Below are 131,079 nucleotides of genomic sequence, written 5' to 3'. Positions count from 1 at the left end.
AAACCATCCCTACAAAGGTGTTAATCAGAGACTTGGCTTTGTGGACACTTTTCAGAGAGCAAATTTGTTAGCATAAACATAAAATCAGAAAATGAAGAGCTGTTTCGTCACTAAATTGGACTTTTCTGCCAGCATAATTTTTTTTCTCTGCAACCCACTGCTAAATTGTGCTTCCTAGCTGTTTTTTTATAAAATCACTTAATCAAATCTAACTCTGATTACATCAGAGAAGGCCAGGTACCCTACACCATAAGAGGGGGTTTGAAATTTTGACTTGTCTATTTAAAGATCACCAAAATCTGATTACAAGGTCAATTACATACCTGGGTGGGATTGAACCACCAACCTTTTGGTTAATAGCCAAACATGCTAACCGATTGCGCCACATAGACACCTTGCAAAAGTAGATACTGACAAAGGCTAATAAGCATTTATCTAGAACGTTTCCTAGAAAAACTTTAAAAAGTCAATAATCTGGAGAATTTTTGTAAGAAACACATTGGTACTTTCCCATGATGAGTGAGTGCTTCAGGATCTCTTTCACTTACATGGGCTATTAACCAAAAGGTTGGTGGTTCAATCCCACCCAGGGATGTAATTGACCTTGTGATCGGATTTTGGTGATCTTTAAGTAGACAAGTCAAAATTTCAAACCCCCTCTTATGGTGTAGGGTACCTGGCCTTCTCTGACGTAATCAGAGTTAGATTTAATTAAGTGATTTTATAAAAAACAGCTAGGAAGCACAATTTAGCAGTGGGTTGCAGAGAAAAAAATAACATTTTAAACCTACCGGTAAATTTTTTTTCTCGTAGTCCGTAGAGGATGATGGGGACTCCGTAAGGACCATGGGGGATAGACGGGCTCCGCAGCAGACATGGGCACTTTAAGAAAGACTTTAGATCTGGGTGTGCACTGGCTCCTCCCTCTATGCCCCTCCTCCATACCTCAGTTAGAGAAACTGTGCCCAGAGGAGACGGACAGTACGAGGAAAGGATTTTTGTTAATCCAAGGTCAAGATTCATACCAGCCACACCAATCACACCGTATAACTTGTGATATACTACCCAGTTAACAGTATGAAAACAACATAGCATCAGTCCAAGACCGATGAAAACTAACATATAACCCTTATGTAAGCAATAACTATATACAAGTCTTGCAGAAGTAGTCCGCACTTGGGACGGGCACCCAGCATCCTCTACGGACTACGAGAAAAAGATTTACCGGTAGGTTTAAAATCTTATTTTCTCTTACGTCCTAAAAGATGCTGGGGACTCCGTAAGGACCATGGGGATTATACCAAAGCTCCCAAACGGGCTCCTGCGGATAACTCTGCAGCACCGATTGAGCAAACAGGAGGTCCTCCTCAGCCAGGGTATCAAACTTATAGAACTTTGCAAAGGTGTTTGAACCCGACCAAGTAGCAGCTCGGCACAGCTGTAGTGCCGAGACCCCTCGGGCAGCTGCCCAAGAAGAGCCCACCTTCCTAGTGGAATGGGCCTTGACTGAATTAGGCAATGGCAATCCCGCCATAGAATGCGCCTGCTGAATCGTGTTACAGATCCAGAGAGCAATAGTCTGATTTGAAGCAGGGGTGCCAATCTTGTTGGCTGCATACAGGACAAACAGTGCTTCTGTTTTTCTGACTCTAGCCGTTCTGGCCACGTAAATTTTCAAAGCCCTGACCACATCAAGGGACTCGGAATCCTCCAAGTCACGCGTAGCCACAGGCACCACAATAGGTTGGTTCATATGAAAGAATGAGTCCACTTTTAGCAGGAATTGAGGACGGGTCTGCAATTCCGCTCTATCCATATGGAAAACCAGATAGGGGATTTTATGTGATAAAGCTGCTAATTCCGACACTCGCCTAGCGGAAGCCAAGGCTAATAACATGACCACCTTCCAAGTGAGATATTTAAACTCCACCATTTTAAGTGGTTCAAACCATAACCTTAACACCACGTTAAGGTCCCAAGGGACCACCGGAGGTACAAAAGGAGGCTGAATATGCAGTACTCCCTTCACAAAAGTTTGTACTTACTTCAGGAAGAGAGGCCAATTCCTTTTGAAAGAAAATGGATAAGGCCAAAATCTGAACCTTAATAGAGCCTAATTTTAGGCCCAAATTCACTCCAGTTTGTAGGAAGTGAAGGAAGTGGCCCAGGTGGAATTCTTACGTATGAGCATTCCTGGCCTCACACAAAGAAACATATTTTCGCCATATACAGTGATAATGTTTAGATGTCACGTCCTTCCTAGCCTTTATTAGCGTAGGAATGACCTCATCTGGAATACCCTTTTCCGCTAGGATCCGGCGTTCAACCGCCATGCCGTCAAACGCAGCCGCGGTAAGTCTTGGAACAGACAGGGCCCCTGTTGCAACAGGTCCTGTCTTAGAGGAAGTGGCCACGGATCTTCTGTGAGCATTTCCTGCAGATCTGGATACCAGGTCCTTCGCGGCCAATCTGGAACAATGAGAATTGTTCTTACTCCTCTTTTTCTTACTATTATCAACACCTTGGGTATGAGAGGTAGAGGAGGAAATACATAGACCGACCGGAACACCCACGGTGTCACTAGGGCGTCTACAGCTACTGCCCGAGGGTCTCTTGACCTGGTGCAATACCTCTGTAGCTTTTTGTTGAGGCGGGACGCCATCATGTCTATCTGGAACAGTCCCCACCGACTTGCAATCTGTGCGAAGACTTCCTGATGGAGTCCCCACTCTCCTGGATGTAGGTCGTGTCTGCTGAGGAAGTCTGCATCCCAGTTGTCCACTCCCGGAATGAACACTGCTGACAGTGCGCTTTGATAAAGCTAAATATTTATCTTATTTAAAACCCTTTGTGAGGTCTAAGAACACTGTACGCTATTTGCGTATGGAGTACCGTAAGGGTACGCTCGTTGCGTAACAATCGCTTAGCCGTGGTCGAGACGCTCAAGCGTCACGTTCGCTCACGGCCAAGAGATCACAGGCAGGCACGCTATTGGCTGCTGACTAACGTAATGGTTCGCTATAGCGTAACGGACGCTGTATCGGGAGCGGGCTGCTCGAGCGATACAGACGCTCACGAGAATACGCTGTTGGTATCGGGCACACTTATAGGTGAGCGACTACCGTAATGCTAAGCTATCAGCGTAGCAGACGCTCGAGACCACGAGGAGATCACGAGCGGCGCCGACGCTCACAATGTTAAACCTTTATGTCTAAACCACAAACAATGTAATTTGCTGTAAAACCTTAGTGTAGAGATAGGGTGTAAATGCAACACTGTATAACCTTATTAACTCAAAAGCTGTTCGAGCGTCACCGACGCTCTGAGAATACTTAACACTATAAGAAATACACAAATACCGTGCTTAGGGTCCAACGCCTAATATATATATTATGAATGTTATACTTGCAAAAGAATTAATACAATACAAGTCATACACTACAATATAACATAGACTAACTAACCAGGTAACTACACAGTAAATACAATACAAGTACGTTTAAGAGAAAATGAGAGAAAGAGAAGAGAGAGAGAGAAAGATATGGCCCATAATAACAAGAAAAGACAATATGATTACGGAGAAAACTTACGCACAAAGGAAACGATCGCATGCGCCTCTGGACATCCAGCTCCCGATTTTCAGCAATGATAACCGATGAAGAGTGAGTGCTGGATGTGATCGGCCTGTCTATTTATGCCCCACACACAATACAATTCAATGGTCCCTACAATCTCATTGTTCATTGGACACAGGAATTCGTCTTCGCATTATAACAAAAGGTCATAGGTTGATTCATACAGGTGGGCTGTGACTATTTCCAACAGCTCAGGTGGGAGGGAAACTGGGTTTCCCGCCGCATGGATAAGTAAGTGCAAATACAGTAAATGTTCATAAACTTCTTATGTCCATAACTATTCGCACGAGCGATTGATCCGCTTCAAACCAACACCGGAATATTGCTAATTAAATACTCTTCCGATGGATACTAAACACCACTGTATTACTCCTGTCTGACCCTTCGTATCAAACAATGAGGGATCTCTCTGTCCAGGAACATACTACATTAACTAAACTTTCAGAATCTATCAAAGGGACCATAATCTACAAAATGCATTATATGGTGAAAATATGTAACGAAAGAGTCGCCCGCTAGACGCACACAATCTCTACCGTAAATGTGCATACCGTGCGCCTGCGGGTGCCCGCAACAGCGAGTATGCGCACGCACGGGAGAGCGCACGCATGCGCAGCAGGGACACATATGAGGTGCAAATATGGCAGTGTGCATCGTGATATTTTTCTGACTTTGACAGTCCACCCTTTGGCAGTCAACAATAACTGCCACTTCCTAAAACATTTCAAAAAGAGAAAAATATATGTCAGGGGTTAATACATTTACATGGTTGGGTAGGGGAGGAGAGGAGAAGGTAGGAAAAGGGTATGACCTAGTGAGATAGCAGAAGCATGTGTGTATGAATCCATGTTTGGGGGGTCATGTATCATCGTGCCGTACGTGTTTTAAATCAAGCTTCGAGGTATTGCGAAGTATACATTTGAATTCCTTCTTATCCCGTGGTACGGGTCTGTGGATGGGCTGTCAAACTTTACCGAGCTTTTTTCGGATTTTGGTTGTAACAAAAATGGGGAGCACATTTTAGTTGATGATACATGAATGGGGGAATATGTGATTGCTGATATCTGTGCCTGTATTCCCTATACTATGTGTGTAATTACCTGAAGGTTGTAGAGATGAAGAAAATACATAATTACGGTAAATGCAGTGGTATTCTATGTCAGGTTAATGAACATTCGTCGATTGAGGTCTTGTTTGGTGTCTGTTGAATGCAGTCTTCTTTGTGCTTTTGCCCATAAGGTGCGAGCAAAAAGCTTTGTCAATGTCCATAGATTTACAAAAGTGTTGGGCTAGCGTAATTTTAAAATTTCTAGGGAAACTGGGGATCTATGGCATAGTTCATCAAAAATCTGTGTATAAGGTTGTCAAAACTTCTTCTTTAATCCATCTGTTGTCTGTATATCGGCTCATCAAATTCCTCGTCCAAGTGGGTCTTTTTACCTCAGAGGAAAACGGAAAAACAGATGAAAGAAACGGACCGTAGAAATCGCATTACAATTTCCTCACTCCTTAAACTCATCACCCTGGTACTTCGTTTGCACTTCGTTAAAGCCTGACCGCATCTAAATATCAAGCCAATCGTTATGATAACACCTAAGATACATAGGAGAAACTTCCCTACATCCATTATAACTCCTTGAGCCCATTCTCCTAAACCGGAGAACCAATTTCGCGGGTTCAACCATGACACCCAACTAGTCAGCTCATTACTCACAGCAGCAAGGGTGAGATTGTGTCTCCTGCGAAATTCCCACTTCAATTGGAGAATATCGTCCATCTTTTGGTCTATGACCTCGACCGGGTCCTCGGTACTATTCGTTATATATGTGCAGCATTTCACGCCGTACTGTGTTGCCAGTGTGACACAATATCCACCTGTTACTGCTGTGAGATAATTGAGAATCATTCTATGCTGAACTAGTTCTGTTTTATAAGCTTGAAGTTCTCTTCCAGTATACCTAAATGTGTCATCATACATTTCTGTGATATTGTCTAACAAATTTGCGAGCGCAGATATGTATTTATAATTCAACACTCCTCTGGCGGTGCGAGTGAGGTCTAACGCAAGTAGAAACTGAATCCCGGTTGATTCATGGATCATGTCAGAGGCCGGGTGCTCTGTTCTTTCTATCAGGTGCCGTTTAACTACGTGCTCGTAATGGGTGTGAGTATAAGGAGTTTGGGCAACACGGTGTATGTCTTTCATTTTGGCATGTGATACAGTCATTACCTCAAGCAATACTTTTCCAATATAACACAATCCTTCAGAGTTTGGGGCAAGCCACTTATACGCCTTCCTCCCGCATATGAAATATGCATCATCGGGGAGAACATATGGGACGGAGTAGGACATAACCATATTACACATTTTCCATGTGAAATCTCCTAACCCTAATTCTCCCATCTGTCTAGTACACGTATCAGCTTGTACGATATGTGCACAGTATCCTGGTGATACCTCTCCAACTCTCGTAATCCTACTTCCTAGGGTATACCTATACCGGAAAGATTTTCCTCTACTGGCTATGTGGCGTATAAGCTCTGTATCTGTCGGCATTCTATCTGCTCTATATGAAAAGGTCATGGTTTGGTTACTCCATGACACTTCCCAATTTCCCGGCTTTCGGGGATTGGAAATGTTAAAACATATGAGGGATCTATCCACATGATATTGGTGGAGCTTCAAACTAGGAGGACTGGAGATATTAAACCTCCTGTCCACCGGTCTCCCACCACTTAGCTCAAGTACCTCCCCTATCGTTAAAGGAAATGGTACTAGTCCTGATTTGCTATGACCTTGAGGTACTTGAGAGCATACCCAACAATCTGTTTGATTTAACACGCTACCCACTAAGGAGTGATAGTCACTCAAGGGATGCCGGTCCATGTGGATATTAAAACTGGATTGGCATTTCTTAATGCACCCATCCTCGACTACGTTGTCACAGAGCCTACAGATACAGTTTTCTTCAGCTAACAATCCTTCACAATTCCTTCTATTGTCAATGCTATCGGATCGTTTTCTGATACTCGCCTTTGCTTGTTGATTATGTTGTTCTCGGAAAACTACGCCTCCATCTCTGTCATCAGAACCCATTCCAGAATCTCTCTCGACCTCCATGGTACTCTCGCCGGAACAGACTGCTCTGGTCAACATCATGGTCAACAGGAAAATCCGGATCACAGTCTCTTGGGGCAAGTCCATCTTATAGGAGGAAACGAAGAAGAATGAGAAGGGGGGGAAAATAATTTGAGGGAGAGGGGATGGGAAGTTGGAGAAAAACAATAAAAGGGAACAGGGAATCGACAACTGCTTTTGATCTTGTGATTTTCAATGCTCAGGTGCCGCCTCAGTCCTCCTGGAACAGACACTCCAGTGATACAACGTCCTCTACCGTCTGTTCCTTATCACGGGACCTCTCTGGATCAGCAACCTTCTTACAATGGGACGAATGAACCCAAGTCTCTCTCTCGGCAACTTTCAATGCTGTAGTGCTAGTCAATAAGACTTGGTATGGTCCTTCCCATCTGTCAATAAGGCAACCTGAGCGTAGAAAATTTCGTATCATTACATACTCCCCAGGTTCAATGTCATGACAATTACTATCTGGTAAATCAGGAATCACCAACTTCAAATTATTATTTTGATTCCTTAGCTGTTTACTCATATTAACCAGGTACTTTACAGTCACTTCATTGTTACACTTCAAATCATCCTGAGGGTTAATCATAACATGCGGTTGTCGACCAAACAAGATTTCAAAAGGGGACAGATTAAGAGGGGACCTGGGAGTGGTTCTGATGCTGTACAGTACAATGGGTAAAGCTTCTGGCCATGTCAATCCTGTTTCTGCCATAACTTTGCTCAAATTATTTTTAATAGTGCTATTCACTCTTTCCACCTTCGCACTCGCCTGTGGACGGTATGGAGTGTGCAGCTTGCTATCAATTCCCATCAACTTACACATTCCTTGAAAGACATCACCTGTAAAATGGGTACCCCTATCACTTTCGATAATTCTAGGGATACCATATCTACATACAAATTCCTGCACAATTTTCTTAGCAGTAAACATAGCGGTATTTGTGGCCGCCGGGAATGCTTCAACCCAATTTGAGAACACATCTATACAAACAAGTACATATTTCAAATTTCGACAAGGGGGTAATTGAATGAAGTCAATCTGTATTGCCTGGAAAGGACCGCCTGCAGGTGGGATATGAGATGGTTCTGTTGGTATTGCCTTTCCGATATTCTTTCTCAAACAGGTAAGGCATGACATTGCTCTCTTACTTGCATGAGATGAAAATCCTGGGGCGCACCAATATGCTCTTACCAACTTGCACTTTCCTTCCTTGCCCAGATGAGTCAGCCCGTGAGCTGCCTCAGCTAAACATGGAAGATATGCTCTGGCGGCCACCGGTTTACCTTGTCCATCCGTCCAGAGTCCTGAGGACTCCTGGCCATATCCCTTCGCCTTCCAGACTGCCTTTTCCTGTGTGGAACACAAATTTTGCATTTCACACAACTTCTGTGTGTTGATGGTATTAAATACCATCAGTTGTGTGGTGTCTGTCTGTCTGGGGGTACCAGCTGCTAACTTAGCTGCTTCGTCTGCTCGGCTGTTACCAAGTGATACTGGGTCCTGGCTATATGTGTGTGCTTTACACTTGATAACAGCCACTCTGTCGGGTTCCTGTATCGCTGTTAGAAGCCTTTTGATGTGAGCTGCATGCGCTACCGGTGTACCAGCTGCCGTCATGAAATTTCTGAGGCGCCATAGGGCTCCGAAATCATGGACTACCCCGAATGCGTATCTAGAGTCGGTGTAGATATTGGCTGATTTGCCCTTAGCCAATTCACATGCTCTGGTTAGGGCGACCAGTTCAGCAACCTGGGCTGAGTGAGGTGGGCCTAGCGGTTCCGCTTCTATGGTGCCTTGGTCATCTACGACTGCGTATCCAGTACACAAGTCTCCCGAGTCTGACTGTCTGTGACAACTACCGTCCGTGTAGAAAGTTAGATCTACATTTTCCAGCGGGTTGTCACTGATGTCAGGCCTTGCGGTAAAATTTTGGGTCAAATATTCCATACAATCATGTGTGTCCTTCTGTGTGTTAAATTCTCCTTCCCCACCACTCTCATCCTCCACCCTTTGTGCCTGTCCAGGCACACCTGGGAGATATGTTGCAGGATTTAATGCACTGCATCTCCTTATGGTGATGTTTACGGGGGCCATTAGTGCCAATTCCCATCTTGTAAACCGCGCTGATGAGACGTGCCTGGTTTGGGCAGAATTTAGCAAGGCTGACACTGCATGTGGTGTATGAATTGTGAGGTTGTGACCTAGCACTACATCTTCGCTTTTCGTTACTAGCAATGCTATCGCAGCGACGCTTCGCAAGCATGTGGGGAGGGATCGCGCTACCGTGTCTAGCTGAGCGCTGTAGTATGCTACTGGCCTGCTGGCATCACCGTGCTTTTGGGTTAAGACGCCTGCCGCGCAACCAGCACTCTCTGTTCCGTACAGCTCAAAGGGTTTCCCATAGTCTGGCATACCTAATGCTGGTGCCTGCGTTAGGCACTGTTTAAGTCTCTCAAATGCCATCTCGGACTCGTCTGTATGCGAAATCCGATCAGGTTTGTTTGAGGAGACCATCTCCTGCAGAGGTAACGCTAGAATGGAAAACCCTGGGATCCAGTTACGGCAATACCCACACATTCCTAAAAATGTTCTGATCTGTTGCTGGGTTTTTGGCAGAGTCATGTCTCTAATTGCTGGAATTCTATCAGTGGTCAGGTGTCTCAGTCCTTGTGTTAGACAGTGTCCCAAATATTTTACCTTAGTTTGGCATAATTGCAACTTGTCTTTGGAAACCTTGTGTCCTGTGTCTGAAAGATGAAACAGGAGCTGTTTCGTATCCTTCAGGGATGCTTCCAATGAATCAGAACACAGTAGTAGATCATCCACGTACTGTATTAATACTGATCCACTCTCTGGTTGGAAAGACTGTAAACAATCATGCAAAGCCTGGGAAAATATACTTGGACTGTCTATGAAACCTTGTGGTAATCGAGTCCATGTGTATTGGACTCCTCTGTATGTGAATGCAAACAAATATTGGCTGTCAGGGTGCAGAGGTACCGAAAAGAAAGCGGAGCAGAGGTCAATAACAGTGAAAAATTTTGCAGTGGGAGGGATTTGCATAAGGATGACAGCTGGATTTGGCACTACGGGGAACTGACTCTCAACTATTTTGTTGATCCCCCTTAGATCCTGCACTAGCCGGTAACCCCTCCCCCCACTCTTTTTCACAGGGAAGATGGGACTATTGGCAGTGCTGGACGTTCTTACCAGAATACCCTGTTGTAGCAAGCGCTCTATTACGGGATACACTCCTAACTCCACCTCTGGCTTCAGAGGGTACTGTGGGATTTTTGGAGCTATCCTACCATCTTTTACTTGTACAACTACTGGAGCTACGTTTGCCATTAATCCAGTGTCCTGTCCATCTTTAGTCCAAAGTGACTCTGGTATCTGGGATGTCATTTCTTCTACTTGGGATGGAGTCCTATTTGTCATAATGGTATGTGACATTAATTTTGATGGGGAGTCTAACATGTCTCGCACTTCCTGAGCGTGATTCTCAGGTATGTCCAAGAATACACCTTCAGGAGTACAATAAATGACGCACCCCATTTTACACAATAAGTCTCTTCCCAGGAGATTAGTCGGTGCCGATGCAGCCAGCAAAAAGGAATGCTTGGTATGTAAAGGCCCTACTGTAATCTCGGCTGGTTTGCTAACAGGGTAGTGCTGGACTACTCCCGTTACCCCTATGGCTGGAATTGTCTTACCAGTGGTTCTCATGCCCACTGTCGAATTTATCACTGATTTGGCCGCCCCTGTGTCTACAAGAAAGTTTAATGATTTACCAGCTACATTGATTGCAATTTCAGGTTCACTCCCAAGGCTTGCAATCAATTTTACTGGCTGCAGATTACAGGTATGGCCACACCCCTATTGGGTATGGTGACCTCCCTGAATCCCGCTGGCAGCAACTACTTGTGAAGGGGTTAAATGGGAACTGCCAGGAGTTTGCCAGTCTCTGTTCGGGGGGTATCTTTTTGTTTCTCCTGCATGTGGCTCATAACTCCGTCTCTGCGGACCTTGCTCCCAATGTCGTGTGTCGTGTCGTTGTCTAGGGGGTTGGTAAGATCTTTGCGAATTTTTCGCTCTACAGTCTCGTGCTATGTGTCCCTGTTTATGACAAAAATAACATGTTACCACATTTGACTTACCCACAGGGTTTGGTGATATAAACACAGGCTGTTTTGTGGTCAGGGCCTGTATACTTACTGACATTAACTTATCACCTTGCGACTCCCTGTGTCTGGTGATATTCCAGTCGTGATCAATAGCAGCCTCTCTCAAAGTAGCCACTGACAGACCTCGCCAACATGGTTGCGTGGTCTGTACCCTTGTCTTTAATGCTTCTTTTAAACCATCCATTAGCACAGATACTGCTACTTCTTGATGGTTTGCATTGGTCCTAATGTCCTCTATGCCAGTGTACTTTGCCATTTCTAATAATGCCCGGTGAAAATAATCAGCAGCTGTTTCTGTCTCTTTTTGTTTAATGGAAAAAATTCTATTCCATTTGGCTACAGCTGGGAAATACTCCTTTAACTGTAAATTTATTCTTTTTACGTTATCTTTGTTGTACACATCTGTAAGAGGTACATCCAGATCCAATCCACAGTCAGCTAAAAATTGAGCTGAGTCGACATTGGAGGGTAAACATGCCCTCAGCAATATCTGCCAGTCTTTGTTATTGGGCTCTAAAGTGTTTCCTAGGTCTCTGATGTATTTTTGGCTAGCAACTAAGTCTTTTCTGGGGTCAGGGAATTCAGACACTATGGTCCTTAATTCCATTCTGGAAAATGGGCTATACATGGCAATGTTCCTGATAGGAGTGACTCCTGATGTGTCAGTTTTCCCATTTGGAACAGCTATTACCCTAACAGGATTAAGTCTACTAACATCATTCTGTGTAGATTCTACAGCCTGTGGTGAAATGGTTTCAGCATAGTGTAAGGTGCCGTACTTACCCGTTGATACGACCTCACCTGTCCCTCCGCTAGGGGGCTTTGTTACTAATCTTATGGGTTGGGCCGTGCCTACTGTCGTTTCTGATATAGTGGCTGCTAGAGAGAGCGCCGATATTGTTGCCGATTCGTCCTCTTGATCACACTCCTGGAGAAAGTTCAAAACAGGGTACAACTTGCACGGGTTAATACTTGCATTGGTTAACTTATTAACATTATCCTTAACATTTATACAGTTGCTAAGTGCCTGTTTGTTACCCCCTGATGCGTCATTCTCCGCAACCAATTTCTCTCCTGATATGTATGGTGGCGGCGGGGCCGTGGCTATCAGTTTCCTGATAGGGCCAGATCCCGCCGCCAGAGCCAATCCTCTCTGTATTTCACCCTCCTGTTGCCATAGCTGCAAATAATCATAATGTTGGATTCGTCTCTTTGTTGATTTAATGAGACATATCCTCCTCCTTAAATTCATTAACACTTCTAGGCTGAAGCTACCTACTCTTGGGAATTTCTCCCCGTCATGTACTGTCATTCTCTCCCATTCATCACATAAAATTTCTGTATGTAAACCATATTTTTCACACATTACATACCTTGCCGACCCGACTGGTCGGTTTACTGAATCAACCCGAACCGAGGTTGATCGCCCCCTTCCTGAACAACTGGCCCCCATAATTTGCAGGTGTTGCTTGCTCTACCTCTGACCTTTATCTCAGGGTCTTCAGCGAACCCTTACAAAAAACCAAAATATTAAAAGATAGGTTGACGGTGAAGTTTACCGAGCACCTCACTCACTCGCCCACGCCGACCAATACGCCCACACACTGATATAGCGCTGGCGTACTCGACCCAGGGCCCCTATGAACCTCTATTTACTGGAACATGCGAGAGATATCCGAAGAACACTTACTCTTTCCAGTAACTATTGGTTGTTGGACAATTCCTGAGTGACCAGCGAACTTCCCTTCAGAAAATAAAAAATTACACAAATCACGTCAGAATGTACAAATAGTTTTATGACCGGGTTTGTACACAAATGGTACTGGTCAGACTAACTTAATGCACACAATTACGTGCGGTACAATCGTTCAGCACATAAGCAACTAATCTTATGTACGGAGCGACAAGTGGAATCGACATTCAGCAGCTGCGAATTCCTTCAGCCTGAGCTTTTTATGGCCTATATGGGTGTCGCACCAACCCTTCTTGGTGTTGTGCCTTGTCTCTATAGCGGACTTCCTTGTCTGCTGTACTTGGACCTCCTGGTCTGTTATGCGACCTCCTGGTCTGTTACAGTATGACCTCCTGGTCTGCTACACTCTAATGCTCAAATTTTATGTTTAACCAGAGATGCCTCCCTAGCCACCACGTATGTCACTTACACGTATGTACTTCACGAGAACTCGATGATTTCTGTGGTTCAATCCCCAAAATTGTAAAAACAAACACTCACTCACCACATACACACTTTTGTTTCTATTTCTATTTCTGCGCAGAAATTTTTCTTTAGACCAGATGTGTTGTAAATTTGGAGAAGGATCTGTTAATTTAAATTTCGGATTTAAAATAGATTTGCGCTATTTATCGCCTGTTGCGCTATTTATCGCTTGTTGCGCTATTTATCGCCTGTTGCGCTATTTATCGCTTATTGCGCTATTTATCGCTTATTGTGCTATTTAAAAATCAACACTATCGTGTGATTTGAGTTACGTGGGCGTACCCAGACGCTCCGTTGCGTAATTTACGCTACGTGCGTCGGCCTTTGCGTACGCGAGTCTCAGCCTTTTGTTAGAGACACGTGTATACAAAACCAATGTCCACCGTAACACAACTAACACGTTTTATCAATGTAGATGATCCTCGATCGTCTACCGTGCAACACACCAATCTCTCCTTTTACCTTTAGGTAGAGCTGCGTGTGTGCTTTACACTTTATCCCTTAACGCATTACTTTTACACTTTAACTATGAAATAGCGACAAATCTCTCTTAGCACGTTTTATCAATTATAAAATGGCAAACAGGAGAGTGATATATGAAAATACACGAATGAAAAAGAAATGCAGATATGCGTGTGTGCGTACGCAAGATAGAAATAAACAGTTTTAAAAGACACTAGTGTGTTGTTCTTACCTCCGGTTCCCGGATTCCTTCAGCACCCTTTACTAAGCGAAACAGACGCTTAACCCGTCAGCACTGCGAAGAATATGATCTCCCACCCTTTGCTGATGGATAATGTCTGCTGAAATTACCTAGCAGAGATATGTGAAGGACAGGACGAGCCGCCAATTGATAAAGCTAAATATTTATCTTATTTAAAACCCTTTGTGAGGTCTAAGAACACTGTACGCTATTTGCGTATGGAGTACCGTAAGGGTACGCTCGTTGCGTAACAATCGCTTAGCCGTGGTCGAGACGCTCAAGCGTCACGTTCGCTCACGGCCAAGAGATCACAGGCAGGCACGCTATTGGCTGCTGACTAACGTAATGGTTCGCTATAGCGTAACGGACGCTGTATCGGGAGCGGGCTGCTCGAGCGATACAGACGCTCACGAGAATACGCTGTTGGTATCGGGCACACTTATAGGTGAGCGACTACCGTAATGCTACGCTATCAGCGTAGCGGATGCTCGAGACCACGAGGAGATCACGAGCGGCGCCGACGCTCACAATGTTAAACCTTTATGTCTAAACCACAAACAATGTAATTTGCTGTAAAACCTTAGTGTAGAGATAGGGTGTAAATGCAACACTGTATAACCTTATTAACTCAAAAGCTGTTCGAGCGTCACCGACGCTCTGAGAATACTTAACACTATAAGAAATACACAAATACCGTGCTTAGGGTCCAACGCCTAATATATATATTATGAATGTTATACTTGCAAAAGAATTAACACAATACAAGTCATACACTACAATATAACATAGACTAACTAACCAGGTAACTACACAGTAAATACAATACAAGTACGTTTAAGAGAAAATGAGAGAAAGAGAAGAGCGAGAGAGAAAGATATGGCCCATAATAACAAGAAAAGACAATATGATTACGGAGAAAACTTACGCACAAAGGAAACGATCGCATGCGCCTCTGGACATCCAGCTCCCGATTTTCAGCAATGATAACCGATGAAGAGTGAGTGCTGGATGTGATCGGCCTGTCTATTTATGCCCCACACACAATACAATTCAATGGTCCCTACAATCTCATTGTTCATTGGACACAGGAATTCGTCTTTGCATTATAACAAAAGGTCATAGGTTGATTCATACAGGTGGGCTGTGACTATTTCCAACAGCTCAGGTGGGAGGGAAACTGGGTTTCCCGCCGCATGGATAAGTAAGTGCAAATACAGTAAATGTTCATAAACTTCTTATGTCCATAACTATTCGCACGAGCGATTGATCCGCTTCAAACCAACACCGGAATATTGCTAATTAAATACTCTTCCGATGGATACTAAACACCACTGTATTACTCCTGTCTGACCCTTCGTATCAAACAATGAGGGATCTCTCTGTCCAGGAACATACTACATTAACTAAACTTTCAGAATCTATCAAAGGGACCATAATCTACAAAATGCATTATATGGTGAAAATATGTAACGAAAGAGTTGCCCGCTAGACGCACACAATCTCTACCGTAAATGCGCATACCGTGCGCCTGCGGGTGCCCGCAACAGCGAGTATGCGCACGCACGGGAGAGCGCACGCATGCGCAGCAGGGACACATATGAGGTGCAAATATGGCAGTGTGCATCGTGATATTTTTCTGACTTTGACAGCTTACATGATTCTCCGCCCAGCGAAGAATTCTGGTGGCTTCCGCCATCGCCACTCTGCTCCTTGTGCCGCCTTGGCGGTTTACATGAACTACTGCGGTGACGTTGTCTGACTGGATCAGAACTGGTTGGTCGCGAAGTAAGGTCTCCGCTTGACATAGGGCGTTGTATATGGCCCTTAGCTCCAGGATGTTGATGTGAAGACAAGTCTCCTGACTTGACCAAAGACCTTGGAAATTTCTTCCCTGTGTGGCTGCTCCCCAACCTCGGAGGCTCGCGTTCGTGGTCACCAGGATCCAGTCCTGAATGCCGAACCTGCGGCCCTCTAGAAGGTGAGCACTCTGCAGCCACCACAGGAGAGATACCCTGGCCCTGGGGGACAGGGTGATCAACTGATGAATCTGTAGATGTGACCCGGACCACTTGTCCAGTAGGTCCCATTGCAAGATCCTCGCATGGAACCTGCCAAAGGGAATGGCCTCGTATGATGCCACCATCATTCCCAGGACTCGAGTGCAGTGATGCACTGACACCTGTTTTGGTTTCAATAGGTTCCTGACCAGAGTCATGAGTTCCTGGGCCTTTTCTATCGGAAGATAACCCCTTTTCTGGTCCGTATCCAGAATAATGCCCAAGCAAAGTCAGACGAGTCGTAGGAACCAACTGCGACTTCGGGATATTGAGAATCCAGCCGTGTTGCTGTAACACCTTCAGTGAAAGTTATACGCTGTTCAGCAACTGCTCTCTTGATCTCGCTTTTATGAGGAGATCGTTCAAGTACGGGATAATTGTGACACCTTGCTTTCGCAGGAGCACCATAATTTCCGTCATTACCTTGGTGAAAATTCTCGGAGAAAATTCTGGAGAGACCAAACGGCAACGTCTGAAATTGGTAATGACAATACTGTACCGCAAATCTTAGGTACGCCTGATGAGGTGGATAAATGAGTACATGAAGGTCCAGAGATATCATAAAATCCCCCCCTTCTAGGCTGGCGATGACCGCTCTTAGCGATTCCATCTTGAACTTGAACCTTTTCAAGTATAGGTTCAGGGATTTTAAATTTAATATGGGTCTGACCAAACCGTCCGGTTTTGGGACTACAAACAGGGTCGAATAATTTCCCTTTCCTTGTTGAAGCAGGGGAACCTTGACCACCACCTGTTGAAGATACAATTTGTGAATTGCATTTAACACTATCTCCCTTTCCTGGGGAGAAGATGGTAGGGCCGATTTGAAAAACCGGCGAGGAGGCACCTCTTCGAATTTCAGCTTGTAACCCTGAGAAACAATTTCTATTGCCTAGGGATCCACCTGCGAATGAACCCAGATGTGGCTGAAAACTCGAAGACGTGCCCCCAACTGGGCGGACTCCTTTAGCGGAGCCCCAGCGTCATGCGGTGGATTTTGTAGAGGCCGGGGAGGACTTCTGTTCCTGGGAACTAGCTGTGTTGTGCAGCTTCTTCCCTCTGCCCTTACCTCTGGCAAGAAAGGACGCACCTCGTACTTTCTTGTTTCTCTGTGATCGAAAGGACTGCATTTGATAATGTGGTGCTTTCTTAGGCTGTGAGGGAATATAAGGCAAAAAATTTGATTTACCAGCTGTAGCTGTGAAGACTAGGTCCGAGAGACCTTCCCCAAACAATTCCTCACCCCTGTAAGGTAAAACCTCCATATGCCTTTTTGAGTCGGCATCACCTGTCCATTGCCGGGTCCATAGGACTCGTCTAGCAGAAATCGACATAGCGTTTATTCTAGAACCCAGTAGACTAATGTCACTTTGAGCATCTCTCATATATAGGACAGCATCTTTTATATGCCCTATGGTCAATAACATAGCATCCTTATCTAGGGTCTCAATCTCTGCTGATAAGGTATCTGTCCATGCTGCCACCGCGCTACAACCCCGGCCGACGCAATTGCCGGTCTGAGTAAGGTACCAGAATGTGTGTAAATGGACTTTAGGGTAACCTCCTGCTTGCGGTCAGCATGGTCCCTGATGGTAGCCGTATCCTGGGATGGCAGCGCTACCTTTTTGGATAAGCGTGTCAATGCTTTATCCACCCTAGGGGAGGATTCCCACCGTATCCTGTCCATTGGCGGGAAAGGATACGCCATAAGAATCCTTTTGGGAATCTGCAGCTTTTTGTCTGGAGATTCCCAAGCTTTTTCACATAATTCGTTCAACTCATGTGAGGGGGGAAAGGTTATCTCAGGTTTCTTTCCCTTATACATGTGTACCCTCGTGTCAGGGACAGGGGACTCTGTGATGTGCAAAACATCTTTTATTGCAATAATCATATATCGAATACATTTAGCCAATTTTGGCTGTAACTTTGCATCATCGTAGTCGACACTGGAGTCAGAATCCGTGTCGGTATCTGTGTCAACTATTTGGGATAGTGGGCGCTTTTGAGACCCCGAAGGTCCCTGCGACATAGGGACAGGCATGGGTTGACTCCCTGACTGTTCCCTAGCTTCAGCTTTGTCTAATCTCTTGTGTAATAAGTTTACATTAGCACATAAAACATTTCACATATCCATTCAGTCAGGTGTCGGCGTTGTCGATGGAGACACCACATTAATTTGCTCCTGCTCCTCTCTAGGAGAGCCTTCTACCTCAGACATGTCGACACACGTGTACCGACACACCATACACTCAGGGAATCCTCTTATCTGAGGACAGTTCCCCAACAAGGCCCTTTGGAGAGACAGAGAGAGAGAGTATGCCAGCACACACCCCAGCGCTATATGACCCAGGAAAAAAACACAATAATTTTATGTTTACCCAGTAGCGCTGTATTTCCATATATATATGCGCCTAATTATGTGCCCCCCTCTTCTTTAAGACCCTCTTTCTACCGTGGTATAAGCAGGGGAGAGTCCGTGGAGCTTCCCCTCAGCGGTGCTGTGGAGAAAATGGTGCTGGTGAGTGCTGAGGGAGAAGCCCCACCCCTTCAGCGACGGGCTTCTGTCCCGCTCAAATATAGTAAAAAAATGGCGGGGGCTCTTATATATATATATATACAGTGCCTAGCTGCATATATATTTATTTTGCCAAAGAGAGGTCTATATTGCTGCCCAGGGCGTCTCCCCTGAGCCCTTCACCCTTACACTGACTGCCGTGTGTGAGGTGTATGGGAGCAATGGAGCACAGCTTTACTGCTGTGCGTTACCTCAGTGAAGATCATGAAGTCTTCCGCCGGCTCTGAAGTCTTCTTTTCTTCTCATACTCACCCGGCTTCTATCTTCCGGTTCTGCGAGGGGGACGGCGGCGCGGCTCTGGGACGGACGGCGAGGGTGAGACCTGCGTACCGATCCCTCTGGAGCTAATGCTGTACAGTAGCCTAAGAAGCAGAGCCTATCAACTCACAGAAGTAGGTGTGCATCTCTCCCCTCCGCCCCTCGATGCAGGGAGTCTGTTGCCAGCAGGCTCCCTGAAAATAAAAAAATCTAACAAATATACTTTCTGTCAGGAAACTCAGGAGAGCTCCCTGAAAAGCACCCAGTCTCCTCTGGGCACAGTAGTAAACTGAGGTCTGGAGGAGGGGCATAGAGGGAGGAGCCAGTGCACACCCAGATCTAAAGTCTTTCTTTAAGTGCCCATGTCTCCTGCGGAGCCCGTCTATCCCCCATGGTCCTTACGGAGTCCCCAGCATCCTCTAGGACGTAAGAGAAAAATTATGCTGGCAGAAAAATCCAATTGAGTGATTAAACAGCTCCAGAGCTGCTCTGTAAGGCAAGTAAAAGGGTGTGGGCCCTGCAGCACTACCTGTAGTTTGCATTGTGCATTGGAAGCCTAGTTTGCTGTCTGTTTCCACTTCTTTTTTCTTGAGCCCCTCCCGTCTATACCCTTGTGCACTATCCTGACTTCTCCTCCCGTCTGCTTACTTTGTGCCTTCCAATGCACAATGCAAACTACAGGTAGTGCTGCAGGGCCCACACCCTTTTACTTGCCTTATAGAGCAGCTCTTGAGCTGTTACAGTGCCCAGCTGCTGCAAGAAATCAGCGTGAATGCTTCAGGGGCTGGGGCATGGCCAACATGAGCCCCACACCGAAGGAGGGTGGAGGTGTTTAATGCGAACTAGGGGTCTCGCACAATGCGAACTACAGGTAGTGCTGCAGGGCCCACACCCTTTTACTTGCCTTACAGAGCAGCTCTGGAGCTGTTACAGTGCCCAGCTGCTGCAAGAAATCAGCTTGAATGCTTCAGGGGCTGGGGCATATCCAACATGAGCCCCACACCGACGGAGGGTGGAGGTGTTTAATGCGAACTAGGGGTCATCCAAGTGCCGCAAAAGGCCGCCATGCCCTGCACGCCCCTTTTCTCTTTTCATATGCAGACGAGGGTTGAAGCCAACTTTGACCCACTGCTTGGATGACATCGCCATATGCAAATCCATCTGCTGCAGGCCTTCCCCCAGGAATGCTTGCACTAGTTGTTGCATTTGGTTTGTTGTTTGGGGGTGCTTCAGTATTAGGCAGCCTTCTGCCCTCCCATGTTCATCTGAAAATATGTGTTCTCTCTGCAGTTGTTGTCCCCAGATGAGAGTTCCCTTGTGCTGCCTCAGTTGAATCTCCTTTACTTGACAGAGATGTGCCTGAGCAGCGGCCCTCCCCAGCCCTATCCCAAATCATACTTATTTTGCATAGGAGATACCATGGTCATGAAGACTGTTCTCCCAGGGTGCGGTTCATTCATTGCATTCTGGGTATGCTGACCCCTGTGATTTCCCCAAATGTGGGAAACTCGACTGCATTATTTAATGCGAACTAGGGGTCATCCAAGCACCGCAAAAGGCCGCCATGCCCTGCATACCCCTTTTCTCTTTTCATAAGCAGACGAGGTTTGAAGCCAACTTTGACCCACTGCTTGGATGACATCACTTGCTGCCTTTCCAATGAAGCAAGTTTAATTTAATAATAGGTGAAAAACCATCCCTACAAAGGTGTTAATCAGATACTTGGCTTTGTGGACACTTTTCAGAGCACAAATTTGTTAGCATAAAAATAAAGCCAGAAAATGAAGAGCTGTTTAATCACTCAATTGGATTTTTCTGCCAGCATATTTCTTTTTCTCTGCAACCCACTGCTAAATTGTGCTTCGTGGCTGTTTTTTTTATAAAATCACTTAATCAAATCTAACTCTGATTACATCAGAGAAGGCCAGGTACCCTACACCATAAGAGGTGGTTTGAAATTTTTACTTGTCTACTTAAAGATCACCAAAATCTGATAACGAGGTCAATTACGTCCCTAGGTGGGATTGAACCACCAACCTTTTGGTTAACAACTGAACACGCTAACTGTTTGCGCCTCAGAGACACTTTGCGAAAGTACATACTGACAAAGGTTAATAAGCATTCATCTAGAACGTTTCCTAGAAAAACTTTAAAAAGTCAATAATCTGGAGAGTTTTTGTAAGATGTTCCTTCCATCAACCAATGAAGAAACACATTGGTACTTTCCCATGATGAGTGAGTGCTTCAGGATCTCTTGCACTTACATGTGCAGCAAAGGACTACAATGGAAGCATGCTGGGCCTATAACCCAGAGGTAGGCAGATTGTAACTGTCCTCTGCTATATGCATTTTTTTTGTTAATTAAAGTAATCCAAAACTGGGATTGATATTTTGGCTCTTTTATTTTTACTTAAAGTACAATAACTTTTACCGTTTTAATTTGTTTTAATAGTATATTGACAGTATTGTTTTCTTTCAAAAATCCACTTAATTTTCTTTACCCTATTATTAAAATGGTAATTGACAAAAACAAACTACATTGTCACCAGAAGAGCAATACAAAATGTACAAGTGATATATTAAAATCATCTTTTCAGCTTGAATTTCAATGATGCATTGAGGTAACGATTTTGTGAGAAACATCTTCACCCTTAAATAAAGATTTTCTTAATTCCCTACCTGTGTGCTAATTAGATATCACCTTGTTTTCACATTAAACAGACTTCCACATGAGAAAGCAGCAAGGATGCAGTGGCTTTAATGTTTCCTGGTGTCAACCTGTATTATTTCAGTAGACATTGAAATGAGGATGCATCTTGCTGCCTTTCCAATGAAGCAAGTTTAATTTAGTAATAGGTTAAAAACCATCCCTACAAAGGTGTTAATCAGAGACTTGGCTTTGTGGACACTTTTCAGAGAACAAATTTGTTAGCATAAAAATAAAGCCAGAAAATGAAGAGCTGTTTAATCACTCAATTGGATTTTTCTGCCAGCATTTTTCTTTTTCTCTGCAACCCACTGCTAAATTGTGCTTCCTAGCTGTTTTTTTTATAAAATCACTTAATCAAATCTAACTCTGATTACATCAGAGAAGGCCAGGTACCCTACACCATAAGAGGGGGTTTGAAATTTTGACTTGTCTACTTAAAGATCACCAAAATCTGATAACAAGGTCAATTTTGTCCCTGGGTGGGATTGAACCACCAACCTTTTGGTTAATAGCCTTATACACTAACTGATTGCGCCACAGCGACACTTTTCAAAAGTACATACTGACAAAGGCTAATAAGCATTCATCTAGAACGTTTCCTAGAAACATTTTAAAAAGTCAATAATGTGGAGAGTTTTTGTAAGATGTTTCTTCCATCAACCAATGAAGAAACACATTGGTACTTTCCTATGATGAGTGAGTGCTTCAGGATCTCTTGCACTTACATGTGCAGCAGAGTACTGTAATGGAAGCATGCTGGGTCCATAACCCAGAGGTAGGCAGATTGAAACTATCCTCTGCTATATGCATTGTTTTTATTAATTAAAGTAATCCAAAACTGGGATTGATATTTTTGCTCTTTTATTTTTACTTAAAGTACAATAACTTTTACCATTTTAATTTGTTTTAATAGTATATTGACAGTATTGTTTTCTTTCAAAAATCCAATTAATTTTCTTTACCCGATTATTAAAATGGTAATTGACAAAAACAAACTACATTGTCACCAGAAGAGCAATACAAAATGTACAAGTGATATATTAAAATCATCTTTCCAGCTTGAATTTCAATGATGCCTTGGTGCAACAATTTTGTGAGAAACATCTTCACCCATAAAGAAAGATTTTCTTAATTCCTTACCTGTGTGCTGATTAGATATCACCTTGTTTTCACATTAAACAGACTTCCCCATGAGGAAGCAGCAAGGATGCAGTGACGTTTATGTTTCCTGGTGTCAACCTGTATTATTTCAGTAGACATTGAAATGAGGATGCATCTTGCTGCCTTTCCAATGAAGCAAGTTTAATTCAGTAATAGGTGAAAAACCATTCCTACAAAGGTGTTAATCAGAGACTTGGCTTTGTGGACACTTTTCAGAGAGCAAATTTGTTAGAATAAACATAAAATCAGAAAATGAAGAGCTGTTTAATCACTCAATTGGACTTTTCTGCCAGCATAATTTTTTTTCTCTGCAACCCACTGCTAAATTGTGCTTCCTAGCTGTTTTTTATAAAATCACTTAATCAAATCTAATTCTGATTACATCAGAGAAGGCCGGGTACCCTACACCTTAAGAGGGGGTTTGAAATTTTGACTTGTCTACTTAAAGATCACCAAAATCTGATAACAAGGTCTATTACGTCCCTCTGTGGGATTGAATCACCAACCTTTAGGTTAATAGCCATACACACTAACTGATTGCGCCACAGCGACACTTTGCAAAAGTACATACTGACAAAGGCTAATAAGCATTCATCTAGAACGTTTCCTAGAAAAACTTTAAAAAGTCAATAATCTGGAGAATTTTTGTAAGAAACACATTGGTACATTCCCATGATGAGTGAGTGCTTCAGGATCTCTTGCACTTACATGGGCTATTAACCAAAAGGTTCCCACCCAGTGATGTAATTGACCTTGTGATCAGATTTTGGTGATCTTTAAGTAGACAAGTCAAAATTTCAAACCCCCTCTTATGGTGTAGGGTACCTGGCCTTCTCTGACGTAATCAGAGTTAGATTTAATTAAGGTGCGCAAGGGCATAGAAGGGAGCGGTTTAAGAAAAGAGAAGTGGAAACAGACAGCAAACTAGGCTGGAGAGAGACCTGAGACAAAGAGATCTGAATTATACTAGAGCCGACCAGGGGAAACACAAATTATGCAGTCAAGTTTCCCACATTTGGGGAAATCGCAGGAGCAGCACACCCAGAGTGCAATGGGTGAGCCTTTCCCTGGGAGAAGCACCTTCATGATCATAGTATCTCACCTGGCAGGTAAGTAGGAGTTGGGCTAGAGCTGGGGAAGGTCGCTGCTCGGGTACCCCCCTGTCAAGTGAAGGAAATCCAACTGAGGCAGCACAAGGGAACTCTCGAAAGAAGAACAAGGCTAGAGGAAGATCTGAGTCAAAGAAATCTGACTTTTACCAGAGCTGACCAGAGGAAAGCACAAACACAGTCCCCCACTACCACCAGGAAACATTAACGCCACTGCATCCTTGCTGCTTTCTCATGTGGAAGTCTATTTAATGTGAAAACAAGGTGATATCTAATTAGCACACAGAAAAGAAAATTAAGTGAATTTTTGAAAGAAAACAATACTGTCAATATACTATTAAAACAAATTAAAATGGTAAAAGTTATTGTACTTTAAGTAAAAATAAAAGAGCAAAAATATCAATCCCAGTTTTGGATTACTTTAATTAACAAAAAAAATGCATATAGCAGAGGATAGTTTCAATCTTTCTACCTCTGGGTTATGGGCCCAGCATGCTTCCATTGCAGTACTCTGCTGCACATGTAAGTGCAAGAGATCCTGAAGCACTCACTCATCATCGGAAAGTACCAATGTGTTTCTTCATTGGTTGATGGCAGAAACATCTTACAAAAACACTCCAGATTATTGACTTTTTAAAGTTTTTCTAGGAAACGTTCTAGATGATTGTTTATTAGCCTTTGTCAGTATGTAATTTTGCAAAGTGTCGCTGTGGCGCAATCAGTTAGTGTGTATGGCTATTAACCAAAAGGTTGGTGGTTCAATCCCACCTAGGGATGTAATTGACTTTGTTATCAGATTTTGGTGATCTTTAAGTAGACAAGTCAAAATTTCAAACCCCCTGTTATGGTGTTAGGTATTTAGACTTCTCTGATGTAATCAGAGTTAGATTTGATTCAGTGATTTTATAAAAACAGCTAGGAAGCACAATTTAGCAGTGGGTTGCAGAGAAAAAGAAATATGCTGGCAAAAAAATCCAATTGAGTGATTAAACAGCTCTTGGATGGTTTTTCACCTATTACTAAATTAAACTTGCTTCATTGGAAAGGCAGCAAGATGCATCCTCATTTCAATATCTACTGAAATAATACAGGTTGACACCAGGAAACATTAACGCCACTGCATCCTTGCTGCTTTCTCATGTGGAAGTCTGTTTAATGTGAAAACAAGGTGATATCTAATTAGCACACAGGTAAGGAATTAAGAAAATCTTTATTAAAGGGTGAAGATGTTTCTCACAAAATCGTTGCCCCAATGCATCATTGAAATTCAAGCTGGAAAGATGATTTTAATATATCACTTGTACATTTTGTATTGCTCTTCTGGTGACAATGTAGTTTGTTTTTGTTAATTACCATTTTAATAATCGGGTAAAGAAAATTAATTGGATTTTTGAAAGAAAACAATACTGTCAATATACTATTAAAACAAATTAAAATGGTAAAAGTTATTGTACTTTAAGTAAAAATAAAAGAGCAAAAATATCAATCCCAGTTTTGGATTACTTTAATTAACAAAAAAAAATGCATATAGCAGAGGATAGTTTCAATCTGCCTACCTCTGGGTTATGGGCCCAGCATGTTTCCAATGCAGTACTCTGCTGCACATGTAAGTGCAAGAGATCCTGAAGCACTCACTCATCATGGGAAAGTACCAATGTGTTTCTTCGTTGGTTGATGGAAGAAACATCTTACAAAAACTCTCCAGATTATTGACTTTTTAAAGTTTTTCTAGGAAACGTTCTAGATGAATGCTTATTAGCCTTTGTCAGTATGGAAGTTTGCAAAGTGTCTCTGTGGCGCAATCGGTTAGTGTGTTTGGTTGTTAATCAAAGGGTTGGTGGTTCAATCCCACCCAGGGATGTAATTGACCTTGTTATCAGATTTTGGTGATCTTTAAGTAGACTAGTCAAAATTTCAAACCCCCTCTTATGGTGTAGGGTACCTGGCCTTCTCTGATGTAATCAGAGTTAGATTTGATTAAGTGATTTTATAAAAAAACAGCTAGGAAGCACAATTTAGCAGTGGGTTGCAGAGAAAAAGAAAAATGCTGGCAGAAAAATCCAATTGAGTGATTAAACAGCTCTTCATTTTCTGGCTTTATTTTTATGATAACAAATTTGTTCTCTGAAAAGTGTCCACAAAGCCAAGTATCTGATTAACATCTTTGTAGGGATGGTTTTTCACCTATTACTAAATTAAACTTGCTTCATTGGAAAGGCAGCAAGATGCATCCTCATTTCAATATCTACGGAAATAATACAGGTTGACACCAGGAAACATTAACGCCACTGCATCTTTGCTGTTTTCTCATGTGAAAGTCTGTTTAATATGAAAACAAGGTGATATCTAATTAGCACACAGGTAAGGAATTAAGAAAATATTTATTTAAGGGTGAAGATGTTTCTCACAAAATCGTTGCCCCAATGCATCATTGAAATTCAAGCTGGAAAGATGATTTTAATATATCACTTGTACATTTTGTATTGCTCTTCTGGTGACAATGTAGTTTGTTTTTGTCAATTACCATTTTAATAATCGGGTAAAGAAAATTAAGTGGATTTTTGAAAGAAAACAATACTGTCAATATACTATTAAAACAAATTAAAATGGTAAAAGTTATTGTACTTTAAGTAAAAATAAAAGAGCAAAAATATCAATCCCAGTTTTGGATTACTTTAATTAACAAAAAAAAAATGCATATAGCAGAGGATAGTTTCAATCTGCCTACCTCTGGGTTATGGACCCAGCATGCTTCCATTACAGTACTCTGCTGCACATGTAAGTGCAAAAGATCCTGAAGCACTCACTCATCATGGGAAAGTACCAATGTGTTTCTTCATTGGTTGATGGAAGAAACATCTTACAAAAACTCTCCACATTATTGACTTTTTAAAATGTTTCTAGGAATCGTTCTAGATGAATGCTTATTAGCCTTTGTCAGTATGTACTTTTGCAAAGTGTTGCTGTGGCGCAATCAGTTAGTGTGTAAGGCTATTAACCAAAAGGTTGGTGGTTCAATCCCACCCAGGGACTTAATTGACCTTGTTATCAGATTTTGGTGATCTTTAAGTAGACAAGTCAAAATTTCAAACCCCCTGTTATGGTGTAGGGTACCTGGCCTTCTCTGATGTAGTTAGATTTGATTCAGTGATTTTATAAAAACAGCTAGGAAGCACAATTTAGCAGTGGGTTGCAGAGAAAAATAAAAATGCTGGCAGAAAAATCCAATTGAGTGATTAAACAGCTCTTCATTTTCTGGCTTTATTTTTATGCTAACTAATTTGTTCTCTGAAAAGTGTCCACAAAGCCAAGTATCTGATTAACATATTTGTAGGGATGGTTTTTCATCTATTACTAAATTAAACTTGCTTCATTGGAAAGGCAGCAAGATGCATCCTCATTTCAATATCTACTGAAATAATACAGGTTGACACCAGGAAACATTAACGCCACTGCATCCTTGCTGCTTTCTCATGTGGAAGTCTGTTTAATGTGAAAACAAGGTGATATCTAATTAGCACACAGGTAAGGAATTAAGAAAATCTTTATTTAAGGGTGAAGATGTTTCTCACAAAATCGTTGCCCCAATGCATCATTGAAATTCAAGCTGGAAAGATGATTTTAATGTATCACTTGTACATTTTGTATTGCTCTTCTGGTGACAATGTAGTTTGTTTTTGTCAATTACCATTTTATTAATAGGGTAAAGAAAATTAAGTGGATTTTTGAAAGAAAACAATACTGTCAATATACTATTAAAACAAATTAAAATGGTAAAAGTTATTGTACTTTAAGTAAAAATAAAAGCTAAAATATCAATCCCAGTTTTGGATTACTTTAATGAACAAAAAAAAAATGCATATAGCAAAGGATAGTTTCAATCTGCCTACCTCTGGGTTATGGGCCCAGCATGCTTCCATTGCAATACTCTGCTGCACATTTAAGTGCAAGAGATCCTGAAGCACTCACTCATCATGCGAAAGTACCAATGTGTTTCTTCATTGGTTGCTGGAAGAAACATCTTACAAAAACTCTCCAGATTATTGACTTTTTAAAGTTTTTCTAGGAAACGTTCTAGATGAATGCTTATTAGTCTTTGTCAGTATGGACTTTTTGCAAAGTGTCTCTGTGGCGCAATCTGTTAGTGTGTTCAGCTATTAATCAAAAGGTTGGTGGTTCAATCCCACCCAGGGACGTAATTGACCTTGTGATCAGATTTTGGTGATATTTAAGTAGACAAGTCAAAATTGCAAACCCTCTCTTATGGTGTAGGGTACCTGGCCTTCTCTGATGTAATCAGAGTTAGATTTGATTAAGTGATTTTATAAAAAAACAGCTAGGAAGCACAATTTAGCAGTGGGTTGCAGAGAAAAAGAAAAATGCTGGCAGAAAAATCCAATTGAGTGATTAAACAGCTCTTCATTTTCTGGCTTTATTTTTATGATAACAAATTTGTTCTCTGAAAAGTGTCCACAAAGCCAAGTATCTGATTAACATTTTTGTAGGGATGGTTTTTCACCTATTACTAAATTAAACTTGCTTCATTGGAAAGGCAGCAAGATGCATCCTCATTTCAATATCTACGGAAATAATACAGGTTGACACCAGGAAACATTAACGCCACTGCATCTTTGCTGTTTTCTCATGTGGAAGTCTGTTTAATGTGAAAACAAGGTGATATCTAATTAGCACACAGGTATGGAATTAAGAAAATCTTTATTTAAGGGTGAAGATGTTTCTCACAAAATCGTTGCCCCAATGCATCATTGAAATTCAAGCTGGAAAGATGATTTTAATGTATCACTTGTACATTTTGTATTGCTCTTCTGGTGACAATGTAGTTTGTTTTTGTCAATTACCATTTTAATAATAGGGTAAAGAAAATTAAGTGGATTTTTGAAAGAAAACAATACTGTCAATATACTATTAAAACAAATTAAAATGGTAAAAGTTATTGTACTTTAAGTAAAAATAAAAGCTAAAATATCAATCCCAGTTTTGGATTACTTTAATGAACAAAAAAAAAATGCATATAGCAAAGGTTAGTTTCAATCTGCCTACCTCTGGGTTATGGGCCCAGCATGCTTCCATTGCAGTACTCTGCTGCACATTTAAGTGCAAGAGATCCTGAAGCACTCACTCATCATGCGAAAGTACCAATGTGTTTCTTCATTGGTTGCTGGAAGAAACATCTTACAAAAACTCTCCAGATTATTGACTTTTTAAAGTTTTTCTAGGAAACGTTCTAGATGAATGCTTATTAGTCTTTGTCAGTATGGACTTTTTGCAAAGTGTCTCTGTGGCGCAATCTGTTAGTGTGTTCAGCTATTAATCAAAAGGTTGGTGGTTCAATCCCACCCAGGGACGTAATTGACCTTGTGATCAGATTTTGGTGATATATACAAGTAGACAAGTCAAAATTGCAAACCCTCTCTTATGGTGTAGGGTACCTGGCCTTCTCTGATGTAATCAGAGTTAGATTTGATTAAGTGATTTTATAAAAAAACAGCTAGGAAGCACAATTTAGCAGTGGGTTGCAGAGAAAAAGAAAAATGCTGGCAGAAAAATCCAATTGAGTGATTAAACAGCTCTTCATTTTCTGGCTTTATTTTTATGATAACAAATTTGTTCTCTGAAAAGTGTCCACAAAGCCAAGTATCTGATTAACATTTTTGTAGGGATGGTTTTTCACCTATTACTAAATTAAACTTGCTTCATTGGAAAGGCAGCAAGATGCATCCTCATTTCAATATCTACGGAAATAATACAGGTTGACACCAGGAAACATTAACGCCACTGCATCTTTGCTGTTTTCTCATGTGGAAGTCTGTTTAATGTGAAAACAAGGTGATATCTAATTAGCACACAGGTAAGGAATTAAGAAAATCTTTATTTAAGGGTGAAGATGTTTCTCACAAAATCGTTGCCCCAATGCATCATTGAAATTCAAGCTGGAAAGATGATTTTAATATATCACTTGTACATTTTGTATTGCTCTTCTGGTGACAATGTAGTTTGTTTTTGTCAATTACCATTTTAATAATCGGGTAAAGAAAATTAATTGGATTTTTGAAAGAAAACAATACTGTCAATATACTATTAAAACAAATTAAAATGGTAAAAGTTATTGTACTTTAAGTAAAAATAAAAGCTAAAATATCAATCCCAGTTTTGGATTACTTTAATGAACAAAAAAAAAATGCATATAGCAAAGGATAGTTTCAATCTGCCTACCTCTGGGTTATGGGCCCAGCATGCTTCCAGTGCAGTACTCTGCTGCACATGTAAGTGCAAGAGATCCTGAAGCACTCACTCATCATGCGAAAGTACCAATGTGTTTCTTCATTGGTTGCTGGAAGAAACATCTTACAAAAACTCTCCAGATTATTGACTTTTTAAAGTTTTTCTAGGAAACGTTCTAGATGAATGCTTATTAGTCTTTGTCAGTATGTACTTTTTGCAAAGTGTCTCTGTGGCGCAATCGGTTAGTGTGTTCAGCTATTAATCAAAAGGTTGGTGGTTCAATCCCACCCAGGGACGTAATTGACCTTGTGATCAGATTTTGGTAATATTTAAGTAGACAAGTCAAAATTGCAAAACCCCTCTTATGGTGTAGGGTACCTGGCCTTCTCTGATGTAATCAGAGTTAGATTTGATTAAGTGATTTTATAAAAAAAAACAGCTAGGAAGCACAATTTAGCAGTGGGTTGCAGAGAAAAAGAAAAATGCTGGCAGAAAAATCCAATTGAGTGATTAAACAGCTCTTCATTTTCTGGCTTTATTTTTATGATAACAAATTTGTTCTCTGAAAAGTGTCCACAAAGCCAAGTATCTGAATAACATCTTTGTAGGGATGGTTTTTCACCTATTACTAAATTAAACTTGCTTCATTGGAAAGGCAGCAAGATGCATCCTCATTTCAATATCTACGGAAATAATACAGGTTGACACCAGGAAACATTAACGCCACTGCATCTTTGCTGTTTTCTCATGTGGAAGTCTGTTTAATGTGAAAACAAAGTGATATCTAATTAGCACACAGGTAAGGAATTAAGAAAATCTTTATTTAAGGGTAAGGATGTTTCTCACAAAATCGTTGCCCCAATGCATCATTGAAATTCAAGCTGGAAAGATGATTTTAATATATCACTTGTACATTTTGTATTGCTCTTCTGGTGACAATGTAGTTTGTTTTTGTCAATTACCATTTTAATAATCGGGTAAAGAAAATTAATTGGATTTTTGAAAGAAAACAATACTGTCAATATACTATTAAAACAAATTAAAATGGTAAAAGTTATTGTACTTTAAGTAAAAATAAAAGAGCAAAAATATCAATCCCAGTTTTGGATTACTTTAATTAACAAAAAAAAAATGCATATAGCAGAGGATAGTTTCAATCTGCCTACCTCTGGGTTGTGGACCCAGCATGCTTTCATAACAGTACTCTGCTGCACATGTAAGTGCAAGAGATCCTGAAGCACTCACTCATCATGGGAAAGTACCAATGTGTTTCTTCATTGGTTGATGGAAGAAACATCTTACAAAAACTCTCCAGATTATTGACTATTTAAAGTTTTTATAGGAAACGTTCTAGATGAATGCTTATTAGCCTTTGTCAGTATGTACTTTTGCAAAGTGTCGCTGTGGCGCAATCAGTTAGTGTGTACAGCTATTAACCAAAAGGTTGGTGATTCAATCCCACCCAGGGACATAATTGACCTTGTTATCAGATTTTGTTGATCTTTAAGTAGACAAGTCAAAATTTCGAAAACCCCTGTTATGGTGTAGGGTACCTGGCCTTCTCTGATGTAATCAGAGTTAGATTTGATTCAGTGATTTTATAAAAACAGCTAGGAAGCACAATTTAGCAGTGGGTTGCAGAGAAAAAGAAATATGCTGGCAAAAAAATCCAATTGAGTGATTAAACAGCTCTTCATTTTCTGGCTTTATTTTTATGCTAACAAATTTGTTCTCTGAAAAGTGTCCACAAAGCCAAGTCTCTGATTAACACCTTTGTAGGGATGGTTTTTCACCTATTACTAAATTAAACTTGCTTCATTGGAAAGGCAGCAAGATGCATCCTCATTTCAATATCTACTGAAATAATACCGGTTGACACCAGGAAACATTAACGCCACTGCATCCTTGCTGCTTTCTCATGTGGAAGTATGTTTAATGTGAAAACAAGGTGATATCTAATTAGCACACAGGTAAGGAATTAAGAAAATATTTATTTAAGGGTGAAGATGTTTCTCACAAAATCGTTGCCCCAATGCATCATTGAAATTCAAGCTGGAAAGATGATTTTAATATATCACTTGTACATTTTGTATTGCTCTTCTGGTGACAATGTAGTTTGTTTTTGTCAATTACCATTTTAATAATCGGGTAAAGAAAATTAATTGGATTTTTGAAAGAAAACAATACTGTCAATATACTATTAAAACAAATTAAAATGGTAAAAGTTATTGTACTTTAAGTAAAAATAAAAGAGCAAAAATATCAATCCCAGTTTTGGATTACTTTAATTAACAAAAAAAAATGCATATAGCAGAGGATAGTTTCAATCTGCCTACCTCTGGGTTATGGACACAGCATGCTTCCATTAGAGTACTCTGCTGCACATGTAAGTGCAAGAGATACTGAAGCACTCACTCATCATGGGAAAGTACCAATGTGTTTCTTCATTGGTTGATGGAAGAAACATCTTACAAAAACTCTCCACATTATTGACTTTTTAAAATGTTTTTAGGAATCGTTCTAGATGAATGCTTATTAGCCTTTGTCAGTATGTACTTTCACAAAGTGTCGCTGTGGCGCAATCAGTTAGTGTGTAAGGCTATTAACCAAAAGGTTGGTGGTTCAATCCCACCCAGGGACTTAATTGACCTTGTTATCAGATTTTGGTGATCTTTAAGTAGACAAGTCAAAATTTCAAACCCCCTGTTATGGTGTAGGGTACCTGGCCTTCTCTGATGTAATCAGAGTTAGATTTGATTAAGTGATTTTATAAAAAAACAGCTAGGAAGCACAATTTAGCAGTGGGTTGCAGAGAAAAAGAAAAATGCTGGCAGAAAAATCCAATTGAGTGATTAAACAGCTCTTCATTTTCTGGCTTTATTTTTATGATAACAAATTTGTTCTCTGAAAAGTGTCCACAAAGCCAAGTATCTGATTAACATCTTTGTAGGGATGGTTTTTCACCTATTACTAAATTAAACTTGCTTCATTGGAAAGGCAGCAAGATGCATCCTCATTTCAATATCTACGGAAATAATACAGGTTGACACCAGGAAACATTAACGCCACTGCATCTTTGCTGTTTTCTCATGTGAAAGTCTGTTTAATGTGAAAACAAGGTGATATCTAATTAGCACACAGGTAAGGAATTAAGAAAATATTTATTTAAGGGTGAAGATGTTTCTCACAAAATCGTTGCCCCAATGCATCATTGAAATTCAAGCTGGAAAGATGATTTTAATATATCACTTGTACATTTTGTATTGCTCTTCTGGTGACAATGTAGTTTGTTTTTGTCAATTACCATTTTAATAATCGGGTAAAGAAAATTAAGTGGATTTTTGAAAGAAAACAATACTGTCAATATACTATTAAAACAAATTAAAATGGTAAAAGTTATTGTACTTTAAGTAAAAATAAAAGAGCAAAAATATCAATCCCAGTTTTGGATTACTTTAATTAACAAAAAAAAAATGCATATAGCAGAGGATAGTTTCAATCTGCCTACCTCTGGGTTATGGACCCAGCATGCTTCCATTACAGTACTCTGCTGCACATGTAAGTGCAAAAGATCCTGAAGCACTCACTCATCATGGGAAAGTACCAATGTGTTTCTTCATTGGTTGATGGAAGAAACATCTTACAAAAACTCTCCACATTATTGACTTTTTAAAATGTTTCTTGGAATCATTCTAGATGAATGCTTATTAGCCTTTGTCAGTATGTACTTTTGCAAAGTGTCTCTGTGGCGCAATCAGTTAGTGTGTAAGGCTATTAACCAAAAGGTTGGTGGTTCAATCCCACCCAGGGACTTAATTGACCTTGTTATCAGATTTTGGTGATCTTTAAGTAGACAAGTCAAAATTTCAAACCCCCTGTTATGGTGTAGGGTACCTGGCCTTCTCTGATGTAGTTAGATTTGATTCAGTGATTTTATAAAAACAGCTAGGAAGCACAATTTAGCAGTGGGTTGCAGAGAAAAAGAAATATGCTGGCAGAAAAATCCAATTGAGTGATTAAACAGCTCTTCATTTTCTGGCTTTATTTTTATGCTAACTAATTTGTTCTCTGAAAAGTGTCCACAAAGCCAAGTATCTGATTAACATATTTGTAGGGATGGTTTTTCATCTATTACTAAATTAAACTTGCTTCATTGGAAAGGCAGCAAGATGCATCCTCATTTCAATATCTACTGAAATAATACCGGTTGACACCAGGAAACATTAACGCCACTGCATCCTTGCTGCTTTCTCATGTGGAAGTCTGTTTAATGTGAAAACAAGGTGATATCTAATTAGCACACAGGTAAGGAATTAAGAAAATCTTTATTTAAGGGTGAAGATGTTTCTCACAAAATCGTTGCCCCAATGCATCATTGAAATTCAAGCTGGAAAGATGATTTTAATGTATCACTTGTACATTTTGTATTGCTCTTCTGGTGACAATGTAGTTTGTTTTTGTCAATTACCATTTTAATAATAGGGTAAAGAAAATTAAGTGGATTTTTGAAAGAAAACAATGCTGTCAATATACTATTAAAACAAATTAAAATGGTAAAAGTTATTGTACTTTAAGTAAAAATAAAAGCTAAAATATCAATCCCAGTTTTGGATTACTTTAATGAACAAAAAAAAATGCATATAGCAAAGGATAGTTTCAATCTGCCTACCTCTGGGTTATGGGCCCAGCATGCTTCCATTGCAGTACTCTGCTGCACATTTAAGTGCAAGAGATCCTGAAGCACTCACTCATCATGCGAAAGTACCAATGTGTTTCTTCATTGGTTGCTGGAAGAAACATCTTACAAAAACTCTCCAGATTATTGACTTTTTAAAGTTTTTCTAGGAAACGTTCTAGATGAATGCTTATTAGTCTTTGTCAGTATGGACTTTTTGCAAAGTGTCTCTGTGGCGCAATCTGTTAGTGTGTTCAGCTATTAATCAAAAGGTTGGTGGTTCAATCCCACCCAGGGACGTAATTGACCTTGTGATCAGATTTTGGTGATATTTAAGTAGACAAGTCAAAATTGCAAACCCTCTCTTATGGTGTAGGGTACCTGGCTTTCTCTGATGTAATCAGAGTTAGATTTGATTAAGTGATTTTATAAAAAAACAGCTAGGAAGCACAATTTAGCAGTGGGTTGCAGAGAAAAAGAAAAATGCTGGCAGAAAAATCCAATTGAGTGATTAAACAGCTCTTCATTTTCTGGCTTTATTTTTATGATAACAAATTTGTTCTCTGAAAAGTGTCCACAAAGCCAAGTATCTGATTAACATTTTTGTAGGGATGGTTTTTCACCTATTACTAAATTAAACTTGCTTCATTGGAAAGGCAGCAAGATGCATCCTCATTTCAATATCTACGGAAATAATACAGGTTGACACCAGGAAACATTAACGCCACTGCATCTTTGCTGTTTTCTCATGTGGAAGTCTGTTTAATGTGAAAACAAGGTGATATCTAATTAGCACACAGGTAAGGAATTAAGAAAATCTTTATTTAAGGGTGAAGATGTTTCTCACAAAATCGTTGCCCCAATGCATCATTGAAATTCAAGCTGGAAAGATGATTTTAATATATCACTTGTACATTTTGTATTGCTCTTCTGGTGACAATGTAGTTTGTTTTTGTCAATTACCATTTTAATAATCGGGTAAAGAAAATTAATTGGATTTTTGAAAGAAAACAATACTGTCAATATACTATTAAAACAAATTAAAATGGTAAAAGTTATTGTACTTTAAGTAAAAATAAAAGCTAAAATATCAATCCCAGTTTTGGATTACTTTAATGAACAAAAAAAAAATGCATATAGCAAAGGATAGTTTCAATCTGCCTACCTCTGGGTTATGGGCCCAGCATGCTTCCAGTGCAGTACTCTGCTGCACATGTAAGTGCAAGAGATCCTGAAGCACTCACTCATCATGCGAAAGTACCAATGTGTTTCTTCATTGGTTGCTGGAAGAAACATCTTACAAAAACTCTCCAGATTATTGACTTTTTAAAGTTTTTCTAGGAAACGTTCTAGATGAATGCTTATTAGTCTTTGTCAGTATGTAATTTTTGTAAAGTGTCTCTGTGGTGCAATCGGTTAGTGTGTTCAGCTATTAATCAAAAGGTTGGTGGTTCAATCCCACCCAGGGACATAATTGACCTTGTGATCAGATTTTGGTAATATTTAAGTAGACAAGTCAAAATTGCAAAACCCCTCTTATGGTGTAGGGTACCTGGCCTTCTCTGATGTAATCAGAGTTAGATTTGATTAAGTGATTTTATAAAAAAAAAACAGCTAGGAAGCACAATTTAGCAGTGGGTTGCAGAGAAAAAGAAAAATGCTGGCAGAAAAATCCAATTGAGTGATTAAACAGCTCTTCATTTTCTGGCTTTATTTTTATGATAACAAATTTGTTCTCTGAAAAGTGTCCACAAAGCCAAGTATCTGATTAACATCTTTGTAGGGATGGTTTTTCACCTATTACTAAATTAAACTTGCTTCATTGGAAAGGCAGCAAGATGCATCCTCATTTCAATATCTACGGAAATAATACAGGTTGACACCAGGAAACATTAACGCCACTGCATCTTTGCTGTTTTCTCATGTGGAAGTCTGTTTAATGTGAAAACAAAGTGATATCTAATTAGCACACAGGTAAGGAATTAAGAAAATCTTTATTTAAGGGTAAGGATGTTTCTCACAAAATCGTTGCCCCAATGCATCATTGAAATTCAAGCTGGAAAGATGATTTTAATATATCACTTGTACATTTTGTATTGCTCTTCTGGTGACAATGTAGTTTGTTTTTGTCAATTACCATTTTAATAATCGGGTAAAGAAAATTAATTGGATTTTTGAAAGAAAACAATACTGTCAATATACTATTAAAACAAATTAAAATGGTAAAAGTTATTGTACTTTAAGTAAAAATAAAAGAGCAAAAATATCAATCCCAGTTTTGGATTACTTTAATTAACAAAAAAAAATGCATATAGCAGAGGATAGTTTCAATCTGCCTACCTCTGGGTTATGGACCCAGCATGCTTTCATAACAGTACTCTGCTGCACATGTAAGTGCAAGAGATCCTGAAGCACTCACTCATCATGGGAAAGTACCAATGTGTTTCTTCATTGGTTGATGGAAGAAACATCTTACAAAAACTCTCCAGATTATTGACTATTTAAAGTTTTTATAGGAAACGTTCTAGATGAATGCTTATTAGCCTCTGTCAGTATGTACTTCTGCAAAGTGTCGCTGTGGCGCAATCAGTTAGTGTGTACAGCTATTAACCAAAAGGTTGGTGGTTCAATCCCACCCAGGGACATAATTGACCTTGTTATCAGATTTTGTTGATCTTTAAGTAGACAAGTCAAAATTTCGAAAACCCCTGTTATGGTGTAGGGTACCTGGCCTTCTCTGATGTAATCAGAGTTAGATTTGATTCAGTGATTTTATAAAAACAGCTAGGAAGCACAATTTAGCAGCGGGTTGCAGAGAAAAAGAAATATGCTGGCAAAAAAATCCAATTGAGTGATTAAACAGCTCTTCATTTTCTGGCTTTATTTTTATGCTAACAAATTTGTTCTCTGAAAAGTGTCCACAAAGCCAAGTCTCTGATTAACACCTTTGTAGGGATGGTTTTTCACCTATTACTACATTAAACTTGCTTCATTGGAAAGGCAGCAAGATGCATCCTCATTTCAATATCTACTGAAATAATACAGGTTTACACCAGGAAACATTAATGCCACTGCATCCTTGCTGCTTTCTCATGTGGAAGTCTGTTTAATGTGAAAACAAGGTGATATCTAATTAGCACACAGGTAAGGAATTAAGAAAATCTTTATTTAAGGGTGAAGATGTTTCTCACAAAATCGTTGCCCCAATGCATCATTGAAATTCAAGCTGGAAAGATGATTTTAATATATCACTTGTACATTTTGTATTGCTCTTCTGGTGACAATGTAGTTTGTTTTTGTCAATTACCATTTTAATAATAGGGTAAAGAAAATTAAGTGGATTTTTGAAAGAAAACAATACTGTCAATATACTATTAAAACAAATTAAAATGGTAAAAGTTATTGTACTTTAAGTAAAAATAAAAGCTAAAATATCAATCCCAGTTTTGGATTACTTTAATGAACAAAAAAAAAATGCATATAGCAATGGATAGTTTCAATCTGCCTACCTCTGGGTTATGGGCCCAGCATGCTTCCATTGCAGTACTCTGCTGCACATGTAAGTGCAAGAGATCCTGAAGCACTCACTCATCATGTGAAAGTACCAATGTGTTTCTTCATTGGTTGCTGGAAGAAACATCTTACAAAAACTCTCCAGATTATTGACTTTTTAAAGTTTTTCTAGGAAACGTTCTAGATGAATGCTTATTAGTCTTTGTCAGTATATACTTTTTGCAAAGTGTCTCTGTGGCGCAATCGGTTAGTGTGTTCAGCTATTAATCAAAAGGTTGGTGGTTCAATCCCACCCAGGGACGTAATTGACCTTGTGGTCAGATTTTGGTGATATTTAAGTAGACAAGTCAAAATTGCAAACCCCCTCTTATGGTGTAGGGTACCTGGCCTTCTCTGATGTAATCAGAGTTAGATTTGATTAAGTGATTTTATAAAAAAACAGCTAGGAAGCACAATTTAGCAGTGGGTTGCAGAGAAAAAGAAAAATGCTGGCAGAAAAATCCAATTGAGTGATTAAACAGCTCTTAATTTTCTGGCTTTATTTTTATGATAACAAATTTGTTCTCTGAAAAGTGTCCACAAAACCAAGTATCTGATTAACATCTTTGTAGGGATGGTTTTTCACCTATTACTAAATTAAACTTACTTCATTGGAAAGGCAGCAAGATGCATCCTCATTTCAATATCTACGGAAATAATACAGGTTGACACCATGAAACATTAACGCCACTGCATCTTTGCTGTTTTCTCATGTGGAAGTCTATTTAATGTGAAAACAAGGTGATATCTAATTAGCACACAGGTAAGGAATTAAGAAAATCTTTATTTAAGGGTGAAGATGTTTCTCACAAAATCGTTGCCCCAATGCATCATTGAAATCCAAGCTGGAAAGATGATTTTAATATATCACTTGTACATTTTGTATTGCTCTTCTGGTGACAATGTAGTTTGTTTTTGTCAATTACCATTTTAATAATCGGGTAAAGAAAATTAATTGGATTTTTGAAAGAAAACAATACTGTCAATATACTATTAAAACAAATTAAAATGGTAAAAGTTATTGTACTTTAAGTAAAAATAAAAGAGCAAAAATATCAATCCCAGTTTTGGATTACTTTAATTAACAAAAAAAAATGCATATAGCAGAGGATAGTTTCAATCTGCCTACCTCTGGGTTATGGACCCAGCATGCTTTCATAACAGTACTCTGCTGCACATGTAAGTGCAAGAGATCCTGAAGCACTCACTCATCATGGGAAAGTACCAATGTGTTTCTTCATTGGTTGATGGAAGAAACATCTTACAAAAACTCTCCAGATTATTGACTATTTAAAGTTTTTATAGGAAACGTTCTAGATGAATGCTTATTAGCCTCTGTCAGTATGTACTTCTGCAAAGTGTCGCTGTGGCGCAATCAGTTAGTGTGTACAGCTATTAACCAAAAGGTTGGTGGTTCAATCCCACCCAGGGACATAATTGACCTTGTTATCAGATTTTGTTGATCTTTAAGTAGACAAGTCAAAATTTCGAAAACCCCTGTTATGGTGTAGGGTACCTGGCCTTCTCTGATGTAATCAGAGTTAGATTTGATTCAGTGATTTTATAAAAACAGCTAGGAAGCACAATTTAGCAGCGGGTTGCAGAGAAAAAGAAATATGCTGGCAAAAAAATCCAATTGAGTGATTAAACAGCTCTTCATTTTCTGGCTTTATTTTTATGCTAACAAATTTGTTCTCTGAAAAGTGTCCACAAAGCCAAGTCTCTGATTAACACCTTTGTAGGGATGGTTTTTCACCTATTACTAAATTAAACTTGCTTCATTGGAAAGGCAGCAAGATGCATCCTCATTTCAATATCTACTGAAATAATACAGGTTTACACCAGGAAACATTAATGCCACTGCATCCTTGCTGCTTTCTCATGTGGAAGTCTGTTTAATGTGAAAACAAGGTGATATCTAATTAGCACACAGGTAAGGAATTAAGAAAATCTTTATTTAAGGGTGAAGATGTTTCTCACAAAATCGTTGCCCCAATGCATCATTGAAATTCAAGCTGGAAAGATGATTTTAATATATCACTTGTACATTTTGTATTGCTCTTCTGGTGACAATGTAGTTTGTTTTTGTCAATTACCATTTTAATAATAGGGTAAAGAAAATTAAGTGGATTTTTGAAAGAAAACAATACTGTCAATATACTATTAAAACAAATTAAAATGGTAAAAGTTATTGTACTTTAAGTAAAAATAAAAGCTAAAATATCAATCCCAGTTTTGGATTACTTTAATGAACAAAAAAAAAATGCATATAGCAATGGATAGTTTCAATCTGCCTACCTCTGGGTTATGGGCCCAGCATGCTTCCATTGCAGTACTCTGCTGCACATGTAAGTGCAAGAGATCCTGAAGCACTCACTCATCATGTGAAAGTACCAATGTGTTTCTTCATTGGTTGCTGGAAGAAACATCTTACAAAAACTCTCCAGATTATTGACTTTTTAAAGTTTTTCTAGGAAACGTTCTAGATGAATGCTTATTAGTCTTTGTCAGTATATACTTTTTGCAAAGTGTCTCTGTGGCGCAATCGGTTAGTGTGTTCAGCTATTAATCAAAAGTTGGTGGTTCAATCCCACCCAGGGACGTAATTGACCTTGTGGTCAGATTTTGGAGATCTTTAAGTAGACAAGTCAAAATTGCAAACCCCCTCTTATGGTGTAGGGTACCTGGCCTTCTCTGATGTAATCAGAGTTAGATTTGATTAAGTGATTTTATAAAAAAACAGCTAGGAAGCACAATTTAGCAGTGGGTTGCAGAGAAAAAGAAAAATGCTGGCAGAAAAATCCAATTGAGTGATTAAACAGCTCTTAATTTTCTGGCTTTATTTTTATGATAACAAATTTGTTCTCTGAAAAGTGTCCACAAAACCAAGTATCTGATTAACATCTTTGTAGGGATGGTTTTTCACCTATTACTAAATTAAACTTGCTTCATTGGAAAGGCAGCAAGATGCATCCTCATTTCAATATCTACGGAAATAATACAGGTTGACACCATGAAAAATTAACGCCACTGCATCTTTGCTGTTTTCTCATGTGGAAGTCTGTTTAATGTGAAAACAAGGTGATATCTAATTAGCACACAGGTAAGGAATTAAGAAAATCTTTATTTAAGGGTGAAGATGTTTCTCACAAAATCGTTGCCCCAATGCATCATTGAAATCCAAGCTGGAAAGATGATTTTAATATATCACTTGTACATTTTGTATTGCTCTTCTGGTGACAATGTAGTTTGTTTTTGTCAATTACCATTTTAATAATCGGGTAAAGAAAATTAAGTGGATTTTTGAAAGAAAACAATACTGTCAATATACTATTAAAACAAATTAAAATGGTAAAAGTTATTGTACTTTAAGTAAAAATAAAAGAGCAAAAATATCAATCCCAGTTTTGGTTTACTTTAATTAACAAAAAAAAATGCATATAGCAGAGGATAGTTTCAATCTGCCTACCTCTGGGTTATGGACCCAGCATGCTTCCATTACAGTACTCTGCTGCACATGTAATTGCAAGAGATCCTGAAGCACTCACTCATCATGGGAAAGTACCAATGTGTTTCTTCATTGGTTGATGGAAGAAACATCTTACAAAAACTCTCCAGATTATTGACTATTTAAAGTTTTTCTAGGAAACATTCTAGATGAATGCTTATTAGCCTTTGTCAGTATGTACTTTTGCAAAGTGTCGCTGTGGCGCAATCAGTTAGTGTGTACGGCTATTAACCAAAAGGTTGGTGGTTCAATCCCACCCAGGGACGTAATTGACCTTGTTATCAGATTTTGGTGATCTTTAAGTAGACAAGTCAAAATTTCAAAAACCCCTGTTATGGTGTAGGGTACCTGGCCTTCTCTGATGTAATCAGAGTTAGATTTGATTCAGTGATTTTATAAAAACAGCTAGGAAGCACAATTTAGCAGTGGTTTGCAGAGAAAAAGAAATATGCTGGCAAAAAAATCCAATTGAGTGATTAAACAGCTCTTCATTTTCTGGCTTTATTTTTATGATAACAAATTTGTTCTCTGAAAAGTGTCCACAAAGCCAAGTATCTGATTAACATCTTTGTAGGGATGGTTTTTCACCTATTACTAAATTAAACTTGCTTCATTGGAAAGGCAGCAAGATGCATCCTCATTTCAATATCTACTGAAATAATACAGGTTGACACCAGGAAACATTAACGCCACTGCATCCTTGCTGCTTTCTCATGTGGAAGTCTGTTTAATGTGAAAACAAGGTGATATCTAATTAGCACACAGGTAAGGAATTAAGAAAATCTTTATTTAAGGGTGAAGATGTTTCTCACAAAATCGTTGCCCCCAATGCATCATTGAAATTCAAGCTGGAAAGATGATTTTAATATATCACTTGTACATTTTGTATTGCTCTTCTGGTGACAATGTAGTTTGTTTTTGTCAATTACCATTTTAATAATAGGGTAAAGAAAATTAAGTGGATTTTTGAAAGAAAACAATACTGTCAATATACTATTAAAACAAATTAAAATGGTAAAAGTTATTGTACTTTAAGTAAAAATAAAAGAGCAAAAATATCAATCCCAGTTTTGGATTACTTTAATTAACAAAAAAAAATGCATATAGCAGAGGATAGTTTCAATCTGCCTACCTCTGGGTTATGGGCCCAGCATGCTTCCATTGCAGTACTCTGCTGCACATGTAAGTGCAAGAGATCCTGAAGCACTCACTCATCATGGGAAAGTACCAATGCGTTTCTTCATTGGTTGATGGAAGAAACATCTTACAAAAACTCTCCAGATTATTGACTTTTTAAAGTTTTCTAGGAAACGTTCTAGATGAATGCTTATTAGCCTTTGTCAGTATGTACTTTTGCAAAGTGTCGCTGTGGCGCAATCAGTTAGTGTGTACGGCTATTAACCAAAAGGTTGGTGGTTCAATCCCACCCAGGGACGTAATTGACCTTGTTATCAGATTTTGGTGATCTTTAAGTAGACAAGTCAAAATTTCAAAAACCCCTGTTATGGTGTAGGGTACCTGGCCTTCTCTGATGTAATCAGAGTTAGATTTGATTCAGTGATTTTATAAAAACAGCTAGGAAGCACAATTTAGCAGTGGTTTGCAGAGAAAAAGAAATATGCTGGCAAAAAAATCCAATTGAGTGATTAAACAGCTCTTCATTTTCTGGCTTTATTTTTATGATAACAAATTTGTTCTCTGAAAAGTGTCCACAAAGCCAAGTATCTGATTAACATCTTTGTAGGGATGGTTTTTCACCTATTACTAAATTAAACTTGCTTCATTGGAAAGGCAGCAAGATGCATCCTCATTTCAATATCTACTGAAATAATACAGGTTGACACCAGGAAACATTAATGCCACTGCATCCTTGCTGCTTTCTCATGTGGAAGTCTGTTTAATGTGAAAACATGGTGATATCTAATTAGCACACAGGTAAGGAATTAAGAAAATCTTTATTTAAGGGTGAAGATGTTTCTCACAAAATCGTTGCCCCAATGCATCATTGAAATTCAAGCTGGAAAGATGATTTTAATATATCACTTGTACATTTTGTATTGCTCTTCTGGTGACAATGTAGTTTGTTTTTGTCAATTACCATTTTAATAATAGGGTAAAGAAAATTAAGTGGATTTTTGAAAGAAAACAATACTGTCAATATACTATTAAAACAAATTAAAATGGTAAAAGTTATTGTACTTTAAGTAAAAATAAAAGAGCAAAAATATCAATCCCAGTTTTGGATTACTTTAATTAACAAAAAAAAATGCATATAGCAGAGGATAGTTTCAATCTGCCTACCTCTGGGTTATGGGCCCAGCATGCTTCCATTGCAGTACTCTGCTGCACATGTAAGTGCAAGAGATCCTGAAGCACTCACTCATCATGGGAAAGTACCAATGCGTTTCTTCATTGGTTGATGGAAGAAACATCTTACAAAAACTCTCCAGATTATTGACTTTTTAAAGTTTTCTAGGAAACGTTCTAGATGAATGCTTATTAGCCTTTGTCAGTATGTACTTTTGGAAAGTGTCGCTGTGGCGCAATCAGTTAGTGTGTACGGCTATTAACCAAAAGGTTGGTGGTTCAATCCCACCCAGGGACGTAATTGACCTTGTTATCAGATTTTGGTGATCTTTAAGTAGACAAGTCAAAATTTCAAAAACCCCTGTTATGGTGTAGGGTACCTGGCCTTCTCTGATGTAATCAGAGTTAGATTTGATTCAGTGATTTTATAAAAACAGCTAGGAAGCACAATTTAGCAGTGGTTTGCAGAGAAAAAGAAATATGCTGGCAAAAAAATCCAATTGAGTGATTAAACAGCTCTTCATTTTCTGGCTTTATTTTTATGATAACAAATTTGTTCTCTGAAAAGTGTCCACAAAGCCAAGTATCTGATTAACATCTTTGTAGGGATGGTTTTTCACCTATTACTAAATTAAACTTGCTTCATTGGAAAGGCAGCAAGATGCATCCTCATTTCAATATCTACTGAAATAATACAGGTTGACACCAGGAAACATTAACGCCACTGCATCCTTGCTGCTTTCTCATGTGGAAGTCTGTTTAATGTGAAAACAAGGTGATATCTAATTAGCACACAGGTAAGGAATTAAGAAAATCTTTATTTAAGGGTGAAGATGTTTCTCACAAAATCGTTGCCCCAATGCATCATTGAAATTCAAGCTGGAAAGATGATTTTAATATATCACTTGTACATTTTGTATTGCTCTTCTGGTGACAATGTAGTTTGTTTTTGTCAATTACCATTTTAATAATAGGGTAAAGAAAATTAAGTGGATTTTTGAAAGAAAACAATACTGTCAATATACTATTAAAACATATTAAAATGGTAAAAGTTATTGTACTTTAAGTAAAAATAAAAGAGAAAAAATATCAATCCCAGTTTTGGATTACTTTAATTAACAAAAAAAAAATGCATATAGCAGAGGATAGTTTCAATCTGCCTACCTCTGGGTTATGAACCCAGCATGCTTTCATTACAGTACTCTGCTGCACATTTAAGTGCAAGAGATCCTGAAGCACTCACTCATCATGGGAAAGTACCAATGTGTTTCTTCGTTGGTTGATGGAAGAAACATCTTACAAAAACTCTCCAGATTATTGACTTTTTAAAGTTTTTCTAGGAAACGTTCTAGATGAATGCTTATTAGCCTTTGTCAGTATGGACTTTTGCAAAGTGTCTCTGTGGTGCAATCGGTTAGTGTGATTGGTTATTAACCAAAGTGTTGGTGGTTCAATCCCACCCAGGGATGTGATTGACCTTGTTATCAGATTTTGGTGATCTTTAAGTAGACAAGTCAAAATTTCAAAAACCCCTGTTATGGTGTAGGGTACCTGGCCTTCTCTGATGTAATCAGAGTTAGATTTGATTCAGTGATTTTATAAAAACAGCTAGGAAGCACAATTTAGCAGTGGTTTGCAGAGAAAAAGAAATATGCTGGCAAAAAAATCCAATTGAGTGATTAAACAGCTCTTCATTTTCTGGCTTTATTTTTATGCTAACAAATTTGTTCTCTGAAAAGTATCCACAAAGCCAAGTATCTGATTAACATCTTTGTAGGGATGGTTTTTCACCTATTACTAAATTAAACTTGCTTCATTGGAAAGGCAGCAAGATGCATCCTCATTTCAATATCTACTGAAATAATACAGGTTGACACCAGGAAACATTAACGCCACTGCATCCCTGCCGATGATAACCTCAAGTTGGGTCATTCGGTGCTGCAGAGTCGTACGCACTCTTCCACCCGTTCAAGAGCTTTGGTATAACCCCATGGTTCTTAATGTGACCCCAGCATCCTCTAGGTCGTATGAGAAAATAGGATTTTAATACCTACCGGTAAATCCTTTTCTCTTAGTCTGTAGAGGATGCTGGGCACCCGTCCCAGTCCATACTGTGTCTGCAGTTATTACTTGTGGTTATACACATGTTGTGTTATGGTTCTGGTCAGCTTTTTGCTGCAATTGTTCATGCCGTTGGCTTGTGTTCTGTTGAATGCCACGTTCTGCGGCATGCTTAAGGTGTGAGCTGGTAAGATGCTCACCTTAGTTTAACAATAAATCCTTTCCTCGAAATGTCCGTCTCCCTGGGCACAGTTCCTATAACTGGAGTCTGGAGGAGGGGCATAGAGGGAGGAGCCAGTTCACACCCTTTGATAGTCTTAAAGTGCCCATGTCTCTTGCGGATCCCGTCTATACCCCATGGTTCTTAATGTGACCCCAGCATCCTCTACGGACTAAGAGAAAAGGATGCCCTTGCGCACTATCCTGACTTCTCCTCCCGTCTGCTTACTTTGTGCCTTCCAACACACAATGCGAACTACAGGTGGTGCTGCAGGGCCCACACCCTTTTACTTGCCTTACAGAACAGCTCTGGAGCTGTTACAGTGCCCAGCTGCTGCAAGAAATCAGCTTGAATGCTTCAGGGGATGGGGCATGGCCAACATGAGCCCCACACCAAAGGAGGGTGGGGGTGTTTAATGAGAACTAGGGGTCATCCAAGCACCGCAAAAGGCCGCCATGCCCTGCACGCCCCTTTTCTCTTTTCATATGCAGATGAGGGTTCCAGCCAACTTTGGCCCACTGCTTGGATAACATCACTGTATGCAAATCCGTCTGCTGCAGACCTTCCCCCAGGAATGCTTGTACTAGATGTTGCATATGGTTTGATATTTGATGGTGCTTCAGTATTAGGCAGCCTTCCGCCCTCCCATGTTCATCTGACAAGATGTGGTCTCCCTGCAGTTGTTGTCCCCAGACGAGAGTTCCCTTGTGCTTCCTCAGTTGAATCTCCTTAACTTGACGGGGGAAGGGCTGCCAGAGCAGACACCCTCCCCAGCCCTATCCCAACTCATACTTATTTTGCATATGAGATTTCTTGATCATGAAGATTGTTCTCACAGGGTGAGGTTCATCCATTATATTTTAAAATAGGAAGGTACAAATTACATATTTGAATTGCATTTATGTGCTGGATTCAAATGTCCCCCCCCCCCCTTCCATTCTCAATTGTGCCCGTCAGCAGCTATTCTAAGGTTGCTGCCAATGGGTGTGACACATTAATTTCTTCTGTGGGGTACACTGGACTCCACAAGGATTCACATTGGGGTGTAGAGTAGGATCTTGATCTGAGGCACCAACCGGCTCAAAGCTTTTGACTGTTCCCAAGATGCTCAGTGCATTCTCCTCTATAACCCCGCTTCCATGAACAGGGAGCTCAGTGTGTAGTTGGTGCCTTCAGTAGCAGGCCACTTAACAGGGGCCTGCCTCAGGCAGCCTATTCTTAGCTATAAATTTTGACAAGAAAAGAAGAACTTGTTTTATGAGAATCTACAAGGGCTGCAGCAGGCTAGGTCTAATAGACATCTTTACTGCAGCTTCATCACTCCCAGCGGCGCTGTATACTCCCGTGCCCTGGTTGCTGGGTCACTGCAGCGGAGGCTCCGGTTTCATCCTAAGGTCAGTCACACACACACCACCCTTCCGGATCACGAGGCCGCTGTTGAAGGGGAGCGTGGCCGTAGGGGGTGGACCGTGTGCGCACTGGCGTGGACACTGATTACTGGGCAGCCGCTCCACTAGTCACCAGGTACAGTTAAGGAGCACAGGTCTGGGGGTTTTTCTCCTATATTAACCCAATTTTGTACTGCCCGCAGCGCATTGTGATAGGTAATAGGGCCTGATTCAGGTTGGATTGCAATCACAATAAGCGATCCAACTGCAAAAATTGCTAAGAGCATACGCATGTGCCTGCATTTTCTGCGGCACCCTGCAGAGAATGCGATCGCCTCTGCCTGTCAATCGGGGCGGGGGGGGGGGATAGGTGGGTCAGCAACACTCCATTTCCAAGTCAGGGATGGAGCGGTGCGGGGGCAATGCTTCAAAATGGGGTCTGCAACGGAGGAGACACAGGGGGCGTGGTCACAGCGGCTGTATGACATCACATTCAGCCGCTGTGATCACAAAAATGGTGGCGGCTTCCTGCGCGCACATACAGTCTGCACCAGCAGGAGGCTACACCATTTTTTATGATCACGCTGAACTGCAGTGCGACTGCAATTACAGCATGGTCAAGAAGGGAGGCGTCATGCTGGGTGGCCATGCTTTTTCACTGTGCAGGAGCCAGCACCGCTCACACACTAGTCCCCGGGTGCAGCCCCCAACCCCCGGGACACCCGGAGCAACAAAATGTAGATTCAGGCCACCAGGCCACGTCCCTACCTATGAAACCATGCCTCCTTTTTACCATTGCGCTGCTTATCTGCGCGTACTGCATTACAATCTCCCTCGACACCTCTCTGGGTGTCACCAGTAATAGTGACACCTCTGCCATGCTTGTAGCAGCTGGTCCTAAGATCTACGCCTCAAGCCCTGAGTGTTTGCCCTTGTGACTTGTTGATCATCATAGCGAAGCAGATGCTTACAGAAAACTGCAGGGGCTTAGATTGAAAATAAAAAAATTGATGGGTATAAGGTAGAGAGGAGCGGGTTCGGTTCTCCGAGAACCGAATTCCCCACGAACTCCACGTGGTTTACACTGGTCCGAGGCAGGCTCGGTTGTTCCCGCCTGACTCGGAAAACCTGAACAAGGGAAAATGTCATCATCCCGCTGTCGGATTCTCGCGAGATTCGGATTCCATATAAAGAGCTGCGCGTTGCCGCCATTTTTACTCGTGCATTGAAGAGAGAGCGGAATGGACGTGGCTATGTTCTCTCAGTGGAAATCTCAATAGCAGTGCTCAGTATCAGTGGTTACTTATTGCTGCTCAGTAATACTAGTAGTGTGTCTCTCCTGCTCAGTGTCAGTTCTCAGTAGTATCCTCATCAGTGCTCAGTATCACTGCTCATTGTCTTGTGCTGCATTGTGGTGCTCAGCATACTACAGTACATTACTAATAGTCCAGTGCTGCATCTTGCTGCTCAGTGTCAGTTCTAGTATCCTCATCAGTGCTCACAATCACTGTTCATTGCATTTTGGTTTTCTGTATACTACAGTAACATAGTAATATAGTAACATATAGTAACATAGTTTTTGAGGTTGAATAGAGGCAAATTGCCCATCGTGTTCAACCTGTTTTAAGTTGTGATGATTCTACATACTTGCTGAATAATGTTTTATGACTAGTTAGCTACTATAACTCATGTTACCCCCGGATTAACCATGTTGATATTTTAAGTATTATAACCTTGGATAGCTTTTTCATTCAGAAATGTATCCATTCCTTTTTTAAATCCAATTACAGAGTCCGCCATTACCACCTTCCCTGGCAGGGAATTCCACATCCTGATTGCCCTAACAGTGAAGATCATAGTATCTCACCTGGCAGGTAAGTAGGAGTTGGGCTAGAGCTGTGGAGGATTGCTGCTCGGGCACCCCCTCTCAAGTGAAGGAGATCCAACTGAGGCAGCACAAGGGAACTCTCGAAAGAAGAACAAGGCTAGAGGAAGATCTGAGACAAAGAAATCTGACTTTTACCAGAGCTGACCAGAGGAAAGCACAAACACAGTCCCCCACTCAGTGGCGTAACTACTGCCCCCGCAGTCCTCGCGGTGGCTTGGGGGCGAGGGGCTGCGGGGGCGCCACTGATTACAGCAGACTGACATGCGGACGAACGTCCGCATGTCAGTCTGCTTTATTGGAGGGACACGGCGGGCGCAGCGTGTGCCTATCCTGTGTCCCTCCTGAGCCCTGCATCATCTCCGGCGGCCCGCGGGTCTAATAGGGGGAAGTGCCGTCCGTGAGCCAATTAGAGCTCACGGACGGCACTTCCCCCTATCAGACCCGCGGCCGCCGGAGATGATGCAGGACTCAGGAGGGACACAGGAGAGGCACACGCTGCGCCCGCCGTGTCCCTCCAAGTTCTCCAACAAGCGGCGGCTGCACTGCGGCATATCTGTCACGGGGGGGGAGAGAGGAGAGGGTGTCTGGCACCGGGGAATATATGGCCATTGGGGGGGGGATGTCAGGCACTAGGGGGGATATCCGGCACTGGGGCATATATGACACTGTGGGGGGGGGCGGGGGATATCTGGCACTAGGGCATATCTGGCACTGGGGAAGGGGGGGGGGGGGATATCTGGCACTGGGGCATATATGGCACTGGGGGGGGGGGGATATCTGGCACTAGGGCATATCGCACTGGGGGGGGGGGATGTCTGGCACTGGGGGGGATATCTGGCACTGGGGCATATATGGCACTGGGGGGGATATCTGGCACTGGGGCATATATGGCACTGGGGGGGGGATATCTGGCACGGGGTGGATATGTGGCACTGGGGGGGGGGGGATATCTGGCACTGGGAGGGAATATCTGGCCCTGGGGCTTATATGGCACTGGGGGAGAATATCTGGCACTGGGGGGGAATATCTGTCACTGGGGATATATGGCACTCGGGGGGAATATATGGCACTGGCGGCATATCTGGCACTGGGGGAATATCTGGCACTGGGGGCATATGTGGCACTGGGGGGGAATATATGGCACTGGCGGCATATCTGGCATGGGGGGAATATCTGGCACTGGGGGCATATGTGGCACTGGGGGGGAATATCTGGCACTGGGGGCATATCTGGCACTGGGGGGGTATATGTGTACCTGGCACATGGGGGGGGGGCTATATTTGGCACCGGGGGCATGTGAGTACCTGGCACCGTGGGGAAATATCTGGCACTGGGGACATATGTGGCACTGGGAGCACAGCCCTAGCAACAAGGACTACCTCCTAGCAACGAGCATGACACCCAGTGCATGAAACACCTGACAACGAGCATGACACCCAGTGCATGAAACACCTGGCAACGAGCATGACACCCAGTGCATGAAACCCCTGACAACGAGAAGGTAATTGAAAAGTAATTAGAAGCCTTACTGTAGGACTTAATGTGTAATGGGCATTACGGTGTGTGGCATAATGTATCACGGACATTGTGGTGTGTGTCATAATGTGTCACAGGCATTACGGTGTATGGTATACTATATCGCGGGCATTGTGATATGTGGTATAATGTCTCAGGGTCATTGCAGTGTGTGGCATAATGTATCACGGACATTGCGGTGTGTGTCATAATGTGTCAGGCATTACGGTGTGTGGTATACTATATCACGGGCATTGTGGTATGTGGTATAATGTCTCAGGGTCATTGCAGTGTGGCATAATACATAACGGGCATTGCGGTGTGTGGCATAGGGTATAACGGGCAGGGCATTGCGGTATGTGTCACAGGCATTACGGTGTATGGTATACTATATCACGGGCATTGTGGTATAATGTCTCAAGGTCATTGCGGTGTGTGTCATAATGTGTCACAGGCATTGTATGTGCTATAATGTATCAGGGGCATTGCAGTGTGTAGCATAATGTATAACGGGCATTGCGATTCCTGTCATAATGTGTCGGGGGCATTACGGTGTGTGGCATAATGTGTCGGGGGCATTACAGTGTGTGCATATTGTGTCATGTGCATTGTTGTGTGCGGCATAATGTCTAAGGGCCATTGCAGTATGTGGCATAATGTATACTGGGCATTACTATAAGGAGGAAAAATGACAAATAATGTAAGGGGCATGAATCAGGATTATTTTTCTTTCCTGTGGTGGCTAACGTCTGGGCGTGCAGGTTGCAAAACTGGGGTATAAGGTAGTCTTTTCCTGCAATACCACGCCCCTTTACGAGAAACCACGCCCATTCCAACAAAACCACACCCCTTTTTTTGCAGCGCGCGCCTTCGGCGCGCGCATATTTATCCCTTTCTTGCTCCCAGTTATGCAGCGGGGGGGGGGGGGGGGGGGGGGGCGCCAAAAATTTTTTGGCTTGGGGGAGAAAAATTTCTAGTTACGCCACTGCCCCCACTACCACAAATAATGCAGTCGAGTTTCCCACATTTGGGGAAATCACAGGGGTCAGCATACCCAGAATGCAATGAATGAACCTCACCCTGGGAGAACAATCTTCATGACCATGGTATCTCCTATGCAAAATAAGTATGATTTGGGATAGGGCTGGGGAGGGCCGCTGCTCAGGCACATCTCTGTCAAGTAAAGGAGATTCAACTGAGGCAGCACAAGGGAACTCTCATCTGGGGACAACAACTGCAGGGAGAACACATATTTTCAGATGAAAATCTTGGTCATGCTCTGGTTTCTCTTCAGAACGAACAAATCTTTCGCCTTTTACTAAAGATTTCCGTGGAGAGGAGCAAAACTGAGTTTTACCTCAATTTTTGCATGCCCCATCTTTTTGGGGTTTCTTTTATCGGTTTAAAGATAGAATGAGTGTGCTTTAATGAAAGCTCATTTGCATAGAAATTACAGTAAATGTTTGTTTCTTTTCAAACAGAACTTTCTTGACCATGCTACTTGCTTGAAAGATCTGGGAGCACATGGAATACAGTACAAACCATGCTTATAGCAAGGAGAAGCCAGGTGAGAAATCTGCTTTCTTTCAAATTGGGCGCTCACTTTGATCTGAATGAGGACTGCTGGCATGGCACTCAGGCGACAGGTGGAATCTTGGTCATGCTCTGGTTTCTCTTCAGAATGAACAAATCTTTCGCCTTTTATTAAAGATTATCCGTGGAGAGGAGCAAAACTGAGTTTTATCTCAATTTTTGCATGCCCCATATTATTGGGGTTTCTTTTATCAGTTTAAAGACAGAACGAGTGAGCTTTCTTGTTGGCTTTAATGTAAGTTTATTTGTATAACAATGACAGTAAATGTCTGTTTCTTTTCAAGCAGAACTTTCTTGACCATACTAATTGCTTGAAAGATCTGGGAGCACATGGAAAAGAGTACAAACCATGCTTATAGCAAGGGGAAGCCTGGTGAGAAATCTGCTTTCTTTCTTTCATATTGGGTGCTCACTTTGAGCTGAATGAGGACTGCTGGCATGGCACTCAGGCGACAGGTGGAATCTTGGTCATGCTCTGGTTTCTCGTCAGAACGAACAAATCTTTCGCCTTTTACTAAAGATTTCCGTGGAGAGGAGCAAAACTGAGTTTTATCTAAATTTTTGCATGCCCCATATTATTGGGGTTTCTTTTATCAGTTTAAAGACAGAACGAGTGTGCTTTCTTGTTAGCTTTAATGTAAGTTGCCATAGATGCAGTGAAACACGCGTGTAGGGCACGGCGTGTCCGCGTGTATTTGACTCATGTGAAATGTTATAAAACAAAAATATATGATTATGATGTTAGCTGTTAGTCTCCACTAATAGGGAATAGAAGCTGAGCTATAAGAAAGGAATACACTAGATATGATGTCACTTAGCAATTACAATGTCTAAAGTGCATACAGATAGCTACTAATAACTCTTGATAAGAATGTATATCAGTGTGGGTATATTTATATGATGGGATATTGGGACTAGTGAATATATATCACTCCTGCTGTCCAGATTGGCAATAACCAGACAATTATGATAAGAGTAGAGATGTCACATGGGCTGCTATAGATATTAATTTAATGCTGTATGTGTCATTTGTTACAAATGGATACATTTTCTATGAGTCAGCCTAGCAGCTGCATGTTCTAACAGAACACTATCCTCACACAGAATCTGCTAACCTTGAGATAACTAAATGACAGTGTGTAACAGTCTCTTTACTATAAGACTGTTACAAAGTAATACAGAATCTGCTAACCTTGAGATAACTAAATGACAGTGTGTAACAGTCTCTTTACTATAAGACTGTTACAAAGTAATACCGGTATATATATTTGAAGTCAGTCTAGCAGCTGTGTGTTCCAGCAGTTTATAAGACAAAGAAAATCTCCTATTGTGGAATCTAGACACATGGGACTGCTGGCCTGTGTCATACTATTTATATGTAATACCAGTAACATGTATATAACTGTTACATAATTGTTACAAATGGATAAATCTTTGAGTCAGCCTAGCAGCTGCATGTCCTAACAGGACACCATAAATCCTTTACAGTGTAACAAATTGATTGGTAACACTTAAAGGCTGGAGAGCAGTTATATGCCTTACTAGCATACTCAATATACCACATTATTACACCAGTTACCACGATTATTGACAGCGCATTTGATATATTATATTACCCTCACACTGAGTCTGTTTACCTTTAGATAACTAAGTGACCGAATATGTAACGGTTTCTCTATCATAAGACTGTTACAAAGTGAGATAGATATATTTGGAAGTCAGTCAAACAGCTGTGTGTTTCAGCGGTTTATAAGAAAATTCCTCATTGTGGAATCTGGACCACTAAGGGTTATTATATATATAGCACATGGAATTGCCACATCTCCCTATATGATAATTTCATTACACTGTAACATAATAAGAATTAACTCTTTAACAGTGTAAATAGAGAGTAATGAATCTCTGACACATGGAATATATTATTTCTTAGATGAATTGGATAAACCATTATGACAGACACTTTGCTTCCTAATAAGAATTGAGGTGACTATACCTCTAAGGAAAGCATTATTGCCTACGCCTAGATCAGATTAAATAAGATCTGGCTGAATATATGAAGGAAGGTTGCTATTTATATGAGAATTGGAATTGCTATATTCCTTAAGGCAACCCCACCGATTGATATATGTTGTCAATTAAGTATATCTGAACGGCTATATCTGGACCAGATTTAATAAGATCTGGCTGATTATATGAAGGAGGGCTGCTATTTATATTAGAATTGCCATATTCCTTAAGGCAACCGCACCTGTTGGTATATCTCGCCAATTAACTATATCTAAACAGCTAAATTAAAGCTATTCATCATTTTTTTAGTTTGGATATTAATAAATATGATCTTTCCATGATGCATAGAGATTTCCCTATCAAGTGATTCCTTATCCGATATAGAAAGCTATGGTATTGAATTTAGGAATATAGTCTTAGGGGACACAGAGAAATAAGTGATCCCCATCTACCTAAGCACCCCACAAATTGGAGGTTAGCTTACCGGTTATACTCAATCACCCCCACAAATTCGCCAATGGGGATGGCTTCCCGGGAGGTAACCCCTATTGAGTGAAGGGAGTATATAGGATACGACCCAGTGGTACCTGACGACATAGATACTAACAGCTATTTAATAACATTACGCTAGAAAGTGATTATTAGCAACATATATATCTATATAAACAACCCCGCCAGGGTTGTGCCTTCAAAAATAATCACACACGGACACGCTTTTTAAACCTTTTTTTCACATCTCTTTATTCTTCTTATGCACATGTATGTTAGTTCTGTGATTTTAACCTTTATGTTTCACTGCAGTTTGGGATAATAATATTAATATTTATCCAATTTTAATACATACTTAATAAAGGTTATATTTTATGATTCATTCATTCTGTCCAGTGCGTCAACAGTGCAGATTTCTTCTTGTTTTTTCTCCCAAATTCTATAACAATGACAGTAAATGTTGTTACTTTTCAAACAGAACTTTCTTGACCATGCTACTTGCTTGAAAGATCTGGGAGCACATGGAAAACAGTACAAACCATGCAGTATCACAAGAGCCTTTATTTGATCTTTCATGAAGATAGAGCAGAATTGAGGACACGTCAACAATTTCTGCCGAAGGTGGTTCATCTTTCCACATGGTGCCTTTGGCCACTGACACCTTCGTTGAGTCAAAGTCTCTGGCTGTGGTCAGAACTTTGAAAATTTATGTCACCAGAACGGTTCAGATTAGGAAAACAGAGGCTCTGTTTGTCCTGTATGCTCCCAACAGGATTGGGTGTCCTGCTTCCATGTAGACCATTATGCGCTGGATCTGTGGTAAGATTCAGCATGCTCATTCCACGGCAGGATTGCCGTTACTGAATTAGGTGAAGACCCATTCTACTAGAAAGGTGGGTTCATCCTGGGCAGCTGGTCGGGGAGTCTCGGCATTGCAACTTTGCCGAGCAGCTATTTAGTAAACACTTTTGCTAAGTTTTACAAGTTTGATACCTTGGCTGATGATAACCTCAAGTTGGGTCATTCGGTGCTGCAGAGTCGTACGCACTCTCCCACCCGTTCAAGAGCTTTGGTATAACCCCATGGTTCTTAATGTGACCCCAGCATCCTCTAGGTCGTATGAGAAAATAGGATTTTAATACCTACCGGTAAATCCTTTTCTCTTAGTCCGTAGAGGATGCTGGGCACCCGTCCCAGTCCATACTGTGTCTGCAGTTATTACTTGTGGTTATACACATGTTGTGTTATGGTTCTGGTCAGCTTTTTGCTGCAATTGTTCATGCCGTTGGCTTGTGTTCTGTTGAATGCCACGTTCTGCGGCATGCTTAAGGTGTGAGCTGGTAAGATGCTCACCTTAGTTTAACAATAAATCCTTTCCTCGAAATGTCCGTCTCCCTGGGCACAGTTCCTATAACTGGAGTCTGGAGGAGGGGCATAGAGGGAGGAGCCAGTTCACACCCTTTGAAAGTCTTAAAGTGCCCATGTCTCTTGCGGATCCCGTCTATACCCCATGGTTCTTAATGTGACCCCAGCATCCTCTACGGACTAAGAGAAAAGGATGCCCTTGCGCACTATCCTGACTTCTCCTCCCGTCTGCTTACTTTGTGCCTTCCAACGCACAATGCGAACTACAGGTGGTGCTGCAGGGCCCACACCCTTTTACTTGCCTTACAGAACAGCTCTGGAGCTGTTACAGTGCCCAGCTGCTGCAAGAAATCAGCTTGAATGCTTCAGGGGATGGGGCATGGCCAACATGAGCCCCACACCAAAGGAGGGTGGGGGTGTTTAATGCGAACTAGGGGTCATCCAAGCACCGCAAAAGGCCGCCATGCCCTGCATGCCCCTTTTCTCTTTTCATATGCAGATGAGAGTTCCAGTCAACTTTGGTCCACTGCTTGGATGACATCACCGTATGCAAATCCGTCTTCTGCAGACCTTCCCCCTGGAATGCTTGTACTAGTTGTTGCATATGGTTTGATATTTGATGGTGCTTCAATATTAGGCAGCCTTCCACCCTCCCATGTTCATCTGAACAGATGTGGTCTCCCTGCAGTTGTTGTCCCCAGACGAGAGTTCCCTTGTGCGTCCTCAGTTGAATCTCCTTAACTTGACGGGGGAGGGGCTGCCCGAGCAGCCACCCTCCCCAGCCCTATCCCAACTCATACTTATTTTGCATATGAGATCTCTTGATCATGAAGATTGTTCTCACAGGGTGAGGTTCATCCATTATATTTTAAAATAGGAAGGTACAAATTACATATTTGAATTGCATCTATGTGCTGGATTCAAATGTCCCCCCCCCCTTCCTTTCTCAATTGTGCCCGTCAGCAGCTATTCTAAGGTTGCTGCCAATGGGTGTGACACATTAATTTCTTCTGTGGGGTACACTGGACTCCACAAGGATTCACATTGGGGTGTAGAGTAGGATCTTGATCTGAGGCACCAACCGGCTCAAAGCTTTTGACTGTTCCCAAGATGCTCAGTGCATTCTCCTCTATAACCCCGCTTCCATGAACAGGGAGCTCAGTTTGTAGTTGGTGCCTTCAGTAGCAGGCCTCTTAACAGGGGCCTGCCTCAGGCAGCCTATTCTTAGCTATTAATTTTGACAAGAAAAGAAGAACTTGTTTTATGAGAATCTACAAGGGCTGCAGCAGGCTAGGTCTAATAGACATCTTTACTGCAGCTTCATCACTCCCAGCGGCGCTGTATACTCCCGTGCCCTGGTTGCTGGGTCACTGCAGCGGAGGCTCCAGTTTCTTCCTAAGGTCAGTCACACACACACCGCCCTTCCGGATCACGAGGCCGCTGATGAAGGGGAGCGTGGCCGTAGGGGGTGGACCGTGTGCGCACTGGCGTGGACACTGATTACTGGGCAGCCGCTCCACTAGCCACCAGGTACAGTTAAGGAGCACAGGTCTGGGAGTTTTACTCCTATATTAACCCAATTTTGTACTGCCCGCAGCGCATTGTGATAGGTAATAGGGCCTGATTCAGGTTGGATTGCAATCACAATAAGCGATCCAACTGCAAAAATTGCTAAGAGCATACGCATGTGCCTGCATTTTCTGCGGCACCCCGCAGAGAATGCGATCGCCTCTGCCTGTCAATCGGGGCGGGGGGGGGGGGAGAGGGGGGTCAGCAACACTCCATTTCCAAGTCAGGGATGGAGCGGTGCGGGGGCAAGGCTTCAAAATGGGGTCTGCAACGGAGGAGACACAGGGGGCGTGATCACAGCGGCTGTATGACATCACATTCAGCCGCTGTGATCACAAAAGTGGTGGCGGCTTCCTGCGCGCACATACAGTCTGCACCAGCAGGAGGCTACACCAATTTATATGATCACGCTGAACTGCAGTGCGACTGCAATTACAGCATGGTCAAGAATGGAGGCGTCATGCTCGGTGGCCATGCCCTGTCACTGTGCAGGAGCCAGCACCGCACACACACTAGTCCCCGGGTGCAGCCCCCAACCCCCGGGACACCCGGAGCAACAAAATGTAGATTCAGGCCACCAGGCCACGCCCCTACCTATGAAACCATGCCTCCTTTTTACCATTGCACTGCTTATCTGCGCGCACTGCATTACAATCTCCCTCGCCACCTCTCTGGGTGTCACCAGTGATAGTGACACCTCTGCCATGCTTGTAGCAGCTGGTCCTAAGATCTACGCCTCAAGCCCTGAGTGTTTGCCCTTGTGACTTGTTGATCATCATAGCGAAGCAGATGCTTACAGAAAACTGCAGGGGCTTAGATTGAAAATAAAAAAATTGATGGGTATAAGGTAGAGAGGAGCGGGTTCGGTTCTCCGAGAACCGAATTCCCGACGAACTCCACGTGGTTTACACTGGTCCGAGGCAGGCTCGGTTGTTCCCGCCTGACTCGGAAAACCTGAACAAGGGAAAATGTCATCATCCCGCTGTCGGATTCTCGCGAGATTCGGATTCCATATAAAGAGCTGCGCGTTGCCGCCATTTTTACTCGTGCATTGAAGAGAGAGCGGAGAGGACGTGGCTATGTTCTCTCAGTGGAAATCTCAATATCAGTGCTCAGTATCAGTGGTTACTTATTGCTGCTCTGTAATACTAGTAGTGTGTCTCTCCTGCTCAGTGTCAGTTCTCAGTAGTATCCTCATCAGTGCTCAGTATCACTGCTCATTGTCTTGTGCTGCATTGTGGTGCTCAGCATACTACAGTACATTACTAATAGTCCAGTGCTGCATCTTGCTGCTCAGTGTCAGTTCTAGTATCCTCATCAGTGCTCACTATCACTGCTCATTACATTGTGGTGTTCTGTATACTACAGTAACATAGTAATATAGTAACATATAGTAACATAGTTTTTGAGGTTGAATAGAGGCAAATTGCCCATCGTGTTCAACCTGTTTTAAGTTGTGATGATTCTACATACTTGCTGAATAATGTTTTATGACTAGTTAGCTACTATAACTCATGTTACCCCCGGATTAACCATGTTGATATTTTAAGTATTATAACCTTGGATAGCTTTTTCATTCAGAAATGTATCCATTCCTTTTTTAAATCCAATTACAGAGTCCGCCATTACCACCTTCCCTGGCAGGGAATTCCACATCCTGATTGCCCTAACAGTGAAGATCATAGTTCACCTGGCAGGTAAGTAGGAGTTGGGCTAGAGCTGTGGAGGATTGCTGCTCGGGCACCCCCTGTCAAGTGAAGGAGATCCAACTGAGGCAGCACAAGGGAACTCTCGAAAGAAGAACAAGGCTAGAGGAAGATCTGAGACAAAGAAATCTGACTTTTACCAGAGCTGACCAGAGGAAAGCACAAACACAGTCCCCCACTACCACAAATAATGCAGTCGAGTTTCCCACATTTGGGGAAATCACAGGGGTCAGCATACCCAGAGTGCAATGAATGAACCTCACCCTGGGAGAACAATCTTCATGACCATGGTATCTCCTATGCAAAATAAGTATGATTTGGGATAGGGCTGGGGAGGGCCGCTGCTCAGGCACATCTCTGTCAAGTAAAGGAGATTCAACTGAGGCAACACAAGGGAACTCTCATCTGGGGACAACAACTGCAGGGAGAACACATATTTTCAGATGAACATGGGAGGGCAGAAGGCTGCCTAATACTGAAGCACCCCCAAACAACAAACCAAATGCAACTACTAGTGCAAACATTCCTGGGGGTAGGCCTGCAGCAGATGGATTTGCATATGGTGATGTCATCCAAGCAGTGGGTCAAAGTTGGCTTCAACCCTCGTCTGCATATGAAAATAAAAATGGGGTGTGCAGGGCATGGCGGCCTTTTGCGGCGCTTGGATGACCCCTAGTTCGCATTAAACACCTCCACCTTCCTTCGGTGTGGGGCTCATGTTGGCTATGCCCCAGCCCCTGAAGCATTCAAGCTGATTTCTTGCAGCAGCTGGGCACTGTAACAGCTCCAGAGCTGCTCTGTAAAGCAAGTAAAAGGGTGTGGGCCCTGCAGCACTACCTGTAGTTTGCATTGTGTGTTGGAAGGCACAAAGTAAGCAGACGGGAGAAGTCAGGATAGTGCACAAGGGCATAGAAGGGAGCGGCTCAAGAAAAGAGAAGTGGAAACAGACAGCAAACTAGGCTGGAGAGAGACCTGAGACAAAGAGATCTGAATTATACGAGAGCCGACCAGAGGAAACACAAATTATGTAATCAAGTGTCCCACATTTGGGGAAATCGTAGGAGCAGCACACCCAGAGTGCATTGGGTGAGCCTTGCCCTGGGAGAAGCACCTTCCTGATCATAGTATCTCACCTGGCAGGTAAGTAGGAGTTGGGCTAGAGCTGGGGAGGGTCGCTGTTCGGGCACCCCCCTGTCAAGTGAAGGAGATCCAACTGAGGCAGCACAAGGAAACTCTCGAAAAAAGAACAAGGCTAGAGGAAGATCTGAGACAAAGAAATCTGACTTTTACCAGAGCTGACCAGAGGAAAGCACAAACACAGTCCCCCACTACCACAAATAATGCAGTCGAGTTTCCCACATTTGGGGAAATCACAGGGGTCAGCATACCCAGAATGCAATGAATGAACCTCACCCTGGGAGAACAATCTTCATGACAATGGTATCTCCTATGCAAAATAAGTATGATTTGGGATAGGGCTGGGGAGGGCCGCTGCTCAGGCACATCTCTGTCAAGTAAAGGAGATTCAACTGAGGCAGCACAAGGGAACTCTCATCTGGGGACAACAACTGCAGGGAGAACAGATATTTTCAGATGAACATGGGAGAGCAGAAGGCTGCCTAATACTGAAGCACCCCCAAACAACAAACCAAATGCAACAACTAGTACAAGCATTCCTGGGAAAAGGTCTGCAGAAGACGGATTTGCATACGGTGATGTCATCCAAGCAGTGGGCCAAAGTTGGCTGGAACCCTCATCTGCATATGAAAAGAGAAAAGGGGTATGCAGGGCATGGCGGCCTTTTGCGGCGCTTGGATGACCCTTAGTTCGCATTAAACACCTCCACCCTCTGGAGGTGTTTAATGCGGTGTGGGGCTCATGTTGGCTATGCCCCAGCCCCTGAAGCATTCAAGCTGATTTCTTGCAGCAGCTGGGCACTGTAACAGCTCCAGAGCTGCTCTGAAAGGCAAGTAAAAGGGTGTGGGCCCTGCAGCACTACCTGTAGTTTGCATTGTGCGTTGGAAGGCACAAAGTAAGCAGACAGGAGAAGTCAGGAGAGTGCACAAGGGCATAGAAGGCAGCGGCTCAAGAAAAGAGAAGTGGAAACAGACAGCAAACTAGGCTGGAGAGAGACCTGAGACAAAGAGATCTGAATTATACGAGAGCCGACCAGGGGAAACACAAATTATGCAGTCAAGTTTCCCACATTTGGGGAAATCGCAGGAGCAGCACACCCAGAGTGCAATGGGTGAGCCTTGCCCTGGGAGAAGCACCTTCATGATCATAGTATCTCACCTGGCAGGTATGTAGGAGTTGGGCTAGAGCTGGGGAGGGTCGCTGCTTGGGTACCCCCCTGTCAAGTGAAGGAGATCAAACTGAGGCAGCACAATGGAACTCTCGAAAGAAGAACAAGGCTAGAGGAAGATCTGAGACAAAGAAATCTGACTTTTACCAGAGCTGACCAGAGGAAAACACAAACACAGTCCCCCACTACCACAAATAATGCAGTTGAGTTTCCCACATTTGGGGAAATCACAGGGGTCAGCATACCCAGAATGCAATGAATGAACCTCACCCTGGGAGAACAATCTTTATGACCATGGTATCTCCTATGCAAAATAAGTATGATTTGGGAATTGGCTGGGGAGGGCCGCTGCTCAGGCACATCTCTGTCAAGTAAAGGAGATTCAACTGAGGCAGCACAAAGGAACTCTCATCTGGGGACAACAACTGCCGGGAGAACACATATTTTCAGATGAACATGGGAGGGCAGAAGGCTGCCTAATACTGAAGCACCCCCAAACAACAAACCAAATGCAACAACTAGTACAAGCATTCCTGGGGGAAGGTCTGCAGAAGACGGATTTGCATACAGTGATGTCATCCAAGCAGTGGGCCAAAGTTGGCTGGAACCCTCATCTGCATATGAAAAGAGAAAAGGGGTATGCAGGGCATGGCGGCCTTTTGCGGCGCTTGGATGACCCTTAGTTCGCATTAAACACCCCCACCCTCCTTCGGTGTGGGGCTCATGTTGGCCATGCCCCAGCCCCTGAAGCATTCAAGCTGATTTCTTTCAGCAGCTTGGCACTGTAACAGCTCCAGAGCTGCTCTGTAAGGCAAGTAAAAGGGTGTGGGCCCTGCAGCACTACCTGTAGTTTGCATTGTGCATCGGAAGGCACAAAGTAAGCAGACAGGAGGAGAAGTCAGGATAGTGCACAAGGGTGTAGAAGGGATGGGCTCAAGAAAAAAGAAGTGGAAACAGACAGCAAACTAGGCTGGAGAGAGACCTGAGACAAAGAGATCTGAATTATATGAGAGCCGACTAGGGAAAACACAAATTATGCAGTCAAGTTTCCCACATTTGGGGAAATCGCAGGGGCAGCACACCCAGAGTGCAATGGGTGAGCCTTGCCCTGGGAGAAGCAACTTCATGATCATAGTATCTCACCTGGCAGGTAAGTAGGAGTTGGGCTAGAGCTGGGGAGGGTCGCTGCTCGGGCACCCCCCTGTCAAGTGAAGGAGATCCAACTGAGGCAGCACAAGGGAACTCTTGAAAGAAGAACAAGGCTAGAGGAAGATCTGAGACAAAGAAATCTGACTTTTACCAGAGCTGACCAGAGGAAAGCACAAACACAGTCCCCCACTACCACAAATAATGCAGTTGAGTTTCCCACATTTGGGGAAATCACAGAGGTCAGCTACCCAGAATGCAATGAATGAACCTAACCCTGGGAGAACAATCTTCATGACCATGGTATCTCCTATGCAAAATAAGTATGATTTGGGATAGGGCTGGGGAGGGCCGCTGCTCAGGCACATCTCTGTCAAGTAAAGGAGATTCAACTGAGTCAGCACAAGGGAACTCTCATCTGGGGACAACAACTGCAGGGAGAACACATATTTTCAGATGAACATGGGAGGGCAGAAGGCTGCCTAATACTGAAGCACCCCCAAACAACAAACCAAATGCAACAACTAGTGCAAGCATTCCTGGGGGAAGGCCTGCCGCAGATGGATTTGCATATGGTGATGTCATCCAAGCAGTGGGTCAAAGTTGGCTTCAACCCTCGTCTGCATATGAAAAGAGAAAAGGGGCATGCAGGGCATGGCGGCCTTTTGCGGCGCTTGGCTGACCCCTAGTTTGCATTAAACACCTCCACCCTCCGTCGGTGTGGGGCTCTTGTTGGCTATGCCCCAGCACCTGAAGCATTCAAGCTGATTTCTTGCTGCAGCTGGGCACTGTAACAGCTCCAGAGCTGCTCTGTAAGGCAAGTAAAAGGGTGTGGGCCCTGCAGCACTACCTGTAGTTTGCATTGTGCGTTGGAAGGCACAAAGTAAGCAGACAGGAGAAGTCAGGAGAGTGCACAAGGGCATAGAAGGCAGCGGCTCAAGAAAAGAGAAGTGGAAACAGACAGCAAACTAGGCTGGAGAGAGACCTGAGACAAAGAGATCTGAATTATACGAGAGCCGACCAGGGGAAACACAAATTATGCAGTCAAGTTTCCCACAGGAGTATATAGGATACGACCCAGTGGTACCTGACGACATAGATACTAACAGCTATTTAATAACATTACGCTAGAAAGTGATTATTAGCAACATATATATCTATATAAACAACCCCGCCAGGGTTGTGCCTTCAAAAATAATCACACACGGACACGCTTTTTAAACCTTTTTTTCACATCTCTTTATTCTTCTTATGCACATGTATGTTAGTTCTGTGATTTTAACCTTTATGTTTCACTGCAGTTTGGGATAATAATATTAATATTTATCCAATTTTAATACATACTTAATAAAGGTTATATTTTATGATTCATTCATTCTGTCCAGTGCGTCAACAGTGCAGATTTCTTCTTGTTTTTTCTCCCAAATTCTATAACAATGACAGTAAATGTTGTTTCTTTTCAAACAGAACTTTCTTGACCATGCTTCTTTTTTGAAAGATCTGGGAGCACATGGAAAACAGTACAAACCATGCAGTATCACAAGAGCCTTTATTTGATCTTTCATGAAGATAGAGCAGAATTGAGGACACGTCAACAATTTCTGCCGAAGGTGGTTCATCTTTCCACATGGTGCCTTTGGCCACTGACACCTTCGTTGAGTCAAAGTCTCTGGCTGTGGTCAGAACTTTGAAAATTTATGTCACCAGAACGGTTCAGATTAGGAAAACAGAGGCTCTGTTTGTCCTGTATGCTCCCAACAGGATTGGGTGTCCTGCGTCCATGTAGACCATTATGCGCTGGATCTGTGGTAAGATTCAGCATGCTCATTCCACGGCAGGATTGCCGTTACTGAATTAGGTGAAGACCCATTCTACTAGAAAGGTGGGTTCATCCTGGGCAGCTGGTCGGGGAGTCTCGGCATTGCAACTTTGCCGAGCAGCTATTTAGTAAACACTTTTGCTAAGTTTTAAAAGTTTTAGAGTAAAGGAGATTCAACTGAGGCAGCACAAGGGAACTCCCATCTGGGGACAACAACTGCAGTGAGAACACATATTTTCAGATGAACATGGGAGGGCAGAAGGCTGCCTAATACTGAAGCACCCCCAAACAACAAACCAAATGCAACAACTAGTACAAGCATTCCTGGGGGAAGGTCTGCAGAAGACGGATTTGCATACAGTGATGTCATCCAAGCAGTGGGCCAAAGTTGGCTGGAACCCTCATCTGCATATGAAAAGAGAAAAGGGGTATGCAGGGCATGGCGGCCTTTTGCGGCGCTTGGATGACCCTTAGTTCGCATTAAACACCCCCACCCTCCTTTGGTGTGGGGCTCATGTTGGCCATGCCCCAGCCCCTGAAGCATTCAAGCTGATTTCTTGCAGCAGCTTGGCACTGTAACAGCTCCAGAGCTGCTCTGTAAGGCAACTAAAAGGGTGTGGGCCCTGCAGCACTACCTGTAGTTTGCATTGTGCATTGGAAGGCACAAAGTAAGCAGACAGGAGGAGAAGTCAGGATAGTCCACAAGGGTATAGAAGGGAGGGGCTCAAGAAAAAAGAAGTGGAAACAGACAGCAAACTAGGCTGGAGAGAGACCTGAGACAAAGAGATCTGAATTATATGAGAGCCGACCAGGGGAAACACAAATTATGCAGTCAAGTTTCCCACATTTGGGGAAATCGCAGGGGCAGCACACCCAGGTGAGATACTATAATCAGGACGGTGCTTCTCCCAGGGCAAGGCTCACCCATTGCACTCTGGGTGTGCTGCTCCTACGATTTCCCCAAATGTGGGACACTTGACTGCATAATTTGTGTTTCCTCTGGTCGGCTCTCGTATAATTCAGATCTCTTTGTCTCAGGTCTCTCTCCAGCCTAGTTTGCTGTCTGTTTCCACTTCTTTTTTTCTTGAGCCCCTCCCTTCTATACCCTTGTGCACTATCCTGACTTCTCCTCCCGTCTGCTTACTTTGTGCCTTCCAATGCACAATGCAAACTACAGGTAGTGCTGCAGGGCCCACACCCTTTTACTTGCCTTACAGAGCAGCTCTGGAGCTGTTACAATGCCCAGCTGCTGCAAGAAATCAGCTTGAATGCTTCATGGGATGGGGCATGGCCAACATGAGCCCCACACCAAAGGAGGGTGGGGGTGTTTAATGCGATCTAGGGGTCATCCAAGCACCGCAAAAGGCTGCCATGCCCTGCACGCCCCTTTTCTCTTTTCATAAGCAGATGAGGGTTGAAGCCAACTTTGACCCACTGCTTGGATAACATCACCATATGCAAATCCATCTGCTGCAGGCCTTCCCCCAGGAATGCTTGCACTAGTTGTTGCATTTGGTTTGTTGTTTGGGGGTGCTTCAGTATTAGGCAGCCTTCTGCCCTCCCATGTTCATCTGAAAATATGTGTTCTCCCTGCAGTTGTTGTCCCCAGATGAGAGTTCCCTTGTGCTGCCTCAGTTGAATCTCCTTTACTTGACAGAGATGTGCCTGAGCAGCGGCCCTCCCCAGCCCTATCCCAAATCATACTTATTTTGCATAGGAGACACCATGGTCATGAAAATTGTTCACCCAGGGTGAGTTTCATTCATTGCATTCTGGGTATGCTGACCCCTGTGATTTCCCCAAATGTGGGAAACTCGCCTGCATTATTTGTGGTAGTGGGGGACTGTGTTTGTGTTTTCCGCTGGTCAGCTCTGGTAAAAGTCAGATTTCTTTGTCTCAGATCTTCCTCTAGCCTTGTTCTTCTTTCGAGAGTTCCATTGTGCTGCCTCAGTTGGATCTCCTTCACTTGACAGGGGGGTGCCCGAGCAGCGACCCTCCCCAGCTCTAGCCCAACTCCTACTTACCTGCCAGGTGAGATACTATGATCTTGAAGGTGCTTCTCCCAGGGCAAGGCTCACCCATTGCACTCTGGGTGTGCTGCCCCTGCGATTTCCCCAAATGTGGGAAACTTGACTGCATAATTTGTGTTTCCCCTGGTCGGCTCTCGTATAATTCAGATCTCTTTGTCTCAGGTCTCTCTCCAGCCTAGTTTGCTGTCTGTTTCCACTTCTCTTTTCTTGAGCCGCTCCCTTCTATGCCCTTGCGCACTATCCTGACTTCTCCCGTCTGCTTACTTTGTGCCTTCCAACGCACAATGCGAACTACAGGTAGTGCTGCAGGGCCCACACCCTTTTATTTGCCTTACAGAGCAGCTCTGGAGCTGTTACAGTGCCCAGCTGCTGCAAGAAATCAGCTTGAATGCTTCAGGGGCTGGGGCATAGCCAACATGAGCCCCACACCGAAGGAGGGTGGAGGTGTTTAATGCGAACTAGGGGTCATCCAAGCGCCGCAAAAGGCCGCCATGCCCTGCATAACCCTTTTCTCTTTTCATATGCAGATGAGGGTTCCAGCCAACTTTGGCCCACTGCTTGGATGACATCACCGTATGCAAATTCGTCTCCTGCAGACCTTCCCCCAGGAATGCTTGTACTAGTTATTGCATATGGTTTGATATTTGATGGTGCTTCAGTATTAGGCAGCCTTCCGCCCTCCCATGTTCATCTGAAAATATGTGGTCTCCCTGCAGTTGTTGTCCCCAGACGAGAGTTCCCTTGTGCTTCCTCAGTTGAATCTCCTTAACTTGACGGGGGAGGGGCTTGCCCGAGCAGCCACCCTCCCCAGCCCTAACCCAACTCATGCTTATTTTGCATATGAGATCTCTATATCATGAAGATTGTTCTCACAGGGTGAGGTTCATCCATTATATTTTAAAATAGGAAGGTTCAAATTACATATTTGAATTGCATCTATGTGCTGGATTCAAATGTTCCTCCCCCTTCCTTTCTCAATTGTGCCCGTCAGCAGCTATTCTAAGGTTGCTGCCAATGGGTGTGACACATTAATTTCTTCTGTGGGGTACACTGGACTCCACAAGGATTCACATTGGGGTGTAGAGTAGGATCTTGATCTGAGGCACCAACCGGCTCAAAGCTTTTGACTGTTCCCAAGATGCTCAGCGCATTCTCCTCTATAACCCCGCTTCCATGAACAGGGAGCTCAGTTTGTAGTTGGTGCCTTCAGTAGCAGGCCACTTAACAGGGGCCTGCCTCAGGCAGCCTATTCTTAGCTATTAATTTTGACAAGAAAATAAGAACTTTTTTTATGAGAATCTACAAGGGCTGCAGCAGGCTAGGTCTAATAGACATCTTTACTGCAGCTTCATCACTCCCAGCGGCGCTGTATACTCCCGTGCCCTGGTTGCTGGGTCACTGCAGCGGAGGCTCCGGTTTCTTCCTAAGGTCAGTCACACACACACCGCCCTTCCGGATCACGAGGCCGCTGATGAAGGGGAGCGTGGCCGTAGGGGGTGGACCGTGTGCGCACTGGCGTGGACACTGATTACTGGGCAGCCGCTCCACAAGCCACCAGGTACAGTTAAGGAGCATAGGTCTGGGGGTTTTTCTCCCATATTAAACCAATTTTGTACTGCCCGCAGCGCATTGCGATAGGTAATAGGGCCTGATTCAGGTTGGATTGCAATCACAATAAGCGATCCAACTGCAAAAATTGCTAAGAGCATACGCAAGTGCCTGCATTTTCTGCGGCACCCCGCAGAGAATGCGATCGCCTCTGCCTGTCAATCGGGGCAGGGGGGGAGAGGGGGGTCAGCAAAACTCCATTTCCAAGTCAGGGATGGAGCGGTGCGGGGGCAAGGCTTCAAAATGGGGTCTGCAACGGAGGAGACACAGGGGGCATGGTCACAGCGGCTGTATGACATCACATTCAGCCGCTGTGATCACAAAAATGGTGGCGGCTTCCTGCGCGCACATACAGTCTGCACCAGCAGAAGGCTACACCATTTTTTATGATCACGCTGAACTGCAGTGCGACTGCAATTACAGCATGGTCAAGAAGGGAGGCGTCATGCTGGGTGGCCATGTCCTGTCACTGTGCAGGAGCCAGCACCGCTCACACACTAGTCCCCGGGTGCAGCCCCCAACCCCCGGGACACCCGGAGCAACAAAATGTAGATTCAGGCCACCAGGCCACGCCCCTACCTATGAAACCATGCCTCCTTTTTACCATTGCGCTGCTTATCTGCGCGCACTGCATTACAATCTCCTTCGCCACCTCTCTGGGTGTCACCAGTGATAGTGACACCTCTGCCATGCTTGTAGCAGCTGGTCCTAAGATCTACGCCTCAAGCCCTGAGTGTTTGCCCTTGTGACTTGTTGATCATCATAGCGAAGCAGATGCTTACAGAAAACTGCAGGGGCTTAGATTGAAAATAAAAAAAATTATGGGTATAAGGTAGAGAGGAGCGGGTTCGGTTCTCCGAGAACCGAATTCCCCACGAACTCCACGTGGTTTACACTGGTCCGAGGCAGGCTCGGTTGTTCCCGCCTGACTCGGAAAACCTGAACAAGGGAAAATGTCATCATCCCGCTGTCGGATTCTCGCGAGATTCGGATTTCATATAAAGAGCTGCGCGTTGCCGCCATTTTTACTCGTGCATTGAAGAGAGAGCGGAGAGGACGTGGCTATGTTCTCTCAGTGGAAATCTCAATATCAGTGCTCATTATCAGTGGTTACTTATTGCTGCTCAGTAATACTAGTAGTGTGTCTCTCCTGCTCAGTGTCAGTTCTCAGTAGTATCCTCATCAGTGCTCAGTATCACTGCTCATTGTCTTGTGCTGCATTGTGGTGCTCAGCATACTACAGTACATTACTAATAGTCCAGTGCTGCATCTTGCTGCTCAGTGTCAGTTCTAGTATCCTCATCAGTGCTCACTATCACTGCTCATTACATTGTGGTGTTCTGTATACTACAGTAACATAGTAATATAGTAACATATAGTAATATAGTTTTTGAGGTTGAAAAGAGGCAAATTGCCCATCGTGTTCAACCTGTTTTAAGTTGTGATGATTCTACATACTTGCTGAATAATGTTTTATGACTGGGAGTTTTTTTAAGGTCAGTGCGCTTAGTCTCGCGTCCAAATATTCCTTTAAAGCAAAGGGTCGTCAAACAGGTTCTACTGTTTGGATTCAGTCAGTTGTGGATGCTCCGTCAGAAAACACCTCTCCAAACTTCTTTGGTGGCTGCTCAGTTCTTCAGAATATGACTTGGGTATGTTCAGTCATGAAATTCTGTGAAGGCAGGGGAGAAGAACAAGCGCCATATGGTGTAGTATTTTGAATAAATTGGAGTGATAGATAGGTATATACGAAGTAAGTACCGGATAGATTCTTGAGATTAGGCCTGTCTGTCTCACTAAATTCTTTGTGGCTGTTCCCCACCTAGGAGACAAAAGATCATCGCCATATGGTGTAGTAACCTCAGATATATCTTGGGGTACCCTCCCCTCTATTTCATGCGTACCAAAAGGAAAATTCAATATAGCATATAGGATATATTTATATCCAGGTAGATCAAGTCGGTCCAATATGATGTAATGGCTGAATCAGTCGACTGTTGCTGCCTTATATAGTATTATCAATAAAAAAATTTAATCCACAAAATAATAATACAAATTCAGATAAAAAATAAATAAAACAAATCAGAAAATCTTAGCTGATTGGTGTAGGCAGTAGTTAGGTCAGTCTCAACGCGTTTCGCCTCCAGGGCTTCCTCAGGAGAATACATCATATCAAAAGATACACATATTTATAGTGCTTTCAGTTTCGTTTTGGCCAGCACTTCCGGTTCTAACCTAAACCGGAAGTGACGCGGCAGTGGCCGGGACGAGCCGCGTCACTTCCGGTTTCACGGAGCAAACGGACTCTATGTCCGTCTTGCGCTACTTATACAGACTGATCTAAAATTTATATTAACACTGCACCACCAATGCAATCTAATGTTAAATATCAAGCCACATATGCATTTAGTATGTAAGTCGGACCGAGCACTTCCGGTTCCGGAAATGACGCGAACCGGAAGTGCTGGCCAAAATGAAACTGAAAGCACTATAAATATGTGTATCTTTTGATATGATGTATTCTCCTGAGGAAGCCCTGGAGGCGAAACGCGTTGAGACTGACCTAACTACTGCCTACACCAATCAGCTAAGATTTTCTGATTTGTTTTATTTATTTTTTATCTGAATTTGTATTATTATTTTGTGGATTAAAATTTTTTATTGATAATACTATATAAGGCAGCAACAGTCGACTGATTCAGCCATTACATCATATTGGACCGACTTGATCTACCTGGATATAAATATATCCTATATGCTATATTGAATTTTCCTTTTGGTACGCATGAAATAGAGGGGAGGGTACCCCAAGATATATCTGAGGTTACTACACCATATGGCGATGATCTTTTGTCTCCTAGGTGGGGAACAGCCACAAAGAATTTAGTGAGACAGACAGGCCTAATCTCAAGAATCTATCCGGTACTTACTTCGTATATACCTATCTATCACTCCAATTTATTCAAAATACTACACCATATGGCGCTTGTTCTTCTCCCCTGCCTTCACAATGTTTTATGACTAGTTAACTACTACAACTCATGTTCCCCCTGGATTAACCATGTTGATATTTTAAGTATTATAACCTTGGATAGCTTTTTCATTCAGAAATGTATCCATTCCTTTTTTAAATCCAATTACAGAGTCCACCATTACCACCTTCCCTGGCAGGGAATTCCACATCCTGATTGCCCTAACAGTGAAGATCATAGTATCTCACCTGGCAGGTAAGTAGGAGTTGGGCTAGAGCTGTGGAGGATTGCTGCTTGGGCACCCCCTGTCAAGTGAAGGAGATCCAACTGAGGCAGCACAAGGGAACTCTCGAAAGAAGAACAAGGCTAGAGGAAGATCTGAGACAAAGAAATCTGACTTTTACCAGAGCTGACCAGAGGAAAGCACAAACACAGTCCCCCACTACCACAAATAATGCAGTCGAGTTTCCCACATTTGGGGAAATCACAGGGGTCAGCATACCCAGAATGCAATGAATGAACCTCACCCTGGGAGAACAATCTTCATGACCATGGTATCTCCTATGCAAAATAAGTATGATTTGGGATAGGGCTGGGGAGGGCCGCTGCTCAGGCACATCTCTGTCAAGTAAAGGAGATTCAACTGAGGCAGCACAAGGGAACTCTCATCTGGGGACAACAACTGCAGGGAGAACACATATTTTCAGATGAACATGGGAGGGCAGAAGGCTGCCTAATACTGAAGCACCCCCAAACAACAAACCAAATGCAACAACTAGTGCAAGCATTCCTGGGGGAAGGCCTGCAGCAGATGGATTTGAATATGGTGATGTCATCCAAGCAGTGGGTCAAAGTTGGCTTCAACCCTCGTCTGCATATGAAAAGAATAAAGGGGTGTGCAGGGCATGGCGGCCTTTTGCAGCGCTTGGATGACCCCTAGTTCGCATTAAACACCTCCACCCTCCTTCGGTGTGGGGCTCATGTTGGCTATGCCCCAGCCCCTGAAGCATTCAAGCTGATTTCTTGCAGCAGCTGGGCACTGTAACAGCTCCAGAGCTGCTCTGTAAAGCAAGTAAAAGGGTGTGGGCCCTGCAGCACTACCTGTAGTTTGCATTGTGCGTTGGAAGGCACAAAGTAAGCAGACGGGAGAAGTCAGGATAGTGCACAAGGGTATAGAAGGGAGGGGCTCAAGAAAAAAGAAGTGGAAACAGACAGCAAACTAGGCTGGAGAGAGACCTGAGACAAAGAGATCTGAATTATATGAGAGCCGACCAGGGGAAACACAAATTATGCAGTCAAGTTTCCCACATTTGGGGAAATCGCAGGGGCAGCACACCCAGAGTGCAATGGGTGAGCCTTGCCCTGGGAGAAGCATCTTCATGATCATAGTATCTCACCTGGCAGGTAAGTAGGAGTTGGGCTAGAGCTGGGGAGGGTCGCTGCTCGGGCACCCCCCTGTCAAGTGAAGGAGATCCAACTGAGGCAGCACAAGGGAACTCTCGAAAGAAGAACAAGGCTAGAGGAAGATCTGAGACAAAGAAATCTGACTTTTACCAGAGCTGACCAGAGGAAAGCACAAACACAGTCCCCCACTACCACAAATAATGCAGTTGAGTTTCCCACATTTGGGGAAATCACAGGGGTCAGCATACCCAGAATGCAATGAATGAACCTAACCCTGGGATAACAATCTTCATGACCATGGTATATCCTATGCAAAATAAGTATGATTTGGGATAGGGCTGGGGAGGGCCGCTGCTCAGGCACATCTCTGTCAAGTAAAGGAGATTCAACTGAGGCAGCACAAGGGAACTCTCATCTGGGGACAACAACTGCAGGGAGAACACATATTTTCAGATGAACATGGGAGGGCAGAAGGCTGCCTAAAACTGAAGCACCCCCAAACAACAAACCAAATGCAACTACTAGTGCAAGCATTCCTGGGGGAAGGCCTGCAGCAGATGGATTTGCATATGGTGATGTCATCCAAGCAGTGGGTCAAAGTTGGCTTCAACCCTCGTCTGCATATGAAAAGAAAAAAGGGGTGTGCAGGGCATGGCGCCCTTTTGCGGCGCTTGGATGACCCCTAGTTCGCATTAAACACCTCTACCCTCCTTCGGTGTGGGGCTCATGTTGGCTATGCCCCAGCCCCTGAAGCATTTAAGCTGATTTCTTGCAGCAGCTGGGCACTGTAACAGCTCCAGAGCTGCTCTGTAAAGCAAGTAAAAGGGTGTGGGCCCTGCAGCACTACCTGTAGTTTGCATTGTGCGTTGGAAGGCACAAAGTAAGCAGACGGGAGAAGTCAGGATAGTGCACAAGGGTATAGAAGGGAGGGGCTCAAGAAAAAAGAAGTGGAAACAGACAGCAAACTAGGCTGGAGAGAGACCTGAGACAAAGAGATCTGAATTATATGAGAGCCGACCAGGGGAAACACAAATTATGCAGTCAAGTTTCCCACATTTGGGGAAATCGCAGGGGCAGCACACCCAGAGTGCAATGGGTGAGCCTTGCCCTGGGAGAAGCATCTTCATGATCATAGTATCTCACCTGGCAGGTAAGTAGGAGTTGGGCTAGAGCTGGGGAGGGTCGCTGCTCGGGCACCCCCCTGTCAAGTGAAGGAGATCCAACTGAGGCAGCACAAGGGAACTCTCGAAAGAAGAACAAGGCTAGAGGAAGATCTGAGACAAAGAAATCTGACTTTTACCAGAGCTGACCAGAGGAAAGCACAAACACAGTCCCCCACTACCACAAATAATGCAGTTGAGTTTCCCACATTTGGGGAAATCACAGGGGTCAGCATACCCAGAATGCAATGAATGAACCTAACCCTGGGAGAACAATCTTCATGACCATGGTATCTCCTATGCAAAATAAGTATGATTTGGGATAGGGCTGGGGAGGGCCGCTGCTCAGGCACATCTCTGTCAAGTAAAGGAGATTCAACTGAGGCAGCACAAGGGAACTCTCATCTGGGGACAACAACTGCAGGGAGAACACATATTTTCAGATGAACATGGGAGGGCAGAAGGCTGCCTAATACTGAAGCACCCCCAAATAACAAACCAAATGCAACAACTAGTGCAAGCATTCCTGGGGGAAGGCCTGCAGCAGATGGATTTGAATATGGTGATGTCATCCAAGCAGTGGGTCAAAGTTGGCTTCAACCCTCGTCTGCATATGAAAAGAATAAAGGGGTGTGCAGGGCATGGCGGCCTTTTGCGGCGCTTGGATGACCCCTAGTTCGCATTAAACACCTCCACCCTCCTTCGGTGTGGGGCTCATGTTGGCTATGCCCCAGCCCCTGAAGCATTCAAGCTGATTTCTTGCAGCAGCTGGGCACTGTAACAGCTCCAGAGCTGCTCTGTAAAGCAAGTAAAAGGGTGTGGGCCCTGCAGCACTACCTGTAGTTTGCATTGTGCGTTGGAAGGCACAAAGTAAGCAGACGGGAGAAGTCAGGATAGTGCACAAGGGTATAGAAGGGAGGGGCTCAAGAAAAAAGAAGTGGAAACAGACAGCAAACTAGGCTGGAGAGAGACCTGAGACAAAGAGATCTGAATTATATGAGAGCCGACCAGGGGAAACACAAATTATGCAGTCAAGTTTCCCACATTTGGGGAAATCGCAGGGGCAGCACACCCAGAGTGCAATGGGTGAGCCTTGCCCTGGGAGAAGCATCTTCATGATCATAGTATCTCACCTGGCAGGTAAGTAGGAGTTGGGCTAGAGCTGGGGAGGGTCGCTGCTCGGGCACCCCCCTGTCAAGTGAAGGAGATCCAACTGAGGCAGCACAAGGGAACTCTCGAAAGAAGAACAAGGCTAGAGGAAGATCTGAGACAAAGAAATCTGACTTTTACCAGAGCTGACCAGAGGAAAGCACAAACACAGTCCCCCACTACCACAAATAATGCAGTTGAGTTTCCCACATTTGGGGAAATCACAGGGGTCAGCATACCCAGAATGCAATGAATGAACCTAACCCTGGGAGAACAATCTTCATGACCATGGTATCTCCTATGCAAAATAAGTATGATTTGGGATAGGGCTGGGGAGGGCCGCTGCTCAGGCACATCTCTGTCAAGTAAAGGAGATTCAACTGAGGCAGCACAAGGGAACTCTCATCTGGGGACAACAACTGCAGGGAGAACACATATTTTCAGATGAACATGGGAGGGCAGAAGGCTGCCTAATACTGAAGCACCCCCAAACAACAAACCAAATGCAACAACTAGTTCAAGCATTCCTGGGGGAAGGCCTGCCGCAGATGGATTTGCATATGGTGATGTCATCCATGCAGTGGGTCAAAGTTGGTTCAAACACCTTTGCAAAGTTCTATAAGTTTGATACCCTGGCTGAGGAGGACCTCCTGTTTGCTCAATCAGTGCTGCAGAGTCATCCGCACTCTCCTGCCCGTTTGGGAGCTTTGGTATAATCCCCATGGTCCTTACGGAGTCCCCAGCATCCTCTAGGACGTAAGAGAAAATAAGATTTTAAACCTACCGGTAAATCTTTTTCTCGTAGTCCGTAGAGGATGCTGGGTGCCCGTCCCAAGTGCGGTCTACTTCTGCAAGACTTGTATATAGTTATTGCTTACATAAGGGTTATATGTTAGTTTTCATCGGTCTTGGACTGATGCTATGTTGTTTTCATACTGTTAACTGGGTAGTATATCACAAGTTATACGGTGTGATTGGTGTGGCTGGTATGAATCTTGACCTTGGATTAACAAAAATCCTTTCCTCGTACTGTCCGTCTCCTCTGGGCACAGTTTCTCTAACTGAGGTATGGAGGAGGGGCATAGAGGGAGGAGCCAGTGCACACCCAGATCAAAAGTCTTTTTTAAAGTGCCCATGTCTGCTGCGGAGCCCGTCTATCCCCCATGGTCCTTACGGAGTCCCCATCATCCTCTACGGACTACGAGAAAAAAAAATTACCGGTAGGTTTAAAATGTTATTTTTTTCTCTGCAACCCACTGCTAAATTGTGCTTCCTAGCTGTTTTTTATAAAATCACTTAATTAAATCTAACTCTGATTACGTCAGAGAAGGCCAGGTACCCTACACCATAAGAGGGGGTATGAAATTTTGACTTGTCTTCTTAAAGATCACCAAAATCTGTTGACAAGGTCAATTACATCCCTGGGTGGGATAGAACCACCAACCTTTTGGTTAATAGCCCATGTAAGTGCAAGAAATCCTGAAGCACTCACTCATCATGGGAAAGTACCAATGTGTTTCTTACAAAAATTCTCCAGATTATTGACTTTTTAAAGTTTTTCTAGGAAACGTTCTAGATGAATGCTTATTAGCCTTTGTCAGTATTGACTTTTGCAAGGTGTCTCTGTGGCGCAATCGGTTAGCATGTTTGGCTATTAACCAAAAGGTTGGTGGTTCAATCCCACCCAGGGATGTAATTGACCTTGTAATCAGATTTTGGTGATCTTTAAGTAGACAAGTCAAAATTTCAAAAACCCCCCTTATGGTGTAGGGTACCTGGCCTTCTCTGATGTAATCAGAGTTAGATTTGATTAAGTGATTTTATAAAAAAACAGCTAGGAAGCACAATTTAGCAGTGGGTTGCAGAGAAAAAAAATTATGCTGGCAGAAAAGTACAATTGAGTGATTAAACAGCTCTTCATTTTCTGATTTTATGTTTATGCTAACAAATTTGCTCTCTGAAAAGTGTCCACAAAGCCAAGTCTCTGATTAACACCTTTGTAGGAATGGTTTTTCACCTATTACTGAATTAAACTTGCTTCATTGGAAAGGCATCAAAGATGCATCCTCATTTCAATGTCTACTGAAATAATACAGGTTGACACCAGGAAACGTCACTGCATCATTGCTGCTTCCTCATGGGGAAGTCTGTTTAATGTGAAAACAAGGTGATATCTAATCAGCACACAGGTAAGGAATTAAGAAAATCTTTCTTTATGGGTGAAGATGTTTCTCACAAATTGTTGTCCCAATGCATCATTGAAATTCAAGATGGAAGATGATTTTCATATATCACTTGTACATTTTGCATTGCTCTTCTGGTGACAATGTAGTTTGTTTTTGTCAATTACCATTTCAGTAATAGGGTAAAGAAAATTAAGTGGATTTTTTAAAGAAAACAATGCTGTCAATATACTATTAAAACAAATTAAAATGATAAAAGTTATTGTACTTTAAGTAAAAATAAAAGAGCCAAAATATCAATCCCAGTTTTTGATTACTTTAATTATAAAAAAAAAAATGCACATAGCAGAGGATAGTTTCGATCAATCGACCTCTGGGGTATGGGCCCAGCATGCTTCCATTGCACTACTCTGCTGCTCATGGAAGTGTAAGAGATCCTGAAGACTAAATTGATTAAAGGCCTAAAAGTACTTGACTATAAGGAAAGACTTACTAGGCTGAATATTTATACACTAGAAAAGAGGTGCCTAAGAGGAGATATTATTAATATCTTCAAATATGTAAAGATACATAACAAAGAGTTATCAGAGGAATTATTTATTAAAAGAACACGTGGTCACTCGCTGCGACTGGAGGAAAGTTCAGAACGCAATGGAGGAAAGGATTCTTCACTGTTAGGGCAATCAGGATGTGGAATTCCCTGCCAGGGAAGGTGGTAATGGCGGACTCTGTAATTGGATTTAAAAAAGGAATGGATACATTTCTGAATGAAAAAGCTATCCAAGGTTATAATACTTAAAATATCAACATGGTTAATCCGGGGGTAACATGAGTTATAGTAGCTAACTAGTCATAAAACATTATTCAGCAAGTATGTAGAATCATCACAACTTAAAACAGGTTGAACACGATGGGCAATTTGCCTCTATTCAACCTCAAAAACTATGTTACTATATTACTATGTTATTGTAGTATACAGAACACCACAATGCAATGAGCAGTGATAGTGAGCACTGATGAGGATACTAGAACTGACACTGAGCAGCAAGATGCAGCACTGGACTATTAGTAATGTACTGTAGTATGCTGAGCACCACAATGCAGCACAAGACAATGAGCAGTGATACTGAGCACTGATGAGGATACTACTGAGAACTGACACTGAGCAGGAGAGACACACTACTAGTATTACTGAGCAGCAATAAGTAACCACTGATACTGAGCACTGATATTGAGATTTCCACTGAGAGAACATAGCCACGTCCTCTCCGCTCTCTCTTCAATGCACGAGTAAAAATGGCAGCAACGCGCAGCTCTTTATATGGAATCCGAATCTCGCGAGAATCCGACAGCGGGATGATGACATTTTCCCTTGTTCAGGTTTTCCGAGTCAGGCGGGAACAACCGAGCCTGCCTTGGACCAGTGTAAACCACGTGGAGTTTGTGGGGAATTCGGTTCTCGGAGAACCGAACCCGCTCCTCTCTACCTTATACCCATCAATTTTTTTATTTTCAATCTAAGCCCCTGCAGTTTTCTGTAAGCATCTGCTTCGCTATGATGATCAACAAGTCACAAGGGCAAACACTCAGGGTTTGAGGCGTAGATCTTAGGACCAGCTGCTACAAGCATGGCAGAGGTGTCACTATCACTGGTGACACCCAGAGAGGTGGCGAGGGAGATTGTAATGCAGTGCGCGCAGATAAGCAGCGCAATGGTAAAAAGGAGGCATGGTTTCATAGGTAGGGGCGTGGCCTGGTGGCCTGAATCTACATTTTGTTGCTCCGGGTGTCCCGGGGGTTGGGGGCTGCACCCGGGGACTAGTGTGTGAGCGGTGCTGGCTCCTGCACAGTGACAGGGCATGGCCACCCAGCATGACGCCTCCCTTCTTGACCATGCTGTAATTGCAGTCGCACTGCAGTTCAGCGTGATCATAAAAAATGGTGTAGGCTCCTGCTGGGGCAGACTGTATGTGCGCGCAGGAAGCCGCCACCATTTTTGTGATCACAGCGGCTGAATGTGATGTCATACAGCCGCTGTGACCATGCCTCCTGTGTCTCCTCTGTTGCAGACCCCATTTTGAAGCCTTGCCCCCGCACCGCTCCATCTCTGACTTGGAAATGGAGTGTTGCTGACCCACCTCTCCCCCCCTTCCCCGCCCCGATTGACAGGCAGAGGCGATCACATTCTCTGCGGGGTGCCGCAGAAAATGCAGGCACATGCGTATGCTCTTAGCAATTTTTGCAGTTGGATCGCTTATTGTGATTGCAATCCAACCTGAATCAGGCCCTATTACCTATCACAATGCGCTGCGGGCAGTACAAAATTGGGTTAATATAGGAGAAAAACCCCCAGACCTGTGCTCCTTAACTGTACCTGGTGGCTAGTGGAGCGGCTGCCCAGTAATCAGTATCCACCGCAGTGCGCACACGGCCCACCCCCTACGGCCTCGCTCCCCTTCATCAGCGGCCTCGTGATCCGGAAGGGTGGTGTGTGTGTGACTGACCTTAGGATGAAACCGGAGCCTCCGCTGCAGTGACCCAGCAACCAGGGCACGGGAGTATACAGCGCCGCTGGGAGTGATGAAGCTGCAGTAAAGATGTCTATTAGACCTAGCCTGCTGCAGCCCTTGTAGATTCTCATAAAACAAGTTCTTCTTTTCTTGTCAAAATTAATAGCTAAGAATAGGCTGCCTGAGGCAGGCCCCTGTTAAGTGGCCTGCTACTGAAGGCACCAACTACAAACTGAGCTCCCTGTTCATGGAAGCGGGGTTATAGAGGAGAATGCACTGAGCTTCTTGGGAACAGTCAAAAGCTTTGAGCCGGTTGGTGCCTCAGATCAAGATCCTACTCTACACCCCAATGTGAATCCTTGTGGAGTCCAGTGTACCCCACAGAAGAAATTAATGTGTCACACCCATTGGCAGCAACCTTAGAATAGCTGCTGACGGGCACAATTGAGAAAGGAAGGGGGGGGGGACATTTGAATCCAGCACATAGATGCAATTCAAATATGTAATTTGTACCTTCCTATTTTAAAATATAATGGATGAACCTCACCCTGTGAGAACAATCTTCATGATCAAGAGATCTCATATGCAAAATAAGGATGAGTTGGGATAGGGCTGGGGAGGGTGGCTGCTCGGGCAGCCCCTCCCCCGTCAAGTTAAGGAGATTCAACTGAGGAAGCACAAGGGAACTCTCGTCTGGGGACAACAACTGCAGGGAGACCACATCTTTTCAGATGAACATGGGAGGGCGGAAGGCTGCCTAATACTGAAGCACCATATGCAACAACTAGTACAAGCATTCCTGGGGGAAGGTCTGCAGCAGACGGATTTGCATACGGTGATGTTATCCAAGCAGTGGGCCAAAGTTGACTGGAACCCTCATCTGCATATGAAAAGAGAAAAGGGGCATGCAGGGCATGGCGGCCTTTTGCGGTGCTTGGATGACCCCTAGTTCGCATTAAACACCCCCACCCTCCTTTGGTGTGGGGCTCATGTTGGCCATGCCCCATCCCCTGAAGCATTCAAGCTGATTTCTTGCAGCAGCTGGGCACTGTAACAGCTCCAGAGCTGTTCTGTAAGGCAAGTAAAAGGGTGTGGGCCCTGCAGCACCACCTGTAGTTCGCATTGTGCGTTGGAAGGCACAAAGTAAGCAGACGGGAGGAGAAGTCAGGATAGTGCGCAAGGGCATTCTTTTCTCTTAGTCCGTAGAGGATGCTGGGGTCACATTAAGAACCATGGGGTATAGACGGGATCCGCAAGAGACATGGGCACTTTAAGACTTTCAAAGGGTGTGAACTGGCTCCTCCCTCTATGCCCCTCCTCCAGACTCCAGTTATAGGAACTGTGCCCAGGGAGACGGACATTTCGAGGAAAGGATTTATTGTTAAACTAAGGTGAGCATCTTACCAGCTCACACCTTAAGCATGCCGCAGAAAGTGGCATTCAACAGAACACAAGCCAACGGCATGAACAATTGCAGCAAAAAGCTGACCAGAACCATAACACAACATGTGTATAACCACAAGTAATAACTGCAGACACAGTATGGACTGGGACGGGTGCCCAGCATCCTCTACAGACTAAGAGAAAAGGATTTACCGGTAGGTATTAAAATCCTATTTTCTCATACGACCTAGAGGATGCTGGGGTCACATTAAGAACCATGGGGTTATACCAAAGCTCTTGAACGGGTGGGAGAGTGCGTACGACTCTGCAGCACCGAATGACCCAACTTAAGGTTATCATCAGCCAAGGTATCAAACTTGTAAAACTTAGCAAAAGTGTTTACTAAATAGCTGCTCGGCAAAGTTGCAATGCCGAGACTCCCCGACCAGCTGCCAAGGATGAACCCACCTTTCTAGTAGAATGGGTCTTCACCTACTTCAGTAACGGCAATCCTGCCGTGGAACGAGCATGCTGAATCTTACCACAGATCCAGCGCATAATGGTCTACATGGAAGCAGGACACCCAATCCTGATGGGAGCATACAGGACAAACAGAGCCTCTGTTTTCCTAATCTGAACCGTTCTGGTGACATAAATTTTCAAAGTTCTGACCACAGCCAGAGACTTTGACTCAACGAAGGTGTCAGTGGCCAAAGGCACCATGTGGAAAGATGAACCACCTTCGGCAGAAATTGTTGACGTGTCCTCAATTCTGCTCTATCTTCATGAAAGATCAAATAAAGGCTCTTGTGATACTGCATGGTTTGTACTGTTTTCCATGTGCTCCCAGATCTTTCAAGCAAGTAGCATGGTCAAGAAAGTTCTGTTTGAAAAGAAACAAACATTTACTGTCATTGTTATGCAAATAAACTTACATTAAAGCTAACAAGAAAGCACACTCGTTCTGTCTTTAAACTGATAAAAGAAACCCCAATAATATGGGGCATGCAAAAATTGAGATAAAACTCAGTTTTGCTCCTCTCCACGGAAATCTTTAATAAAAGGCGAAATATTTGTTAGTTCTGAAGAGAAACCAGAGCATGACCAAGATTCCACCTGTCGCCTGAGTGCCATGCCAGCAGTTCTCATTCAGATCAAAGTGAGCACCCAATTTGAATGAAAGAAAGCAGATTTCTCACCAGGCTTCCCCTTGCTATAAACATGGTTTGTACTCTTTTCCATGTGCTCCCAGATCTTTCAAGCAATTAGTATGGTCAAGAAAGTTCTGCTTGAAAAGAAACAGACATTTATAGTCATTGTTATGCAAATAAACTTACATTAAAGCTAACAAGAAAGCACACTCGTTCTGTCTTTAAACTGATAAAAGAAACCCCAATAATATGGGGCATGCAAAAATTGAGATAAAACTCAGTTTTGCTCCTCTCCACAGAAATCTTTAATAAAAGGCGAAAGATTTGTTCGTTCTGAAGAGAAACCAGAGCATGACCAAGATTCCACCTGTCGCCTAAATGCTGTGCCAGCAGTCCTCATTCAGATCAAAGTGAGCGCCCAACTTGAAAGAAAGCAGATTTCTCACCTGGCTTCTCCTTGCTATAAGCATGGTTTGTACTGTATTCCATGTGCTCCCAGATCTTTCAAGCAAGTAGCATGGTCAAGAAAGTTCTGTTTGAAAAGAAACAAACATTTACTGTCATTTCTATGCAAATGAGCTTACATTAAAGCTAACAAGAAAGCACACTCGTTCTGTCTTTAAACTGATAAAAGAAACCCCAATAATATGGGGCATGCAAAAATTGAGATAAAACTCGGTTTTGCTCCTCTCCACGGAAATCTTTAGTAAAAGGCGAAAGATTTGTTCGTTCTGAAGAGAAACCAGAGCATGACCAAGATTTTCATCTGAAAATATGTGTTCTCCCTGCAGTTGTTGTCCCCAGATGAGAGTTCCCTTGTGCTGCCTCAGTTGAATCTCCTTTACTTGACAGAGATGTGCCTGAGCAGCGGCCCTCCCCAGCCCTATCCCAAATCATACTTATTTTGCATAGGAGATACCATGGTCATGAAGATTGTTCTCCCAGGGTGAGGTTCATTCATTGCATTCTGGGTATGCTGACCCCTGTGATTTTCCCAAATGTGGGAAACTCGCTTTTATACCCTTGTGCACTATCCTGACTTCTCCTCCTGTCTGCTTACTTTGTGCCTTCCAATGCACAATGCAAACTACAGGTAGTGCTGCAGGGCCCACACCCTTTTACTTGCCTTACAGAGCAGCTCTGGAGCTGTTACAGTGCCAAGCTTCTGCAAGAAATCAGCTTGAATGCTTCAGGGGATGGGGCATGGCCAACATGAGCCCCACACCGAAGGAGGGTGGGGGTGTTTAATGCGAACTAAGGGTCATCCAAGCGCCGCAAAAGGCCGCCATGCCCTGCACACCCCTTTTCTCTTTTCATATGCAGATGAGGGTTCCAGCCAACTTTGGCCCACTGCTTGGATGACATCACCGTATGCAAATCCGTCTTCTGCAGAACTTCCCCCAGGAATGCTTGTACTAGTTGTTGCATTTGGTTTGTTGTTTGGGGGTGCTTCAGTATTAGGCAGCCTTCTGCCCTCCCATGTTCATCTGAAAAAATGTGTTCTCCCTGCAGTTGTTGTCCCCAGATGAGAGTTCCCTTGTGCTGCCTCAGTTGAATCTCCTTTACTTGACAGAGATGTGCATGAGCAGCGGCCCTCCCCAGCCCTATCCCAAATCATACTTATTTTGCATAGGAGATACCATGGTCATGAAGATTGTTCTCCCAGGGTGAGGTTCATTCATTGCATTTTGGGTATGCTGACCCCTGTGATTTACCCAAATGTGGGAAACTCAACTGCATTATTTGTGGTAGTGGGGGACTGTGTTTGTGCTTTCCTCTGGTCAGCTCTGGTAAAACTCAGATTTCTTTATCTCAGATTTTCCTCTAGCCTTGTTCTTCTTTCGAGAGTTCCCTTGTGCTGCCTCAGTTGGATCTCCTTCACTTTACAGGGAAGTACCCGAGCAGCGACCCTCCCCAGCTCTCGCCCAACTCCTACTTACCTGCCAGGTGAGATACTATGATCATGAAGGTGCTTCTCCCAGGGCAAGGCTCACCCATTGCACTCTGGGTGTGCTGCTCCTGCGATTTCCCCAAATGTGGGAAACTTGACTGCATAATTTGTGTTTCCCCTGGTCGGCTCTCGTATAATTCAGATCTCTTTGTCTCAGGTCTCTCTCCAGCCTAGTTTGCTGTCTGTTTCCACTTCTCTTTTCTTGAGCCGCTCCCTTCTATGCCCTTGCGCACTATCCTGACTTCTCCTCCTTTCTGCTTACTTTGTGCCTTCCAACGCACAATGCGAACTATAGGTAGTGCTGCAGGGCCCACACCCTTTTACTTGCCTTACAGAGCAGCTCTGGAGCTGTTACAGTGCCCAGCTGCTGCAAGAAATCAGCTTGAATGCTTCAGGGGCTGGGGCATAGCCAACATGAGCCCCACACCGAAGGAGGGTGGAGGTGTTTAATGCAAACTAGGGGTCATCCAAGCGCCGCAAAAGGCCGCCATGCCCTGCATAACCCTTTTCTCTTTTTATATGCAGATGAGGGTTCCAGCCAACTTTGGCCCACTGCTTGGATGACATCACCGTATGCAAATCCGTCTTCTGCAGACCTTCACCCTGGAATGCTTTTACTAGTTGTTGCATTTGGTTTGTTGTTTGGGGATGCTTCAGTATTAGGCAGCCTTCTGCCCTCCCATGTTCATCTGAAAATATGTGTTCTCCCTGCAGTTGTTGTACCCAGATGAGAGTTCCCTTGTGCTGCCTCAGTTGAATCTCCTTTACTTGACAGAGATGTGCCTGAGCAGCGGCCCTCCCCAGCCCTATCCCAAATCATACTTATTTTGCATAGGAGTTACCATGGTCATGAAGATTGTTCTCCCAGGGTGAGGTTCATTCATTGCATTCTGGGTATGCTGACCCCTGTGATTTCCCCAAATGTGGGAAACTCGACTGCATTATTTGTGGTAGTGGGGGACTGTGTTTGTGCTTTCCTCTGGTCAGCTCTGGTAAAAGTCAGATTTCTTTGTCTCAGATCTTCCTCTAGCCTTGTTCTTCTTTCGAGAGTTTCTTTGTGCTGCCTCAGTTGGATCTCCTTCACTTGACAGGGGGGTGCCCGAGCAGCGACCCTCCCCAGCTCTAGCCCAACTCCTACTTACCTGCCAGGTGAGATACTATGATCAGGAAGTTGCTTCTCCCAGGGCAAGGCTCACCCATTGCACTCTGGGTGTGCTGCTCCTACGATTTCCCCAAATGTGGGACACTTGACTGCATAATTTGTGTTTCCTCTGGTCGGCTCTCGTATAATTCAGATCTCTTTGTCTCAGGTCTTTCTCCAGCCTAGTTTGCTGTCTGTTTCCACTTCTTTTATCTTGAGCCCCTCCCTTCTATACCCTTGTGCACTATCCTGACTTCTCCTCCCGTCTGCTTACTTTGTGCCTTCCAATGCACAATGCAAACTACAGGTAGTGCTGCAGGGCCCACACAATCTTTTACTTGCCTTACAGAGCAGCTCTGGAGCTGTTACAGTGCCCAGCTGCTGCAAGAAATCAGCTTGAATGCTTCAGGGGATGGGGCATGGCCAACATGAGCCCCACACCAAAGGTGGGTGGGGGTGTTTAATGCGAACTAGGGGTCATCCAAGCACCGCAAAAGGCCGCCATGCCCTGCACGCCCCTTTTCTCTTTTCATATGCAGATGAGGGTTGAAGCCAACTTTGACCCACTGCTTGGATGACATCACCATATGCAAATCCATCTGCGGCAGGCCTTCCCCCAGGAATGCTTGCACTAGTTGTTGCATTTGGTTTGTTGTTTGGGGGTGCTTCAGTTTTAGGCAGCCTTCTGCCCTCCCATGTTCATCTGAAAATATGTGTTCTCCCTGCAGTTGTTGTCCCCAGATGAGAGTTCCCTTGTGCTGCCTCAGTTGAATCTCCTTTACTTGACAGAGATGTGCCTGAGCAGCGGCCCTCCCAGCCCTATCCCAAATCATACTTATTTTGCATAGGAGACACCATGGTCATGAAGATTGTTCACCCAGGGTGAGGTTCATTCATTGCATTCTGGGTATGCTGACCCCTGTGATTTCCCCAAATGTGGGAAACTCGCCTGCATTTTTTGTGGTAGTGGGGGACTGTGTTTGTGTTTTCCTCTGGTCAGCTCTGGTAAAAGTCAGATTTCTTTGTCTCATATATTCCTCTAGCCTTGTTCTTCTTTCGAGAGTTCCCTTGTGCTGCCTCAGTTGGATCTCCTTCACTTGACAGGGGGGTGCCCGAGCAGTGACCCTCCCCAGCTCTAGCCCAACTCCTACTTACCTGCCAGGTGAGATACTATGATCATGAAGGTGCTTCTCCCAGGGCAAGGCTCACCCATTGCACTCTGGGTGTGCTGCTCCTGCGATTTCCCCAAATGTGGGAAACTTGATTGCATAATTTGTGTTTCCCCTGGTCGGCTCTCGTATAATTCAGATCTCTTTGTCTCAGGTCTCTCTCCAGCCTAGTTTGCTGTCTGTTTCCACTTCTCTTTTCTGGAGCCACTGCCTTCTATGCCCTTGCGCACTATCCTGACTTCTCCCGTCTGCTTACTTTGTGCCTTCCAACACACAATGCGAACTACAGGTAGTGCTGCAGGGCCCACACCCTTTTAGTTGCCTTACAGAGCAGCTCTGGAGCTGTTACAGTGCCCAGCTGCTGCAAGAAATCAGCTTGAATGCTTCAGGGGCTGGGGCATAGCCAACATGAGCCCAACACCAAAGGAGGGTGGGGGTGTTTAATGCGAACTAGGGGTCATCCAAGCACCGCAAAAGGCCGCCATGCCCTGCATGCCCCTTTTCTCTTTTCATATGCAAATGAGGGTTCCAGCCAACTTTGGCCCACTGCTTGGATGACATCACCGTATGCAAATCCGTCTGCTGCAGACCTTCCCCCAGGAATGCTTGTACTAGTTGTTGCATATGGTTTGATATTTGATGGTGCTTCAGTATTAGGCAGCCTTCTGCCCTCCCATGTTCATCTGAAAAGATGTGGTCTCCCTGCAGTTGTTGTCCCCAGACGAGAGTTCCCTTGTGCTTCCTCAGTTGAATCTCCTTAACTTGACGGGGGAGGGGCCGAGCAGCCACCCTCCCCAGCCCTATCCCAACTCATACTTATTTTGCATATGAGATCTCTTGATCATGAAGATTGTTCTCACAGGGTGAAGTTCATCCATTATATTTTAAAATAGGAAGGTACAAATTACATATTTGAATTGCATCTATGTGCTGGATTCAAATGTCCCCCCCCCCTTCCTTTCTCAATTGTGCCCATCAGCAGCTATTCTAAGGTTGCTGCCAATGGGTGTGACACATTAATTTCTTCTGTGGGGTACACAGGACTCCACAAGGATTCACATTGGGGTGTAGAGTAGGATCTTGATCTGAGGCACCAACCGGCTCAAAGCTTTTGACTGTTCCCAAGATGCTCAGTGCATCCTCCTCTATAACTCCGCTTCCATGAACAGGGAGCTCAGTTTGTAGTTGGTGCCTTCAGTAGCAGGCCACTTAACAGGGGCCTGCCTCAGGCAGCCTATTCTTAGCTATTCATTTTGACAAGAAAAGAAGAACTTGTTTTATGAGAATCTACAAGGGCTGCAGCAGGCTAGGTCTAATAGACATCTTTACTGCAGCTTCATCACTCCCAGCGGCGCTGTATACTCCCGTGCCCTGGTTGCTGGGTCACTGCAGCGGAGGCTCCGGTTTCTTCCTAAGGTCAGTCACACACACACCGCCCTTCCGGATCACGAGGCCGCTGATGAAGGGGAGCGTGGCCGTAGGGGGTGGACCGTGTGCGCACTGGCGTGGACACTGATTACTGGGCAGCCGCTCCACTAGCCACCAGGTACAGTTAAGGAGCACAGGTCTGGGGGTTTTTCTCCTATATTAAACCAATTTTGTACTGCCCGCAGCGCATTGTGATAGGTAATAGGGCCTGATTCAGGTTGGATTGCAATCACAATAAGTGATCCAACTGCAAAAATTGCTAAGAGCATACGCATGTGCCTGCATTTTCTGCGGCACCCCGCAGAGAATGCGATCGCCTCTGCCTGTCAATCGGGGCAGGGGGGGAGAGGGGGGTCAGCAACACTCCATTTCCAAGTCAGGGATGGAGCGGTGCGGGGGCAAGGCTTCAAAATGGGGTCTGCAATGGAGGAGACACAGGGGGCGTGGTCACAGCGGCTGTATGACATCACATTCAGCCGCTGTGATCACAAAAATGGTGGCGGCTTCCTGCGCGCACATACAGTCTGCACCAGCAGGAGGCTACACCATTTTTTATGATCACGCTGAACTGCAGTGCGACTGCAATTACAGCATGGTCAAGAAGGGAGGCGTCATGCTGGGTGGCCATAAGAGATGAGCGGGTTCGGTTCCTCGGAATCCGAACCCGCCCGAACTTCACCCTTTTTTGCACGGGTCCGAGCAGACTCGGATCCTCCCGCCTTGCTCGGTTAACCCGAGCGCGCCCGAACGTCATCATCCCGCTGTCGGATTCTCACGAGACTTGGATTCTATATAAGGAGCCGCGCGTCGCCGCCATTTTCACACGTGCATTGAGATTGATAGGGAGAGGACGTGGCTGGCGTCCTCTCCGTTTAGATTAGAAGATAGAGACGAGTGACATTTGATTTACTACTAATTTGGGGAGCAGTTGAACTTGTCAGGAGTACTCAGTAGTGCAGAGTTTTGCTGATAGTGACCACCAGTTTTATTATTTATAATCCGTTCTCTGCCTGAAAAAAAACGATACACATACCATATCTGTGCTCAGCCTCAGTGTGCTGCATGATATATCATCTATGTATATCTGACTGTGCTGAGTGCTCACTGCTCACACAGCTTAATTGTGGGGGAGACTGGGGAGCAGTTATAGCAGGAGTACAGTGCACACTTTTGCTGCCAGTGTGACCACCAGTATATTGTCTGCCTGAAAAAGTTAAACACTCCTGTGGTGTTTTTTTTTTATTCTATAAACGCATTCTGCTGACAGTGTCCAGCAGGTCCGTCATACATATATTATATAAATATTTATCTGCAGTAGTGTTATATATTTTTTTTAATCTTTATCATCTCTATATTAGCAGACGCAGTACGGTAGTCCACGGCTGTGGCTATCTCTGTGTCGTCAGTGCTCGTCCATAATTGTATACCTACCTACCTGTGGTGGTTTTTTTTTTTCTATCTTCTTCATACTAGTAGTTTAGGAGTCTACTGACAGTGTCCACCAGGTCCATCATTATATTATATACCTACAGTAGTAATATATTTATTATATTATCTATACTAGCAGACGCAGTACGGTAGTCCACGGCTGTGGCTATCTCTGTGTCGTCAGTGCTCGTCCATAATTGTATACCTACCTACCTGTGGTGGGGTTTTTTTTTTATCTTCTTCATACTAGTAGTTTAGCAGTCTGCTGACAGTGTCCACCAGGTCCGTCATTATATTATATACCTACAGTAGTAATATATTTATTATATTATCTATACTAGCAGACGCAGTACGGTAGTCCACGGCTGTACCTACCTCTGTGTCGTCAGTGCTCGTCCATAATTGTATACCTACCTGTGGTGGGGTTTTTTTTTCTATCTTCTTCATACTAGTAGTTTAGGAGTCTGCTGACAGTGTCCACCAGGTCCGTCATTATATTATATACCTACAGTAGTAATATATTTAGTATATTATCTATACTAGCAGACGCAGTACGGTAGTTCACGGCTGTACCTACCTCTGTGTCGTCACTCGTCCATAATTGTATACCTAACTGTGGTGGGTTTTTTTTTCTATCTTCTTCATACTAGTAGTTTAGCAGTCTGCTGACAGTGTCCACCAGGTCCATCATTATATTATATATACCTACAGTAGTTATATATATTTTTTTTTATATCATTAATTATCATTTCTATACTAGCAGACGCAGTACGGTAGGCCACGGCTGTGGCTATCTCTGTGTCGTCAGTGCTCGTCCATAATTGTATACCTACCTACCTGTGGTGGAAGTTTTTTTCTATCTTCTTCATACTAGTAGTTTAGCAGTCTGCTGACAGTGTCCACCAGGTCCGTCATTATATTATATATACCTACAGTAGTTATATATATATTTTTTTATATCATTAATTATCATCTCTATACTAGCAGACGCAGTACGGTAGTCCACGGCTGTAGCTACCTCTGTGTCGTCAGTCACTCGTCATCCATAAGTATACTAGTATCCATCCATCTCCATTGTTTACCTGAGGTGCCTTTTAGTTGTGCCTATTAAAATATGGAGAACAAAAATGTTGAGGTTCCAAAAATAGGGAAAGATCAAGATCCACTTCCACCTCGTGCTGAAGCTGCTGCCACTAGTCATGGCCGAGACGATGAAATTCCATCAACGTCGTCTGCCAAGGCCGATGCCCAATGTCATAGTACAGAGCATGTAAAATCCAAAACACAAAAGATCAGTAAAAAAAGGACTCAAAAATCTAAATAAAAATCGTCGGAGGAGAAGCGTAAACTTGCCAATATGCCATTTACCACACGGAGTGGCAAGGAACGGCTGAGGCCCTGGCCTATGTTCATGGCTAGTGGTTCAGCTTCACATGAGGATGGAAGCACTCAGCCTCTCGCTAGAAAAATGAAAAGACTTAAGCTGGCAAAAGCACAGCAAAGAACTGTGCGTTCTTCAAAATCACAAATCCACAAGGAGAGTCCAATTGTGTCGGTTGCGATGCCTGACCTTCCCAACACTGGACGTGAAGAGCATGCACCTTCCACCATTTGCACGCCCCCTGCAAGTGCTGGAAGGAGCACCCGCAGTCCAGTTCCTGATAGTCAGATTGAAGATGTCAGTGTTGAAGTACACCAGGATGAGGAGGATATGGGTGTTGCTGGCGCTGGGGAGGAAATTGACAAGGAGGATTCTGATGGTGAGGTGGTTTGTTTAAGTCAGGCACCCGGCGAGACACCTGTTGTCCGTGGGAGGAATATGGCCATTGACATGCCTGGTGAAAATACCAAAAAAATCAGCTCTTCGGTGTGGAAGTATTTCAACAGAAATGCGGACAACAGGTGTCAAGCCGTGTGTTGCCTTTGTCAAGCTGTAATAAGTAGGGGTAAGGACGTTAACCACCTCGGAACATCCTCCCTTATACGTCACCTGCAGCGCATTCATCATAAGTCAGTGACAAGTTCAAAAACTTTGGGCGACAGCGGAAGCAGTCCACTGACCAGTAAATCCCTTCCTCTTGTAACCAAGCTCACGCAAACCACCCCACCAACTCCCTCAGTGTCAATTTCCTCCTTCCCCAGGAATGCCAATAGTCCTGCAGGCCATGTCACTGGCAATTCTGACGAGTTCTCTCCTGCCTGGGATTCCTCCGATGCATCCTTGAGTGTAACGCCTACTGCTGCTGGCGCTGCTGTTGTTGCTGCTGGGAGTCGATGGTCATCCCAGAGGGGAAGTCGTAAGACCACTTTTACTACTTCCACCAAGCAATTGACTGTCCAACAGTCCTTTGCAAGGAAGATGAAATATCACAGCAGTCATCCTGCTGCAAAGCGGATAACTGAGGCCTTGGCATCCTGGGCAGTGAGAAACGTGGTTCCGGTATCCATCATTACTTCAGAGCCAACTATAGACTTGATTGAGGTACTGTGTCCCCGGTACCAAATACCATCTAGGTTCCATTTCTCTAGGCAGGCGATACCGAAAATGTACACAGACCTCAGAAAAAGACTCACCAGTGTCCTAAAAAATGCAGTTGTACCCAATGTCCACTTAACCACGGACATGTGGACAAGTGGAGCAGGGCAGACTCAGGACTATATGACTGTGACAGCCCACTGGGTAGATGTATTGACTCCCGCCGCAAGAACAGCAGCGGCGGCACCAGTAGCAGCATCTCGCAAACGCCAACTCTTTCCTAGGCAGGCTACGCTTTGTATCACCGCTTTCCAGAATACGCACACAGCTGAAAACCTCTTACGGCAACTAAGGAAGATCATCACAGAATGGCTTACCCCAATTGGACTCTCCTGTGGATTTGTGGCATCGGACAACGCCAGCAATATTGTGCGTGCATTATATCTGGGCAAATTCCAGCACGTCCCATGTTTTGCACATACCTTGAATTTGGTGGTGCAGAATTATTTAAAAAACGACAGGGGCGTGCAAGAGATGCTGTCGGTGGCCACAAGAATTGCGGGACACTTTCGGCGTACAGGCACCACGTACAGAAGACTGGAGCAACACCAAAAACGCCTGAACCTGCCCTGCCATCATCTGAAGCAAGAAGTGGTAACGAGGTGGAATTCAACCCTCTATATGCTTCAGAGGATGGAGGAGCAGCAAAAGGCCATTCAAGCCTATACATCTGACCACGATATAGGAGGTGGAATGCACCTGTCTCAAGCGCAGTGGAGAATGATTTCAACGTTGTGCAAGGTTCTGCAACCTTTTGAACTTGCCACACGTGAAGTCAGTTCAGACACTGCCAGCCTGAGTCAGGTCATTCCCGTCATCAGGCTTTTGCAGAAGAAGCTGGAGACATTGAAGGAGGAGCTAAGACAGAGCGATTCCGCTAGGCATGTGGGACTTGTGGATGGAGCCCTTCATTCGCTTAACCAGGATTCACGGGTGGTCAATCTGTTGAAATCAGAGCACTACATTTTGGCCACCGTGCTCGATCCTAGATTTAAAACCTACGTTGTATCTCTCTTTCCGGCAGACACAAGTCTGCAGGGGTTCAAAGACCTGCTGGTGAGAAAATTATCAAGTCAAGCGGAACTTGATCGGTCAACAGCTCCTCCTTCACATTCTCCCGCAATTGGGGGTGCGAGGAAAAGGCTCAGAATTCCGAGCCCACCCGCTGGCGGTGATGCAGGGCAGTCTGGAGCGACTGCTGATGCTGACATCTGGTCCGGACTGAAGGACCTGCCAACGATTACGGACATGTCGTCTACTGTCACTGCATATGATTCTCTCACCATTGAAAGAATGGTGGAGGATTATATGAGTGACCGCATCCAAGTAGGCATGTCAGACAGTCCGTACGTATACTGGCAGGAAAAAGAGGCAATTTGGAGGCCCTTGCACAAACTGGCTTTATTCTACCTAAGTTGCCCTCCCACAAGTGTGTACTCCGAAAGAGTGTTTAGTGCCGCCGCTCACCTTGTCAGCAATCTGCGTACGAGGTTACTTCCAGAAAATGTGGAGAAGATGATGTTCATTAAAATGAATTATAATCAATTTCTCCGTGGAGACATTGACCAGCAGCAATTGCCTCCACAAAGTACACAGGAAGCTGAGATGGTGGATTCCAGTGGGGACGAATTGATAATCTGTGAGGAGGGGGATGTACACGGTGATGAATCGGAGGATGATGATGAGGTGGACATCTTGCCTCTATAGAGCCAGTTTGTGCAAGGAGAGATTAATTGCTTCTTTTTTGGTGGGGGTCCAAACCAACCCGTCATTTCAGTCACAGTCGTGTGGCAGACCCTGTCACTGAAATGATGGGTTGGTTAAAGTGTGCATGTCCTGTTTATACAACATAAGGGTGGGTGGGAGGGCCCAAGGCAATTCCACCTTGCACCTCTTTTTTCTTTTATTTTTCTTTGCGTCATGTGCTGTTTGGGGAGTGTTTTTTGGAAGGGCCATCCTGCGTGACACTGCAGTGCCACTCCTAGATGGGCCAGGTGTTTGTGTCGGCCACTTGGGTCGCTGAGCTTAGTCACACAGCTACCTCATTGCGCCTCTTTTTTTCTTTGCGTCATGTGCTGTTTGGGGAGTGTTTTTTGGAAGGGCCATCCTGCGTGACACTGCAGTGACACTCCTAGATGGGCCAGGTGTTTGTGTCGTCCACTTGGGTCGCTGAGCTTAGTCACACAGCTACCTCATTGCGCCTCTTTTTTTCTTTGCGTCATGTGCTGTTTGGGGAGTGTTTTTTGGAAGGGCCATCCTGCGTGACACTGCAGTGCCACTCCTAGATGGGCCAGGTGTTTGTGTCGGCCACTTGGGTCGCTGAGCTTAGTCACACAGCTACCTCATTGCGCCTCTTTTTTTCTTTGCGTCATGTGCTGTTTGGGGAGTGTTTTTGGAAGGGCCATCCTGCGTGACACTGCAGTGCCACTCCTAGATGGGCCAGGTGTTTGTGTCGGCCACTTGGGTCGCTGAGCTTAGTCACACAGCTACCTCATTGCACCTCTTTTTTTCTTTGCGTCATGTGCTGTTTGGGGAGTGTTTTTTGGAAGGGCCATCCTGCGTGACACTGCAGTGCCACTCCTAGATGGGCCAGGTGTTTGTGTCGGCCACTTGGGTCGCTGAGCTTAGTCACACAGCTACCTCATTGCGCCTCTTTTTTTCTTTGCGTCATGTGCTGTTTGGGGAGTGTTTTTTGGAAGGGCCATCATGCGTGACACTGCAGTGCCACTCCTAGATGGGCCAGGTGTTTGTGTCGGCCACTTGGGTCACTGAGCTTAGTCATCCAGCGACCTCGGTGCAAATTTTAGGACTAAAAATAATATTGTGAGGTGTGAGGTGTTAAGAATAGACTGAAAATGAGTGGAAATTATGGTTATTGAGGTTAATAATACTTTGGGATCAAAATGACTCCCAAATTCTATGATTTAAGCTGTTTTTTAGGGTTTTTTGAAAAAAACACCCGAATCCAAAACACACCCGAATCCGACAAAAAAAATTCGGTGAGGTTTAGCCAAAACGCGTTCGAACCCAAAACACGGCCGCGGAACCGAACCCAAAACCAAAACACAAAACCCGAAAAATTTCCGGTGCACATCTCTAGTGGCCATGCCATGTCATTGTGCAGGAGCCAGCACCGCTCACACACTAGTCTCCGGTGCAGCCCCCAACCCCCGGGACACCCGGAGCAACAAAATGTAGATTCAGGCCACCAGGCCACGCCCCTACCTATGAAACCATGCCTCCTTTTTACCATTGCGCTGCTTATCTGCGCGCACTGCATTACAATCTCCCTCGCCACCTCTCTGGGTGTCACCAGTGATAGTGACACCTCTGCCATGCTTGTAGCAGCTGGTCTTAAGATCTACGCCTCAAGCCCTGAGTGTTTGCCCTTGTGACTTGTTGATCATCATAGCAAAGCAGATGCTTACAGAAAACTGCAGGGGCTTAGATTGAAAATAAAAAAAATTGATGGGTATAAGGTAGAGAGGAGCGGGTTCGGTTCTCCGAGAACCGAATTCCCCACGAACTCCACGTGGTTTACACTGGTACGAGGCAGGCTCGGTTGTTCCCGCCTGACTCGGAAAACCTGAACAAGGGAAAATGTCATCATCCCGCTGTCGGATTCTTGCGAGATTCGGATTCCATATAAAGAGCTGCGCGTTGCCGCCATTTTTACTCGTGCATTGAAGAGAGAGCGGAGAGGACGTGGCTATGTTCTCTCAGTGGAAATCTCAATATCAGTGCTCAGTATCAGTGGATACTTATTGCTGCTCAGTAATACTAGTAGTGTGTCTCTCCTGCTCAGTGTCAGTTCTCAGTAGTATCCTCATCAGTGCTCAGTATCACTGCTCATTGTCTTGTGCTGCATTGTTGTGCTCAGCATACTACAGTACATTACTAATAGTCCAGTGCTGCATCTTGCTGCTCAGTGTCAGTTCTAGTATCCTCATCAGTGCTCACTATCACTGCTCATTGCATTGTGGTGTTCTGTATACTACAGTAACATAGTAATATAGTAACATATAGTAACATAGTTTTTGAGGTTGAATAGAGGCAAATTGCCCATCGTGTTCAACCTGTTTTAAGTTGTGATGATTCTACATACTTGCTGAATAATGTTTTATGACTAGTTAGCTACTACAACTCATGTTACCCCCGGATTAACCATGTTGATATTTTAAGTATTATAACCTTGGATAGCTTTTTCATTCAGAAATGTATCCATTCCTTTTTTAAATCCAATTACAGAGTCCGCCATTACCACCTTCCCTGGCAGGGAATTCCACATCCTGATTGCCCTAACAGTGAAGATCATAGTATCTCACCTGGCAGGTAAGTAGGAGTTGGGCCAGAGCTGTGGAGGATTGCTGCTCGGGCACCCCCTGTCAAGTGAAGGAGATCCAACTGAGGCAGCACAAGGGAACTCTCGAAAGAAGAACAAGGCTAGAGGAAGATCTGAGACAAAGAAATCTGACTTTTACCAGAGCTGACCAGAGGAAAGCACAAACACAGTCCCCCACTACCACAAATAATGCAGTCGAGTTTCCCACATTTGGGGAAATTACAGGGGTCAGCATACCCAGAATGCAATGAATGAACCTCACCCTGGGAGAACAATCTTCATGACCATGGTATCGCCTATGCAAAATAAGTATGATTTGGGATAGGGCTGGGGAGGGCCGCTGCTCAGGCACATCTCTGTCAAGTAAAGGAGATTCAACTGAGGCAGCACAAGGGAACTCTCATCTGGGGACAACAACTGCAGGGAGAACACATATTTTCAGATGAACATGGGAGGGCAGAAGGCTGCCTAATACTGAAGCACCCCCAAACAACAAACCAAATGCAACAACTAGTACAAGCATTCCTGGGGGAAGTTCTGCAGAAGACGGATTTGCATACGGTGATGTCATCCAAGCAGTGGGCCAAAGTTGTCTGGAACCCTCATCTGCATATGAAAAGAGAAAAGGGGTATGCAGGGCATGGCGGCCTTTTGCGGCGCTTGGATGACCCTTAGTTCGCATTAAACACCCCCACCCTCCTTCGGTGTGGGGCTCATGTTGACAATGCCCCAGCCCCTGAAGCATTCAAGCTGATTTCTTACAGCAGCTTGGCACTGTAACAGCTCCAGAGCTGCTCTGTAAGGCAAGTAAAAAGGGTGTGTAGTTTGCATTGTGCATTGGAAGGCACAAAGTAAGCAGACAGGAGGAGAAGTCAGGATAGTGCACAAGGGTATAAAAGGGAGGGGCTCAAGAAAAAAGAAGTGGAAACAGACAGCAAACTAGGCTGGAGAGAGACCTGAGACAAAGAGATCTGAATTATACGAGAGCCGACCAGGGGAAACACAAATTATGCAGTCAAGTTTCCCACATTTGGGGAAATCGCAGGGGCAGCACACCCAGAGTGCAATGGGTGAGCCTTGCCCTGGGAGAAGCACCTTCATGATCATAGTATCTCACCTGGCAGGTAAGTAGGAGTTGGGCTTGAGCTGGGGAGGGTCGCTGCTCGGGCACCCCCCTGTCAAGTGAAGGAGATCCAACTGAGGCAGCACAAGGAAACTCTCGAAAGAAGAACAAGGCTAGAGGAAGATCTGAAACAAAGAAATCTGACTTTTACCAGAGCTGACCAGAGGAAAACACAAACACAGTCCCCCACTACCACAAATAATGCAGTCGAGTTACCCACATTTGGGGAAATCACAGGGGTCAGCATACCCAGAATGCAATGAATGAACCTCACCCTGGGAGAATAATCTTCATGACCATGGTATCTCCTATGCAAAATAAGTATGATTTGGGATAGGGCTGGGGAGGGCCGCTGCTCAGGCACATCTCTGTCAAGTAAAGGAGATTCAACTGAGGCAGCACAAGGGAACTCTCATCTGGGGACAACAACTGCAGGGAGAACACATATTTTCAGATGAACATGGGAGGGCAGAAGGCTGCCTAATACTGAAGCACCCCCAAACAACAAACCAAATGCAACAACTAGTGCAAGCATTCCTGGGGGAAGGCCTGCCGCAGATGGATTTGCATATGGTGATGTCATCCAAGCAGTGGGTCAAAGTTGGCTACAACCTTCGTCTGCATATGAAAAGAGAAAAGGGGCGTGCAGGGCATGGCGGCCTTTTGCGGTGCTTGGATGACCCTTAGTTTGCATTAAACACCCCCACCCTCCTTCGGTGTGGGTCTCATGTTGGCCATGCCCCAGCCCCTGAAGCATTCAAGCTGATTTCTTGCAGCAGCATGGCACTGTAACAGCTCCAGAGCTGCTCTGTAAGGCAAGTAAAAGGGTGTGGGCCCTGCAGCACTACCTGTAGTTTGCATTGTGCATTGGAAGGCACAAAGTAAGCAGACAGGAGGAGAAGTCAGGATAGTGCACAAGGGTATAAAAGGGAGGGGCTCAAGAAAAAAGAAGTGGAAACAGACAGCAAACTAGGCTGTAGAGAGACCTGAGACAAAGAGATCTGAATTATACGAGAGCCGACCAGGGGAAACACAAATTCTGCAGTCAAGTTTCCCACATTTGGGGAAATCGCAGGGGCAGCACACCCAGAGTGCAATGGGTGAGCCTTGCCCTGGGAGAAGCACCTTCATGATCATAGTATCTCACCTGGCAGGTAAGTAGGAGTTGGGCTAGAGCTGTGGAGGGTCGCTGCTCGGGCACCCCCCTGTCAAGTGAAGGAGATCCAACTGAGGCAGCACAAGGGAACTCTCGAAAGAAGAACAAGGCTAGAGGAAGATCTGAGACAAAGAAATCTGACTTTTACCAGAGCTGACCAGAGGAAAACACAAACACAGTCCCCCCACTACAACAAATAATGCAGTCGAGTTACCCACATTTGGGGAAATCACAGGGGTCAGCATACCCAGAATGCAATGAATGAACCTCACCCTGGGAGAACAATCTTCATGACCATGGTATCTCCTATGCAAAATAAGTATGATTTGGGATAGGGCTGGGGAGGGCCGCTGCTCAGGCACATCTCTGTCAAGTAAAGGAGATTCCACTGAGGCAGCACAAGGGAACTCTCATCTGGGGACAACAACTGCAGGGAGAACACATATTTTCAGATGAACATGGGAGGGAAGAAGGCTGCCTAATACTGAAGCACCCCCAAACAACAAACCAAATGCAACAACTAGTGCAAGCATTCCTGGGGGAAGGCCTGCAGCAGATGGATTTGCATATGGTGATGTCATCCAAGCAGTGGGTCAAAGTTGGCTTCAACCCTCGTCTGCATATGAAAAGAGAAAAGGGGCGTGCAGGGCATGGCGGCCTTTTGCGGCGCTTGGATGACCCCTAGTTCGCATTAAACACCTCCACCCTCCTTCGGTGTGGGGCTCATGTTGGCTATGCCCCAGCCCCTGAAGCATACAAGCTGATTTCTTGCAGCAGCTGGGCACTGTAACAGCTCTAGAGCTGCTCTGTACGGCAAGTAAAAGGGTGTGGGCCCTGCAGCACTACCTGTAGTTTGCATTGTGCATTGGAAGGCACAAAGTAAGCAGACGGGAGAAGTCAGGATAGTGCGCAAGGGCATAGAAGGGAGCAGCTCAAGAAAAGAGAAGTGGAAACAGACAGCAAACTAGGCTGGAGAGAGACCTGAGACAAAGAGATCTGAATTATACGAGAGCCGACCAGGGGAAACACAAATTATGCAGTCAAGTTTCCCACATTTGCGGAAATCTGTCACCAGAAGAGCAATGCAAAATGTACAAGTGATATATTAAAATCATCTTCCATCTTGAATTTCAATGATGCATTGGGACAACAATTTTGTGAGAAACATCTTCACCCATAAAGAAAGATTTTCTTAATTCCTTATCTGTGTGCTGATTAGATATTACCTTGTTTTCACATTAAACAGACTTCCACATGAGAAAGCAGCAAGGATGCAGTAACGTTTATGTTTCCTGGTGTCAACCTGTATTATTTCAGTAGACATTGAAATGAGGATGCATCTTGCTGCCTTTCCAATGTAGCAAGTTTAATTCAGTAGTAGGTGAAAAAACATTCCTACAAAGGTGTTAATCAGAGACTTGGCTTTGTGGACACTTTTCAGAGAGCAAATTTGTTAGCATAAAAATAAAGTCAGAAAATGAAGAGCTGTTTAATCACTCAATTGGACTTTTCTGCCAGCATAATTTTTTTTTCTCTGCAACCCACTGCTAAATTGTGCTTCCTAGCTGTTTTTTATAAAATCACTTAATCAAATCTAACTCTGATTACATCAGAGAAGGCCAGGTACCCTACACCATAAGAGGGGGTTTGAAATTTTGACTTGTCTACTTAAAGATCACCAAAATCTGATCACAAGGTCAATTACATCCCTGGGTGGGATTGAACCACCAACCTTTTGGTTAATAGCCAAACATGCTAACCGATTGCACCACAGAGACACCTCGTAAAAATCCATTCTGACAAAGGCTAATAAGCATTCATCTAGAACGTTTCCTAGAAAAACTTTAAAAAGTCAATAATCTGGAGAGTTTTTGTAAGAAACACATTGCTACTTTCCCATGATGAGTGAGTGCTTCAGGATCTCTTGCACTTACATGAGCAGCAGAGTACTGCAACGGAAGCATGCTGGGCCCATAACCCAGAGGTAGGCAGATTGAAACTATCTTCTGCTATATGCATTGTTTTTTGTTAATTAAAGTAATCCAAAACTGGGATTGATATTTTGGCTCTTTTATTTTTACTTAAAGTACAATAACTTTTACCATTTTAATTTGTTTTAATAGTATATTGACAGTATTGTTTTCTTTCAAAAATCCACTTAATTTTCTTTACCCTATTATTAAAATGGTAATTGACAAAAACAAACTACATTGTCACCAGAAGAGCAGTACAAAATGTACAAGTGATATATTAAAATCATCATTCCAGCTTGAATTTCAATGATGCTTTGGTGCAACAATTTTGTGAGAAACATCTTCACCCATAAAGAAAGATTTTCTTAATTCCTTACCTGTGTGCTGATTAGATATCACCTTGTTTTCACATTAAACAGACTTCCCCATGAGGAAGCAGCAAGGATGCAGTGACGTTTATGTTTCCTGGTGTCAACCTGTATTATTTCAGTAGACATTGAAATGAGGATGCATCTTGCTGCCTTTCCAATGAAGCAAGTTTAATTCAGTAATAGGTGAAAAACCATTCCTACAAAGGTGTTAATCAGAGACTTTACTTTGTGGACACTTTTCAGAGAGCAAATTTGTTAGCATAAACATAAAATCAGAAAATGAAGAGCTGTTTAATCACTCAATTGGACTTTTCTGCCAGCATAGTTTTTTTTCTCTGCAACCCACTGCTAAATTGTGCTTCCTAGCTGTTTTTTATAAAATCACTTAATCAAATCTAACTCTGATTACATCAGAGAAGGCCAGGTACCCTACACCATAAAAGGGAGTTTGACATTTTGACTTGTCTACTTAAAGATTACCAAAATCTAATCACAAGGTCAATTACATCCATGGGTGGGATTGAACCACCAACCTTTTGGTTAATAGCCAAACATGCTAACCGATTGCACCACAGAGACACCTCGTAAAAGTATATACTGACAAAGGCTAATAAGCATTCATCTAGAACGTTTCCTAGAAAAACTTTAAAAAGTCAATAATCTGGAGAGTTTTTGTAAGAAACACATTGGTACTTTCCCATGATGAGTGAGTGCTTCAGGATCTCTTGCACTTACATGAGCAGCAGAGTACTGCAACGGAAGCATGCTGGGCCCATAACCCAGAGGTAGGCAGATTGAAACTATCCTCTGCTATATGCATTGTTTTTTGTTAATTAAAGTAATCCAAAACTGGGATTGATATTTTGGCTCTTTTATTTTTACTTAAAGTACAATAACTTTTACCATTTTAATTTGTTTTAATAGTATATTGACAGTATTGTTTTCTTTCAAAAATCCACTTAATTTTCTTTACCCTATTATTAAAATGGTAATTGACAAAAACAAACTACATTGTCACCAGAAGAGCAGTACAAAATGTACAAGTGATATATTAAAATCATCTTTCCAGCTTGAATTTCAATGATGCTTTGGTGCAACAATTTTGTGAGAAACATCTTCACCCATACCCAAGACTTACTAGGCTGAATATGTATACACTAGAAAAGAGGTGCCTAAGAGGAGATATTATTAATATCTTCAAATATGTAAAGATACATAACAAAGAGTTATCAGAGGAATTATTTATTAAAAGAACACGTGGTCACTCGCTGCGACTGGAGGAAATTCAGAATGCAATGGAGGAAAGGGTTCTTCACTGTTAGGGCAATCAGGATGGGGAATTCTCTGCCAGGGAAGGTGGTAATGGCGGACTCTGTAATTGGATTTAAAAAAGGAATGGATACATTTCTGAATGAAAAAGCTATCCAAGGTTATAATACTTAAAATATCAACATGGTTAATCCGGGGGTAACATGAGTTATAGTAGTTAACTAGTCATAAAACATTATTCAGCAAGTATGTAGAATCATCACAACTTAAAACAGGTTGAACACGATGGGCAATTTGCCTCTATTCAACCTCAAAAACTATGTTACTATATGTTACTATATTACTGTAGTATACAGAACACCACAATGCAATGAGCAGTGATAGTGAGCACTGATGAGGATACTAGAACTGACACTGAGCAGCAAGATGCAGCACTGGACTATTAGTAATGTACTGTAGTATGCTGAGCACCACAATGCAGCACAAGACAATGAGCAGTGATACTGAGCACTGATGAGGATACTACTGAGAACTGACACTGAGCAGGAGAGACACACTACTAGTATTACTGAGCAGCAATAAGTAACCACTGATACTGAGCACTGATATTGAGATTTCCACTGAGAGAACATAGCCACGTCCTCTCCGCTCTCTCTTCAATGCACGAGTAAAAATGGCGGCAACGCGCAGCTCTATATATAATATCCGAATCTCGCGAGAATCCGACAGCGGGATGATGACATTTTCCCTTGTTCAGGTTTTCCGAGTCAGGCGGGAACAACCGAGCCTGCCTCAGACCAGTGTAAACCACGTGGAGTTCGTGGGGAATTCGGTTCTCGGAGAACCGAACCCGCTCCTCTCTACCTTATACCCATCAATTTTTTTTATTTTCAATCTAAGCCCCTGCAGTTTTCTGTAAGCATCTGCTTCGCTATGATGATCAACAAGTCACAAGGGCAAACACTCAGGGCTTGAGGCATAGATCTTTGGACCAGCTGCTACAAGCATGGCAGAGGTGTCACTATCACTGGTGACACCCAGAGAGGTGGCGAGGGAGATTGTAATGCAGTGCGTGCAAATAAGCAGCGCAATGGTAAAAAGGAGGCATGATTTCATAGGTAGGGGCGTGGCCTGGTGGCCTGAATCTACATTTTGTTGCTCCGGGTGTCCCGGGGGTTGGGGGCTGCACCCAGGGACTAGTGTGTAAGCGGTGCTGGCTCCTGCACAGTGACAGGGCATGGCCACCCAGTATGACACCTCCCTTCTTGACCATGCTGTAATTGCAGTCGCACTGCAGTTCAGCGTGATCATAAACAATGGTGTAGCCTCCTGCTGGTGCAGACTGTATGTGCGCGCAGGAAGCCGCCACCATTTTTGTGATCACAGCGGCTGAATGTGATGTCATACAGCCGCTGTGACCACGCCCCCTGTGTCTCCTCCATTGCAGACCCCATTTTGAAGCCTTGCCCCCGCACTGCTCCATCCCTGACTTGGAAATGGAGTGTTGCTGACCCCACTCTCCCCCCCTGCCCCGATTGACAGGCAGAGGCGATCGCATGCAGGCACATGCGTATGCTCTTAGCAATTTTTGCAGTTGGATTGCTTATTGTGATTGCAATCCAACCTGAATCAGGCCCTATTACCTATCACATAGCGCTGCGGGCAGTACAAAATTGGGTTAATATAGGAGAAAAACCCCCAGACCTGTGCTCCTTAACTGTACCTGGTGGCTAGTGGAGCGGCTGCCCAGTAATCAGTGTCCACCCCAGTGCGCACACGGCCCACCCCCTACGGCCACGCTCCCCTTAATCAGCGGCCTCGTGATCCGGAAGGGCGGTGTGTGTGTGACTGACCTTAGGAAGAAACCGGAGCCTCCGCTGCAGTGACCCAGCAACCAGGGCACGGGAGTATACAGCGCCGCTGGGAGTGATGAAGCTGCAGTAAAGATGTCTATTAGACCTAGCCTGCTGCAGCCCTTGTAGATTCTCATAAAACAAGTTCTTCTTTTCTTGTCAAAATTAATAGCTAAGAATAGGCTGCCTGAGGCAGGCCCCTGTTAAGTGGCCTGCTACTGAAGGCACCAACTACAAACTGAGCTCCCTGTTCATGGAAGCGGGGTTATAGAGGAGGATGCGCTGAGCATCTTGGGAACAGTCAAAAGCTTTGAGCCGGTTGGTGCCTCAGATCAAGATCCTACTCTACACCCCAATGTGAATCCTTGTGGAGTCCAGTGTACCCCACAGAAGAAATTAATGTGTCACACCCATTGGCAGCAACCTTAGAATAGCTGCTGACGGGCACAATTGAGAAAGGAAGGGGGGGGGGGCATTTGAATCCAGCACATAGATGCAATTCAAATATGTAATTTGTACCTTCCTATTTTAAAATATAATGGATGAACCTCACCCTGTGAGAACAATCTTCATGATCAAGAGATCTAATATGTAAAATAAGTATGAGTTGGGATAGGGCTGGGGAGGGTGGCAGCTCGGGCAGCCCCTCCCCCGTCAAGTTAAGGAGATTCAACTGAGGAAGCACAAGGGAACTCTCGTCTGGGGACAACAACTGCAGGGAGACCACATCTTTTCAGATGAACATGGGAGGGCGGAAGGCTGCCTAATACTGAAGCACCATCAAATATCAAACCATATGCAACAACTAGTACAAGCATTCCTGGGGGAAGGTCTGCAGCAGACGGATTTGCATACGGTGATGTCATCCAAGCAGTGGGCCAAAGTTGGCTGGAACCCTCATCTGCATATAAAAAGAGAAAAGGGGCATGCAGGGCATGGCGGCCTTTTGCAGTGCTTGGATGACCCCTAGTTCGCATTAAACACCCCCACCCTCCTTTGGTGTGGGGCTCATGTTGGCCATGCCCCATCCCCTGAAGCATTCATGCTGATTTCTTGCAGCAGCTGGGCACTGTAACAGCTCCAGAGCTGCTCTGTAAGGCAAGTAAAAGGGTGTGGGCCCTGCAGCACCACCTGTAGTTCGCATTGTGCGTTGGAAGGCACAATACGGGAGGAGAAGTCAGGATAGTACACAAGGGCATCCTTTTCTCTTAGTCCGTAAAGGATGCTGGGGTCACATTAAGAACCATGGGGTATTGATGGGATCCGCAAGAGACATGGGCACTTTAAGACTTTCAAAGGGTGTGAACTGGCTCCTCCCTCTATGCCCCTCCTCCAGACTCCAGTTATAGGAACTGTGCCCAGGGAGACGGACATTTCGAGGAAATGATTTATTGTTAAACTAAGGTGAGCATCTTACCAGCTCACACCTTAAGCATGCCGCAGAACGTGGCAGAACGTGGCATTCAACAGAACACAAGCCAACGGCATGAACAATTGCAGCAAGAAGGCCAGGTACCCTACACCATAACAGGGGTTTTCGAAATTTTGACTTGTCTACTTAAAGATCACCAAAATCTGATAACAAGGTCAATTACATCCCTGGGTGGGATTGAACCACAAACCTTTTGGTTAATAGCCGTACACACTAACTGATTGCGCCAGAGCGACACTTTGCAAAAGTACATACTGACAAAGGCTAATAAGCATTCTCATGCTGCTTTCTCATGTGGAAGTCTGTTTAATGTGAAAACAAGGTGATATCTAATTAGCACACAGGTAAGGAATTAAGAAAATCTTTATTTAAGGGTGAAGATGTTTCTCACAAAATTTTTGCCCCAATGCATCATTGAAATTCAAGCTGGAAAGATGATTTTAATATATCACTTGTACATTTTGTATTGCTCTTCTGGTGACAATGTAGTTTGTTTTTGTCAATTACCATTTTAATAATAGGGTAAAGAAAATTAAGTGGATTTTTGAAAGAAAACAATACTGTCAATATACTATTAAAACAAATTAAAATGGTACAAGTTATTGTACTTTAAGTAAAAATAAAAGCTAAAATATCAATCCCAGTTTTGGATTACTTTAAATGGACTGCAGATCTCTCTTGGCCTGGACCTATGGGGGTCAAATGCAGGACATTGCATGTCAGCCATGTTGTCACATCTCGGCTGAAAGAATACAAAATTATATATATACAGTCACTTGAAAACATTATTGGTGATTATTCCTGCAGGTAATCACCACACCTTAGATCACATATAATTTGTGATCCTCCTTTCTCTATTCAAACGTGACAGCAAGGCTCACCCATTGCACTCTGGGTGTGCTGCTCCTGCGATTTCCCCAAATGTGGGAAACTTGACTGCATAATTTGTGTTTCCCCTGGTCGGCTCTCGTATAATTCAGATCTCTTTGTCTCAGGTCTCTCTCCAGCCTAGTTTGCTGTCTGTTTCCACTTCTCTTTTCTTGAGCTGCTCCCTTCTATGCCCTTGCGCACTATCCTGACTTCTCCCGTCTGCTTACTTTGTGCCTTCCAATGCACAATGCAAACTACAGGTAGTGCTGCAGGGCCCACACCCTTTTACTTGCCGTACAGAGCAGCTCTGGAGCTGTTACAGAGCCCAGCTGCTGCAAGAAATCAGCTTGAATGCTTCAGGGGCTGAGGCATAGCCAACATGAGCCCCACACCGAAGGAGGGTGGAGGTGTTTAATGCGGACTAGGGGTCATCCAAGCGCCGCAAAAGGCCGCCATGCCCTGCACGCCCCTTTTCTCTTTTCACATGCAGACGAGGGTTGAAGCCAACTTTGACCCACTGCTTGGATGACATCACCATATGCAAATCCATCTGCTGCAGGCCTTCCCCCAGGAATGCTTGCACTAGTTGTTGCATTTGGTTTGTTGTTTGGGGTTGCTTCAGTATTAGGCAGCCTTCTGCCCTCCCATGTTCATCTGAAAATATGTGTTCTCCCTGCAGTTGTTGTCCCCAGATGAGAGTTCCCTTGTGCTGCCTCAGTTGAATCTCCTTTACTTGACAGAGATGTGCCTGAGCAGCGGCCCTCCCCAGCCCTATCCCAAATCATACTTATTTTGCATAGGCGATACCATGGTCATGAAGATTGTTTTCCCAGGGTGAGGTTCATTCATTGCATTCTGGGTATGCTGACCCCTGTGATTTCCCCAAATGTGGGAAACTCGACTGCATTATTTGTGGTAGTGGGGGACTGTGTTTGTGCTTTCCTCTGGTCAGCTTTGGTAAAAGTCAGATTTCTTTGTCTCAGATCTTCCTCTAGCCTTGTTCTTCTTTCGAGAGTTCCCTTGTGCTGCCTCAGTTGGATCTCCTTCACTTGACAGGGGGGTACCCGAGCAGCGACCCTCCCCAGCTCTAGCCCAAATCCTACTTACCTGCCAGGTGAGATACTATGATCATGAAGGTGCTTCTCCCAGGGCAAGGCTCACCCATTGCACTCTGGGTGTGCTGCTCCTGCGATTTCCCCAAATGTGGGAAACTTGACTGCATAATTTGTGTTTCCCCTGGTCGGCTCTCGTATAGTTCAGATCTCTTTGTCTCAGGTCTCTCTCCAGCCTAGTTTGCTGTCTGTTTCCACTTCTCTTTTTTTGAGCTGCTCCCTTCTATGCCCTTGCGCACTATCCTGACTTCTCCCGTCTGCTTACTTTGTGCCTTCCAATGCACAATGCAAACTACAGGTAGTGCTGCAGGGCCCACACCCTTTTACTTGCCGTACAGAGCAGCTCTAGAGCTGTTTCAGTGCCCAGCTGCTGCAAGAAATCAGCTTGTATGCTTCAGGGGCTGGGGCATAGCCAACATGAGCCCCACACCGAAGGAGGGTGGAGGTGTTTAATGCGAACTAGGGGTCATCCAAGCGCCGCAAAAGGCCGCCATGCCCTGCACGCCGCTTTTCTCTTTTCATATGCAGACGAGGGTTGAAGCCAACTTTGACCCACTGCTTGGATGACATCACCATATGCAAATCCATCTGCTGCAGGCCTTCCCCCAGGAATGCTTGCACTAGTTGTTGCATTTGGTTTGTTGTTTGGGGGTGCTTCAGTATTAGGCAGCCTTCTTCCCTCCCATGTTCATCTGAAAATATGTGTTCTCCCTGCAGTTGTTGTCCCCAGATGAGAGTTCCCTTGTGCTGCCTCAGTTGAATCTCCTTTACTTGACAGAGATGTGCCTGAGCAGCGGCCCTCCCCAGCCCTATCCCAAATCATACTTATTTTGCATAGGAGATACCATGGTCATGAAGATTGTTCTCCCAGGGTGAGGTTCATTCATTGCATTCTGGGTATGCTGACCCCTGTGATTTCCCCAAATGTGGGTAACTCGACTGCATTATTTGTTGTAGTGGGGGACTGTGTTTGTGTTTTCCTCTGGTCAGCTCTGGTAAAAGTCAGATTTCTTTGTCTCAGATCTTCCTCTAGCCTTGTTCTTCTTTCGAGAGTTCCCTTGTGCTGCCTCAGTTGGATCTCCTTCACTTGACAGGGGGGTGCCCGAGCAGCGACCCTCCCCAGCTCTAGCCCAACTCCTACTTACCTGCCAGGTGAGATACTATGATCATGAAGGTGCTTCTCCCAGGGCAAGGCTCACCCATTGCACTCTGGGTGTGCTGCCCCTGCGATTTCCCCAAATGTGGGAAACTTGACTGCAGAATTTGTGTTTCCCCTGGTCGGCTCTCGTATAATTCAGATCTCTTTGTCTCAGGTCTCTCTACAGCCTAGTTTGCTGTCTGTTTCCACTTCTTTTTTCTTGAGCCCCTCCCTTTTATACCCTTGTGCACTATCCTGACTTCTCCTCCTGTCTGCTTACTTTGTGCCTTCCAATGCACAATGCAAACTACAGGTAGTGCTGCAGGGCCCACACCCTTTTACTTGCCTTACAGAGCAGCTCTGGAGCTGTTACAGTGCCAAGCTGCTGCAAGAAATCAGCTTGAATGCTTCAGGGGCTGGGGCATGGCCAACATGAGACCCACACCGAAGGAGGGTGGGGGTGTTTAATGCAAACTAAGGGTCATCCAAGCACCGCAAAAGGCCGCCATGCCCTGCACGCCCCTTTTCTCTTTTCATATGCAGACGAAGGTTGAAGCCAACTTTGACCCACTGCTTGGATGACATCACCATATGCAAATCAATCTGCGGCAGGCCTTCCCCCAGGAATGCTTGCACTAGTTGTTGCATTTGGTTTGTTGTTTGGGGGTGCTTCAGTATTAGGCAGCCTTCTGCCCTCCCATGTTCATCTGAAAATATGTGTTCTCCCTGCAGTTGTTGTCCCAGATGAGAGTTCCCTTGTGCTGCCTCAGTTGAATCTCCTTTACTTGACAGAGATGTGCCTGAGCAGCGGCCCTCCCCAGCCCTATCCCAAATCATACTTATTTTGCATAGGAGATACCATGGTCATGAAGATTATTCTCCCAGGGTGAGGTTCATTCATTGCATTCTGGGTATGCTGACCCCTGTGATTTCCCCAAATGTGGGTAACTCGACTGCATTATTTGTGGTAGTGGGGGACTGTGTTTGTGTTTTCCTCTGGTCAGCTCTGGTAAAAGTCAGATTTCTTTGTTTCAGATCTTCCTCTAGCCTTGTTCTTCTTTCGAGAGTTCCCTTGTGCTGCCTCAGTTGGATCTCCTTCACTTGACAGGGGGGTGCCCGAGCAGCGACCCTCCCCAGCTCAAGCCCAACTCCTACTTACCTGCCAGGTGAGATACTATGATCATGAAGGTGCTTCTCCCAGGGCAAGGCTCACCCATTGCACTCTGGGTGTGCTGCCCCTGCGATTTCCCCAAATGTGGGAAACTTGACTGCAGAATTTGTGTTTCCCCTGGTCGGCTCTCGTATAATTCAGATCTCTTTGTCTCAGGTCTCTCTCCAGCCTAGTTTGCTGTCTGTTTCCACTTCTTTTTTCTTGAGCCCCTCCCTTTTATACCCTTGTGCACTATCCTGACTTCTCCTCCTGTCTGCTTACTTTGTGCCTTCCAATGCACAATGCAAACTACACACCCTTTTACTTGCCTTACAGAGCAGCTCTGGAGCTGTTACAGTGCCAAGCTGCTGTAAGAAATCAGCTTGAATGCTTCAGGGGCTGGGGCATTGGCAACATGAGCCCCACACCGAAGGAGGGTGGGGGTGTTTAATGCGAACTAAGGGTCATCCAAGCGCCGCAAAAGGCCGCCATGCCCTGCATACCCCTTTTCTCTTTTCATATGCAGATGAGGGTTCCAGCCAACTTTGGCCCACTGCTTGGATGACATCACCGTATGCAAATCCGTCTTCTGCAGAACTTCCCCCAGGAATGCTTGTACTAGTTGTTGCATTTGGTTTGTTGTTTGGGGGTGCTTCAGTATTAGGCAGCCTTCTGCCCTCCCATGTTCATCTGAAAATATGTGTTCTCCCTGCAGTTGTTGTCCCCAGATGAGAGTTCCCTTGTGCTGCCTCAGTTGAATCTCCTTTACTTGACAGAGATGTGCCTGAGCAGCGGCCCTCCCCAGCCCTATCCCAAATCATACTTATTTTGCATAGGCGATACCATGGTCATGAAGATTGTTCTCCCAGGGTGAGGTTCATTCATTGCATTCTGGGTATGCTGACCCCTGTGATTTCCCCAAATGTGGGAAACTCGACTGCATTATTTGTGGTAGTGGGGGACTGTGTTTGTGCTTTCCTCTGGTCAGCTCTGGTAAAAGTCAGATTTCTTTGTCTCAGATCTTCCTCTAGCCTTGTTCTTCTTTCGAGAGTTCCCTTGTGCTGCCTCAGTTGGATCTCCTTCACTTGACAGGGGGTGCCCGAGCAGCAATCCTCCACAGCTCTGGCCCAACTCCTACTTACCTGCCAGGTGAGATACTATGATCTTCACTGTTAGGGCAATCAGGATGTGGAATTCCCTGCCAGGGAAGGTGGTAATGGCGGACTCTGTAATTGGATTTAAAAAAGGAATGGATAAATTTCTGAATGAAAAAGCTATCCAAGGTTATAATACTTAAAATATCAACATGGTTAATCCGGGGGTAACATGAGTTGTAGTAGCTAAGTAGTCATATAACATTATTCAGCAAGTATGTAGAATCATCACAACTTAAAACAGGTTGAACACGATGGGCAATTTGCCTCTATTCAACCTCAAAAACTATGTTACTATATGTTACTATATTACTATGTTACTGTAGTATACAGAACACCACAATGCAATGAGCAGGGATAGTGAGCACTGATGAGGATACTAGAACTGACACTGAGCAGCAAGATGCAGCACTGGACTATTAGTAATGTACTGTAGTATGCTGAGCACAACAATGCAGCACAAGACAATGAGCAGTGATACTGAGCACTGATGAGGATACTACTGAGAACTGACACTGAGCAGGAGAGACACACTACTAGTATTACTGAGCAGCAATAAGTATCCACTGATACTGAGCACTGATATTGAGATTTCCACTGAGAGAACATAGCCACGTCCTCTCCGCTCTCTCTTCAATGCACGAGTAAAAATGGCGGCAACGCGCAGCTCTTTATATGGAATCCGAATCTCGCGAGAATCCGACAGCGGGATGATGACATTTTCCCTTGTTCAGGTTTTCCGAGTCAGGCGGGAACAACCGAGCCTGCCTCGTACCAGTGTAAACCACGTGGAGTTCGTGGGGAATTCGGTTCTCGGAGAACCGAACCCGCTCCTCTCTACCTTATACCCATCAATTTTTTTTATTTTCAATCTAAGCCCCTGCAGTTTTCTGTAAGCATCTGCTTTGCTATGATGATCAACAAGTCACAAGGGCAAACACTCAGGGCTTGAGGCGTAGATCTTAGGACCAGCTGCTACAAGCATGGCAGAGGTGTCACTATCACTGGTGACACCCAGAGAGGTGGCGAGGGAGATTGTAATGCAGTGCGCGCAGATAAGCAGCGCAATGGTAAAAAGGAGGCATGGTTTCATAGGTAGGGGCGTTGCCTGGTGGCCTGAATCTACATTTTGTTGCTCCGGGTGTCCCGGGGGTTGGGGGCTGCACCGGGGACTAGTGTGTGAGCGGTGCTGGCTCCTGCACAGTGACATGGCATGGCCACTAGAGATGTGCACCGGAAATTTTTCGGGTTTTGTGTTTTGGTTTTGGGTTCGGTTCCGCGGCCGTGTTTTGGGTTCGAACGCGTTTTGGCTAAACCTCACCGAATTTTTTTTGTCGGATTCGGGTGTGTTTTGGATTCGGGTGTTTTTTTCAAAAAACCCTAAAAAACAGCTTAAATCATAGAATTTGGGAGTCATTTTGATCCCAAAGTATTATTAACCTCAATAACCATAATTTCAACTCATTTTCAGTCTATTCTTAACACCTCACACCTCACAATATTATTTTTAGTCCTAAAATTTGCACCGAGGTCGCTGGATGACTAAGCTCAGTGACCCAAGTGGCCGACACAAACACCTGGCCCATCTAGGAGTGGCACTGCAGTGTCACGCATGATGGCCCTTCCAAAAAACACTCCCCAAACAGCACATGACGCAAAGAAAAAAAGAGGCGCAATGAGGTAGCTGTGTGACTAAGCTCAGCGACCCAAGTGGCCGACACAAACACCTGGCCCATCTAGGAGTGGCACTGCAGTGTCACGCAGGATGGCCCTTCCAAAAAACACTCCCCAAACAGCACATGACGCAAAGAAAAAAAGAGGCGCAATGAGGTAGCTGTGTGACTAAGCTCAGCGACCCAAGTGGCCGACACAAACACCTGGCCCATCTAGGAGTGGCACTGCAGTGTCACGCAGGATGGCCCTTCCAAAAACACTCCCCAAACAGCACATGACGCAAAGAAAAAAAGAGGCGCAATGAGGTAGCTGTGTGACTAAGCTCAGCGACCCAAGTGGCCGACACAAACACCTGGCCCATCTAGGAGTGGCACTGCAGTGTCACGCAGGATGGCCCTTCCAAAAAACACTCCCCAAACAGCACATGACGCAAAGAAAAAAAGAGGCGCAATGAGGTAGCTGTGTGACTAAGCTCAGCGACCCAAGTGGACGACACAAACACCTGGCCCATCTAGGAGTGTCACTGCAGTGTCACGCAGGATTGCCCTTCCAAAAAACACTCCCCAAACAGCACATGACGCAAAGAAAAAAAGAGGCGCAATGAGGTAGCTGTGTGACTAAGCTCAGCGACCCAAGTGGCCGACACAAACACCTGGCCCATCTAGGAGTGGCACTGCAGTGTCACGCAGGATGGCCCTTCCAAAAAACACTCCCCAAACAGCACATGACGCAAAGAAAAATAAAAGAAAAAAGAGGTGCAAGGTGGAATTGCCTTGGGCCCTCCCACCCACCCTTATGTTGTATAAACAGGACATGCACACTTTAACCAACCCATCATTTCAGTGACAGGGTCTGCCACACGACTGTGACTGAAATGACGGGTTGGTTTGGACCCCCACCAAAAAAGAAGCAATTAATCTCTCCTTGCACAAACTGGCTCTATAGAGGCAAGATGTCCACCTCATCATCATCCTTCGATTCATCACCGTGTACATCCCCCTCCTCACAGATTATCAATTCGTCCCCACTGGAATCCACCATCTCAGCTCCCTGTGTACTTTGTGGAGGCAATTGCTGCTGGTCAATGTCTCCACGGAGAAATTGATTATAATTCATTTTAATGAACATCATCTTCTCCACATTTTCTGGAAGTAACCTCGTACGCCGATTGCTGACAAGGTGAGCGGCGGCACTAAACACTCTTTCGGAGTACACACTTGTGGGAGGGCAACTTAGGTAGAATAAAGCCAGTTTGTGCAAGGGCCTCCAAATTGCCTCTTTTTCCTGCCAGTATACGTACGGACTGTCTGACGTGCCTACTTGGATGCGGTCACTCATATAATCCTCCACCATTCTTTCAATGGTGAGAGAATCATATGCAGTGACAGTAGACGACATGTCCGTAATCGTTGGCAGGTCCTTCAGTCCGGACCAGATGTCAGCATCAGCAGTCGCTCCAGACTGCCCTGCATCACCGCCAGCGGGTGGGCTCGGAATTCTGAGCCTTTTCCTCGCACCCCCAATTGCGGGAGAATGTGAAGGAGGAGCTGTTGACCGATCAAGTTCCGCTTGACTTGATAATTTTCTCACCAGCAGGTCTTTGAACCCCTGCAGACTTGTGTCTGCCGGAAAGAGAGATACAACGTAGGTTTTAAATCTAGGATCGAGCACGGTGGCCAAAATGTAGTGCTCTGATTTCAACAGATTGACCACCCGTGAATCCTGGTTAAGCGAATGAAGGGCTCCATCCACAAGTCCCACATGCCTAGCGGAATCGCTCTGTCTTAGCTCCTCCTTCAATGTCTCCAGCTTCTTCTGCAAAAGCCTGATGACGGGAATGACCTGACTCAGGCTGGCAGTGTCTGAACTGACTTCACGTGTGGCAAGTTCAAAAGGTTGCAGAACCTTGCACAACGTTGAAATCATTCTCCACTGCGCTTGAGACAGGTGCATTCCACCTCCTATATCGTGGTCAGATGTATAGGCTTGAATGGCCTTTTGCTGCTCCTCCATCCTCTGAAGCATATAGAGGGTTGAATTCCACCTCGTTACCACTTCTTGCTTCAGATGATGGCAGGGCAGGTTCAGGCGTTTTTGGTGTTGCTCCAGTCTTCTGTACGTGGTGCCTGTACGCCGAAAGTGTCCCGCAATTCTTGTGGCCACCGACAGCATCTCTTGCACGCCCCTGTCGTTTTTTAAATAATTCTGCACCACCAAATTCAAGGTATGTGCAAAACATGGGACGTGCTGGAATTTGCCCAGATATAATGCACGCACAATATTGCTGGTGTTGTCCGATGCCACAAATCCACAGGAGAGTCCAATTGGGGTAAGCCATTCTGTGATGATCTTCCTCAGTTGCCGTAAGAGGTTTTCAGCTGTGTGCGTATTCTGGAAAGCGGTGATACAAAGCGTAGCCTGCCTAGGAAAGAGTTGGCGTTTGCGAGATGCTGCTACTGGTGCCGCCGCTGTTGTTCTTGCGGCGGGAGTCAATACATCTACCCAGTGGGCTGTCACAGTCATATAGTCCTGAGTCTGCCCTACTCCACTTGTCCACATGTCCGTGGTTAAGTGGACATTGGGTACAACTGCATTTTTTAGGACACTGGTGAGTCTTTTTCTGAGGTCTGTGTACATTTTCGGTATCGCCTGCCTAGAGAAATGGAACCTAGATGGTATTTGGTACCGGGGACACAGTACCTCAATCAAGTCTATAGTTGGCTCTGAAGTAATGATGGATACCGGAACCACGTTTCTCACTGCCCAGGATGCCAAGGCCTCAGTTATCCGCTTTGCAGCAGGATGACTGCTGTGATATTTCATCTTCCTTGCAAAGGACTGTTGGACAGTCAATTGCTTGGTGGAAGTAGTAAAAGTGGTCTTACGACTTCCCCTCTGGGATGACCATCGACTCCCAGCAGCAACAACAGCAGCGCCAGCAGCAGTAGGCGTTACACTCAAGGATGCATCGGAGGAATCCCAGGCAGGAGAGAACTCGTCAGAATTGCCAGTGACATGGCCTGCAGGACTATTGGCATTCCTGGGGAAGGAGGAAATTGACACTGAGGGAGTTGGTGGGGTGGTTTGCGTGAGCTTGGTTACAAGAGGAAGGGATTTACTGGTCAGTGGACTGCTTCCGCTGTCGCCCAAAGTTTTTGAACTTGTCACTGACTTATGATGAATGCGCTGCAGGTGACGTATAAGGGAGGATGTTCCGAGGTGGTTAACGTCCTTACCCCTACTTATTACAGCTTGACAAAGGCAACACACGGCTTGACACCTGTTGTCCGCATTTCTGTTGAAATACTTCCACACCGAAGAGCTGATTTTTTTGGTATTTTCACCAGGCATGTCAATGGCCATATTCCTCCCACGGACAACAGGTGTCTCGCCGGGTGCCTGACTTAAACAAACCACCTCACCATCAGAATCCTCCTTGTCAATTTCCTCCCCAGCGCCAGCAACACCCATATCCTCCTCATCCTGGTGTACTTCAACACTGACATCTTCAATCTGACTATCAGGAACTGGACTGCGGGTGCTCCTTCCAGCACTTGCAGGGGGCATGCAAATGGTGGAAGGTGCATGCTCTTCACGTCCAGTGTTGGGAAGGTCAGGCATCGCAACCGACACAATTGGACTCTCCTTGTGGATTTGTGATTTTGAAGAACGCACAGTTCTTTGCTGTGCTTTTGCCAGCTTAAGTCTTTTCATTTTTCTAGCGAGAGGCTGAGTGCTTCCATCCTCATGTGAAGCTGAACCACTAGCCATGAACATAGGCCAGGGCCTCAACCGTTCCTTGCCACTCCGTGTGGTAAATGGCATATTGGCAAGTTTACGCTTCTCCTCCGACGATTTTTATTTAGATTTTTGAGTCCTTTTTTTACTGATCTTTTGTGTTTTGGATTTTACATGCTCTGTACTATGACATTGGGCATCGGCCTTGGCAGACGACGTTGATGGAATTTCATCGTCTCGGCCATGACTAGTGGCAGCAGCTTCAGCACGAGGTGGAAGTGGATCTTGATCTTTCCCTATTTTTGGAACCTCAACATTTTTGTTCTCCATATTTTAATAGGCACAACTAAAAGGCACCTCAGGTAAACAATGGAGATGGATGGATACTAGTATACTTATGGATGACGAGTGACTGACGACACAGAGGTAGCTACAGCCGTGGACTACCGTACTGCGTCTGCTAGTATAGAGATGATAATTAATGATATAAAAAAAATATATATATAACTACTGTAGGTATATATAATATAATGACGGACCTGGTGGACACTGTCAGCAGACTGCTAAACTACTAGTATGAAGAAGATAGAAAAAAACTTCCACCACAGGTAGGTAGGTATACAATTATGGACGAGCACTGACGACACAGAGATAGCCACAGCCGTGGACTACCGTACTGCGTCTGCTAGTATAGAGATGATAATTAATGATATAAAAAAAAATATATATAACTACTGTAGGTATATATAATATAATGACGGACCTGGTGGACACTGTCAGCAGACTGCTAAACTACTAGTATGAAGAAGATAGAAAAAAAAACCCACCACAGTTAGGTATACAATTATGGACGAGTGACGACACAGAGGTAGGTACAGCCGTGAACTACCGTACTGCGTCTGCTAGTATAGATAATATACTAAATATATTACTACTGTAGGTATATAATATAATGACGGACCTGGTGGACACTGTCAGCAGACTCCTAAACTACTAGTATGAAGAAGATAGAAAAAAAAACCCCACCACAGGTAGGTATACAATTATGGACGAGCACTGACGACACAGAGGTAGGTACAGCCGTGGACTACCGTACTGCGTCTGCTAGTATAGATAATATAATAAATATATTACTACTGTAGGTATATAATATAATGACGGACCTGGTGGACACTGTCAGCAGACTGCTAAACTACTAGTATGAAGAAGATAAAAAAAAAACCCACCACAGGTAGGTAGGTATACAATTATGGACGAGCACTGACGACACAGAGATAGCCACAGCCGTGGACTACCGTACTGCGTCTACTAGTATAGATAATATAATAAATATATTACTACTGTAGGTATATAATATAATGATGGACCTGGTGGACACTGTCAGTAGACTCCTAAACTACTAGTATGAAGAAGATAGAAAAAAAAAACCCACCACAGGTAGGTAGGTATACAATTATGGACGAGCACTGACGACACAGAGATAGCCACAGCCGTGGACTACCGTACTGCGTCTGCTAATATAGAGATGATAAAGATGAAAAAAAAAATATAACACTACTGCAGATAAATATTTATATAATATATGTATGACGGACCTGCTGGACACTGTCAGCAGAATGCGTTTATAGAATAAAAAAAAAACACCACAGGAGTGTTTAACTTTTTCAGGCAGACAATATACTGGTGGTCACACTGGCAGCAAAAGTGTTCACTGTACTCCTGCTATAACTGCTCCCCAGTCTCCCCCACAATTAAGCTGTGTGAGCAGTGAGCACTCAGCACAGTCAGATATACATAGATGATATATCATGCAGCACACTGAGGCTGAGCACAGATATGGTATGTGTATCGTTTTTTTTCAGGCAGAGAACGGATTATAAATAATAAAACTGGTGGTCACTATCAGCAAAACTCTACACTACTGAGTACTCCTGACAAGTTCAACTGCTCCCCAAATTAGTAGTAAATCAAATGTCACTCGTCTCTATCTTCTAATCTAAACGGAGAGGACGCCAGCCACGTCCTCTCCCTATCAATCTCAATGCATGTGTGAAAATGGCGGCGACGCGCGGCTCCTTATATAGAATCCAAGTCTCGTGAGAATCCGACAGCGGGATGATGACGTTCGGGCGCGCTCGGGTTAACCGAGCAAGGCGGGAGGATCCGAGTCTGCTCGGACCCGTGCAAAAAAGGGTGAAGTTCGGGCGGGTTCGGATTCCGAGGAACCGAACCCGCTCATCTCTTATGGCCACCCAGCATGACGCCTCCCTTCTTGACCATGCTGTAATTGCAGTCGCACTGCAGTTCAGCGTGATCATAAAAAATGGTGTAGCCTCCTGCTGGTGCAGACTGTATGTGCGCGCAGGAAGCCGCCACCATTTTTGTGATCACAGCGGCTGAATGTGATGTCATACAGCCGCTGTGACCACGCCCCCTGTGTCTCCTCCATTGCAGACCCCATTTTGAAGCCTTGCCCCCGCACCGCTCCATCCCTGACTTGGAAATGGAGTGTTGCTGACCCCCCTCTCCCCCCCTGCCCCGATTGACAGGCAGAGGCGATCGCATTCTCTGCGGGGTGCCGCAGAAAATGCAGGCACATGCGTATGCTCTTAGCAATTTTTGCAGTTGGATCACTTATTGTGATTGCAATCCAACCTGAATCAGGCCCTATTACCTATCACAATGCGCTGCGGGCAGTACAAAATTGGTTTAATATAGGAGAAAAACCCCCAGACCTGTGCTCCTTAACTGTACCTGGTGGCTAGTGGAGCGGCTGCCCAGTAATCAGTGTCCACGCCAGTGCGCACACGGTCCACCCCCTACGGCCACGCTCCCCTTCATCAGCGGCCTCGTGATCCGGAAGGGCGGTGTGTGTGTGACTGACCTTAGGAAGAAACCGGAGCCTCCGCTGCAGTGACCCAGCAACCAGGGCACGGGAGTATACAGCGCCGCTGGGAGTGATGAAGCTGCAGTAAAGATGTCTATTAGACCTAGCCTGCTGCAGCCCTTGTAGATTCTCATAAAACAAGTTCTTCTTTTCTTGTCAAAATGAATAGCTAAGAATAGGCTGCCTGAGGCAGGCCCCTGTTAAGTGGCCTGCTACTGAAGGCACCAACTACAAACTGAGCTCCCTGTTCATGGAAGCGGGGTTATAGAGGAGGATGCACTGAGCATCTTGGGAACAGTCAAAAGCTTTGAGCCGGTTGGTGCCTCAGATCAAGATCCTACTCTACACCCCAATGTGAATCCTTGTGGAGTCCTGTGTACCCCACAGAAGAAATTAATGTGTCACACCCATTGGCAGCAACCTTAGAATAGCTGCTGATGGGCACAATTGAGAAAGGAAGGGGGGGGGACATTTGAATCCAGCACATAGATGCAATTCAAATATGTAATTTGTACCTTCCTATTTTAAAATATAATGGATGAACTTCACCCTGTGAGAACAATCTTCATGATCAAGAGATCTCATATGCAAAATAAGTATGAGTTGGGATAGGGCTGGGGAGGGTGGCTGCTCGGCCCCTCCCCCGTCAAGTTAAGGAGATTCAACTGAGGAAGCACAAGGGAACTCTCGTCTGGGGACAACAACTGCAGGGAGACCACATCTTTTCAGATGAACATGGGAGGGCGGAAGGCTGCCTAATACTGAAGCACCATCAAATATCAAACCATATGCAACAACTAGTACAAGCATTCCTGGGGGAAGGTCTGCAGCAGACGGATTTGCATACGGTGATGTCATCCAAGCAGTGGGCCAAAGTTGGCTGGAACCCTCATTTGCATATGAAAAGAGAAAAGGGGCATGCAGGGCATGGCGGCCTTTTGCGGTGCTTGGATGACCCCTAGTTCGCATTAAACACCCCCACCCTCCTTTGGTGTGGGGCTCATGTTGGCTATGCCCCAGCCCCTGAAGCATTCAAGCTGATTTCTTGCAGCAGCTGGGCACTGTAACAGCTCCAGAGCTGCTCTGTAAGGCAACTAAAAGGGTGTGGGCCCTGCAGCACTACCTGTAGTTCGCATTGTGTGTTGGAAGGCACAAAGTAAGCAGACGGGAGAAGTCAGGATAGTGCGCAAGGGCATAGAAGGCAGTGGCTCCAGAAAAGAGAAGTGGAAACAGACAGCAAACTAGGCTGGAGAGAGACCTGAGACAAAGAGATCTGAATTATACGAGAGCCGACCAGGGGAAACACAAATTATGCAATCAAGTTTCCCACATTTGGGGAAATCGCAGGAGCAGCACACCCAGAGTGCAATGGGTGAGCCTTGCCCTTGGAGAAGCACCTTCATGATCATAGTATCTCACCTGGCAGGTAAGTAGGAGTTGGGCTAGAGCTGGGGAGGGTCACTGCTCGGGCACCCCCCTGTCAAGTGAAGGAGATCCAACTGAGGCAGCACAAGGGTACTCTCGAAAGAAGAACAAGGCTAGAGGAATATATGAGACAAAGAAATCTGACTTTTACCAGAGCTGACCAGAGGAAAACACAAACACAGTCCCCCACTACCACAAAAAATGCAGGCGAGTTTCCCACATTTGGGGAAATCACAGGGGTCAGCATACCCAGAATGCAATGAATGAACCTCACCCTGGGAGAACAATCTTCATGACCATGGTGTCTCCTATGCAAAATAAGTATGATTTTGGATAGGGCTGGGAGGGCCGCTGCTCAGGCACATCTCTGTCAAGTAAAGGAGATTCAACTGAGGCAGCACAAGGGAACTCTCATCTGGGGACAACAACTGCAGGGAGAACACATATTTTCAGATGAACATGGGAGGGCAGAAGGCTGCCTAAAACTGAAGCACCCCCAAACAACAAACCAAATGCAACAACTAGTGCAAGCATTCCTGGGGGAAGGCCTGCAGCAGATGGATTTGCATATGGTGATGTCATCCAAGCAGTGGGTCAAAGTTGGCTTCAACCCTCATCTGCATATGAAAAGAGAAAAGGGGCGTGCAGGGCATGGCGGCCTTTTGCGGTGCTTGGATGACCCCTAGTTCGCATTAAACACCCCCATCCACCTTTGGTGTGGGGCTCATGTTGGCCATGCCCCATCCCCTGAAGCATTCAAGCTGATTTCTTGCAGCAGCTGGGCACTGTAACAGCTCCAGAGCTGCTCTGTAAGGCAAGTAAAAGATTGTGTGGGCCCTGCAGCACTACCTGTAGTTTGCATTGTGCATTGGAAGGCACAAAGTAAGCAGACGGGAGGAGAAGTCAGGATAGTGCACAAGGGTATAGAAGGGAGGGGCTCAAGATAAAAGAAGTGGAAACAGACAGCAAACTAGGCTGGAGAAAGACCTGAGACAAAGAGATCTGAATTATACGAGAGCCGACCAGAGGAAACACAAATTATGCAGTCAAGTGTCCCACATTTGGGGAAATCGTAGGAGCAGCACACCCAGAGTGCAATGGGTGAGCCTTGCCCTGGGAGAAGCAACTTCCTGATCATAGTATCTCACCTGGCAGGTAAGTAGGAGTTGGGCTAGAGCTGGGGAGGGTCGCTGCTCGGGCACCCCCCTGTCAAGTGAAGGAGATCCAACTGAGGCAGCACAATGGAACTCTCGAAAGAAGAACAAGGCTAGAGGAAGATCTGAGACAAAGAAATCTGACTTTTACCAGAGCTGACCAGCGGAAAACACAAACACAGTCCCCCACTACAACAAATAATGCAGGCGAGTTTCCCACATTTGGGGAAATCACAGGGGTCAGCATACCCAGAATGCAATGAATGAACCTAACCCTGGGTGAACAATTTTCATGACCATGGTGTCTCCTATGCAAAATAAGTATGATTTGGGATAGGGCTGGGGAGGGCCGCTGCTCAGGCACATCTCTGTCAAGTAAAGGAGATTCAACTGAGGCAGCACAAGGGAACTCTCATCTGGGGACAACAACTGCAGGGAGAACACATATTTTCAGATGAACATGGGAGGGCAGAAGGCTGCCTAATACTGAAGCACCCCCAAACAACAAACCAAATGCAACAACTAGTGCAAGCATTCCTGGGGGAAGGCCTGCAGCAGATGGATTTGCATATGGTGATGTTATCCAAGCAGTGGGTCAAAGTTGGCTTCAACCCTCATCTGCATATTAAAAGAGAAAAGGGGCGTGCAGGGCATGGCAGCCTTTTGCGGTGCTTGGATGACCCCTAGATCGCATTAAACACCCCCACCCTCCTTTGGTGTGGGGCTCATGTTGGCCATGCCCCATCCCATGAAGCATTCAAGCTGATTTCTTGCAGCAGCTGGGCACTGTAACAGCTCCAGAGCTGCTCTGTAAGGCAAGTAAAAGGGTGTGGGCCCTGCAGCACTACCTGTAGTTTGCATTGTGCATTGGAAGGCACAAAGTAAGCAGACGGGAGGAGAAGTCAGGATAGTGCACAAGGGTATAGAAGGGAGGGGCTCAAGAAAAAAAGAAGTGGAAACAGACAGCAAACTAGGCTGGAGAGAGACCTGAGACAAAGAGATCTGAATTATACGAGAGCTGACCAGAGGAAACACAAATTATGCAGTCAAGTGTCCCACATTTGGGGAAATCGTAGGAGCAGCACACCCAGAGTGCAATGGGTGAGCCTTGCCCTGGGAGAAGCACCGTCCTGATTATAGTATCTCACCTGGGTGTGCTGCCCCTGCGATTTCCCCAAATGTGGGAAACTTGACTGCATAATTTGTGTTTCCCCTGGTCGGCTCTCATATAATTCAGATCTCTTTGTCTCAGGTCTCTCTCCAGCCTAGTTTGCTGTCTGTTTCCACTTCTTTTTTCTTGAGCCCCTCCCTTCTATACCCTTGTGAACTATCCTGACTTCTCCTCCTGTCTGCTTACTTTGTGCCTTCCAATGCACAATGCAAACTACAGGTAGTGCTGCAGGGCCCACACCCTTTTACTTGCCTTACAGAGCAGCTCTGGAGCTGTTACAGTGCCAAGCTGCTGCAAGAAATCAGCCTGAATGCTTCAGGGGCTGGGGCATGGCCAACATGAGCCCCACACCAAAGGAGGGTGGGGGTGTTTAATGCGAACTAAGGGTCATCCAAGCGCCGCAAAAGGCCATGGCGGCGCCCTGCATACCCCTTTTCTCTTTTCATATGCAGATGAGGGTTCCAGCCAACTTTGGCCCACTGCTTGGATGACATCACTGTATGCAAATCCGTCTTCTGCAGACCTTCCCCCAGGAATGCTTGTACTAGTTGTTGCATTTGGTTTGTTGTTTGGGGGTGCTTCAGTATTAGGCAGCCTTCTGCCCTCCCATGTTCATCTGAAAATATGTGTTCTCACTGCAGTTGTTGTCCCCAGATGGGAGTTCCCTTGTGCTGCCTCAGTTGAATCTCCTTTACTCTAAAACTTTTAAAACTTAGCAAAAGTGTTTACTAAATAGCTGCTCGGCAAAGTTGCAATGCCGAGACTCCCCGACCAGCTGCCCAGGATGAACCCACCTTTCTAGTAGAATGGGTCTTCACCTAATTCAGTAACGGCAATCCTGCCGTGGAATGAGCATGCTGAATCTTACCACAGATCCAGCGCATAATGGTCTACATGGAAGCAGGACACCCAATCCTGTTGGGAGCATACAGGACAAACAGAGCCTCTGTTTTCCTAATCTGAACCGTTCTGGTGACATAAATTTTCAAAGTTCTGACCACAGCCAGAGACTTTGACTCAACGAAGGTGTCAGTGGCCAAAGGCGCCATGTGGAAAGATGAACCACCTTCGGCAGAAATTGTTGACGTGTCCTCAATTCTGCTCTATCTTCATGAAAGATCAAATAAAGGCTCTTGTGATACTGCATGGTTTGTACTGTTTTCCATGTGCTCCCAGATCTTTCAAAAAAGAAGCATGGTCAAGAAAGTTCTGTTTGAAAAGAAACAACATTTACTGTCATTGTTATAGAATTTGGGAGAAAAAACAAGAAGAAATCTGCACTGTTGACGCACTGGACAGAATGAATGAAACATAAAATATAACCTTTATTAAGTATGTATTAGAATTGGATAAATATTAATATTATTATCCCAAACTGCAGTGAAACATAAAGGTTAAAATCACAGAACTAACATACATGTGCATAAGAAGAATAAAGAGATGTGAAAAAAAGGTTTAAAAAGCGTGTCCGTGTGTGATTATTTTTGAAGGCACAACCCTGGCGGGGTTGTTTATATAGATATATATGTTGCTAATAATCACTTTCTAGCATAATGTTATTAAATAGCTGTTAGTATCTATGTCGTCAGGTACCACTGGGTCGTATCCTATATACTCCTGTGGGAAACTTGACTGCATAATTTGTGTTTCCCCTGGTCGGCTCTCGTATAATTCAGATCTCTTTGTCTCAGGTCTCTCTCCAGCCTAGTTTGCTGTTTGTTTCCACTTCTCTTTTCTTGAGCCGCTGCCTTCTATGCCCTTGTGCACTCTCCTGACTTCTCCTGTCTGCTTACTTTGTGCCTTCCAACGCACAATGCAAACTACAGTTAGTGCTGCACGGCCCACACCCTTTTACTTGCCTTACAGAGCAGCTCTGGAGCTGTTACAGTGCCCAGCTGCAGCAAGAAATCAGCTTGAATGCTTCAGGTGCTGGGGCATAGCCAACAAGAGCCCCACACCGACGGAGGGTGGAGGTGTTTAATGCAAACTAGGGGTCAGCCAAGCGCCGCAAAAGGCCGCCATGCCCTGCATGCCCCTTTTCTCTTTTCATAATCAAATCCATCAAATCCATCTGTGGCAGGCCTTCCCCCAGGAATGCTTGCACTAGTTGTTGCATTTGGTTTGTTGTTTGGGGGTGCTTCAGTATTAGGCAGCCTTCTGCCCTCCCATGTTCATCTGAAAATATATGTTCTCCCTGCAGTTGTTGTCCCAAGATGAGAGTTCCCTTGTGCTGCCTCAGTTGAATCTCCTTAACTTGACAGAGATGTGCCTGAGCAGTGGCCCTCCCCTGCTCTATCCCAAATCATACTTATTTTGCATAGGAGATACCATGGTCATGAAGATTATTCTCCCAGGGTGAGGTTCATTCACTGCATTCTGGGTATGCTGACCCCTGTGATTTCCCCAAATGTAACCCCTAGAGTAACCCTGGGAGAAAAATCTTCATGACCATGGTATCTCCTATGCAAAATAAGTATGATTTGGAATAGGGCTGGGGAGGGCCGCTGCTCATGCACATCTCTGTCAAGTAAAGGAGATTCAACTGAGGCAGCACAAGGGAACTCTCATCTTGGGACAACAACTGCAGGGAGAACATATATTTTCAGATGAACATGGGAGGGCAGAAGGCTGCCTAATACTGAAGCACCCCCAAACAACAAACCAAATGCAACAACTAGTGCAAGCATTCCTGGGGGAAGGCCTGCCACAGATGGATTTGCATATGGTGATGTCATCCAAGTAGTGGGTCAAAGTTGGCTTCAACCCTCGTCTGCATATGAAAATAAAAAAGGGGTGTGCAGGGCATGGCAGCCTTTTGCGGCGCTTGGATGACCCCTAGTTCGCATTAAACACCTCCACCCTCCTTCGGTGTGGGGCTCATGTTGGCTATGCCCCAGCCCCTGAAGCATTCAAGCTGATTTCTTGCAGCAGCTGGGCACTGTAACAGCTCCAGAGCTGCTCTGTAAAGCAAGTAAAAGGGTGTGGGCCCTGCAGCACTACCTGTAGTTTGCATTGTGCGTTGGAAGGCACAAAGTAAGCAGACGGGGAAGTCAGGATAGTGCACAAGGGCATAGAAGGGAGCGGCTCAAGAAAAGAGAAGTGGAAACAGACAGCAAACTAGGCTGGAGAGAGACCTGAGACAAAGAGATCTGAATTATACGAGAGCCGACCAGAGGAAACACAAATTATGTAATCAAGTGTCCCACATTTGGGGAAATCGTAGGAGCAGCACACCCAGAGTGCTTTTAAAGCCTCCTGTTAGTGCTTCATCTACACGTTATAGCCCTGAATTTTCCAATGCCTATCTCTTTGCAAAAGAGAGATATCGGCAAGGAAAAACTGTATTGTACCTTTGCATTTTTCTCCCAAACGAAAGACACTAGAATGAAAATTTTAAAGCCTCCTGTTAGTGCTTCATCTACACGTTATAGCCCTGAATTTTCCAATGCCTATCTCTTTGCAAAAGAGAGATATTGGCAAGGAAAAGCTGTATTGTACCTTTGCATTTTTCTCCCAAACGAAGGACACTAGAATGAAATTTTTTAAGCCTCCTGTTAGTGCTTCATCTACACGTTATAGCCCTGAATTTTCCAATGCCTATCTCTTTGCAAAAGAGAGATATCGGCAAGGAAAAGCTGTATTGTACCTTTGCATTTTTCTCCCAAACGAAAGACACTAGAATGAAAATTTTAAAGCCTCCTGTTAGTGCTTCATCTACACGTTATAGCCCTGCATTTTCCAATGCCTATCTCTTTGCAAAAGAGAGATATCGGCAAGGAAAAGCAGCATTGTACCTTTGCATTTTTCTCCCAAACGAAAGACACTAGAATGAAAATTGTAAAGCCTCCTGTTAGTGCTTCATCTACACGTTATAGCCCTGCATTTTCCAATGCCTAGCTCTTTGCAAAAGAGAGATATCGGCAAGGAAAAGCAGCATTGTACTTTTGCATTTTTCTCCCAAACGAAAGACACTAGAATGAAAATTTTAAAGCCTCCTGTTAGTGCTTCATCTACACGTTATAGCCCTGAATTTTCCAATGCCTAGCTCTTTGCAAAAGAGAGATATTGGCAAGGAAAAGCTGTATTGTACCTTTGCATTTTTCTCCCAAACGAAGGACACTAGATTGAAAATTTTAAAGCCTCCTATTAGTGCTTCATCTACACGTTATAGCCCTGAATTTTCCAATGCCTAGCTCTTTGCAAAAGAGAGATATCGGCAAGGAAAAGCGGTATTGTACCTTTGCATTTTTCTCCCAAACGAAATACACTAGAATAAAAATTTTAAAGCCTCCTGTTAGTGCTTCATCTACACGTTATAGCCCTGAATTTTCCAATGCCTATCTCTTTGCAAAAGAGAGATATCGGCAAGGAAAAGCTGTATTGTACCTTTGCATTTTTCTCCCAAACGAAAGACACTAGAATGAAAATTTTAAAGCCTCCTATTAGTGCTTCATCTACACGTTATAGGCCTGAATTTTCCAATGCCTATCTCTTTGCAAAAGAGAGATATCGGCAAGGAAAAGCTGTATTGTACCTTTGCAGTTTTCTCCCAAACGAAGGACACTAGAATGAAAATTTTAAAGCCTCCTGTTAGTGCTTCATCTACACGTTATAGCCCTGAATTTTCCAATGCCTATCTCTTTGCAAAAGAGAGATATCGGCAAGGAAAAGCTGTATTGTACCTTTGCATTTTTCTCCCAAACGAAAGACACTAGAATGAAAATTTTAAAGCCTCCTGTTAGTGCTTCATCTACACGTTATAGCCCTGAATTTTCCAATGCCTAACTCTTTACAAAAGAGAGATATCGGCAAGGAAAAGCTGTATTGTACCTTTGCATTTTTCTCCCAAACGAAGGACACTAGAATAAAAATTTTAAAGCCTCCTATTAGTGCTTCATCTACACGTTATAGCCCTGAATTTTCCAATGCCTATCTCTTTGCAAAAGAGAGATATCGGCAAGGAGAAGCTGTATTGTACCTTTGCATTTTTCTCCCAAACGAAGGACACTAGAATGAAAATTTTAAAGCCTCCTGTTAGTGCTTCATCTACACGTTATAGCCCTGAATTTTCCAATGCCTATCTCTTTGCAAAAGAGAGATATCGGCAAGGAAAAGCTGTATTGTACCTTTGCATTTTTCTCCCAAACGAAAGACACTAGAATGAAAATTTGAAAGCCTCCTGTTAGTGCTTCATCTACACGTTATAGCCCTGAATTTTCCAATGCCTATCTCTTTGCAAAAGAGAGATATCGGCAAGGAAAAGCGGTATTGTACCTTTGCATTTTTCTCCCAAACGAAAGACACTAGAATGAAAATTTTAAAGCCTCCTGTTAGTGCTTCATCTACACGTTATAGCCCTGAATTTTCCAATGCCTATCTCTTTGCAAAAGAGAGATATCGGCAAGGAAAAGCTGTATTGTACCTTTGCATTTTTCTCCCAAACGAAGGACACTAGAATGAAAATTTTAAAGCCTACTATTAGTGCTTCATCTACACGTTATAGCCCTGAATTTTCCAATGCCTATCTCTTTGCAAAAGAGAGATATCGGCAAGGAAAAGCTGTATTGTACCTTTGCATTTTTCTCCCAAACGAAGGACACTAGAATGAAAATTTTAAAGCCTCCTGTTAGTGCTTCATCTACACGTTATAGCCCTGAATTTTCCAATGCCTATCTCTTTGCAAAAGAGAGATATCGGCAAGGAAAAGCTGTATTGTACCTTTGCATTTTTCTCCCAAACGAAAGACACTAGAATGAAAATTTTAAAGCCTCCTGTTAGTGCTTCATCTACACGTTATAGCCCTGAATTTTCCAATGCCTATCTCTTTGCAAAAGAGAGATATTGGCAAGGAAAAGCTGTATTGTACCTTTGCATTTTTCTCCCAAACGAAGGACACTAGAATGAAATTTTTTAAGCCTCCTGTTAGTGCTTCATCTACACGTTATAGCCCTGAATTTTCCAATGCCTATCTCTTTGCAAAAGAGAGATATCGGCAAGGAAAAGCTGTATTGTACCTTTGCATTTTTCTCCCAAACGAAAGACACTAGAATGAAAATTGTAAAGCCTCCTGTTAGTGCTTCATCTACACGTTATAGCCCTGCATTTTCCAATGCCTAGCTCTTTGCAAAAGAGAGATATTGGCAAGGAAAAGCTGTATTGTACCTTTGCATTTTTCTCCCAAACGAAGGACACTAGATTGAAAATTTTAAAGCCTCCTATTAGTGCTTCATCTACACGTTATAGCCCTGAATTTTCCAATGCCTAGCTCTTTGCAAAAGAGAGATATTGGCAAGGAAAAGCTGTATTGTACCTTTGCATTTTTCTCCCAAACGAAGGACACTAGATTGAAAATTTTAAAGCCTCCTATTAGTGCTTCATCTACACGTTATAGCCCTGAATTTTCCAATGCCTATCTCTTTGCAAAAGAGAGATATCGGCAAGGAAAAGCTGTATTGTACCTTTGCATTTTTCTCCCAAACGAAGGACACTAGAATGAAAATTTTAAAGCCTACTATTAGTGCTTCATCTACACGTTATAGCCCTGAATTTTCCAATGCCTATCTCTTTGCAAAAGAGAGATATCGGCAAGGAAAAGCTGTATTGTACCTTTGCATTTTTCTCCCAAACGAAGGACACTAGAATGAAAATTTTAAAGCCTCCTGTTAGTGCTTCATCTACACGTTATAGCCCTGAATTTTCCAATGCCTATCTCTTTGCAAAAGAGAGATATCGGCAAGGAAAAGCTGTATTGTACCTTTGCATTTTTCTCCCAAACGAAAGACACTAGAATGAAAATTTTAAAGCCTCCTGTTAGTGCTTCATCTACACGTTATAGCCCTGAATTTTCCAATGCCTATCTCTGTGCAAAAGAGAGATATCGGCAAGGAAATGCTGTATTGTACCTTTGCATTTTTCTCCCAAACGAAAGACACTAGAATGAAAATTTTAAAGCCTCCTGTTAGTGCTTCATCTACACGTTATAGCCCTGCATTTTCCAATGCCTATCTCTTTGCAAAAGAGAGATATCGGCAAGGAAAAGCTGCATTGTACCTTTGCATTTTTCTCCCAAACGAAAGACACTAGAATGAAAATTTTAAAGCCTCCTGTTAGTGCTTCATCTACACGTTATAGCCCTGCATTTTCCAATGCCTATCTCTTTGCAAAAGAGAGATATCGGCAAGGAAAAGCAGCATTGTACCTTTGCATTTTTCTCCCAAACGAAAGACACTAGAATGAAAATTGTAAAGCCTCCTGTTAGTGCTTCATCTACACGTTATAGCCCTGCATTTTCCAATGCCTAGCTCTTTGCAAAAGAGAGATATTGGCAAGGAAAAGCTGTATTGTACCTTTGCATTTTTCTCCCAAACGAAAGACACTAGAATGAAAATTTTAAAGCCTCCTGTTAGTGCTTCATCTACACGTTATAGCCCTGAATTTTCCAATGCTTATCTCTTTGCAAAAGAGAGATATCGGCAAGGAAAAGCAGCATTGTACTTTTGCATTTTTCTCCCAAACGAAAGACACTAGAATGAAAATTTTAAAGCCTCCTGTTAGTGCTTCATCTACACGTTATAGCCCTGAATTTTCCAATGCCTAGCTCTTTGCAAAAGAGAGATATTGGCAAGGAAAAGCTGTATTGTACCTTTGCATTTTTCTCCCAAACGAAGGACACTAGATTGAAAATTTTAAAGCCTCCTATTAGTGCTTCATCTACACGTTATAGCCCTGAATTTTCCAATGCCTAGCTCTTTGCAAAAGAGAGATATCGGCAA

General features: G+C 44.2%; 44 non-coding genes and 7 pseudogenes across 44 annotated transcripts; 21 read left to right on the top strand and 30 right to left on the bottom strand.

The window, feature by feature from the left end:
- The first annotated feature begins 20,170 nt into the window (after window positions 1-20,170).
- On the top strand, window positions 20,171-20,349 carry LOC135028715 (U1 spliceosomal RNA; annotated as a pseudogene).
- Window positions 20,350-23,601: 3,252 nt separating this feature from the next.
- Window positions 23,602-23,764, bottom strand: LOC135028636 (U1 spliceosomal RNA). The gene has a single exon (XR_010224891.1). It is a non-coding gene; the product is annotated as a U1 spliceosomal RNA (small nuclear RNA).
- A 28,306-nt stretch (window positions 23,765-52,070) lies between these two features.
- Window positions 52,071-52,243, bottom strand: LOC135028594 (U1 spliceosomal RNA; annotated as a pseudogene).
- Window positions 52,244-52,387: 144 nt separating this feature from the next.
- On the top strand, window positions 52,388-52,503 carry LOC135028725 (U5 spliceosomal RNA). The gene has a single exon (XR_010224959.1). It is a non-coding gene; the product is annotated as a U5 spliceosomal RNA (small nuclear RNA).
- Window positions 52,504-52,773: 270 nt separating this feature from the next.
- On the top strand, window positions 52,774-52,890 carry LOC135028756 (U5 spliceosomal RNA). Its single transcript, XR_010224989.1, has one exon. It is a non-coding gene; the product is annotated as a U5 spliceosomal RNA (small nuclear RNA).
- Window positions 52,891-53,176: 286 nt separating this feature from the next.
- On the top strand, window positions 53,177-53,292 carry LOC135028736 (U5 spliceosomal RNA). The gene has a single exon (XR_010224969.1). It is a non-coding gene; the product is annotated as a U5 spliceosomal RNA (small nuclear RNA).
- A 6,700-nt stretch (window positions 53,293-59,992) lies between these two features.
- Window positions 59,993-60,156, bottom strand: LOC135028762 (U1 spliceosomal RNA). The gene has a single exon (XR_010224995.1). It is a non-coding gene; the product is annotated as a U1 spliceosomal RNA (small nuclear RNA).
- A 671-nt stretch (window positions 60,157-60,827) lies between these two features.
- LOC135028714 (U1 spliceosomal RNA) lies at window positions 60,828-60,990 on the bottom strand. The gene has a single exon (XR_010224952.1). It is a non-coding gene; the product is annotated as a U1 spliceosomal RNA (small nuclear RNA).
- Window positions 60,991-61,142: 152 nt separating this feature from the next.
- Window positions 61,143-61,306, bottom strand: LOC135028785 (U1 spliceosomal RNA). The gene has a single exon (XR_010225016.1). It is a non-coding gene; the product is annotated as a U1 spliceosomal RNA (small nuclear RNA).
- Window positions 61,307-61,989: 683 nt separating this feature from the next.
- On the bottom strand, window positions 61,990-62,152 carry LOC135028657 (U1 spliceosomal RNA). The gene has a single exon (XR_010224906.1). It is a non-coding gene; the product is annotated as a U1 spliceosomal RNA (small nuclear RNA).
- Window positions 62,153-62,304: 152 nt separating this feature from the next.
- LOC135028778 (U1 spliceosomal RNA) lies at window positions 62,305-62,468 on the bottom strand. The gene has a single exon (XR_010225010.1). It is a non-coding gene; the product is annotated as a U1 spliceosomal RNA (small nuclear RNA).
- A 691-nt stretch (window positions 62,469-63,159) lies between these two features.
- LOC135028671 (U1 spliceosomal RNA) lies at window positions 63,160-63,305 on the bottom strand (annotated as a pseudogene).
- A 152-nt stretch (window positions 63,306-63,457) lies between these two features.
- On the bottom strand, window positions 63,458-63,620 carry LOC135028562 (U1 spliceosomal RNA). The gene has a single exon (XR_010224822.1). It is a non-coding gene; the product is annotated as a U1 spliceosomal RNA (small nuclear RNA).
- A 2,361-nt stretch (window positions 63,621-65,981) lies between these two features.
- LOC135028724 (U1 spliceosomal RNA) lies at window positions 65,982-66,137 on the top strand. Its single transcript, XR_010224958.1, has one exon. It is a non-coding gene; the product is annotated as a U1 spliceosomal RNA (small nuclear RNA).
- Window positions 66,138-66,812: 675 nt separating this feature from the next.
- Window positions 66,813-66,976, top strand: LOC135028611 (U1 spliceosomal RNA). Its single transcript, XR_010224868.1, has one exon. It is a non-coding gene; the product is annotated as a U1 spliceosomal RNA (small nuclear RNA).
- A 152-nt stretch (window positions 66,977-67,128) lies between these two features.
- Window positions 67,129-67,291, top strand: LOC135028646 (U1 spliceosomal RNA). The gene has a single exon (XR_010224896.1). It is a non-coding gene; the product is annotated as a U1 spliceosomal RNA (small nuclear RNA).
- A 4,845-nt stretch (window positions 67,292-72,136) lies between these two features.
- LOC135028592 (U1 spliceosomal RNA) lies at window positions 72,137-72,300 on the bottom strand. The gene has a single exon (XR_010224850.1). It is a non-coding gene; the product is annotated as a U1 spliceosomal RNA (small nuclear RNA).
- Window positions 72,301-72,992: 692 nt separating this feature from the next.
- On the bottom strand, window positions 72,993-73,134 carry LOC135028642 (U1 spliceosomal RNA; annotated as a pseudogene).
- Window positions 73,135-73,286: 152 nt separating this feature from the next.
- Window positions 73,287-73,450, bottom strand: LOC135028732 (U1 spliceosomal RNA). Its single transcript, XR_010224965.1, has one exon. It is a non-coding gene; the product is annotated as a U1 spliceosomal RNA (small nuclear RNA).
- Window positions 73,451-74,142: 692 nt separating this feature from the next.
- On the bottom strand, window positions 74,143-74,284 carry LOC135028641 (U1 spliceosomal RNA; annotated as a pseudogene).
- A 152-nt stretch (window positions 74,285-74,436) lies between these two features.
- On the bottom strand, window positions 74,437-74,600 carry LOC135028649 (U1 spliceosomal RNA). The gene has a single exon (XR_010224898.1). It is a non-coding gene; the product is annotated as a U1 spliceosomal RNA (small nuclear RNA).
- A 692-nt stretch (window positions 74,601-75,292) lies between these two features.
- Window positions 75,293-75,434, bottom strand: LOC135028640 (U1 spliceosomal RNA; annotated as a pseudogene).
- Window positions 75,435-75,586: 152 nt separating this feature from the next.
- LOC135028638 (U1 spliceosomal RNA) lies at window positions 75,587-75,750 on the bottom strand. The gene has a single exon (XR_010224892.1). It is a non-coding gene; the product is annotated as a U1 spliceosomal RNA (small nuclear RNA).
- A 6,747-nt stretch (window positions 75,751-82,497) lies between these two features.
- On the bottom strand, window positions 82,498-82,613 carry LOC135028753 (U5 spliceosomal RNA). The gene has a single exon (XR_010224986.1). It is a non-coding gene; the product is annotated as a U5 spliceosomal RNA (small nuclear RNA).
- Window positions 82,614-82,899: 286 nt separating this feature from the next.
- On the bottom strand, window positions 82,900-83,015 carry LOC135028748 (U5 spliceosomal RNA). The gene has a single exon (XR_010224981.1). It is a non-coding gene; the product is annotated as a U5 spliceosomal RNA (small nuclear RNA).
- Window positions 83,016-83,297: 282 nt separating this feature from the next.
- On the bottom strand, window positions 83,298-83,413 carry LOC135028729 (U5 spliceosomal RNA). Its single transcript, XR_010224962.1, has one exon. It is a non-coding gene; the product is annotated as a U5 spliceosomal RNA (small nuclear RNA).
- A 144-nt stretch (window positions 83,414-83,557) lies between these two features.
- On the top strand, window positions 83,558-83,685 carry LOC135028720 (U1 spliceosomal RNA; annotated as a pseudogene).
- Window positions 83,686-84,278: 593 nt separating this feature from the next.
- On the top strand, window positions 84,279-84,442 carry LOC135028774 (U1 spliceosomal RNA). The gene has a single exon (XR_010225006.1). It is a non-coding gene; the product is annotated as a U1 spliceosomal RNA (small nuclear RNA).
- Window positions 84,443-84,594: 152 nt separating this feature from the next.
- On the top strand, window positions 84,595-84,757 carry LOC135028630 (U1 spliceosomal RNA). The gene has a single exon (XR_010224885.1). It is a non-coding gene; the product is annotated as a U1 spliceosomal RNA (small nuclear RNA).
- A 674-nt stretch (window positions 84,758-85,431) lies between these two features.
- Window positions 85,432-85,595, top strand: LOC135028770 (U1 spliceosomal RNA). The gene has a single exon (XR_010225002.1). It is a non-coding gene; the product is annotated as a U1 spliceosomal RNA (small nuclear RNA).
- A 152-nt stretch (window positions 85,596-85,747) lies between these two features.
- On the top strand, window positions 85,748-85,910 carry LOC135028674 (U1 spliceosomal RNA). The gene has a single exon (XR_010224922.1). It is a non-coding gene; the product is annotated as a U1 spliceosomal RNA (small nuclear RNA).
- A 675-nt stretch (window positions 85,911-86,585) lies between these two features.
- LOC135028590 (U1 spliceosomal RNA) lies at window positions 86,586-86,749 on the top strand. The gene has a single exon (XR_010224848.1). It is a non-coding gene; the product is annotated as a U1 spliceosomal RNA (small nuclear RNA).
- A 152-nt stretch (window positions 86,750-86,901) lies between these two features.
- LOC135028652 (U1 spliceosomal RNA) lies at window positions 86,902-87,064 on the top strand. The gene has a single exon (XR_010224901.1). It is a non-coding gene; the product is annotated as a U1 spliceosomal RNA (small nuclear RNA).
- Window positions 87,065-96,806: 9,742 nt separating this feature from the next.
- On the bottom strand, window positions 96,807-96,970 carry LOC135028577 (U1 spliceosomal RNA). Its single transcript, XR_010224836.1, has one exon. It is a non-coding gene; the product is annotated as a U1 spliceosomal RNA (small nuclear RNA).
- A 656-nt stretch (window positions 96,971-97,626) lies between these two features.
- LOC135028624 (U1 spliceosomal RNA) lies at window positions 97,627-97,789 on the bottom strand. The gene has a single exon (XR_010224879.1). It is a non-coding gene; the product is annotated as a U1 spliceosomal RNA (small nuclear RNA).
- A 152-nt stretch (window positions 97,790-97,941) lies between these two features.
- LOC135028579 (U1 spliceosomal RNA) lies at window positions 97,942-98,105 on the bottom strand. The gene has a single exon (XR_010224838.1). It is a non-coding gene; the product is annotated as a U1 spliceosomal RNA (small nuclear RNA).
- A 674-nt stretch (window positions 98,106-98,779) lies between these two features.
- Window positions 98,780-98,942, bottom strand: LOC135028651 (U1 spliceosomal RNA). Its single transcript, XR_010224900.1, has one exon. It is a non-coding gene; the product is annotated as a U1 spliceosomal RNA (small nuclear RNA).
- A 152-nt stretch (window positions 98,943-99,094) lies between these two features.
- LOC135028565 (U1 spliceosomal RNA) lies at window positions 99,095-99,259 on the bottom strand. The gene has a single exon (XR_010224825.1). It is a non-coding gene; the product is annotated as a U1 spliceosomal RNA (small nuclear RNA).
- Window positions 99,260-100,640: 1,381 nt separating this feature from the next.
- TRNAN-AUU (transfer RNA asparagine (anticodon AUU)) lies at window positions 100,641-100,714 on the bottom strand. Its single transcript has one exon. It is a non-coding gene; the product is annotated as a tRNA-Asn (tRNA).
- A 6,773-nt stretch (window positions 100,715-107,487) lies between these two features.
- Window positions 107,488-107,651, top strand: LOC135028556 (U1 spliceosomal RNA). Its single transcript, XR_010224816.1, has one exon. It is a non-coding gene; the product is annotated as a U1 spliceosomal RNA (small nuclear RNA).
- A 152-nt stretch (window positions 107,652-107,803) lies between these two features.
- Window positions 107,804-107,966, top strand: LOC135028626 (U1 spliceosomal RNA). The gene has a single exon (XR_010224881.1). It is a non-coding gene; the product is annotated as a U1 spliceosomal RNA (small nuclear RNA).
- Window positions 107,967-108,637: 671 nt separating this feature from the next.
- On the top strand, window positions 108,638-108,801 carry LOC135028569 (U1 spliceosomal RNA). Its single transcript, XR_010224829.1, has one exon. It is a non-coding gene; the product is annotated as a U1 spliceosomal RNA (small nuclear RNA).
- A 152-nt stretch (window positions 108,802-108,953) lies between these two features.
- LOC135028650 (U1 spliceosomal RNA) lies at window positions 108,954-109,116 on the top strand. Its single transcript, XR_010224899.1, has one exon. It is a non-coding gene; the product is annotated as a U1 spliceosomal RNA (small nuclear RNA).
- Window positions 109,117-109,789: 673 nt separating this feature from the next.
- On the top strand, window positions 109,790-109,953 carry LOC135028578 (U1 spliceosomal RNA). The gene has a single exon (XR_010224837.1). It is a non-coding gene; the product is annotated as a U1 spliceosomal RNA (small nuclear RNA).
- Window positions 109,954-110,105: 152 nt separating this feature from the next.
- On the top strand, window positions 110,106-110,268 carry LOC135028648 (U1 spliceosomal RNA). Its single transcript, XR_010224897.1, has one exon. It is a non-coding gene; the product is annotated as a U1 spliceosomal RNA (small nuclear RNA).
- A 655-nt stretch (window positions 110,269-110,923) lies between these two features.
- Window positions 110,924-111,087, top strand: LOC135028791 (U1 spliceosomal RNA). The gene has a single exon (XR_010225022.1). It is a non-coding gene; the product is annotated as a U1 spliceosomal RNA (small nuclear RNA).
- A 9,741-nt stretch (window positions 111,088-120,828) lies between these two features.
- On the bottom strand, window positions 120,829-120,991 carry LOC135028698 (U1 spliceosomal RNA). The gene has a single exon (XR_010224939.1). It is a non-coding gene; the product is annotated as a U1 spliceosomal RNA (small nuclear RNA).
- A 152-nt stretch (window positions 120,992-121,143) lies between these two features.
- LOC135028576 (U1 spliceosomal RNA) lies at window positions 121,144-121,307 on the bottom strand. The gene has a single exon (XR_010224835.1). It is a non-coding gene; the product is annotated as a U1 spliceosomal RNA (small nuclear RNA).
- Window positions 121,308-121,982: 675 nt separating this feature from the next.
- LOC135028673 (U1 spliceosomal RNA) lies at window positions 121,983-122,145 on the bottom strand. Its single transcript, XR_010224921.1, has one exon. It is a non-coding gene; the product is annotated as a U1 spliceosomal RNA (small nuclear RNA).
- A 152-nt stretch (window positions 122,146-122,297) lies between these two features.
- Window positions 122,298-122,461, bottom strand: LOC135028612 (U1 spliceosomal RNA). Its single transcript, XR_010224869.1, has one exon. It is a non-coding gene; the product is annotated as a U1 spliceosomal RNA (small nuclear RNA).
- A 675-nt stretch (window positions 122,462-123,136) lies between these two features.
- LOC135028723 (U1 spliceosomal RNA) lies at window positions 123,137-123,292 on the bottom strand. The gene has a single exon (XR_010224957.1). It is a non-coding gene; the product is annotated as a U1 spliceosomal RNA (small nuclear RNA).
- Between the last annotated feature and the right edge of the window lie 7,787 nt (window positions 123,293-131,079).

Source organism: Pseudophryne corroboree, unplaced genomic scaffold (genome assembly GCF_028390025.1).
Source record: "Pseudophryne corroboree isolate aPseCor3 unplaced genomic scaffold, aPseCor3.hap2 scaffold_480, whole genome shotgun sequence".
NCBI classification, from domain to species: Eukaryota; Metazoa; Chordata; class Amphibia; order Anura; family Myobatrachidae; genus Pseudophryne; species Pseudophryne corroboree.
The sequence above is the reverse complement of the archived record's forward strand: the minus strand, read 5'-3'. Positions and strand labels throughout refer to the sequence as shown.